We start from the raw sequence: 144,179 nt of genomic DNA, 5'->3' as shown, positions 1-144,179 counted from the left end.
TACAGCCAATGAAAACACAAAAGTCATTATCTCAGTAAATTAGAATACTTTATAACAACAGCTTAAAAAATGTTTTTAAAATCCGAAATGCTGGCCTATTGAAATGTATGTTCAGTAAATGCACTCAATACTTGGTCGGGGCTCCTTTTGCATCAATTACTGCATCAGTGCGGCGTGGCATGGAGGCGATCAGCCTGTGGCACTGCTGAGGTGTTATGGAAGCCCAGGTTGCTTTGATAGAAGCCTTCAGCTCGTCTGCATTGTTGGGTCTGGTGTCTCCCATCTTCCTCTTGACAATACCCCATAGATTCTCTATGTCTCTATGGGGTTAAGGTCAGGCGAGTTTTCTGGCCCATCAAGCACAGTGATACTGTTGTTTTTAAACCAGGTATTGGTACTTTTGGCAGTGTGGACAGGTGTCAAGTACTGCTGGAGAATGAAATTTCCATCTCCCAAAAGCTTGTCGGCAGAGGAAAGCATGAAGTACTCTAAAATTTCCTGGTAGATGGCTGTGCTGACTTTGGTCTTGATAAAACACAGTGGACCTACACCAGCAGATGACATGGCTCCCCAAACCATCACTGATTGTGAAAACTTCACACTAGACCTCAAGCAGCTTGGATTGTGGCCTCTCCACTCTTCCTCCAGACTCTGGGATCTTGATTTCCAAATGAAAATTGGAACTCTGGGACCTTGTGGAGTGTGTCAATGACTGCCTTCTGGACATCTGTCAAGTCAGCAGTCTTCCCCATGATTGTGGAGCCTACTGACACAGACTAAGGGACCTTTTTAAACACGCAGGAAGCCTTTGCAGGTGTTTTTTGTTTTTATTTTAATTTACTGAGATAATGACTTTTGTGTTCTCATAGGCTGTAAGCCATAATCATCAACATTAATAGAAATAAACCCTTGAAATAGATCAGTTTGTAATGACTCTATATAATATACGAGTTTCACTTTTTGGATTGAAGAACTGAAATAAATTAACTTTTTGATGATATTCTAATTTAGTGAGATGCACCTGTAGATACCAGTCCTGCAAACCATATAAATGATTAAAGTACAGTTACCTACAGTATAGCGACTTACAGGTGATGTTCTTTCTAATTTTCCCTTCTTTTTCATCTGGTCCAGACCGACATGACAACTTCTTCCAGCCATGACATGTCTGCAGGGTTACTAGAAAGACATTTAACTTTTCATATTTCCCGCACCATCCTCATCTATTCCCAACTTGCACAAACTGCCCACCCTGTCTGCAACTGCGGCATGGAACAGTGAACCCAAAACTTCAAAAGTTGTGTCATTACTATAATTACCCTCCTCCCACCAAATAAATTCTGCATAGTGTGCCAGATAGACAGTGCCTCTAAAATGAGTGTCCCATATAAAGTAGTAATGCCCTCACTGGGCTACCTAGAAAGTAATAAGGCTTTCTTTTTGCCCCCAGATAGCAATAATGCTCCTTATGCCCCTCTGAAGGTTATAAAACCCCAAATGCCCCCTTCAAGGAATAATGGCCATTGAGTGTCCCTTTAAAGCAATAATGCCCTCAGATAAACTAATAATGCTGTAAGTGCCACTTTAAAAAGTAATAATGTTAGAGTACCCCCTTAAAAACTAATAATAGAGGCGGAGTACCCTAATGCCCCTATTTTTTTTTTTTTTAAAGTCCCCTAAGTGACCCCTTCACAATTAATAGCAAGTTCCCCATAGTAAAAGCCCTAATTGGGCTCATCCCTATCTCCCCAAAAAAATAAATATTCAGTGGAGTAGGTGGAATCATGGTGCATAGTCACAGTCGCAGAGGGGCACACTTCCCAAGACTTAAAGACAGGAAGAGGAAGATGTACTGATGTGACATGCAGAAGTAGTGCTGTTGCTTTAAAAGCATTCAGCAACTATTAGCAGTAACACAAGCACATGAGACAGGAAGTGTTGTGCTCCAGAAGCATCCAGCAACTAGAGGAGTTAACACAGTCACAGGAGAAGGGGAGTGTTTTAGCAGAGCCCCAGGGGGATTGTGGGGAAGTTGTTTACTGTCTGGCTGGAGCCAAAGAGAAAGGTGGTGTGTGTGTTCTGCATCTGACAGAAGCGCCCCTGCAAGTGAAAAGGATTCAAGTCAGGAGTGAAGCTAAGCACAGGTCAGGTAGAGTTCCTGAACTAGCAGTGCAGAGTATTGTCAAGCAGAAAGATAAGGACTGGAAGAAATGGTATCACAGGGATCATCTCCCTCAGCAAACCCTCCCCCCTCTTCCATCTCACTGTGCTGTAAAGAATGCTGTGTTCATTAATGTGCCTTTGTATTAGAACTGTGCTGTCCTGTACTACTGGGAAGACTGTGAACTGCTGTACTGCTAAGGAAACTGTACTGTTTGTCACTGGAGCCTGTTGCTCATTAGACTTAACTTGCACTGGCTGTGTGGCTTCTTATTGAATGCTACTGTTCTACCGTTTATGAGGACTCTTGTCAAGTGTGTCTGGTCAGCAAGTGAAACAACCTACGTGTCTGTGCCTGAGGGTCAATACCCCTGTGTGCCTGAGAGAAGCTGCAGCACATGGTCTATGGTCGCCCTGAGTAACGGTTCCCCCAGGATTCTAAAGAATTCATGTACCCTACCTCGCCCCTATCTGAACCTATCAGCGTGCGTGTAACATTGAGGCACTTGCATAGTAATTTTGCCACTATTGAAGCACTTTAGTGTTCTCAGACATTAAAATGCCACTTTCATGATGGCCCACATAGAGTATGATGCCCCCAAAAATGTCCCCCATAAATAGTATGGAACCCCCACAGTACCTCTCACATGCACAGTATAATGTCCCCACAGTGCACCAAACACATTATAATACTCACACAGGCCCCTCACACAGTTACATAGTTACATAGTTAGTAAAGCCGAATAAAGACTTGCGTCCATCAAGTTCGACCTGTTAGTTCTGTAATTGCTAAAGTTGATCCAGAGGAGGGCAAAAACCCCAAATGATTTAGCCAATCTTCACCTGAGGAAAAATTCCCTCCCGACTCTGAAACCAGCAGTCAGAATAAATCCCTGTATCAACCTACTATTTTATTTTATTTTTAAGTATATGCTGAAATCTGCCTGGCATCTAGAAATGCATCCAGTCCCCGCTTGAACTGGTTTAGTGAATCTGACATTACCGTCTCCTCACTCAGTGAATTCCATATTCTCACTGCTCTTACCGTAAAGAACCCCTTCCTATGCTGGTGCTGAAACCTTTTCTCTTCCAGTCTTAGTGAATGCCCTCTTGTTACCGTAATATTCCTCCTTTTGAACAAATCCCTGGCAAGGTCTCTATACTGTCCCCTAACATATTTGTACACATTTATTATGTCCCCCCTCAACCTTCTCTTTTCCAGGCTGAATAGTCCTAGTTTTGCCAACCTCTCTGGGTATTGCAGTCCCTCCATTCCCCTTATTAATTTTGTTGCCCTCCTTTGTACCTTTTCAAGCTCGTTTATATCCTTTCTATATATTGGGGCCCATAACTGAGCACAGTATTCCAAGTGTGGTCTGACCAGAGCTTTGTACAGTGGAAGAACAATGTTCTCATCCTTTGCAGCTATACCTCTTCTGATACATCCCATTACCCTGTTTGCCCTTACAGCAGTGGCCTGACTTTGGGCACTCCAATTTAGTTTGCTATCAATCAAGATGCCCAAGTCCTTCTCCATCTCTGAATTCCCCAATGATTTCCCATTCAGTGAGTACTGGTGACTTCCATTTTTCCTTCCCATATGTATGACCTTACATTTCTCCTCGTTAAACCTCATTTGCCATTTAATGCTCCACCTACCCAGCTTATCCAAGTCCCTCTGTAGGTCTGCACTATCCTATTTTGTATTAATTGTTTTACATAACTTTGTGTCATCTGCAAATATTGATATTTTACTATTTATCCCGTTGACTATGTCGTTAATAAAGATATTAAATAACATTGGGCCTAGTACAGACCCCTGTGGTACCCCACTAGTGACGCTTACCCAATCTGAGTATATTCCATTTATAACCACCCTCTGCCTTCTATCCTTTAGCCAGTTAGCTACCCACTTGCAAACATTTTCCCCCAGCTCCATCATTCTCATTTTGTATACCAACCTATTATGTGGCACGCTATCGAACGCTTTTGAGAAGTCGAGATACACGACATCCACTGGTTCCCCCTGATCTACTCGAGAGCTAACCTCCTCGTAGAAGTCAATCAGGTTAGTTTGGCAGGAGCGATTCCTCATGAATCCATGTTGGTTCGGGGTTAATAGATTATTAGCATCAAGATGCTCCATAATTGCCTCATTAATAAAGCCTTCAAAAATTTTGCCCACAACGGACGTCAGACTCACCGGTCGATAGTTTCCGGCGTTACTTTTTGCTCCCTTTTTGAATATTGGCACTACATTCGCCTGTCGCCAATCAAGTGGTACAGACCCAGTCTCAACAGAGTCCTTAAATATAAGATATAACGGTCTGTCTATCACATTACTTAGTTCCCTTAGTACCCGTGGGTGTATGCCATCAGGTCCTGGTGATTTGTTTAATTTAATGTTACTGAGGCGTTTCTGTACCTCAACTTGGGTTAGATTTGTCATACTTAGTGGAGGATTAAGCTTGTCACTTCTCATTTCGCCTGTTAGTTCTTTTTCCTTTGTGAAAGTTGACGAAAAAAAATTATTTAATAGATTAGCTTTATCCTCATCTTTCTCTATGATTTTGCCTTCCTCACTTTTTATCGGTCCAATATTATCCGATTTAATCCTTTTACTATTTATATACGTAAAGAACAGTTTGGGATTTGATCTACTTTCCCTAGCAATACGTCTCTCTGTTTCCTCCTTTGCTATTTTTATTTGTTTTTTGCAGGTTCTCGTTTTTTCCTTGTAACACATTAGTGCCTCCTTGCTGTTTTCCTGTTTTAATCTCTTGAATGCCTCTTTTTTGCTATTTAACGCCCCTTTTACGTTCTTATTCAACCATATTGGTTTCCTCTTATTTCTGGCCCTTTTATTCCCATACGGTATATACCTCTCGCACTGAGTATTCAGAATTATTTTGAAGGTTTCCCATTTACTATTCGTATTTCCTTGATTAAGAACTTTGTCCCAGTCTATAAGTTGAAGGTTTTCTATCAGCTGATCAAACTTCGCCCTCCTAAAGTTTAATGTTTTAGTTGTTCCCTTATTGATAACCCTACTGAAGGGCATTTTGAAATTGATAATATTATGATCGCTATTACCTAGGTGCCCCCCTATCTGTACCTCAGTTATTCTATCAGGCCTATTAGTCAATATTAAGTCCAACACTGCCTTCCCTCTCGTTGGTTCCTGCACTAGTTGGGAGAGATAATTATCCTTGATATTTGTCAAGAACCTTTTTCCTTTCTGAGATCTACAGGTTTCTGTTTCCCAGTCAATATCTGGGTAGTTGAAATCCCCCATTACAATCACCTCATTATGTTTTGCTACTTTGTCTATTTGTCCTAATAGCAGTTTCTCATTCTCCTCTGTTATATTGGGTGGCTTATAGCAGACCCCCAGTAATATTTTATTATTATTTTTTGCCCCCTCTATCTCTACCCACATGGACTCGACCCCCTCTTCTCCCTCTCCTATATCTTCCCTTAGTCTGGGCTTTAGACGTGACTTTACATATAAGCAGACTCCTCCGCCCTTCCCCTGTTTCCGGTCCCTTCTAAATAAACTATAATCTATTAAATTTACCGCCCAGTCGTAGCTATCGTCTAGCCAAGTCTCTGTTATACCTACGATGTCATACCTCTCCTCCGATACAAGCGCCCGCAGCTCATCCGCCTTATTGGTCAGGCTTCTTGCGTTGGTCAGCATGCAAGATAAAACTTTGGGGTTATTTAGCATCCTATTCTTCTCTAACGATCTAACTGTACTATCCCCACCCCCCTCTCCACCCTCATTATATTCACTTCTCCCCTTCCCCCTTGCTTGCCTCACATCCCACCTATTTCCTTGGTTTCCCCCCCCCGTCTCTAGTTTAAAAACTCCTCCAACCTATTAGCCATCTTCTTCCCCAGCACCGCTGCACCCTCCCCATTGAGGTGCAGCCCGTCCCTACGGTAGAGCCTGTAGCCGACAGCGAAGTCGGCCCAGTTCTCCATGAACCCAAACCCTTCTGCCTTGCACCAACTCTTTAGCCACTTATTCACCTCCCTAACCTCCCGTTGGCGCTCCTGTGTGGCTCGCGGGATTGGTAGTATTTCTGAGAAAACTACCTTGGAGGTCCTTGCCCTAAGCTTCCTACCTAGATCCCTGAAATCATTTTTAAGGACCCTCCATCTACCACTCACTTTGTCATTGGTGCCAATGTGGACCATGACCGCTGGGTCTTCGCCAGCCCCACCCAGTAACCTGTCAACCCGATCCGCGATGTGCCGGACTCGAGCGCCAGGGAGGCAGCACACCGTTCGGCGATCCCGGTCTTTGTGACAGATTGCCCTGTCTGTCCCCCTAATAATAGAGTCACCCACTACCAGGACCTGTCTAGCCTGCCCTACACTTCCCCCCTCCCCCTCATTACTGGAGCATACACTCCCCCGGCGGTCAGAGGATCTGTTGTGCTCCAATAATGCCGGTTCTGAACCAGCCTTCCTATACTTCTTCCCTCTATCCCTTCTAACTGTTACCCAGCTCCCTGCCTGTTCAGCCTGCGCTTCCCCACTAAGCTCCACCCCCAGTGTTGACCCATTGAGTGTCTGCTCGGTGAGCAGCAAACTCCGTTCCATGTTGTCGATGCTCCTCAGTACCGCTATCTGAGCACTTAGATCCAGGATTTGGGCTTCCAAGTGCACGATATGCTCACATCTCTCGCAGCAGTATGGATCCTTGAGCGGTAGCTCAGGGAATGCATACATTGCGCAAGATGTACACTGCACGGCTCCGGCCAACATGGACGTCATTCTAAATATGGGGATACAGTCAGTATATATGTACAAGTACAAAACACAATTATTTATATATAGGTGTATGGACGGGGATCAATTAGGGATGTGCAAGTGTATCGATTAGATATCGGCGCGGGATCAGTTAAGTATGGACAGGGGATCAATTAAGTATCAATTAAGTATGGACGGGGGATCAACTGAGTGGGTCAGGTGGATTAATTAAGTATGGACGGTGTGTCAATTAACTATGGACTGGGATCAATAAGTATGGACTGGGGAAATAATTAATTGTGGACTAGGGAATCAATCAATTAATTATGGACAGGGGGTTTAATTAAATAGGATGGGGGGTAAAGCAAATAAATAGGTATGGACGGTGGGTCAATTAACTAAGGACTGGGAATCAATAAGTATCAATAATATCAATAAATATGGACTGGGGAAATAATTAATTGTGGTCTGGGGAATCAATCAATTAATTATGGACAGGGGTTAATTAAATATGGTGGGGGATAAGGCAAATAGATAGGGACTGGGGATGAGTAAAAGTGGACAAGGGGAATCTATTAAATAGGACAAGGGGGATCAATCAATTATGGGCTGGGGGGGGTCAATCATTTAAATGTGGTCAGGGGGATCACTTTAATATGGACGGGGGATGGTCGGGGATCAATTAAATGAGGACGGGGGGTCAATTTAATGTGGTCAGAGGGATCAGTTAGATATGGACGGGGGTGTTCAGGGGAATCAATTTAAATATGGACGGGGGGTGATCAATTAAATATGGACGGGGGGGTAATCAATTAAATATGGACTAGGGAATACAATACAATTACAATACAGATACAAATACAATACAATACAGTACAGTACACACTTGGGTTCAGTAGGGCCGCTTATCGCGGCTTCCTGCCCCTCACTCACCTCCTCTAGGGACACTGCTCGCTATCACAGTGCGCTCGTCCCTCCGGTCGCCTCTTACCGGTCCTCCTGATCACCTCCTGGTCACCACCACCTGGCACCCTCCACCGGCCGGCACTGCACGCTGCCACAGCGCTCTCTTGCGCTCGTCCCTCCGGTCGCCTCCTACTGGTCCTCCCGGTCCGCTCGGTCACCTCCGCCTGGCTCTCCTCCCTTCCCAGGAGCTCTCTCCACACACAGCACAACTCTTGCAGCACACGGCAGGCTCCGTGCCACATATAGTAAAAGGAAAGCCAGCTCACCCAGTACTTATAATCCAGCTTGCACGGAACCAGGTGGATCCACACCAGAATATGCTCAAAAAAAAGGGATTGTTGTTCCAGCGTCTGGTAAAATAATTCTTTCTTTATTTTTCGTCCATTAAAAACTTGCAAAAATTACAATGGTTGCATAGCCAGGGTAGGGGAGCAAGACGCGTTTCGAACGCTCACTTGCGTTCTTTATCACAGTGACCTCCCTTAACAGAATGATGCCCAACACAGTTTTATCCACTACAGTATGATGCCCCATAGCTCTCCCACACACAGCATTATGGCCACCACAGGCCCACCACACAGTATGATTCCACCACAGCTCTCCCCCAAACACAGTATGATCAACCCATAGCCTGGCACATAATATCATGGCCACTACAGCATCCCCACACAGTATGATGACTTCCCACAACACCACACACAGTATGATGGCCCCATAGCTCTCCCACACACAGCATTATGGCCACCACAGGCCCACCACACAGTAGGATGCCACTACAGCCCCACCATGACCAGGAGGTATAGGAAGAGGCATTGTTGTTGTTCCCATTTGAGAAAAATAGTTTGTAAATGTTGTATATGCATTCTGATGCTATTTTTTGGCTTGAAAAAGGCTGTTTGTGGGCAAAACATACATGCTGTGACGTGTTTGTAACATTTTAATGATGATGCAACACAACAAGACTTGAAAATACATGGTACACTGGAAATCCTTTTCTGATTGTATAAATAGTGGGCAGCGCAGGCTGGGCAATTCAGGGATGTCATTGTGCCACCTGTGCTGGGACACTGACGTCTTTAAGGTGCTCACCTTCAGCAGCCTGCGCCTAAAAATATAGACAAAGATAGGGCAGAAAGGTTGTAGCTCCCTGCTTTAATTTGGGATTGAACTTTATCAGAGTTATGTTGACACTGACACAGTTCAACCTGGCATTTGTCGGATATCCGGGCCACCGGGCAATAAATTCTGGGCTGGATCTCTGGATCTTTAATGCAATCGACACCACTTAGAGTTAGACTTAAGGCTAGGGTTAGACATAAGGTTAGTGTTAGGGCTAGGGTTAGACTTTGGACTAAGGATTGGGTTAGGGTTAAGGTTAGATTTAGGGTTAGGATTAAGTTTAGACTTAGTGCGAGCTAGGGTAATAAAATTACTAATGCTAAATTTATTTTGAAAAAAGTTACTTAAAAAAAAAAGTAACAACGTGGGGGATAAAGTGCTCAATACTTGACTGGTGAAATGAACTTCAGGAGAGCTAATGGTTCACAGGTTAGGGGTCACAAAATACTTACCTTAGATGCTGGCAACCCATGCTACCCCACTGTCATATATCAGACATTGAAATAATGGCAACTTTTATAAAACTGGTGTGATTTTCAAATTGCTCTAACCACAATCCTTTTTTCAAACAGTTTGATAAAAATGTAAGATATTTTATATTGTGCATTTTTACTATTGTAAACCCTTTCACGAATTTGGCACCAATATAATTGTGGACAGTACTTCCAAACAAATGCAGTTACACGACATACAATAGCATATGTTTATTATTAAAGGGGTTGTCCACTACTGGCCAAAATTTATTAATGTGCCCAGGGAGGTGGAAAAAAACACTCCCAGACCAGTGGTGGCCTGCCATAATCAATATTGCACTCACCCGGTTTCCTTGCAACAAGATCCGACGGGTAAGTCAAGTTGACATTTCATCTGAGCTGAGCCAGAAGAAACAATGCCACTAAAATGGCGGGGGGTGTAGGGCTGAGTACAGAGATATGATGCCTGTTTGGGAGGTAAGCATTGTTCTGTGTTTTTTTCATTCACAAATCCCTGGTCTATTAGTAAGGGGTGTTCAATAGTGGACAAGAACTTTCACCTCTTAGTGACCACCAATACGACTCAAAACTGACCTGAGATATAAGTGAACAGCATCCCCCGACAGATCAAAATACAACAGCTGTATACTACAGCTGACACCCTGTGCTGGCACCGACCATGGACATTTAACACCTTAGATGCTGCTGTCAAGATTGCCTATGGCATCTAGATGGTTAAAAGAGAGAGAGGGCTCCATTTTTAACCCCATCTGCATCCTGAGATCATGATTGTGTGGTCCTGATGGTTGCCATGGTAATTTACAGCCAAATAATGGCCTTGGAGTCTGCGGGCTATAGTGACCTGTTCAGAAGTTAGCAACATTTAGTTGGTAAATACATTTTTTTTTCTTTCCTGTCATGACACTTTGCATTTATTCCCAAAAAACTACCTGACAGCAGTTTTGAATATGTTGAGGGGTGCTGTTTTTAAAATGGTATCATTTTCCAATATATTGGTCCCCCAAAATCACATCAAAGCTGAATAGGTTCTGTAGGGATTCCCACTCTCAGGTAGGCATTAGGTAACGTTCACACAGGCACTGAATTCTTGGGTCAAAACAATGTGATGTTTATTTCCGCAGGTTGTACAGCACCCAAAAACAAAACCATAAACACAAAATCCCTAGCCTTGTCCAGGCGCTAACTAAACAAAATAGACCCTGGCTACTCATATATGGCTGAGCTAGTCCCAGTGTGGTCAAACACAACAGTTATTGTCCATAGTAACTGCTGATGCACAAGCCGTGTGCACCAAAGCCCCACTAGGGTATGGCATCCGACGAGACATGCTAATGACATTCGGCTCCTGCTCTGCTGCGAGTGGGAGCCGAATAACACTGCTCCGTGCTCCCATCATCTCGCACAGAAAGGATCGCAGCACAGCTGCGGAAGGGAAGGAGAAATCAATTTCTCCATCTCCTCTGTTGCTGGCATTTGCGGGAATTGCACTGCACTTGGGTGATATCCGAGTGCAGTGCAATGTTTCACACGCACCCATAGGCTTATATGGGTGCGTGCGATCCGAATCCAGCATGCAATTGCAGCATGCTGCGATTTTTTTCACCCCGATCACAATCCGATCCGAGCTGGAAAAAAAAACACCACTGAGCACACCATCATAGGATTAAATTGGTACGAATGCAATTCGATTTTTTATCAGATTGAATTCGTCCAATTTAATCGCAAGTGAGAGCGAGCCCAGAGAGAGATTCTGGCTTGTCTCCCTTAACTGCTTCAATACAATCCACTCTGGTCAGCCTTCCCCAGCTGACTGACTAAGGTGAACATCTAGCCTGGTCATATGCAGAGCCAGCCAATTGCAAATAATCAAAGCCTGTAGAGCTAGGATTTAACCCTAGCCTACCTGGCTTTGCTACAGTCTCTAAAAAAAAGTTTTGTAAATTTCCTTGAAAAAATGAAAACTTACTGCTACAATTTTAAAGCTTCTAACATCCTAACAATATAAAAGAACATTTTAGGGTATGTGCATACAGTCAGGAGCCGCCTGTGGCCCTGACACTGCTGAATAGCCGCGCGGCTTCCGCCCTCATTATGCAAATGAGCGATGCGATTTTTTTCTGTTCACATGCGGACTTTCCTCATTGATGTTAGTCTATGGGGAAAGTCCACATGCAGACCCGCAAGAGAAATTGACATGCTGCAGGTCTTAAATACGCGTCACAAGTCAGTTTTTGCGGGTGATCCACAGGTGCACAGAGACACATAGTGGACATGGGATTCCTAGAAATCCATCCACTATGCTGTAACATCTGGACGCTGCGGGTGTGACGCTGCATAGACACGCAGCTTTAAACCCCCAGCGGCTCCTGACCGTGGGCACATACCCTTACAGATGGTGCTGATGTAAAACAGACATGAGCTAAATGTTATTTAGTAACTATTTTGTGTGGTATGACTATCTGGATAAAAGGGATAATCATTCAAAGTTTGAAAATTGCTAATTTGTAGAAACTGTTGTCAAATTTCTGATATTTTTATAAATAAATGCAAAGCATATCGACCTAAATTTACCATTATCATAAAAATCTAATTTGTCATGAAAAAAACTATTTCAGAATCACTGGGATATGATGAAATATTTCAGAGTTATTGCCACATAAAGTGACACATGTTAGATATGAAAAATTTGCCATAGTCACTGAGGGGTTAACTCACAATGCAAAGAAAAATAAACCTATACTGCTCAATCACAGTTTTTTTGTTGCAGTCTCCGATTGTATTGGAAGTCGAAAACACTTGTCAATATGGTTGTAAAAAGAAGTTTTCCATCCAGATGGAAAAGGACAATGTGATGTTTCCATGGGGCAGATTTCAGACAATTCAGGGCTGGGCTGCACATGAATGTTAATGTTGTTCCCACAACTTCATTCACATGTAGTGGAAAATTTCCACAGAAATTTTTGGTTCCAGTAAAAAAAAAATTGCTGATGAAACATGCTACTTATTTTTTACTTATTTCACACAGAAAATCCAAGGACCAACCCATATAAATCCACAGAAGAAATCTGCAGGTCAACCAGAAATGTTAGAATTTTATTTCATTGTTTGAAAATAACCTTAATAATAAAATGTAATAAAGGCTTTGCATACTTTTACCAATGATCGCTCCAGAATCTGCATTCTATAATTGACACCGTCCTAAACAGACAATGCACAAACATTTTGATGATTTTTTTTATAGAATCTCTACATTTTTAGACTAATTTAAAATGTAGGACAATCCAGATACAAAATATAAAGAACAAAAAAACTGAAATTATAACTTTGCAGGTCAGCCGATGGCAAGAACGTTAATCCTGCTCAGGGTAAAGAACTGCACATTTTGTCTGAAGTCGGCTCAAGTAGTTCTTTCAACAGTACGCTTTCATAATTAGTGGGGGGTGCTTCCAAAAAACAATCCTTCAGAAACCATATTGGTACAGCTCAAAGCAAAAACCTCAGCGTTGGCATCAGCTCCTGTGGATGTACTGCTTTCACCTACAGTGCTGGCCAAAAGTATTGGCACCCCTGCAATTCTGTCAGATAATACTCAGTTTCTTCCTGAAAATGATTGCAATCACAAATTCTTTGGTATTATCTTCATTTAATTTGTCTTCAATGAAAAAAAACACAAAAAGAATTGTTCTAAAGCCAAATTGGATATAATTCCACACCAAACCTAAAAAAGGGGGTGGACAAAAGTATTGGCACCGATTGAAAAATCATGTGATGCTTCTCTAATTCGTGTAATTAACAGCACCTGTAACTTACCTGTGGCACCTAACAGGTGTTGGCAATAACTAAATCACACTTGCAGCCAGTTAACATGGATTAAAGTTGACTCAACCTCTGTCCTGTGTCCTTGTGTGTATCACATTGAGCATGCAGAAAAGAAAGAAGACCAAAGAACTGTCTGAGGACTTGAGAAACCAAATTGTGAGGAAGCATGAGCAATCTCAAGGCTACAAGTCCATCTCCAAAGACCTGAATGTTCCTGTGTCTTCCGTGCGCAGTCTCATCAAGAAGTTTAAAGCCCATGGCACTGTGGCTAACCTCCCTAGATGTGGACGGAAAAGAAAAATTGACGAGAGATTTCAACGCAAGATGGTGCGGATGGTGGATAAAGAACCTCGACTAACATCCAAACAAGTTCAAGCTGCCCTGCAGTCCGAGGGTACAACAGTGTCAACCCGTACTATCCGTTGGCATCTGAATGAAAAGTGACTGTATGGTAGGATACCCAGGAAGACCCCACTTCTTACCCCGAGACCTAAAAAAGCCAGGCTGGAGTTTGCCAAAACTTACCTGAGAAAGCCTAAAACGTTTTGGAAGAATGTTCTCTGGTCAGATGAGACAAAAGTAGAGCATTTTGGGAAAAAGCATCAACATAGAGTGTACAGGAAAAAAAAAGAGGCATTCAAAAAAAAGAACATGGTCCCTACAGTCAAACATGGCGGAGGTTCCCTGATGTTTTGGGGTTGCTTTGCTGCCTCTGGCACTGGACTGCTTGACCGCGTGCATGGCATTATGAAGTCTGAAGACTACCAACAAATTTTGCAGCATAATGTAGGGCCCAGTGTGAGAAAGCTGAGTCTCACTCAGAGGTCATGGGTCTCCCAGCAGGACAATGACCCAAAACACACTTCCAAAAGCACTATAAAATGGTTTGAGAGAAAGCACTGGAGACTTCTAAGGTGGCCAGCAATGAGTCCAGACCTGAATCCCATAGAACACCTGTGGAGAGATCTCAAAATGGCAGTTTGGAGAAGGCACCCTTCAAATATCAGGGACCTGGAGCAGTTTGCCAAAGAAGAATGGTCTACAATTCCAGCAGAGCATTGTAAGAAACTCATTGATGGTTACCGGAAGTGGTTGTTGGCAGTTATTTTGGCTAAAGGTTGTGCAACCAAGTATTAGGCTGAGGGTGCCAATACTTTTGTCCGGCCCTTTTTTGGAGTTTTGTGTGAAATGATCAATGATTTGATTTTTGCTTCATTCTCTTTTGTGTTTTTTCCTTGCAAGCAAATTAAATGAAGAGAATAATACCAAAGAATTTGTGATTGCAATAATTTTCAGGAAGAAACTGAGTATTATCTGACAGAATTGCAGGGGTGCCAATACTTTTGGCCAGCACTGTACTTGATGATAGTAACATTTACTAAAGGAATACTCAGATTTTATATTACAATTCTTAAAAGGAATCAGTGTCAATAATTTTATTGTTGCCTATTAGAGATAAGCAGATCGATCCTCTGAGATTCCACTTTGAATTGAGTCAAATTTCCTGATATTTGCAGGTCCCTTCAAATTTGAACAATTCAAGATGATTGTCAAAAAGAAAAAGTCAGCTGCCATTTCCCAATCTGCTGAAATGTCACAAAAGTGGGCTAATGACATCTGGTACAGACATGCAGGCTTCCCCATAATGCCCTGCAGCTATCACATCATGTGGTATAGCACAGCCTATCAGCAGGCACTTTCGCAGCCATTATAATAGATGAGGCTGGCAAACAAGTGCCACTGCCGCCTAGAGATAGGAGGTCAGAGTGCACAACTCATTCCACATAAAAGCAGAAAAAGGCGTAAATTGGATTGTGTTGAACTACTGCACTAATGCTGAAGAGCCATTGAAAATGGAAGCGTTGATCCAAAGATTCAAGTAATATAGTGAGGTACTGTTTGTGCAGTTATGTGACTGTAAATTCATTGCAGTAACAACACCTTAATAACAGCATTTTTTTAAATCTGCACACACTGCAGTTGCAGACCAGGAGGGCAGTTTAACACCTTGTATTCTAATTTTGCTAGTAAATAAGAATCCTGAAACCTAGGCTCGTGTATCACATGAAGGGAAGCTACCATTTATTTATTTAAATACAAATCACAAATCTCCAGAATCCAGAAATTTAAAACCAACTGTATACTTCACATAGTGTGTATGTTGTTAAACATTTTCTTGGTTGTAGTAGTCCAACATTATACCCATACATGCCAAACGAATACATCAGCCTGTTGCTGGTGCTTACTATTAGGACACAAAAAAAAAACAATCTTTACTTGTCCCATTCTTTTTTTGTAAAATACTGGGAGTACAATTTTTATAAAACAATTTTTTTTTAAATATATAATGGAAAATGCCCAAGACATACTAGCTGCCTTTCAGTCGGTCAAAGTAACTCACGCTCCCTGCATGACCCATGTTCTGAATGTAATAGTGCAACATTTCTTTCAGAAATATACTTGCTTGAGGAGGAGGCTTGGGCAAGAAAGTGTCAGTTCATTTCAACTATTCTTACATGGCAAATCACTCCCTCCTTGTGTGAGGGTGATGAGGATGGCGTTCCACTCCTCTGACATGCCTGCGGTTTAAATGTATGTATACATGTATTTTACAGGCATTCTACTGTAGTGTATTGTATGTTACTGCAATGTATCTAAGGGTTATCCTTCTGTGGGCTGCAGTACTAACTAATGACCACAAGATTTCACTGTCGTCCTTTTTACTCTTGTGTAGAACTGGGTGAAAGGTTATGTCTGCCCAGTGACAGACAGTGGAACAGAGACTGTTATGTCAGGGTTAACTGTAGGACTGGCCCATACTGGGGATTGTGGGTTAGTGACAGGAAGAGGAAGTCGAGTCAGTTAAGAGGAGAGTGTGCAGAGTTATGGAGAGCAAGAGATCTAGTGAGAAGTGAGCTGAGAGGCACAAGGCAGTAAGAATTGTGAAGGAACTTTAGAGGCAACTTAGATCCAATTCAGCAGGCAAGTGGGTGAAACCCATTAGTGGGAGAAGTAAAGGAAGAAGTGAATCCAGTGTTGGCCAGTAGTGGAGGCCCTGTAAAGAAGGGTCTTGCTCAGATGAGGACATGTTACAGGGACCCGGCTCCAAGGGAGGCCCTCGTTAATGGATCACATTCTGCTGTTTGGGTGCAGGGCTCACAGAGTAACATATTGACCCGTGTGTATCACATTTGCTCTGCTGGTTTACCATCCACATGTAAAGTGCCGTCGCCTAAAACCGATAAGAACGTACCTATGAGACAGAAAAGGTTGTAAAGTGTACTGCCTGCTGCCTTGTGTACCTAAGTGTGTTGCCATGTTAAGAGTGCCTTGTTTTTATGAACATGCCTGCTGTCATTGTCTTGAAGTCTAATGGACCTAGTGAGGAGTAGAACGGGACTGGCCTGAAGGTGAAGGTACCAATAGCAACACTGCCAGAATACACACATACATCCAGAACTTTCATTTTTTTCTGCAATGAGCCGGGGTGTCAGACTCATGACACTCGCCTACAGCTACCACCCGGACATTGTTACACTTGTTTTGCAAAAACATAACATTCTATCAAAGTGGCGGCTGATTTGCAATGTTGCAACCCCTGTAATTTGGCTCTGCATTTGTTGGAGCATCTGTATGAGCAGCATGAAGTGGCGATGAACTATATCATGCAGCAGCCAAATTGAAGTGTTGGTTACTTTAAGATCCACATAGGCAGCTGATGAGTAACAGGTGTCACCTATTGAAGCCCTTCGAAGAGGTGGCCAAATTTGTCAGTAGGGACAAGTGTGGACTCATCAATGTGCAACTTGCACATGTTAATCGCCATCCTGTGTCTGTCATAAAGCCTCAAGGTCCATGTTATATGCAGCAGGATTTGGAGAAGGAAGAGGAGGAGGATGAGCAGCATATGGAGGGGGAGTTAGAGTTGGCACAAGCAAGGGATCATGCTGACAGTCTGGGTGAAAACGAAGACGATGATGACAACGCTGGTCATGAAACCAAACCGTCTAATTGGAATGAAAAAAATGAACCAAAGGGGCCGTTGGTCATGCTGGCCAGCATGTTGGAATGCTTGTAAGATGACAGGCAAATTGTTACCATCAAACAAGGGACCAATCAAGGGATGACTATTGGATAGCCATGCTTTTAGACCCTTATTGCCAGTACAGTATATTCTGTGCTGTGCTGTGCCTGCTCTGCAAGGCTTTCGCTGAGCAGACAACTGCTGGCCACACGACTGACCAGCAGACCATTCTGTGGTCTCCAGTGACACATGGCTCACCCGCCTGTGCCAGCGTTAGGCCTGCAACATGTAGCCAAGGCAGTAGTAACTGCTGCAGTATCTTTGACAAGATGATCCAGATGTATTATCTGATATTGCAATAACCCGACACACTTCAGAAAAGAAAGATACACTGGCTGAACAGGCAGGTTCAATCATGCAGAGACTGTGTCCTTTCTGAGGCAGATATGTGGCGCCCCTGCGGGTTCAGTCGCCACAGAGGTACTGCATCTCACCCAGAGGTGTGGTATCTCACTCTCAGGTAAGTAAGGAGTACTGCCCGGGACCCTAACACCTGCATCCAACACTACACTACTCCAGACCAGCAGGAGGGGCAAGATGCGTGGCTTTCCTGCTGAGCCCTGTCCCTGGCTGGAGTGGGGGGAACCAAAGTAGGGGGAACCATGTAGTGGGTGTGGGTGGAGGAAGTAAATCAGGGGAGCACTTGTTGGGAATAGTATAAAGTGGGAAGCCATCTTGGGAGTTCCAGTTTAGTTCCAGTCAGAGGAGGACAGTGAGAGGAGCAGGAGCTCTGTAGGAGCTCTGCTCAGGAGGAGGGCCTGGCCAGAGAGGCCCAAGACTGAAGAGAGAGAGGAGCAGGAGAAAGGCTCCAGGAACGTGGAAGGGACCCCAGGGGTACGGGCATTGCTGGAGGCCACCCGTACGCCCAAGTCTACCAGGCGGTGGAGGGGTCAGGTCGCACAGAGGGGACCGATCCCTAAACTAGCGGAGTTCTTTAAGCCTCAACTGGGAAACCAGAGGCTGCAGTATTTCAGGTACTGCAGCCACAAGCCACATCTGTCTCACCAAGAAGGTGGCCTTAGAGGACCCAGGGGACAGAGAAGACGTCGCCCGGCAAGGTCCGCGGTCACTGGATTGGGACACTAGGTGTGAGGTGCAGGGAGACGGCCAGAAGGAACACACAGAAGGGGGTCCTGTTATGTACTCCGGAGGTACAGTACAGACCAAAAGTTTGGACACACCTTCTCATTTAAAGATTTTTCTGTATTTTCATGACTATGAAAATTGTACATTCACACTGAAGGCATCAAAACTATGAATTAACACATGTGGAATTATATACTTAACAAAAAAGTGTGAAACAACTGAAAATATGTCTTATATGCTAGGTTCTTCAAAGAAGCCACCTTTTGCTTTGATGACTGCTGTGCACACTCTTTCCATTCTCTTGATGAGCTTCAAGAGGTAGTCACCGGAAATGGTTTTCACTTCACAGGTGTGCCCTGTCAGGTTTAATAAGTGGGATTTCTTGCCTTATAAATGGGGTTGGGACCATCAGTTGTGTTGTGCAGAAGTCTGGTGGAGACACAGCTGATAGTCCTACTGAATAGACTGTTAGAATTTGTATTATAGCAAGAAAAAAGCAGCTAAGTAAAGAAAAACGAGTGGCCATCATTACTTTAAGAAATGAAGGTCTGTCAGTCTGAAAAATTGGGAAAACTTTGCAAGTGTCTCCAAGTGCAGTTGCAAAAACCATCAAGCGCTACAAAGAAACTGGCTCACATGAGGACCGCCCCAGGAAAGGAAGACCAAGAGTCACCTCTGCTTCTGAGGATAAGTTTATCCGAGTCACCAGCCTCAGAAATTGCAGGTTAACAGCAGCTCAGATTAGAGACCAGGTCAATGCCACACAGAGTTCTAGCAGCAGACACATCTCTTCAACAACTGTTAAGAGGAGACTTTGTGCAGCAGGCCTTCATGGTAAAATAGCTGCTAGGAAACCACTGCTAAGGACAGGCAACAAGCAGAAGAGACTTGTTTGGGCTAAAGAACACAAGGAATGGACATTAGACCAGTGGAAATCTGTGTTTTGGTCTGATGAGTCCAAATTTGAGATCTTTGGTTCCAACCACCGTGTCTTTGTGCGACGCAGAAAAGGTGAACAGATGGACTCTACATGCCTGGTTCCCACCGTGAAGCATGGAGGAGGAGGTGTGATGGTGTGGGGGTGCTTTGCTGGTGACACTTTTGGGGATTTATTCAAAATTGAAGGCATACTGAACCAGCATGGCTACCACAGCATCTTGCAGCGGCATGCTATTCCATCCGGTTTGCGTTTAGTTGGACCATCATTCATTTTTCAACAGGACAATGACCCCAAACACACCTCCAGGCTATTTGACCAAGAAGGAGAGTGATGGGGTGCTACACCAGATGACCTGAACCCAATCGAGATGGATTAGGGTGAGCTGGACCGCAGAGTGAAGGCAAAAGGGCCAACAAGTGCTAAGCATCTCTGGGAACTCCTTCAAGATTGTTGGAAGACGATTTCCGGTGACTACCTCTTGAAGCTCATCAAGAGAATGCCAAGAGTGTGCAAAGCAGTCATCAAAGCAAAAGGTGGCTGCTTTGAAGAGCCTAGAATATAAGACATATTTTCACTTGTTTCACACTTTTTTGTTAAGTATATAATTCCACATGTGTTAATTCATAGTTTTGATGCCTTCAATGTGAATGTACAATTTCCATAGTCAAGAAAATACAGAAAAATCTTTAAATGAGAAGGTGTGTCCAAACTTTTGGTCTGTACTGTACCTGAGGGTTGGCTTAGCCCTTGCCCGGTGAATGCAGCACGACGTGGGAAGTTATGATCTGCAGTTGTAACCAGAAGCAAAATAAGAACTATGAGTAAATCCGGAAGACTGCATCCCACTGTCTCTGTCAATTATTACTGCTGCGCCATCACCCCCTGCACTACACTGCACCACGAGCACTACTTTCATAACAGCAACATCTACACTGCCCTGGAGCTAAGCTGTACCTGTGGAGAGCTAAACCAACTCTGCTGCATTAACAACAGCTCCAAAGGACCTTCTCCGCAGCGGCAGCTCTCCTTAGCCGCATAGCACAGGTGGCGTCACAAACTTTATATAAGAACTTTAATTCCCCTGTAAATATCCCCTTTTATTGACCGCCCTGGGTCACGGACCGGGTCACCGCCACTGTGACATCTCCCCTAGCAACGACCGGCCCGGCACCGAGTACCCCACGGCCCAGGGGGCGCGTCAGATACCCTGAGCCCTGTTCCCATGGTCAGCAGGTGGCTTTGTGACACCCAAGTGGACCAGGTTATCCACCACAAGCACCTTACATTTGCCAAAATGAATCAGGCATGGATAAGTGCCAACTTTCATTCTAAAGCTATTGATTAAATTGATTGTACCATCTGCCCGCCTAACTGTCCGTTGTCTGTCTTCCACACCCTTATGCTGCCACCAGTGCCGATGGCCCACATTGTGAAAGGCTCAGAGATTTCAGTGTGACTGGTGAGGATCAGAAGAGGTGGCAAAGACCAGACGGGTGATAGTGAGGTGCTGGCGGCCCAAGATGTAAGCAGTTAGGTGAGTATTAAGATTTTCCTTTTTTTGTTGTTGTTGTAACCTCTTTGATGGTCCTTTACAGTTCAGCAAAATGGCTGCCACCGGCTGCCATTTTGCTGAATCCGTGCAGAAGTAAATTACAAAAAATATTCAATTTGTCAAATGCGGATTATTGGAAAATTCAAGTCGAATTGAATGGCACTCAAATTTATTTGATCATCTTTAGTTGTGGCACAACATGGAAAACTATTCTAGCACAATCTTTGCTTCAAAAGCCAAATAGCATTCCTTTCATCTGTGCCCTGCTGTATGCCAAGAAACCAGTTTTCCATGACATATAGGGTAACACCACGTGCAAGAGAAATTGTGCAACAAATTGTTGGATGCATTTTCACCTGTTACAATTGTGAATCTGAAAAACCTAATATAAAATTTTAGGAGTAAAAATTTAATTTTTATTTCATGGCCCAGTGTTATAAAATTCTGGGAGGCACCTGTGGATTCAAGATGTTCACTAGACCCTTAGATTAACCCCAAAAACTAAAAAAAAGGATGCACAACCCCTATCACAAATTTAGGGTGCGTCATGATGTACCCAAACATTTTAACCAAAAAGAAGAGAAACAGGAAGGTACATATGTAGAAATGCGCACACCTCAATACATATTAAGTAAAAAAAATACAAGCTTTATTATACAATTTTAAAAACACTAAAACACAACACACATGATTATCAACACCCAAATACCACAATGCATGATTGGCCGTATGCAGGATATAGATATAGTGAATAATTTAAATTCATATAATAATCATATACAATTGATTGCGAGGAAAATATATAAAAATTCACAATAATAATAAATATCCTCTATCCTCAATGCCAATATTCAGTTCAGAGCTTCACATTTCATATCACAGTACTCCAGTAATACTCAATATAAACTGTGAAAAAAAAAAAATAATAATAATTTTTGCAAGCCCTCATTACATATCACCCCAAACCGTGGACCAACCTTGCATATAGCAATTGTGTGAATCTGTGTCCCTTAAGCATAGTCCAAATAAACAATACCACAATCAAATCAAATGCATATAAATAATTATATTACTGCCCAATAACCAGATGAGGGTCGATTGGTAAAACCAATCATTGTATATACATAGCCATATCACTACTTATGGATCATGTGTGGATCGATTAATAAGCCCCACGCGTATCGCTGTGTAACACAGCTTCATCAGGGAGGTTAGATTAACCCCTTCATGACCTTGGACATATCCATACGTCCTGGCTGGGAAGGGGTACCTGACCTTGGACGCATGGATACGTACTGGCGGAAATGCAGCACTGTGACTGAAGGCATGGAGATTGCATTAAGATGCCTGCTGATTCTGACAGCAGGGCACCTGTGCTCACTGCCATGGGGGGTCTCGCCACTGTCACGGGTGTGTCAGATGTGACAGACAGTCGCTCTGCAGATGGCTGCAGAAGATCTCTTCGTTTGGCATTACAGACACCTTCTTAAATCTATCTTACTTTAGGACCCAGCGGCTACCTCCCTCCTGCTCTGATTGACACCTTGGCCTGGGTGTTTAAATACTTTTAGTTTGCTACAGTTTAGTTTAGTTTGCTACAGGGAGGTGCCAGTGATATTCACATGTTCCCCTGTGAAGGCTTGGAGCTATCACAGTCTGCTTACTTCCTCTCCTGATGCTTGGAGGGCGTTTGGTGTAATCTCTCTGATGTCAGGCTCAAGATAAGTTGCTTCCCCCTGTGTTTGCCTCCCTTGTTGTCTTTGGTTTGTTAGTGGGGACTGACCAGTGCTCATCCCCCCTTCCCTATCCAGGGCCTAGCTCTAGGGAGATACATGGCTTAGATTTCCTGTTCGGCGATTGGTGAGTAACCAGTATAGGGACGGCAGGGGAGACAGGGTGATATTAGATCAGCCTAGGAGATCTCCACTCCCCCTTTCCATAGTTTCTGGGCTCCCTTCCCCTCATCCCTTTGTGTTGCACTTTGTCTTTCCGACACTGTCTGTGACATTATCACCGGCCGTGCATATTTAGGGAAAAAAACCTGACATGTGTTTTTTTTTCCGGGCGTGTTTTTTTTTTTTATTTCTCCTTTGGTTATGGGTTCGGTTGCAGAGCTTGCAGAGCTGCTGCGCTGTCTGTCTCTGGAGGTGACTTCACCTCCACAGTGAGGTTCAGCAGCAGCATTGGTGGCTGCAAATCGCAAATGTTGTGGTCTCTGCAGGTAGGCCGGTCCAGCTTGAACCCAAGGTTGCCCTCCCGGACAGGTTTTCAGGAGGTAGGGACAGGTCTTTTGTGTTTAAGGAGGCATGCAAACTGTACTTTTAACTTCGTCCTTACTCCTCCAGTAGTGAGGAGCAACGAGTGGGAATTGTGATCTCACTGCTGCAGGGAGATCCTCAATCTTGGGCTTTTTCTTTGCCACAGGGTTCGGTTTGTCTCCAGTCTGTGGATGTTTTTTTTGAGGCACTGGTCCTCATCAATGATGACCCTGACCGAGTAGCCTTGGCTACGTCGCTTTCAGCAGGGGAATTGGTCAGTGGAGACGTACAGCTCTGAATTCCGTAGATGGCAACGGATACAAAATGGAATGACTCAGCTCTTAAAAGCCAATTTTGTGAGGGCCTTACTGAAAGGTTGAAAGATGCTTTGGTCGTGTGTGAAACCCCTGAGTCTTTGGAGGCTGCCATGTCGTTAGCTATATGTGTTGATAGCGCCTTCGGGATAGGTTGGTGAGACCACCTTCTCCAGGGCCTCGTTATGGGGGTTATGCCCCTTTGCCGGGGGAGCGGTCGGGCAGTGAATCAGTACTGGGGGAGGTGGAGGAACCCATGCAGTGAGGGGGTGCCTCTGTGACGCGCCCCCTGGGCCGTGGGGTACTCGGTGCCGGTACTTGTGCAGTGGATGTCACAGTGGCAGTGATCCAGTCCGTGACCCAGGGCGGTCAATAAAAGGGGATTATAGTTTTTTTTATAGTTTAATGTTCATGACGCCATCTGTGGTATGCGGCTATATGGAGCCGCCGCTGCGGTGCAGATCCTCTGGAGTTGATGGTGACGCAGCAGAGTTGGTTCAGATCTCCACAGGTAGAGCTAAGTGTTATGATCTGCAACATAGGCTAAGGAAAGAAGGGGAGAGCTGTCCCTTTCCTGAGAGCGGAGTGACATCGCCTCAACCTCCATCGGTTCTCCGCCGTCCGAGCAGACCCTTTGGGGACTAGGAGCTGCCATTGCAGGAATTTTTTCATCATTAACCCTGGCACACAGTCTCCTGTCCACACGTATAGCTAATTGCATGGCTTCCTGCAAGGTCTCAGGTGCTGGAAATGCAATCAGCAGATCCTTAACCCTTTCACTTAGACCAGCAAGAAAAAAACATTTTAACGCCGAATCATTCCATTTCACTTCTGAGGACCACCTTCTGAAGTGTGTACAATAATTTTCAACATCACCTGACCCCTGATTCAAACGCCTCAGTTCTGTCTCAGCAGATGAGACTCGATCAGGATCGTCATACAATAGCCCCATAGCAGAAAAAAAATCCTTCACTGACCTAAAACACGAATCATTTGGTTGGAGATAAAAGGCCCACCCCTGTGGTTCCTTGCGCAAAAGTGACATGATAAACCCAATGCGCTGTGATTCATTCCCAGAGGACCTTGGTCTCAAATGAAAATATAATAAACAAGCATTTTTAAAGGAAAAATAATCTTGTTGTTTACCATAAAAAATATCAGTCAGTCCTACCTTGGGTTCCACAAAATGCGCTCCAGAACACCTACTCACGTGTTGCCGGAGCTCGGAGACCTCCAGAGACAATCCCTGCAGGCGTTGAGCCAAATCTTGAACAGAAACCATACTGATCCCCGGATTTCTTTCCTTAAAGTTTTTGTTTGGGCTGGACTTACTGTTATGATCTGCAACATAGGCTAAGGAAAGAAGGGGAGAGCTGTCCCTACAGTAAGACTAAGCTGAGCCCCTACATTGTAGCGGGCTACCTGTTCCTTGTTTCGTCTTCGTCCTCGGCTAGTCTGAACGGAGACCTATAGAGAAAGGGAGGGGTCCCTAAAGGAACTAAGGACTGGGACAAAAATGGGACACTTCCTAACAGAAGTTATTGCAGAGCAAAAGATAAACTGACAAAAAGTACTAGAGGTCCCAGAGGACCAAGCAAACTAGAAAGAGATAGGCACAAAAGCACCTGGCTAGAGAGACAGTCAAAACAACACTGATGTCCAGCAAAGCCAAAAGGGCGGAGCTGGAATATATAGGCAGATGGTCACGTGACCGCAAAACACAAGATAGAAACAAAAACAAACAGGAGGGTTCTAACACTAAGCTCCAGGGCAGTGCAGTGAAGATTAATGAGGTACATGTTGCTGTGCAGTGTAGTGCAGGGGATGGCGCAGATAATAATTCTAGGGCACAGTGGGGTGCAGTCTTCAAGGTTTACTCACAGTTTTCAGACTCCCGACTACCAGGACCAGGGTAACCTCCCACGCCGTCCTGTGTTTACCAAGGTAGGGGATCAGCAAACTCCCAGGTGTTTCAGGAGTACATAACGGGACCCCATTCTGTGTGCCTTCCTCGGTCGTCTTCCTGCGCTGGCTCTCACCCTCCTGCCCTGCGCCTCGCAACCAGTGTCCCAAGCCGGCAACCTTGGATCTTGGCGGGCAACCTGCAGTCCCCTGAATCCTATGTGGCTACCTTTTTAGCGATGTAGTTGCTGTTGTTAGTAGCTGCACCCTGAAAGTACAGAAGCCTCCGGTTTCTAGCTGAGCCTTGTAGTTCTCCACTAGTTAGGGGCCAGTCCCCTTTGCAGCCTGATCCGTCCACGTTCCTGCAGATTCGGGCGCACGGGTGGCTTCCGCACTCGCCGTGCCCCTGGGATCCCCTCTGTTCCTCTTGGAGCCTTCCTTCTGCTCCCGTCCTCTCTCAGTCTGTCCTCCTGGGCCTCTCACTCTAGGCCCGCTCCTTCCTCCTCTCCTCCTGAGCAGAGCTCCTACAGAGCTCCTGCTCCCAACTCTCTCTCTCTCTCAGACTGACCCGACTGTCTCCTACAAGATGGTTCCCTTTTTATACTCCTACTCAAGTGCTCCCGTCCTGCTTCCTCCACCCACACCCACTACATGGTTCCCCCTCTCTTGGTTCCCCCCACTTCCAACCAGGGACAGGGCTCAGCATAAGCCAGTGCATTTTGCCCCGCCTGCTGGTCTGGAATGGTGTAGTGTTGGATGCAGGTGGGTGGGTCCCGGGCAGTACTCCATCCTTACCTGAGAGTGGGATACCACACCTCTGGGTGAGATGCAGTACCTCTGTGGCGACTAAACCCGCAGGGGCGCCACATACCCCCCTGGTAAAACACAGCACGTCCGCGGGCTGGAACAGTGAAAACAAGGTATTTTAGACATACAAAAATTTTAGATGCATTCACATAGAAGAACAGTCACAACTTTTTCTTCCCTTTATGGGAGGCACATTTTCTTAAACGTTACTGGTTTCTATTAACATATAAAACATTATAAAAGCATTTTCAATAACATTCTTCTTCACATATAAAACATTTTTCATATAAAACAATTTTCAGCTCGATACAGTGAGATCCATAACCGAGTGTCCATCTCACTGGATAAGGTGCAACATGAGCAACATGAGGGACCCGTCCGAAAACCCTCAACGTAGGCCCTGGGCGTGGCTGCAGGGCATAGGTGATCCAGCTGTTGGACCACATCTTCGGCCACGCCAAACAAGTTTTTGTTCTGCGGTCTGTATAAAACCAATAAGAAGCACTTTAAGAAGTGCAAACTATTTACAGTTAAAAGTTTTTGGCTGCTCACTGTCCTCAGCCTAACAGTTTTTATACCCTTACCGGGTAATTATATAAGTGCACAACCTTTCAACCTCACTCAAACAATGATGTACTGTGGCGCCCTGCTGTGCATTAGTGCCACAGGTCCTAGAGGGGTGCATGGACGGATTCCTCCACAAGAGGCCCTCACAGCAAACACACACCTCCACCTTCCACCGCAGACCACCAGAGGGAGCCCGTTAGGGATATAAAAAGGGAAGGTGGAGCTAGGCAGTCAGTTCCTCTGGACAGTTCAGCAAGTACAGGTCTGAATACAGAGTCAAGCACAGTCTTGAGAACAGAGTTCTAAGTGCAAGTTCCTCTAGTGAGAAAGCCTAGAGAAGAGCTCAGGTTAGTGAGCCCAAGGTGTGCCGACGCCATAAGAGCGGTGAAGAGTAGCGAGGCCTACTGCCAGTGGGAAGCCTAGTGAGGGCCCGAGCGTGGCCGAAGGCAAGTGGAGTAAGCGAGCTACATAGGGGGCAGAGGAGCTTAACCAGCTCACCCCATAACCATATACCGGACACCGGGTCCGTGTCTGCAAGGATTTCTAGGACCAGCAGAAACAACCGGAACCCCTGGCGAACTACATGTCCCAGGTTCACCAGAAGCTGATACGTACCAGAGCCAGGAGTCACGGAGGCCCCGCAAGCAGGGAGAGTGACCTACAACAGAAGGCCCTACCACAAGGTCAGCCGGTGCAAGACAGAGACTAGTTAGGCCTGGCTCCAGGCGGGTCATAAACTTATCAGGAAAAGTTAAGAAACAGGAGGCCCTACACCCGCTCACTGGGGAGAGTCCTGATATGCACCCCTCACCCTACAGTGCTCCGGATTGTGCCTTGAATACCACCAGTAAAAGGTACAGAATTGACTATCGTGACTGTCCCTGTTCTTGCTCTGACCCGGCTGGGTCTCCTCTGTCCTGCATCCCTGCATTCCCTCTACCTACGCTACCCTGAGGCCCAGCTCCACCTGTGGGGAGCTGCGCCATCTTAGCTGCCGGAACACCGGCCTCAGAGGACTGCTGCAGCGCTGGTGGTCCTCACCAGAAACCGCAGGTGGCGTCACGAACATTCCCCTTTCCCAAATAAACTTTCCCCCCTTTTCTTTCAAGAGTGACCCCAGGGTACGGGCCCGGGAACCGGCCACCGCGGTATCCCCCAGCACCGTTAGCTAGGCCCGGGCGCCGAGTCGCCCCCATCCCCTGGGCGCGTCATCTCCCTTCCGGGTAACTATATACAGATCAGTTTTTACAATGGGAGTTCAATAGTGGTGCTTCCTCCTGGGAGACACCTGTCTTGCATAGGCTGGGCCAGTCGAGTCATCAGCCTTGGACTGCAGAGGCATGTTCTCCTCCTCCTCCACTACCCTGTGCACATGGAGGGCATACCACCCGCGCTCTCCCTTATGCCGGGTATAGGTGACACGGTCACCAGGGTACAGGTCTCTGCCAGGATGTCCTTTCTGGAGGTGGGACTCCACGTCCCTCCTGTTGACAAAGAGATCCTTTGCTACTTGTGGTTCTCTGATGAAGCCCCACCCGGCTTCCAGGTCAAACTTCACGACAGTCCCTTCTGCACAGGGACTGGGTGTGGCCGCCTTGGTCTTGCGGGCTCGGGTTTTAGCTGCCATGTTGCGGGCCTCCATCCGTTCCCATCTTTCTTGCCACTACCGGCGCTCTGCGTTTAGCTTCCGGAGCTCCCGCTCACATTGTTCCTCCCTCCTGAGGGCCTCGGTCTCCGTCTCCCTCGGGAACCCCATGAGGTTACCCTCTGGGTTGTCCCACCGGTACGCTTCTCCTCCCTGGCAGGCAACCGGGGGCGCGGGCGTGGGTACTAGAGGGCCTCTGCTGGTCCTCGTGCTTGGCTGACCAGTCCCACGCAGAGCGCCCGTACACCCATGCGGGTGCAGGGAAAGAAGGTTCCTGCAGGGGGCCCAGAAGCAAGTTGTCGCTGCAGGCGCCCGGGGAAGGAGGTTCCGGAAAAGGGCCCAGGAGCCAGTTGGCGTGGTAAGTGCCCGGGGGAAGGGGCTCCGGTAACGGGCCCAAGAGCAGGTCAGTGACACGCCCCCTGGGCCGTGGGGTACTCGGTAGCCGGGCCGGTCGGTGCTGGGGGATGTCACGGTGCTTGTGACGCAGTCCGTGACCCAGGGCGGTCAATAAAAGGGGAAAAGTAAAAGGGGAATAAAGTTTATGTAGATAATGTTCGTGACGCAACCTGTGGTATGCGGCTATATAGAGAAGCTGCTGTGGTGCAGATCCTCTGGAACTGATGGTGATGCAGCAGAGTTGGTTCAGCTCTCCACAGGCAGAGCTTAGCTCCAGGGCAGGAAATAGTGATGTTATGAGGTAGATGTTGTTGGTGCTGTGTAGTGCAGGGCTGGTGATGGCGCAGCAATAATTCTAGGACACAGTGCGGTGCAGTCTTCAAGGTTTACTCACAGTTGTTCAGACTCCAGGTTACCAGCGCCAGTGTAACCTCCCGCGTCGTCCTGCGTTCACCAAGGAAGGAGTTCAGCAATCTATCAAGTATCTCAGGAGTATTTAAACGGGACCCCGTTCTATGTGCCTTCCTTGGCCGTCTTCCTGTGCTGGCTCTCACCCTTCTGCCCTGCGCCTCACAATCAGTGTCCCAAGCCAGCAGCCTCGGATCTTGTCGGGCGATGTGCAGTCACCTGAATCCTATGCGGACCTCTTTTCGCCTATATAATTGTGGTATTGGGCAGCTGCACCTTGAAAGTACAGTCGCCTCCGGTTTTCTAGCTGAGCCTTGTTGTTCTCCACTAGTTAGGGGCCGGTCCCCTCTGCGGCTTGAACCCTCCACTCCGTGTAGATTCGGGCGCACGGGTGGCTTCCTGCACTTCTCGTGCCCCTAAGATCCCCTCTGTTTCTCTTGGAGCCTTCCTTCTGCTCCTGTCCTCTCTCAGTCTGTCCTCCTGGCCTCTCAGACTAGGCCTGATCCTTCCTCCTCTCCTCCTGAGCAGAGCTCCTACAGAGTTCCTACGTCCAGACTGACCTGTCTCCTGTCTCCTTCAAGATGATTCCCTTCTTATACTCCTACTGAAGGTGCTTCCCTTTATTCTACTTCCTCCACCTACACCCACTACATGGTTCCCCCCACTTCCAACCAGGCACAGGGCTCAGCATTAAGCCAGTGCATCTTGCCCCGCCTGCTGGTCTGGAATGGTGTAGTGTTGGATGCAGGTGGGTGGGTCCCGGGCAGTACTCCCTCCTTACCTGAGAGTGGGATACCACACCTCTGGGTGAGATGCAGTACCTATGTGGCGACTGAACCCGCAGGGGCGCCACATCAGCGCTGCCAGCACCCGGGGTAGGGGCACCGCCATTACCTTCTGCTGCCGCTGCTCCAGCACTGCTTGGTACCTCCTGGTCCAGGAGGCTCTGCCGGGGCTGGGGTGCTGCTGGTGGCATGCAGCGCTGACTTCTGCTGGATCAGCAACTTCTCCAAGAGTTCGGCTCTCCAGATGGTAACGGCAGCCTGCTGGGCCTCCTTCACCCGCCAGCCCAGCTCCTGTACCTCATCGCGGATGAAGCTCGTATCCTCCAGGGACAATTGAGATAATACCCCTTCCAGGTTGAGGGGTGCAGTTGCAGGCTGCAGGCCACGAGCCGGAGTCACAGGTTGGTCTCCCTCCATTGTGCCTGCAGGGTGCGGTCTGTCTGCACTGCTGGAGACTCCACCCTGTCTCCAAGGTTTCTCTTCTCCTCTCGCCTTTCTGGGGCGGTTCCATGGCTGCTTGCTGTCAGCCACACCTGAAGGCGGTTTCCTCAGACTGATGGACACGTCTAGGTATATGGCCACAAGTGCATGGGGCGGGCTGCGCTTTTGGCGGCATTCTGGGACCCGGCCCACGATGGGAGGTTCCTTGTTGTCCTTGATAACGCACATAATGGCGCCCGTTCTTCTGGGGCAAGCGCCACATTCAGTTTACAACACAGTCTCTAAGCGCACAATACCGGTTATAACAGGTTGGTTCATATCCTGTTCGTGACGCCAAGTATGACGCGCCCCCTGGGCCGTGGGCTACTCGGTGCTGGGCCGGTCGGTGCAGGGGATGTCACAGTGGCAGTGACCCTGTCCGTGACCCAGGGCGGTCAATAAAAGGGGATTATAGTTTATTTATAGTTTAATGTTCGTGACGCCACCTGTGGTATGCGGCTATATGGAGCTGCCGCTGCGGTGCAGATCCTCTGGAACTGATGGTGACGCAGCAGAGTTGGTTCAGATCTCCAAAATTAGAGCTAAGCTCCAGAGTGGTGCAGTGAAGATTAATGAGGTAGATGTTGCTGTGCAGTGTAGTGCAGGGGATGGCGCAGATAATAATTCTAGGACACAGTGGGGTGCAGTCTTCAAGGTTTACTCACAGTTGTCAGACTCCAGGCTACCAGGACCAGGGTAACTTCCCACGCCGTCCTGTGTTTACCCAGGCAGGGGTTCAGCAAACTCCCAGGTGTTTCAGGAGTACATAATGGGACCCCATTCTGTGTGCCTTCCTCGGTCGCCTTCCTGCGCTGGCTCTCACCCTCCTGCCCTGCGCCTTGCAACCAGTGTCCCAAGCCGGCAACCTCGGATCTTGGGGTGCAACCTGCAGTCCCCTGAATCCTATGTGGCTACCTTTTTAGCGATGTAGTTGCAGTTGTGAGCAGCTGCACCCTGAAAGTACTGAAGCTTCCGGTTTCTAGCTGAACCTTGTAGTTCTCCACTAGTTAGGGGCCGGTCCCCTTTGCGGCCTGATCCCTCCACGTTCCTGCAGATTCGGCGCACGGGTGGCTTCCGCACTCGCCGTGCCCCTGGAATCCCCTCTGTTCCTCTTGGAGCCTTCCTTCTGCTCCCGTCCTCTCTCAGTCTGTCCTCCTGGGCCTCTCACTCTAGGCCCGCTCCTTCCTCCTCTCCTCCTGAGCAGAGCTCCTGCTCCCAACACTCTCTCTCTCTCTCTCTCTCTCTCTCTCTCTCAGACTGACCCGACTGTCTCCTACAAGATGGTTCCCTTTTTATACTCCTACTCAAGTGCTCCCCTGTCCTGCTTCCTCCACCCACACCCAATACATGGTTCCCCCTCTCTTGGTTCCTCCCACTTCCAACCAGGGACAGGGCTCAGCATAAGCCAGCGCATTTTGCCCCGCCTGCTGGTCTGGAATGGTGTAGTGTTGGATGCAGGTGGGTGGGTCCCAGGCAGTACTCCATCCTTACCTGAGAGTGGGATACCACACCTCTGGGTGAGATGCAGTACCTCTGTGGCGACTGAACCCGCAGGGGCGCCACATCTGCATCGTACATTTCCCCGGAGATTCGCAAAAAAAGGCGTATGTTTTTTTTGTGTAAAAAAGGGACATTTTATTGGGGCCTCTCCTTCGATTCCTAAGCAAAGGGAAACTCGATTAACCCTTGGTAGTCTGAAGTTGGATAAGCAAGGTGTGCATTTATCGTCAACCTGCAGTTCCCGGTTTGTCCTGACAGCAGAGGTGTTGCTAGAGAGCAAAACCAAGAAAATTTCTGTTTGCTGACAGTGGAGCTGGAGTCAACATGGTTGATGCTGAGTTTGTGGGAACTCATGGTCTTGCTTGCTGTACTTTAGCTAAGCCTATTCCCATCTTCGCCATGAACTCAGCGCCACTTGCACAGTAAGCTCTAACTCTGATTGTACATAATGTAAAACTGAGGGTGGGGTCGGTTCATTGTGAGATAATCACTTGCTATGTCCTGGACGGTCTTCCCACACCAATTGTTTTGGGCCTACCCTGGTTGGTGAAACATAATCCGTTGTTGGATTAGCAAACCAGAGAGGTTGAATGGGGAGATTACTGCCATGAGAACTATTTAGATGTTTAGATGTTTCCCTTTCTACAGTCTCTACGGCAATCTTACCTGCCTTTCTGTCTGGTTTTCAGGATGTTTTTTCTGAGAGGGGGTGTCAGAATTTGCCTCCTCATTGTGCATATAACTGTCCTATTAACCTGACCCCCGGAGCTAAACTAACAAAATCCAGACTATATAATCTTTCTGGCTCTGAGAGACAAGCCATGAAGGATTTCATTGCGGAAAGTCTGGAGAAGGGACATACCCTCTTCCTCTGATTCCAGATTTGTTCAGCCAGGTTGGGGGAGCTAAGATATTCTCCAAGTTGCAGGAGGTGGCAGCTTTGGGGGTACCTGCGTTGTCATCTTCAGGTTTTCAGATGGATCCGGAGAAGATCCGTGTGGGCCTTGATTGGGACCGTCCCGAGAACCTGGAGGCTCTACAACGTTTTATGGGCTTTACTAATTTCTACCAGAAATTCATCCAAAATTATTCAGTAACTGTGAAACCCCTTACTGACATGACTAGGAAGGGGTCTGATTTTTCCAAATGGTCGGAGGCCTCCCTACAGGCTTTTTCCTCCGTAAAGAACTATTTTGCCACGGTATACTCAATCAACCCGATGTTTCCCAACCCTTTATTGTGGAAGCTCATGCGTCGGAGGTGGGGGTTGGGGCTGTGTTGTCTCAGGGTCCGTCCACTGGTAAATGCCGTCTATGCGCTTTCTTTTCTAAGAAATTGTCTTCAGCTGAGAGAAATTATAACGTAGGTAATAGGGAACTAGGGCGTTCGAAGAATGGCGACATTGGTTGGAGGGGGCTGTCCATCCTATTACTGTTATTACTGAACATAAGAACCTGTCATATCTTCAATCAGCTAAACATCTCAACCCTAGGCAAGCTAGATGGTCTCTGTTTTGTACTAGGTTCAATTTTGTTGTCACTTTTTGTCCAGGGGTCAAAAATGTCAAGGCTGATGCTTTATTCCGGAGCTTCCCTGGTAGTGGTGACCATGAGAACCCTGCCCTAATATTACAGAAGGGGGTGGTCATTTTGGCATTGTACCCTGAACTGGAGGGTGAGGTGTTGGAGGCTCAGGGGGACGCCCCTGCCTCCTGCCCTTCAGGAAGGTTATTTGTACCATCTAATCTGCGCAGCAAAGTAATTAAGGAACATCACAACTCTGTGCTTGCTGGTCATCCAGGTGGTAAGGCAACCGCGGACCTCCTCTCTCGTCGTTTTTGGTGGCAGGAGTTGCATCGGGATGTAGTTGAACACGTATCTGCTTGTAGTATTTGCTTGCATTCTAAAGTATCGCATACCTGTCCGCATCAATCAGAATTTGGAGACCTACAGTACAGACCAAAAGTTTGGACACACCTTCTCATTTAAAGATTTTTCTGTATTTTCATGACTTGAAAATTGTACATTCACACTGAAGGCATCAAAACTATGAATTAACACATGTGGAATTATATACTTAATAAAAAAGTGTGAAACAACTGAAAATATGTCTTATATTCTAGGTTCTTCAAAGTAGCCACCTTTTGCTTTGATGACTGCTTTGCACACTCTTGGCATTCTCTTGATGAGCTTCAAGAGGTAGTCACCGGAAATGGTCTTCCAACAATCTTAAAGGAGTTCCTAGAGATGCTTAGCACTTGTTGGCCCTTTTGCCTTCACTCTGCGGTCCAGCTCACCCCAAACCATCTCGATTGAGTTTAGGTCTGGTGACTATGGAGGCCAGGTCATCTGGCGTAGCACCCCATCACTCTCCTTCTTGGTCAAATAGCCCTTACAGAGCCTGGAGGTGTGTTTGGGGTCATTGTCCTGTTGAAAAATAAATGATGGTCCAACTAAATGCAAAACTGATGGAATAGCATGCCGCTGCAAGATGCTGTGGTATCCATGCTGGTTCAGTATACTTTCAATTTTGAATAAATCCCCAACAGTGTCACCAGCAAAGCACCCCCACACCATCACACCTTCTCCTCCATGCTTCACGGTGGGAACCAGGCATGTAGAGTCCATCCGTTCACCTTTTCTGCATCGCACAAAGACACGGTGGTTGGAACCAAAGATCTCAAATTTGGACTCATCAGACCAAAGCACAGATATCCACTGGTCTAATGTCCATTCCTTGTGTTCTTTAGCCCAAACAAGTCTCTTCTGCTTGTTGCCTGTCCTTAGCAGTGGTTTCCTAGCAGCTATTTTACCATGAAAGCCTGCTACACAAAGTCTCCTCTTAACAGTTGTTGTAGAGATGTGTCTGCTGCTAGAACTCTGTGTGGCATTGACCTGGTCTCTAATCTGAGCTGCTGTTAACCTGCGATTTCTGAGGCTGGTGACTCGGATAAACTTATCCTCAGAAGCAGAGGTGACTCTTGGTCTTCCTTTCCTGGGGCGGTCCTCATGTGAGCCAGTTTCTTTGTAGCGCTTGATGGTTTTTGCAACTGCACTTGGGGACACATTCAAAGTTTGCCCAATTTTTCGGACTGACTGACCTTCATTTGTTAAAGTAATGATGGCCACTCATTTTTCTTTACTTAGCTTCTTTTTTCTTGCCATAATACAAATTCTAACAGTCTATTCAGTAATACTATCAGCTGTGTATCCACCAGACTTCTGCACAACACAACTGATGGTCCCAACCCCATTTATAAGGCAAGAAATTCCACTTATTAAACCTGACAGGGTACACCTGTGAAGTGAAAACCATTTCCAGTGACTACCTCTTGAAGCTCATCAAGAGAATACCAAGAGTGTGCAAGGCAGTCATCAAAGCAAAAGGTGGCTACTTTGAAGAACCTAGAATATAAGACATATTTTCAGTTGTTTCACACATTTTTGTTAAGTGTATAATTCCACATGTGTTAATTCATAGTTTTGATGCCTTCAGTGTGAATGTACAATTTTCAAAGTCATGAAAATACAGAAAAATCTTTAAATGAAAAGGTGTGTCCAAACTTTTGGTCTGTACTGTACCTCAGGTGTTTTGTCTCCGAAAATCAGGAGGATTGGGCATCCTACTTACTTCTGGCAGAATTTGCCATTAATAATCATCGTCAAGAATCCACTGGCAGGTCTTCGTTCTTTGGTTACCACCCACAGTTTGGTACTTTTAATGGGGGAGGAGTTTTGTGAGTTCCTGAGGAGGAACGTTTTGCTTCTTCGCTCTCCCCGGTATGGCGGGAGGTTCTGAGTAATTTGAAGATCCCTTATTCACTGAGTGAATAAGGGCTTTTTGCCAGAAACGCGTTGGATCTCACTGAATAAGGGCTTTTTGCCAGAAACGCGTTGAGATGTATTCCGAACCTGTATGATCTTTTAAATTATTTTGTAATAAATTGAGGATTTTAATTATTTTTGGGACTGACCAAAATTATTTTCTTATGTGAAGCCGTAAGTCACGGCTACTGGTTGGAGACCCAGAACATTGTAAGACGGACTGAGTCATATAAATAGGACACGGTGAGGCTGCTTTTTTGTTTATTTTATTTGAAGATCATGGGAGACAGGTACAAATGTATGGCTGACAGAAAACGCTTGCCAGGTTCGGACCTGAATGTGAATGACTTTGTGTACTGTAGTTGTCTACCAGGAATATCAAGTTGAAAGTTCCTTCTTGGAATCTGGGACTTAGGTTTATTGGTCCCTATAAAATAACCGCCGTCATAAACCCAGCAGCGTTTCGTCTTGAGCTACCTCAGTCCCTTAAGATCCACAATGTATTTCACAGGTCTCTACTGAAGAAATATGTGGAACCTCTTGAGTCCCCACCCCTACCGCCGCCCCCAAAAATGGTTGATGGTAATCTGGAGTTTCAGATTTCGAGGATTGTAGATTCTTGTCTCCAACCTCGTTCCCTACAATACTTGGTGCACTGGAAGGGTTATGGTCCACACCTCTTATCCTGAGAAACCTGAACCTGAGTGTCCGGAGGTCACTCGTAGAAGGGGGGTACTATCACGAGTGTGCCAGATGTGACGGACAGTCACTCTGCAGTTGGCTGCAGAAGATCTCTTCGTTTGGCATTGCAGACACCTTCTTAAGTCTGTCTTACTTAAGGACCCAGCGGCTACCTCCCTCCTGCTCTGATTGACACCCAGGCCTGGGTATTTAAATGCTTTCAGTTTGCTACAGGGAGGTGCCAGTGATATTCACATGTTCCCTTGTGAAGGCTTGGAGCTATTGCAATCTGATACTTCCTCTCCTGGTGCTTGGAGGATTTTGGTGTAATCTCTCTGAAATCGGCCCAATCTAAGTTGCTTCCCCTTGTGTTTGTCTCCCTTGTTGTCTTTGGTTTGTTAGTGGGGACTGACCAGTGCTCATCCCCTCCTTCCCTATCCAGGGCCTAGCTCTAGGGAGATACAGGGCTTAGGTTCCCTGTTCGGCGATTGGTGAGGAACCAATATAGGGACGGTAGGGAAGACAGGGTGCTATTAGATAAGCCTAGGAGGTCTCCACTCCCCCTTTCCCTAGTGTCTGGGCTCCCTTCCCCTCATTCCTTTGCGTTGCACTTTGTCTTTCCTACACTGTGCGTGACAGCCGCTCACCCGCAATTACGATCTCTGTGAATAGCTGTTCAATTCTGAAAAGCCAATCACAGTGATTTCAGTGTTTCAGGCAATAACAGTGCTATAACAGCAAAGGCAGTGTCTTCAGCCCCAACGCTGATTGGAGCAATTGGACGATGACGTCCGATCGCACCAATCTGTGAGCAGAGATGTGGTCTGACCTCACAGTGACCGACCGACCTGCATCGCCTCAATCCAGTTTGGAAATGTTGCAGAGCGGTCACTGTGTCGTTCTGCTGCAGACCTGCTGGGCCTTGTGATGCCACAGACTTTTTGAAGCCTGTGCCATCATTACTGCTGCTGATGTTGCTGAAAGAAGAAGGAAGACGTTCCTGATCCATTCCTGACTTGTTCCTGTCCACTGCTTTTTCCTAATCCACCCAATCACCATCTCCCCCTTTTCCACCCTCCCCCCCCTTCTCCCCTCTCCCTAACCCTTTCCCCACCCCCTTCTGCCGCCGAGCGCTGATCGCTTGTTTTTTGACAGTTTTTTTGTGCGTACTACAGCCGCCGAGCACTGATCAGTGATGCACATCAGTGATCAGCGTCCGTGCTCTCTGCTGTCCATTTTTCCTCACCCCTATTTGCACCACCTCTGTGCATGCTTCCCACAGCCACTGATCAGCATCTGTGCTCGCTTTTGGCCAGAACTTTTTTTTTTCCTATCCCACCCCCTTTTGCACCACATCCATGCGTGCATCCTACAGCCACTGAGCACAGATCAGTAACGGTGATCACTGATCAGCATCTGTGCTCGCTTTTGGCCAGGACTAATTTAGATTAGTTGATAGGGCTAGATTAGGGACAGTAAAAATATACCATAGTAATCAGCATCTACTACAGTATTTTTTACTGAATATAGTCGGGGATAGTGTCAGATAGAAAAGTATAAAAGAGGAATCAAAAAAAATTTAGATTAGGTACAGTAAAAATATACTGTACTAATCTGTGTTTACTACAGTATGTTTTACTGAATATAGTTAGCATTAGTGTCAGATAGTTGCAGGAGCTCTGTAATTTTTTTTTTTTACTGACGTCCGTTTAGTAAGTTTGTTTTTTATTGTACAAAATTGTTATATTCTTTTTATTTTATTTTTATCTTTTTCTTTCTCACACACAAACCCCTGAATAAAATTTGGTTATTTTACACACACACCACATGCATGAAAAAATGTCCTGCTCGTCCCAATTCATTGTATTCAGCAGGGTGTTGGCCTTGTTCTTCAAATGGAGATAGTGAAGAAGCCAGAACTTCAGCAATATTGGAGTATTGATGTTTTATATAACACTCCAGTGTTCCGCATGGTTATGACCCATAAGGCTGCGTGCCCACGTTGCGGATTACAAGCGTTTTTCATGCAGATTTTCCGCAGCGTAAACGCTTGTAAAACGCTTGTTAATCCGCACCCCATGGTCCCCAATGAGAATCCGCAAGTTCTATGCCCATGCTGCGGATTTTTCCGCAGCGTTTATGCTGCGTTCAAAAATCCGCAGCATGTTCATTAATTTTGCGTTTCCGCATGCGGAATTGCCTTATTCAATGCATGAAAAAACGCAAGGCAATTCCGCATGTCGAAAACGCGTGAAAAACGCGCGATAAACGCGTGCGGAATTCTGCATGCGTTTTTCCGGGAGAGGACTTGCAGAAATGAAGCAGAAATTTTCTGCTTCATTTCCGCAACGTGAGCACATAGCCTAAAAGCTTTGAGGCCATCCACAAATTTTTGCATTACAACGATAATGCACAGTGTCCTCCCGAAAATTACCCCAACTTTGACCAACTTTCAAAGTTCGGCTGGCCATTGATCACTTCAGCAACAAGTTTGCTGAAGTGTACATTCCCCAAAGGGAGATCTGCGTGGATGAGTCCCTAATACATTTCAAGGGGAGGCTCAATTACAACAATACCTGCCCAGTAAGAGGGGCAGGTACGGAATTAAACTCTACAAGCTGTGAGAGAGTACCTCAGGGTACACACACAGATTTAGGGTTTAGAAAGGGAAGGGCACCCGGATTTAACCCCTTGAATGCCCCCCCTGTCCTGGGAGTGAGTGAGAAAATTGTGTGGGATTTGGTGCATCCACTGCTGGATCAAGGTTAATACCTCTACGTACATAGCTTTTATACCAGCATTCCACTCTTCAAGTCCCTCTCTGTCAAAATCAATATCGATGGCCCTTTCCCACCTATTAATATCAGCCCCCAGCTGTCTGCTTTGCTTCAGCTGGTTATTAAAAATAGGGGTGACCCCACGTCATTTTTTTAAGGGTCCTCCCATTTTTAATAACCAGCAAAGGCAAAGCAGACAGCTGCAGGCTGATATTAATCGGTTGGGAAGGTCCATGGATTTTGGACCCTTCCGAGAATAATACCAGCTCACAGCTGTCTGCTTTCCCTTGGCTGGTTATTAAAAACAGAGGGGACCCCACGTGTTTTTTTAAATTAATTTATTTTTTAGTATTTTTTCATTTATTTATTAGAAATAAATAAATTAAAAATCCAGCGTGGGGTCCCCCCTATTTTTAATAACCAGCTAGGGAAAAACAGACAGCTGCGGGCTGATAATTATAGGCTGGAAATGCCCATGGTTATTGGGCCATTTCCAACCTACAAATATTAGAAAGCAGCCACTCCAGAAGTCCCGCTTCATATTTGATGAGCCAATTGTGGCACTTAACCTCAGTTCTTCCCGAATGGCCCTGGTGTCATGGCAATCGGGGTAATTGTTTTTGGGGTTAGTAATGGAGAGGTGTCAGTCAGACACCCCCATTACTAATCCAGTAGTAAAAATAAACACACACACAGAAAAAAAAATTTGATTAAAGACTCCCCTACAGTAGCCTTCCTACACACATTTATTAATAAAATGATCCCACAAAGTAATCCACGCCCATCTTCTTTGTCTTTAGTGCTGTGGATAGCACTAAAGCTACCACTATGCACAGGCGCCGGCTGATGAATACTCTCATCAGCGTCGCCTGCTCTCGCTGATATCAGCAAGAGCAGGAGACGCTGATGACAGTAGTAGTCATCAACTGACGCCTGGCCGGCGGTAACCTTGTCACCGACGGTCACAGCCGCTGGCACACACGCTGTCCTCTGTGGGACAGTGTGGGAACCGCGATACCCAGCAGCTGTGACCAGCGGTGACTTCAGTAAGGTTACTACCGGTCAGAGCCAGTTCCCATGCTGTTACACGGATGACAGCATAGGAACCGCTGGATGTTCGGGTTCCCATAGACTAAAATGGGGTCCGGGATCAAGTTTGGGTTCTGTTCTGGTATCCGAACCAAAATGTTTTTTAAAGTTTGGCCAAACCTGACAAACCCGAACATCCACGGGTACGCTTATTGCTACCTATCAGATGTATTTAGGTTCTGTATGAAATGTTTTATGTACAATAATCACAAATATAGCCATATCCTATTACTGTACACCTAATCACATGCAGTTTCTGAGATACACACACTATACTTTTATCCCCACCTTATTGAAGTGCTTGTAATGTTCATCTTTCACATATTTCATTCCTATGTGCACTTAAAGGGAATCTGTCAGGTGGATTTTACCACCCAACCTATTTATATGTGCATGTAGCTCTTTGAAAGAAAACTCCAGCAAGACCTTTACATAGTCAATCCGTTCCTCCATTACTGAGAAATCAGCTTTTGAATTGATATGCAAGATCTGAAGCCCGGTCACTCCAGCTCTATTCCCGGTCCAGCGCTGCCTTCTCTTGCTTGACTGACGGCTCCTTTGCCTGAAGTCACACAGCCTAGAGGCTGTCAGTCAAGCAGGAGGCAGCGTTGTGCGGGGAATAGAACTGGTATTTCTAGAGCTGTTTAGAGCAGAGAGTAGTATGATAGTACTACCCCCCAACAGCAGCAGAAAAATGATCACCCTCTCCACATATTCTCCTCACTAAACAGCGAGATCACGCTGCTTAGTGCAAAGAGACCAACTAATTGATATGGAGTGAATGACAATCTGTGCGCTGCTGTTGGGAAGTTTTACTCAATTAGTAGATTTTTCACTGTCATTCTGCTGCACTTCAATGTCCATGACTGTCACACTGCTCTGTGCTCTAAACAGCGTGACAACACATCGACTACAGCAAAAAGCAGTGTGACAGTCATGCAGGGTGAAGCACCGCGGAGTGACAGTGAAAACTCTACTAGTAAAGTAGAACTTTATCCCCAACAGTAGCGCACAAATTATGTTTCATACCACAGCGTTGAACATGATCTATCTGCTCTAAATCGCGAGCTCACGCTGCTCAGGGCAGAGAGATCACTTCTGTGCTGTGAAGTGACATAGCGCTGCTAGGCATGCCGGTAACTTCTGCTACTATTGCCGAGCAGCAACTTTCAATACAAAGTCGGCAATTTACATACCATGCGCACGCCGCGCCCTTCGCTTGGTATGCAAATAGCTTTACCAACCTATTTTTTAATTAATTATATTTAGAAATGTGTCTATTTTATAAGGTGTAATATATTAAAATATAAGAGAGGGGTGATGTTTTATGATAGTTATTCTTTAAAAAAAATGAAAGTTTTGTTAAACTTTAAAATATATATTTGATTTTACATTTTCTAAATGTAAGATCCCTTAAAAAAGTGTGACACCCCAGGGGTCTGGTTGCCACAGTGATAGAGATATTACGTCTGAGAGCAGGTGGGAGGTCTCTTGGTCAGGGATCCTATGCATGCCACACCTCCTGCCCAGTCCTGGGAGGGGAAGAACTTCCCCTATATAAACCTAGGGCTGAGGCAGGGTTAGTGAGTAGAGAAGAAGTAGAGACAGAGAAGAGCAGCAGATATAGGAGAAGAACATCAGGAGCTCTGTGGGAGCAGTGCTACAAGGAGTCAGGGGCTGGCAGCTGCAGAGCTCGCCCTGACTGAGAAGTTATCACCGGACCCGGAGTCCGAGGCTGTGGGGACTAACTCCTATCCAGCAGCAGAAACCGACCGGCAGGGGATTGCAGGTCCTCTGGCCCAGAAACCCGAAGGCACGGTCACACGCGTGGGACCAGCACCGCCGTCGTGGAGCGGAAGCTACTAGAAGGCCCCGAGTCACCGGCCATACGGGTGAGCACCACACGGTACACTCAGGGACGTGGGCTACTTATACCCGCCTCTAGCAAGGTAGCCGGAAGAGTATCGTTAGTTTGGGAGGCCTACAACTCCGCCTGGCCAGGGGAGATCCCATCTGCTCAAGGACTGACCAGGCCCCAATCGCTAGCCAGTACTCCGGGAGGGTCTATCTTTGTCACCAGTAAAGACCCTGAACTACACCGTACCGTCTCCGAGTGGTTCCTGCTACCCCCATCATCCACGTCGGTTGCCCTGAGGCCATACCCCTCCCGTTGGGGGTTATACTATCACGCTGCACAATCCTACCACCGGCCTCAGCGGTCTGCCCTGCAGCAGCAGCTCCTTAGCTGTACTCAACGGGTGGCGTAGTCGTCCAACATCTACCGCTAATACAGCACCACTTAGTCTGACTCCCTGGGCACGGACCGGATCACCGCCACGAGACTACAACCCTCAAGAGATCCGGCTCCGGGTAAGCTCCCGCGTGCGCAACGCAGCGCGACACCGGCCCAGGGGCGCGTCAAAAGCAAAATCTGAAAAAAAGAGAAACAAAACTGAATTCTATAAGAAATTTACATGTGTGTCAAGAGATCCCTTCTTTTCAGTATTCTCTGTGATATTTTAACAAGACTATTTCAGGATAATTAAGAAAACTTGTAGAATGACAAAATTGAGGTTAAGTCTATCTCCTGTTTCATACACGTTTAGATTTTCAGTTCCTTTAGTTAGCAATTAGGTCTAAGCCAAACATAAAGCCACTTAAGGGTCATCTCTTTGTATTTATTCCTCACCAGTTAGCTCTTCTTACTAAATATGAATATCATTGTTAAAAAAAAAATCCTATTCCCGTGTTGACAAGGTCTTGGTGTTCTTAACATACTGTTATGGTCTGCAACATGTACTAAGGAAAGATAAGGGAAAACTGTCCCTACAGTAAAACTAAGCTGAATCCCTATGATGTAGCGGGCTGCCTGTTCCTAGCGAACAGACCCGCCTTAGTCCTCGGCTAGTCTGAACGAAGACCTATAGCATAAGGGGAGGGGTCCCTAAAAGAACTAAGGACTGGGACAAAAATGGGACACCTCCTAAACAGAGAAGTTGTTGCAGAACACAAAAAGACAAACAGACAAAAAAAGTACTAGAGGTCCCAGAAGGACCAAACGAACTGACAGAGAAAGGCACAGAAGCACCTGGCTAGAGAAACAGTCAAACACTGAAGTCCAGCAGAGCCAAAAGGGCGGAGCTGGAATATAAAGGCAGATGGTCACGTGACCGCAAAACACAAGATGGAAAAAAAACAAACAGGAGGGTTCTAACACATACTTGATCAGAGGATGACTCTATTGTAGTAGTGGGGAAGAAAGTAGCTTCCCTCTGGCACTAAAAGGGTTAAAGAGAATATTCCCGACAGTTAGATCTCTCTGGGCTGCAGTTAGGTCCAATTAAGGGGTTAACTGTGATAATCCAGCCCAGTAGAGGAAAGGGGAACCCAGTACTATGGTTAGGCATAGAATGGGAATGAGGCTTTGTTTCTAATATGTTTCCTTGTGGGCTGTAGTATTGGTAACCAGCCACAAGATGCCACTGTCCCGGATGCAAATAACAGGTTAAGTCTGCCAGTAGTGTTGCAGACAGTTAGGACAGTGAGGGGGTTAATTGTGTGTGTGAAGACAACTCATAGAGGGTGGGCACTGTAGGAGCAAGAATTGATGAGTCAGTGAGAGATAGTACTTGGAACAGTATGGGCAGCCTCGGTATAATGGCTGCTAGGGCAGACGTGAGCCCCAGACAGTAGGATCATCAGAGTGAAGATTCCCTCCACAAGAGTCCCTTTAGCCAGCCGGAGAAACTCAAGAGAGCTATTGAGGACCCAGGGGCACATTCTGTCTGCAGGCTGCAGAAGAAGCTAGGACTCAAGTCTAGGATGTGGGGAGAACTAGGATTCAGATATACTGTCACTGGTGAGGAAGATTCTCTAGGGCTAGAGAATAGAGCCACAGAGATGCTTCACTTAAAGAGGGAACCAGGGCTGAAGTTATTTCCAGTACCTGTGAGAGAGATGACAACCCGTTGGGTTTTATCCATTATATCTGCCTCTAAATATTGTACATATTCCTCTTCCCCAAGTAAAGTTCCAGTTATGGTTATGAATCTCGTGTCGTCTGAATTTATTGCTACCCTGGTTCCAGAAGAGAAATGCCTGGAAACAGACGCGACCGGCTGGTCTGAAGTAAGTTGAAAGCACCACATACACTGCAGCACATCAGAGGGAGGACACACCTTTGTCTGTAGGGTTCCAGAGGGAGCAGGGGCCACAGCTCGCCCACGACTACCTCGCTGGGGCACCTTACATTTTGACTGTGCCTTAAAAGGCCTACCGTGAATGTATGTTTGTGATGGAAGTCTGCAACGTTTATCACAGTACTGGCACACAGTGTGATACTGCATGTCGCCAATAAGCTACCTTTGTGAAATAACAGAGCACATAATCAACTATTTTTTCTTCCATGCCTCTGCATAAGACATCATAGTAGACACTCTTTAAGCAAGGGATCACACCTTACCTGTCACTTACCTGTAATAGTATAGTTTATTCTTTTCCAGATGAAGTAAACCATGTGAAATCAGTGGTACCCAGTAGTAGATATTATGTCAAGTGGTATGTAGTGGTTGTATTAGGACAATCCCTCAGCTGTACCAACTCTCTAGTGGAGTGCTATAGATCGTGCCTTATAATTTATAGAAGATCCAGTTCTTTACAGCCAGTAATGCTTCCAAGGCAAATTTTCTGTGCCTCGACCAGAGGTAGACCTATACCGTATACGCAATAATATAAAGGTCTTCTTCGGGTCTTTGGAATGATCCTATGTCGTTTATGCACTGATGACCTCTAGTAGCGTTATCTTTACCCAGCTGTGACCCATAAAGGTGAAGACTCAACTAGAATTCTGAAAGTGTTTTGTGGTATGTGTTAGCAAAACCTTCAAGTTGTGAGGTAGGACCTCTATGGATTGGACTTGTTTTTTGGACAACCTTGCAGATCCTCAATCATATTAGGAATAGGGACATCAAAACCCTGAACTCTTTGTCATGTTCCTCAAACCATTGCTAAACAATTTGTGCAGTGTGGCCGGACTGAGCACCTTAAAGGGGTTTTCCAGGTTTACTATATAGGTTATTATTATCAGATCAAGAGCAGTCAACTGTAACCCCACAGACGAGTTTTCAGCTGTGGTGGTGTCGGTAGGTTTTTGCTATTGAATCTGAGAGCAGCATAATGTAGGGGCAGAGACTCTGATTCCAGAGAAGTGTCAATTATTAGGCTGTGTGCTGTAGTTTCTATACAATCAGTGGTTTATCAGGAGGGATAATCACTATAGGACTATGTGTCATGTGCAGGCCAGTCAAGCTAATCTGTGTAACCCTGTCCCCACCAATGAATGGCAGCATGCTGATAATGTACAATGTACACAGTAAGCTGCCAATCAGGGGTGTTGGCAAAGTTATACAGAGCTCAGCATTCTGACCACTGCCACATTTACAACAGAGAAAACAGGAATTCTATCAAAACTACAGCAAGCATTCCAGTAAGTGATACATCACCAGAATAAGGTTCTCTGCCCCTACATTGTGCTGCTCTCGGATTACATAGCATAAACGTAGTGACAGACAGCCAAACAGTCAAACAAAACGGCTCTATTCACCGTTTAGTGGCTCATCCCAGGTACTGCAACTCAACTCCTACTCACTTCCATAGCTGAGCAGCATTATACAAGAACAGCTATTACAACGTGAATTGAGCTATCGCAATCTGACAGATTTGGAGTGCTACTGTAAGGAACAGTGGGCAAAGGTTGCCAATTCTAGATGTGCCATGCTGGTAGATTCCTACAGAAACAGACTGAATGCTGTCAGAAATTCAAATTGTACTTCAACAAAGTAGTAGGTTAAGAATGTGTATATTTCTGCAGCCATTTTAGTTCTTTATTTTTCTTTTTTTTTTCAATTGACTTGTGTAGATTATGGATTATACTAAAGATGAAAATTATTCTTCTTGATATGATTTTTTTTTACATGACAGAAACCTGGCATTTGAACGGAGATGTGAAGGCATTGTATATCCGCTGTTTGTATATAAAGATGACTTTGTTTGCTTAAAGAGTAACTAAACTTTTTTTTTCATTATGGCTGCCCAGTCTTAAGAAAGATTGTAAATCACTTAATTAGGCAATGTGGCTTCTTTCCTGTTCAAAAATATGATCAAAGAGGCCTCAAACCCCTAGCTTTCTCAGAATTTTGATCCTCCAACTTTGAACATATTTTTGAATAGAAAAGAAGCCAAATTGTCTAATGAAGTCAATTACAAACATTCATAACTTGAATAACTGAAAATTTAGTTACTCATTAAAGTAAAAAAAATGCTATAGCTTCTATACAATAAATAAATTACCTTTTCTGGTAATCTGGTAATGGTATCCTCTTTTAAACAATTTATGTATGATATACTTATTTCTCTAAACCAAATATATGTTTTGTTCCATATGGCATTTACTGTATATGGCTTCACATTGTGTAGTTACGTAGCATAATTCCGATCCTTGTATGTATCGAGTATAATGAATGCAACCATATTCTGAATTACACACAACTACTGTTCGTTCAAAATATATTTTACATTGCAACTTTGATATCATTTAAAGTTTTATTATTTTAGCTTTATTTTAAATTATATATATATATTTTTTGCATCTTTCAGGTTCAGTCAAAGGCAAAATACTGCTACAAAAATAGGAGTGGAGTGCATGCTCTGAAACGGGGCATAAAGCATGAGGCAACAGGGACACAAGGCAATTAAAGGAGATAAATAGGCTATAGATTAAAGCAAGGGTTCAGGCAATATGGCAGGACATACAGAAGTCAATCAGAGGCATGGTGAAATGAGGAAGCACTGGAAAAGGATGTGAAAAAAGGAGTACTGCAGGCAAGGGGAGAGCATATCCATGGTGGGTTGATTTTGAGGCTGGTGAAGGGATGAGTTTAGGTGCAAAATTTTACTGCAATGGAAAAGAAATACTGCAAATATACTGAACGGGATCATCACATTCCTTGAAAGCATACTTAATAGGGAGAGAAAGGAAGAAATGAAGAAAACAGTACAGACGAAAAGAACACAATTGGTAGAAGTGTTTCAACAGTCATAGTCCATTTTTTATAGGGATTGATGGAACTACTAATATTAAAGCTGGCTACACAATCAAAGGTTTTCTCATTGGTCATTTTACTTACTATATGCCAAGTATGTAGTTTTTGTGCCATGTGTGACCTCAACTTGTGTGATCAAAATCTGATCACTCTGAGATAGATTAAAAAAAAATAGCCAAGTTGATGAGCACGCTGACATATGTGAGTTGGTTATCAAGGTGACAATTTTGTAATCCTCCAATCCATAACTGGATCTCTGCAACTGTGCGACATTTTTGACAGAGACAGTTGAGAGGAGTAAAAAGTCAGATTGAAATGCGTTGCCAGCAAAAGAGAGAGATGAAGATATTGTAACAATGGGAGACATAGAGATATAGTGAAAGATAGAAGATAGGAAGAGAGAGAAGCCCTTTTCATGTAAACATTAGGGGTAGAGAGGTAGAGAAGGAGAGACAGATAGGAGAGACTTTGTGAGAGAGTGCCAGAAAAGAACACTTTTTCATCTCATGTCATAAAATACGAGATGAGGAATGCGAGCGAAACATCAAGAAACAGCACGACAGCCACCACAAGAGGGTCAGCATCCTGCAGAAGAGGAAGATTAATATCAGAGAGAGAAACATGAAAAGTATACATGGAGAAAACGCAGAAAGAGAACACAAGAACAAATCTCAGATCCCTTATTAAATCTCACCATTTGCATACGAGGTTTGGGGGGGGGCTCTTGTGTCCCCCCTGTATCCGCTGGTTCTTCCATGCATTCTATGCTGGGTGAAGGGTTATTCAGTTCTTTTTCAGGCATGGATTCAATGGTTTCCTGTTCCATTGGGTGATCAACAGCATGTGCAGGGGTTCCCACCTGAGAAGGAGTATCTTCCTCCTGGATGGGTGGGCATGGAGTCCCGTCTCTGAGATGGCTGCACAACAGACCTGGGGGAGTATCGGGGTGGCTGGGAGGCAAGCTTGGTTCTGGGGTTTGGTCAGACAAAGGTGTTCCATCATTACACATCTCAGTTGAACACTGTCTAAGCCAGGGCATATCACCTTCAACACTGTGCTCCTCCTCATCCTGCACACATTGTAAGCCTGAAAAGATATAGACACGTTTCAGAGAATAAAGACAAATCAAATACTGGCCTTACCAATACATACAAATACATTTGATATATTTGAAACAGTTGGCACCAGGGGCATTTGACCAGGGTGTTTGACTGATGCTCTGGGACGATACTCTTGGCATCAGTCATCACCAGATTTAATAGTATCTACATCCCTCCCTCCTCTTTTTTTCCCAGGAAACTTCCTGATATAAAAAATATCCACCTTTCATAATGCATCAACTAGATGCTGTGCCATTGATGCTAAAGGCAATCTGTCAGCAGGTTTTGTTATGTAATCTGACAGCAGCACGGTGTAGGGACAGAGGCCCTGATTCCAGTGATGTATCACTTAGTTTACTGGGTGCAGCAGTTGTGATAAGAATCACCGTTTTTTCTGCTGCAGATCTAGCAGTGCTCAGAATGCTGAGCTGTGTGTAACTCCGCCCACACCACTGATCGGCAGCTTTCTGTGTACATTGTATATTGACAGAAAGCTGTTAATCAGAGCTGGGGACGTGGTTGGACTAGGAGGCATGTGGGCAGCTTGTCCTGTAGTGATAATCTCCTGTTGATAAAGCACTGATTGTATTGAAACAGCAAAACACAGCCTAGTAAGTGACATATCGCTGGAATCAAGATCTCTTAACTACTTCATGATGCTTTCAGATTACATAGCAAAAACCTGGTGACAGAATCCCTTTAAAACATTTCTGATAATATAAATTAAGACCGGAAAATAAAGTTATAAATCTGATTAGTTGGATATCTTTAGTGACCCTTATAGTTATTTATATTAAATTTCATACACCGGATGTTGCTTAATGTTAGCTTGGATGAACTTACCAGACTGGAACCCTTAATACTCTCTGATTTATAAAACTGGCAAAGGGAAACTCGTCCATTAGAAACTTTCGTAGCTATTGTATCTAAATATCTTCTGTATGCATGCAAATGTATTTTTACTTGATTATGTGCTCACTTGGTGTCTCCAGCAGTTCCTCGAGGTCATGAGAGAGGATTCGAGCGGTACGAGATGATTCCAGCGCCTGTTGTGCAGCTACAGAAGCAGAGTCAGCTTGAAGACGAGAATCAGCAGCACTGACAAGCAAAAAGAGACACCTCAGGAGGTAAGAAGAAAAGAGGCTTGAAGGCTGCTCTACTCTGACAGTACTCAGCGTGAGTTTCTATATACATAGAAAATATAATATGGTAATTGGGATAGAAAGGCATTCCTTGTAGTATGGACCACTTCAATAATACAATTTTGTTCCAATGTATGTGAAATATAAAAGTAACTTTGCAGTATTGTATTGATTAGCCCTTTAAGGACCTGGACATTTTTCATTTTTACAGTTTTGCTCTTTCCTCTCCTTCTTCCAAGAGCCATATTTTTTTTCCATCGACCTAGCACAGTATGGGGAATTGCTTTTTTGCAGGATGAGTTGTAGTTTTGAACGTCATCTTTTAATATACCATATAATCTACTGAAAAGTGTAAAAAAATCCAAATGGGGTAAAACAATGAAGTAAAAAAAGCAATTCCGACATGTTTTTTGGGTTTTGCTTTAACAACTTTCATTATTTGGTAAAAATTACATGGCAATATGATTTACCTGGTCATTACGATTACAGCTACAGGTTTTTTTTATATTTTAGCTGTATAAAAAATTGATTCTGTCATTTCCTGAGACCCAAAACTTTTTTACTTTTTTGTCCATGGAGCTGTATGAGGCCTTTTTTGTGTGCAGAGCTGTACTTTTTACTGATACTATTTTGGGGTACATTTTAAACGTTTTTAATTCTTTTTTAGGGAACCAACTGAAAAGATATATTTGATAGACTGGACTTTTTTGGGTCCGACAATACTAAATATGGTTATTTTTATCTTAATTTTTTATTTTGGAATAAGGAAACGGGAGTGATTTAAACTTCTGAATATGTTTTTATATATATATATTTTTTGTATTTTTTAGCCCCCCCATAAAGACTTGAATCTGCAATTATTTGATCGCTATATACTGCAATACCAGAATATACAGTGGGTATGGAAAGTATTCAGACCACTTTAAATTTTTCACTCTTTGTTTCATTGCAGCCATTTGGTAAATTCTAAAAAGTTTATTTTTTTTCTCATTAAAGTACACTCTGCACCTCATCTTGACTGAAAAAAAACAGAAATGTAGAAATGTTTATTAAAATTTTATTAAAAAAGAAAAACTTAAATATCATGTGGCGCCCCTGAGGGTTCGAATGCCACAGGAATGCTACACTTCTCTAATGGAGTGTGGTGTTCCTCCTCTGAGGTAAGGCCAGTGTGATAGTCGTGACCCAGCCTTTGCATCCAACACCACATTTCTCCACCAGAGGGAGCTAGTATGCACTAGGTGCTGCAGGGAGACTGGGGAACGCAAAGTAGTAGGAACCAGTTAGTGGGTGAGGGTGGAGGACTTACAAGTTAGTTACACTTCAGATTTCATATTTAATTCAAAGCCATCTTTGATCTTGGTCCTAGTTAGTCAAGTTCTTGTGGTCGTACTGTGCTGTCAGACTACTGTGTGTAATGTGACCTCCCTCCGGGAGTGCAGATCCTGTGTGGGCCTGCGCCGGCAAGGGACACAGCCCTCGTACCCTGGCCTTGGGACGAGAGGTAGGTTGCAGACAAGGAATGTCTCAACCCGGCCAAGGACCAGGATCAAGAAGGCCCGAAGCGTAGAGTGTGGCTCCATAGCAAATGGATCCCAGGCAGGATGCAGACGGAGCGGTGTACGCCACCTGTCCTCGCCATGCTGATATATTCAGAGTATATGATATATTCGGCTGCAAGAGGGGTACCGGCCCCCGACACCCGACCTTGCTACTCTACATCCTGGACGGGAAAGCCCGGTTAGGCCCAGAGGATCCCAGCGGGTACCGGACGGAGCGGAGCTGCCACCAGTACCCTTGTTCTGAGAGGAGCTCAGAGAGAGACCCGGCCTATTTGCACACACATGGACAGGAAAGGAATTGGTTTGTAGTGCAGGAACACTCTGGTGTAGGGTCCCGAAAGCTGGACTTACTAGGAGGTTGTCGGACCCCAGTCCCTGGTGACCGCAGGACTCCGCGGGGAGCAGGGAGTCGCCTTCCTTTGCCATCTATGTGAGTAAAGCCTTGGAAGTTCACCCCTATGGCCTCCGGACTATTATTCCTGCGCCGCACCGCACGACGCGGCCTCCGTTCTCCTCAACTACTACCCCCTCCATCCTGTCCCTCTGCCCCGAGGCCTTGCTCCGCCTGTGGGAAGCAGTGAGAACTTAGGCCGCCATGACACCAGGCCTCGGCGGACTGCAGCGGCGCTGGTGACCCTTCACCAGGCACCACAGGTGGCATAGTCGTTAATCAGCCACTCAACCGGGACAAGCCCATACCATCTCTTTCTAATGTGACGGCACTCAGCACGGGTCGGGCCCGGGCCACGGCTGCATCCCACCTCTCCATCACGGGGCCCGACACTGAGTCCCCCAACACCCAGGGTAAAACACGGGCTTTTCGAGTAGAGGCGTCACAATCACATGGTCATAAGTATTCAGACCCTTTGCTCAGTATTGAGTAGAAGCACCCTTTTGAGCTAGTACAGCCATGAGTCTTCTTGGGAATGATGCAACACGTTTTTCACACCTGGATTTGGGGATCCTCTGCCATTCTTCCTTGCAGATCCTCTCCAGTTCCGTCAGGTTGGATGGTGAACGTTGGTGGATGGCCATTTTCAGGTCTCTCCAGAGATGCTCAATTGGGTTTAGGTCAGTGCTCTGGCTGGGCCAGTCAAGAATGGTCACAGAGTTGTTCTGAAGCCACTCCTTTGTTATTTTAGCTGTGTGCTTAGGGTCATTGTCTTGTTGGAAGGTGAACCTTCAGCCAAGTCTGAGGTCCAGAGCACTCTGGAAGAGGTTTTCATCCAGGATATCTTTGTACTTGGCCGCATTCATGTTTCCTTCAATTGCAACTAGTCGTCCTGTCCCTGCAACTGAAAAACACCCCCATAGCATGATGCTGCCACCACCATGTTTCACTGTTGGGATTGTATTGGGCAGGTGATGAGCAGTGCCTGGTTTTCTCCACACATACCGCTTAGAATTATCACCAAAAAGTTCTATCTTCATCTCATCAGACAAGAGAATCTTATTTCTCATAGTCTGGGAGTCCTTCATGTGTTTTTGAGCAAACTCTATGCGGGCTTTCGTATGCCTTGCACTGAGGAGATGCTTCCGTTGGGCCACTCTGCCATAAAGGCCCAACTGGTGGAGGGCTGCAATGATAGTTGACTTTGTGGAACTTTCTCCCATCTCCCTACTGCATCTCTGAAGCTCAGCCACAGTGATCTTGGGGTTCTTCTTTACCTCTCTCACCAAGGCTCTTCTCCCACGATTGCTCAGTTTGGCTGGATGGCCAGGTCTAGGAAGACTTCTGGTGGTCCCAAACTTCTTCCATTTAAGGATTATGGAGGCCACTGTGCTCTTAGAAACCTTGAGTAATGCAGAAATTCTTTTATAACCTTGGCCAGATATGTGCCTTGCCACAATTCTGTCTCTGAGCTCCTTGGGCAGTTCCTTTGAGATCATGATTCTCATTTGGTCAGACTTGCACTATGAGCTGTGAGATCTTATATAGACAGGTGTGTGCCTTTCCAAATCAAGTCCTATCAGTTTAATTAAACACAGCTGGACTCCAGTGAAGGAGTAGAACCATCTCAAGGAGGATCACAAGGAAATGGACAGCATGTGACTTAAATATGAGCGTCTGAGCAAAGGGCCTGAATACTTATGACCATGTGATATTTCAGTTTTTCTTTTTTAATAAATTTGCAAAAATTTCTACATTTCTTTTTTTTTACAGTCAAGATGGGGTGCAGAGTGTACTTTAATGAGAAAAAAAATGAACTTTTTAGAATTTACCAAATGGCTGCAATGAAACAAAGAGTGAAAAATGTAAAGGGGTCTGAATACTTTCCGTACCCATTGTATTGCAGTATATTGTGTAATTGCTGTTCTCCTATGACCTTCAGAGGTGGACTAAGATGGCAGCCAAGGGGGCCTTCAGCAGGTCTCTAGCTGCCATGATAACCTATCGGCTCATAGTGATTGCGTAGTGGAGACAGGAGCCACTGAAAGAGTTTACCAGAAATTGCATCATTTAAATGCCGCTGTCAGTGATTGACAGCAGCGTCTAAATGGTTAAAAGCAGCTATTAGGGTCGGCTATGTAACACAGATTGCATCGGCTGCCTATGAAGCGGGATCAGCTCCTGAACCACTACATATACCCCACGGCTAAGTGGTTTAAAATATCCTACAATCTTGTGTATACAGCTCCTGTTTCCATGGTTACAGACTACAAACACAGTTGTGTAGTACTGTATGAACCTGTGATCATTTGTTACTACGCTCCCTTTGACCCCTGTGGACTTACAGATTGCAAAAAAGGAGGCAAAGTGAAGAATATGATATAAGACTGTTGTGACTTTATACAGTGATTGTTTAGCTTTCAGTCATGTAGACACACAGGCGTGCATAGTAGCTGAAAGGGTACCTGTCACCTCAGAAAATTCTATTTACCGGCAGATGTAGGATTAACCTACAGGTTAATAGTATTACAATGTCGCCCGGTCGCCTTACTGAATGTGCGGGACCCGGTGTAAAGTACGTGCTAAACACGTGAACACTGATGACACACGGAAGACCTGGGAATCAGCAGTACAGTTCACGCTGTTCCCAGGTGCCGGCTACTGAGGGCAGCTCTCATCAGTGTCGGCTGCTCGCGCTGAGATCAGCTGATGTTAGTAGCCTCGGAGGGGGGCAAGGATCCATGGCCCCTTCCCTGACTATTAATATCAGCCCGCAGCTGTTTGTTTAGCCTTTGCTGGGTAGATTTTATAGGGGGACCGTACATCAATTTTTTTCTGGGGTCCCACTGTAATCTAGCCAGTAAATGCTAATCAAACAGCTGTGGGCTGTTATTAATAACCAGGAAACATTTTTCGCTATTGTCCCCTTCCCTGGCTAGTAATATCAGCCCCCAGTGGTCGCCTTTCCCTCTGCTGGTTATGAAAATGATGTGGGAGCCCACGCTATTTTTTTTATTTAATTCTTCATTTTACACTGGATGTACCCTATTTAGATCAACCACTACACAGGATGTACCCTATTTAGGCTAAAATGTAGGGAACCGATCCTTACTAATTTCTGTTAATTAATTCCCATTTATCTTTATATATTCATTAATTCCTTCAGTCATTTTTTCTTTTTTCATTTACCAAGTGCAAGACTATTCAGTTAGTGATTTCTTTGATTACTGCAACTGAAGTTATACTGTCGATAAAATGCAAATACAAGAAAAGAGCAGACAGGACGATAAGGCTTATAAATGTAATTTATGCTTCCCTGCAATTTGCTCCTGGCTAAATGTAAAATAAAAGGGAGTACAATATCTTCTCAAACACTTGGAGACTTGCCAGCAGCTCTTGGACAAGCAAGTTATCCTTGTAAAATACATAAATCATTGAAGAGATGGTGATGAGGTGTGATAATATATGTTTAATATCATATCATACTGTAGAAAGCGCAAGAAGCAGAAATAACACGGCCTTGGAGATATTCCCAATGGAATTTAGCGATAGAACATATTCACCAGACTTTTCTATGGACAAACCTACTTGCTAACACTAGTCCTCTAAACCTCAAATCTGTTGCCCCCCCCTGCTATGCTATTAAGCCAGTGTCTGTATAAATAATTAAGTAGTGTATAGATGCCAGAGTCACTCCTTCATGGCCATTTTAAATGATCAATCCATTAGAGGCATATATTATGACTGAAATTGCTGCACTGATGTCATGCCAAATACACGTTGACATCTACATTTATTATAGCTATTGAACCCGTTTCTACGCCCGAGTGGCGAGCATTTTTATTGGTACATTTTTAATTTTATTAATGACGCCGGAGTCAGCACATGTGCATACAGCGCTATCCTGCACCATATTTTAAAGACACTGTCTATGAATTTGCACATACAGTGTCTTCAATAAAATGGCGCTATAGTGCGGTTTGCACAAGGCTGACCCGGCTCCTCACTGCGAAGGAGCCACCCATCCCGGCTTCAGACAGAAGGACGCGTCCAGCATATATAAGACGTACTGTGAATACAGGGGGTGTACTCACTTACACTGAGTGCTGTATGTATAACGTACTGAGAATACAGGGGGGTGTGGTCACTTACGCTGAGCGCTGTATATATAATGTACTGAGAATACAGGGCGGTGTACTCACGCTGAGCGCTGTATCAATAACGTACTGAGAATACAGGGGGGGGGTGTGATCACTTACGCTAAGTGCTTCCCATATAACGTTCTGAGAATACAGGGGGGGTGTACTCACTTATGCTGAATGCTGTATATATAATGTACTGAGAATACAGGGGGTGTACTCACTTATGCTGAATGCTGTATATATAATGTACTGAGAATACAGGGGGTGTACTCACTTATGCTGAATGCTGTATATATAATGTACTGAGAATACAGGGGGGGTGTACTCACTTATGCTGAATGCTGTATATATAATGTACTGAGAATACAGGGGGTGTACTCACTTATGCTGAATGCTGTATATATAATGTACTGAGAATACAGGGGGTGTACTCACTTATGCTGAATGCTGTATATATAATGTACTGAGAATACAGGGGTGTGTACTCACTTATGCTGAATGCTGTATATATAATGTACTGAGAATACAGGGGGTGTACTCACTTATGCTGAATGCTGTATATATAATGTACTGAGAATACAGGGGTGTGTACTCACTTATGCTGAATGCTGTATATATAATGTACTGAGAATACAGGGGGGTGTACTCACTTATGCTGAATGCTGTATATATAATGTACTGAGAATACAGGGGTGTGTACTCACTTATGCTGAATGCTGTATATATAATGTACTGAGAATACAGGGGGGTGTACTCACTTATGCTGAATGCTGTATATATAATGTACTGAGAATACAGGGGTGTGTACTCACTTATGCTGAATGCTGTATATATAATGTACTGAGAATACAGGGGGTGTACTCACTTATGCTGAGCTCTGTATATATAATGTACTGAGAATACAGGGGTGTGTACTCACTTATGCTGAATGCTGTATATATAATGTACTGAGAATACAGGGGTGTGTACTCACTTATGCTGAATGCTGTATATATAATGTACTGAGAATACAGGGGGTGTACTCACTTATGCTGAATGCTGTATATATAATGTACTGAGAATACAGGGGGGGTGTACTCACTTATGCTGAGCACTGTATATATAATGTACTGATAATACAGGAGTGTACTCACTTATGCTGAATGCTGTATATATAATGTACTGATAATACAGGGGGGTGTACTCACTTATGCTGAATGCTGTATATATAATGTACTGAGAATACAGGGGGTGTACTCACTTATGCTGAGCTCTGTATATATAATGTACTGAGAATACAGGGGTGTGTACTCACTTATGCTGAATGCTGTATATATAATGTACTGAGAATACAGGGGTGTGTACTCACTTATGCTGAGCACTGTATATATAATGTACTGATAATACAGGGGTGTACTCACTTATGCTGAATGCTGTATATATAATGTACTGATAATACAGGGGGGTGTACTCACTTATGCTGAATGCTGTATATATAATGTACTGAGAATACAGGGGGTGTACTCACTTATGCTGAATGCTGTATATATAATGTACTGAGAATACAGGGGGGTGTACTCACTTATGCTGAATGCTGTATATATAATGTACTGAGAATACAGGGGGTGTACTCACTTATGCTGAATGCTGTATATATATAATGTACTGATAATACAGGGGTGTGTACTCACTTACGCTGAATGCTGTATATATAATGTACTGAGAATACAGGGGGGTGTACTCACTTATGCTGAGCGCTGTATTTATAGTGTACTAATAATATGGGGGTGTACTCAGAAATTTGTCTTTTTCTTTCTTTCTCTCTCTTGTCCTGGACATATTGCCGTCATGGCGCCACACTGAGCATGCTCAGTCTTTAGAGGCTTCGGACGGAAGGACACATCCCTGGTTATATTATAGATTTTACTTAATAGGGGACTTTTTATAATTCATACATTTAATATATGAGTGCCCAGAAAAGTACTTTAATAAGCATTCAAAGTATTGTATAATTAAAACAGATCTTTCACTAGTTTGAGTATGTTAAACTGGCCACATCATGGAATAATGGCTGCAGAGATGAGTAAAACAAGGTTGTTGTTTTTTAATTTTTCCTCTGTTGCAGAAAAATTAGCTTGTAAAGTTTAGTTTATGATTTATGTTATATTTCAACTAGGCAATACCAGACATTTATCTTTGGGGGAGTGTACTTCTTCCTTAGCATGAGGTTGACCAATCATAAGCAGACAGTGTTATGCAGAGAGGAAAGTACACACTCTCCTCTCCTCACTGATCTATGCAGCTACTGTTTGGAAATACAGCAGAGATGTTTCATTACTAACCCTTCAAGATCTCATCTCACGGCAGTCAATGTGGGGGATGGGTGACAGCAGACAGCACTATAAGAGGAGATCTGGAAGTGTCTGTAATGATACATAACTTAGTTCAGCTGTATCTCTACAGTAGTTGCAGAGTCATGTATTATTACAAACACTTCCAGATCTCATCTTAAAATGTTTTTAGCTCTCGCCCTGCCCTCACACTGACTCCCGTGAGATGAGATCTGGGAGTGTTTGTAATGATACATAAGTCAGCTCAACTGTATCTACAGTATACACAGTACCTGCAGAAATATGTATCATTAGAAACACTTCCAGATCTCAAACTGGTGAATGGACCTATTTTGCGTCTTATAATGGGGGTGGCGGAGGTGAACTGGGGTCACAGGAGGCAAAAGCAGGGTCACATTTACGTCATTTCACAGCAGGAGTGGGGCGATGTTGTGGGCCCTGGCCTAGGAGGAGGGGGTGTCATAGCGGTGCGAGAGAGAAGCGGAGTCCCCGTTGCACACATTGACTTCGCGGTGGTCTTCAGGAAAATGACGCCGGTTGTCAGCACATGTGCAGATTTACATCTCGGCTCAATCTTCTCAAGTGCCGCCTCCACCACATTTTTACTGAATACCGCCGGGAGATCAATGTGTGCAGCTTCTACCTCGCACTGCCGGGACACCCTCTCCCCCTAGCCCAGGACCCGCAGCATCGCCCCACTCCTGCTGTCAAATGATGTAAATGTGACCCCGCTCCTGCCTCCTGTGACCCCTTCCCACCGCCACCGTCACCCCCTTGGTAAGCTACATTCAGACTGTATGAGGCACCAGCGACCCCTGAAATGCCTGATCCTGATGACAGGTAAAAAATCTTTTTACAACAGCAGTAGTTTTTATTGCTTTAAGGCTCAAAATAAATAGCAATGATTAGTGGAGGTAGTTAATGTGATTATGGTAGCATACTGTGCCAGAGAAGAATACTGATGTTTTCTAACCCTGATGGTTTAGGGCAGTGAAGAGGTTATTATAAATCTAGGCCAGATATGCCATTAAAGACAAAGGGACCGATTCATTATTGCATTTGCGCCTATTTTTTGTTGATTTTTTTACTTTTTTCATTTTTTTTTCATTTGAGCCATATTCATCTTTTCATTTGTGGCTTTTTAAAGTTTATTTTATACAACCCCTGGCAAAAATTATGGAATCACCGGGCTCGGAGGATGTTCATTCAGTTGTTTAATGTTGTTGAAAAAAAGATCACAGACATGGCACAAAACTAAAGTCATTTCAAATGGCAACTTTAGGGCTTTAAGAAACTGTAAAAGAAATCAAGATTAAAAATGTGGTACTCAGCAAGGGTAATTTTTTTCAGATCAAGCAGAGGGAAAAAATTATGGAAATCACTCAATTCTGAGGAAAAAATTATGGAATCATGAAAAACAAACACACAAAAGAACACTCCAATACATCACTGGTATTTTGTTGCACCACCTCTGGCTTTAATAACAGCTTGCAGTCTCTGAGGTATGGACTCAATGAGTGACAAACAGTACTCTTCATCAATCTGGCTCCAACTTTCTCTGATTGCTGTTGCCAGATCAGCTTTGCAGGTTGGAGCCTTGTCATGGACCATTTTTTTCAACTTCCACCAAAGATTTTCAATTGGATTGAGATCCGGACTATTTGCAGGCCATGACATTGACCTTATGTGTCTTCTTTCAAGGAAAATTTTCACAGTTTTTGCTCTATGGCAGGATGCATTATCATCTTGAAAAATTATGTCATCATCCCCAAACATCCTTTCAATTGATGGGATAAGAAACACTGTCCAAAATATCAATGTAAACTTGGGCATTTATTGAAGATGTAATGACAGCCATCTCCCCAGTGCCTTTACCTGACATGCAGCCCCATATCATCAATGACTGTGTAAATTTGCATGTTCTCTTCATGCGGTCATCTTTATAAATCTCATTGGAACGGCAAAAGTTCCAGCATCATCACCTTGCCCAATGCAGATTCGCGATTCATCACTGAATATGACTTTCATCCAGTTATCCACAATCCACGATTGCTTTTCCTTAGCCCGTTGTAACCTTGTTTTTTTCTGTTTAGGTGTTAATGATGGCTTATGTTTAGCTTTTCTGTATGTAAATCCCATTTCCTTTAGGCGGTTTCTTACAGTTCAGTCAGACATTGACTCCAGTTTCCTCCCATTCGGTCCTCATTTGTTTTATTGTGCATTTCCTGTTTTGGAGACATATTGCTTTAAGTTTCCGGTCTTGACGCGTTGATGTCTTTCTTGGTCTACCAGTATGTTTGCCTTTAACAACCTTCCCATGTTGTTTGTATTTGGTCCAGATTTTAGACACAGCTGACTGTGAACAACCAACATCTTTTGCAACATTGCATGATCATTTACCTTCTTTTAAGAGTTTGATAATACTCTCCTTTGTTTCAATTGACATATCTCGTGTTGGAGCCATGATTCATGTCAGTCCACTTGGTGCAACAGCTCTCCAAGGTGTGATCACTCCTTTTTAGATGCAGACTAACGAGCAGATCTAATTTGATGCAGGTGTTAGTTTTGGAAATGAAAATTTACAGGTTGATTCCATAATTTTTTCCTCAGAATTGAGTGATTCCATATTTTTTTCCCTCTGATTGGTCTGAAAAAAATTACCCTTACTGAGTACCACATTTTTAATCTTGATTTCTTTTAGTGTTTCTTAAAGCCCTAAAGTTGCCATTTGAAATGACTTTAGTTTTGTGCCGTGTCTGTGATCTGCTTTTTTTCAACAACATTAAACAACTGAATGAACATCCTCCGAGCCCGGTGATTCCATAATTTTTGCCAGGGGTTGTATATCTTCCCTGTTTTTTTTATACTTGCCCTTGTCTGTGGAGTTTATGGTTTCCAGATTTTTTGCCTGAATCATCATTTGAGACTTTTTGAAAAGTTGCAAAATATGTTGTAAATGTATTCCAGTCCCCCCTCCCCCCCACGGAGTCATTTTATATATGCTAGGTATATTGGTACATTTTTTACACCATTTTGCAAAACGTGCAACTTTTTGCATTAAAGTGTCACAAAAAAATATTAAAGACAAAAATAAAGACCGCTTTTTACTTTGTGCAAAATTCATCAACTGTGTGCACCATTTTAAAGAATTCGGCACAAAAAAAGTGAAGGAATACTACAAGACAGAAAAGAAAAGTGACTTTGAAAACCTCTGCAAAAGATGAATGGGAGGTCTAAGCCAGTCAAAGAGTTAAGGTCAGCATACCTACAAGTGAAAGGCAAAGTAAGGGTTAAATTCAGCATCCCTGGTGGTCTAGGGCATAACTGTCGCAATCCTGTGATCTAGACCAGTGAAGAGGTTAAAGTGTTTTTATTCATGATTGGACAAACATGGTTGCTTTCTTCCACAAACAGAGCTATACCTGTCACAGAGTCAGTAAATCTACCACACACAACCTCTGTACTGATGCAGCACTTTTTTTTTTTTGGAACAAAGCACTAATGTCAAGGCCCTTGGTAGTCTACTGCTAATGAAGAGTCTGATGACAAGCTTTTTGATTTTCCAATGGAAACCAACAGAAATGTGCCATTTTGAATACAATACAGCCAGTAACGGTGCATTAAAACTGGCCGGTTATCAGAAAACGAGTGTTCATAGGAATTCTCATTTCCTAATAACTGACCCGTGTAATCAGGCTTTCTTAAAATTCATTGTTGTCAACAGCTCATTGTCCTGTGTAAACAGGAAGGGCTTAATTCATCATTGCATTTGCGTCTTTTTTTGTCTAATCTTTGATGTTTTTCGCCTGTTTTTCATTTGCGCCTAATTTTTCAACATCTATTTTATGTGTTTACCTGGATTTTTTTTTATGTTCGTCGTTGTAGGTTTCACATGCAAATTTTTTGCAAATGTAGTTCAGTTACCGCCTGCAGTGATTTTATGTATGTTAGAAAAGTTTTTTCTGCCTTTTATGTAGCTGATCGACAGTTATTTAATGGCTGCAGGTCGGCCAGTGTAAAGTCACCCTAACTTAGGGTCAATATTAGGTAAGCCATGCTATATATTTACAGGGACAAGTTTGTTTTTTTTTATGCAAAATATACACCAATCAGATGTAATATTAACCCTTTAATGACCGCCAATACACATTAAATTGGCCGTTAAAGGTCCTATTCCTGATCGCCTATTTCAAACGATGGTCAGTAATAAGTGAATAATGCCTCACAGCTGGCACAATTCCCACTGGTGACAGCTGTACATGACAGCTGACACCCTGCAGTATCAGCCCTGGCTGGTTTTGTTACTGTTGGGGCCAATTAAACCCTCATTGGTTAAAAGGGGGTTAAAAGACCCCTGATGGCAGGATCGACCCCCGTGATTGTAATCGGTGGTGCCGATTATTGCCTTGTTACCCTGAGGTCATCTGATGACCCCAAGGTACGGTGGCCCGTAAGGTCCAGCTATAAACAGGGTCTCACAGGCTGTGTACATGAGTACTGCAGTGCCTGATACCAGTGATCAAAGTAAAAAATATACAAGTCCCGCAGTGGGACGAAGAAAAAATGTGAAAGAAAAATACATAAAATGTGTAAAAAGTAAAAATAATGCAAAAAAGCGCACACAAATCACAAAAATCTGCTTTGCCACTAAAAACGCAGCATTTGCGTTAAAACAAAAATAAACAAAAAAGTACACATAATTGGTATCGCCACATCCAGAACAACCTGATCTATAAACCTGACCTGTTATTTATTCCGTACGGCGAACAAAGTAAAAAAAATGAAATATGGCGCTTTTTCATCATACTGACACACAAAACATTGAATAAAGAGTGATCAAAATTACATATGTAAAAAAAATAGTGTAAGTGAAAATGCCAAACTGTCTCGCAAAACACAAGCCCTAATATAGCTCATACGGCAAAAAAATAAAAAAGTTACAGCTCTCAGAATGTGATAATACAAAAACAAATAAATATTTTTGTAAAATATTGTTTTTAGTCTGTAAAAGTAGCAAAGCATAAAAAGACAAAACTATATTAATCTGGTATCGCTGTAATCGTACTGACCAGACGTAACAATCGGTCTTATCACTTTTATCAAACGGTGAACTGCGCAAAAGAAATAAAAACAATAATTGAATTGCTGGTGTTTGTTCATTATGCGTCTAAAAAAATCAGAATATAAAGTGATCCAAAAACATAACAAAAAAATCTCCAACTGGTTGCACAAAAAATAAGCCTTCATAAACCTCTGTTCGCCAAAAAATAAAAAAGTTACAGCTCTCAGAATACAGCGACAAAAAAAATATTTTTGATAAAAAAAGCATTATTACTGTATGATAGCAGCAAAACAAAAAAAATATATATAAATCTGGTATCGCTGTAATCGCACTGACCCAAGAATAAAGCCGTCTTGTCACTTATACCGGACAGTGAACTGCGCAAAAATAAAAATAAGAAATATACTTGTACTGCTGTCTGTATGATCATTCTACCTCCCAAAAATCGGATTAAGGTTCACATTTATTCTGTGCTCTCCGCTGAGCGCTTACGTTGGAGTTTCTGTGTAAATCCCCAAAAATGTGATTCATAGAGTCACTTTGGGCTCCGTCTGGTCTATGTTCCGGTGGTATCCCATCATTTTAGGTGTCTTTTTAGCGCACAAGTATGGTTGACCTAAAAACACCTAAAAAGATGGATACCACCGGAACAGACACCATATGGACTCTAAAGTGTCTCCGTCTGCCTCATTATAGTGAGTGGTTCCGTCAGGCGTTTAATCTGAATATTTTTTTTTGTGTGGGATTTAAGCGGAAACCCCCAAGGTAAGTGCTCAGCGTAGAACACAAGAATGTGATCCTAGCCTTATACTGGAAATGATCAAAAAATGTTATGTAATCCAAAATGTTACCAATAAACACCCTAGCTTATCCCGTACAAAACCAGCCCCCACTCAGATCAATCACCTGTCAATGGAAAAATAGGGGGTACCCACGTCACTGGTAGAACAAGGACTCTGGATAAGGGAACACGCCCCCCCCCTCAAATATAATCTAGTAAATTCTGCGCTCCCAAATCCACATGCCCTCTCCTTCTGAGCCCCACTGTGCTTAAACCACAGTAACCTGCCCCGTTTGGCATTTTTTTAGCGGGGAAAGCCAAATTAACAATTTACGTGGTGCATGTTGCCAGAAGCACGAACTATGCACAATGTATGAGGGCACTACACTGTATGGGGGCACAATGTATGGGCACTAAGCTGACATACATTATGGGGTCCAGTTTCACCTATTAACGCTTGTGTAAGTGACTAATTTGCAAAAAATAATTAATTTTTTTTTTACCACTATGTACAATAAAAAATTATATTGTGGTACCGTGTTAGCCAGAAAAATCGATGTAAATACTTTTATGCCCAAAGATGACAAAAGTATTCTCGGAGCGATACCTTTATTGGCTAACCAGAACAAAATATATATTTGCAAGCTTTCAGAGCACAGAGGCTCCTTCTTCAGGCGGGTTCACAAATGTATGGTATGGAGGAATGTGCTGAGGTCAAATGAGACCAAAATTGAACTTTTTGGCCACTAAGGTAAATGCTATGTCTGGCGCCAAACTAACACAGCTCATCACCCCAAGAACAATATCCGCACAGTGAAATATGGTGGTGGTAGCATCATGCTGTGGGGATGTTTTTCGCCAGCAGGAACAGGGAAAATGGTCTGAGTCATGGGAAAGATGGATGGTGCGAAATACAGGGATATTCTTGAGCAAAACATGATTCAGTCTGTCAGTGATTTGAGACTGGGATGAAGGTTCACCTTCCAACAAGACAATGACCAAAAGCATACTGCTAAAGCAACACTCGAGTGGTTTAATGGGAAACGTGGAAATGTTTTGGAGTGGCCTAGTCAAAGCCCAGACCTTAATCCAATTGAGAATCTGTGCTCAGACTTGGAGATTGCTGTTCACCAGAAGAAACCACCTAACTTGAAGGAGCTAAAGTAGTTTTGCTGTGAGGAATGGGCAAAAATCCTAGTGACAAGATGTGGAAAGCTCATAGAGGCTTATCCAAAGCGACTTACAGCTCTAACTGCCGCAAAAGGAGGTTCTACAAAGTGCCGACTTTAGGGGGGTGAATAGTTATGCACACTGAAGTTTTCAGTTATTTTGTCCTATTTGTTGTTTGCTTCACAATAAAAAGAAAACCAAATGTTCACAGTTGTAGGCATGTTCTTTACATGAACTGATGCAAACCCTCCAAAAAAACTGTGAAATTCCAGGTTGTGAGGCAAACCACTGTACATGATGGGTATTGCCACGCTCAGAAGAAAAAGGGTAACAAACTTTGCAGTCCACTTTTTCATGTTACCTCTTGCAAATGTGAAAAATTTGGGGCTAAAGCAACATTTTTGTGAAAAAAATTAAAATTTTCAGTATGATGACCTAATGTTATCAAATTCTGTGTAGTACCTGTAAGTTCAAAATGCTCACTATACCCCTGGATAAAATCGTTGAGGGGTGCAGCTTCCAAAATGATGTGACTTGTGTTTTTTTGCTGTTTCGGTCCTGTAGGGGCCATGCAAATGCGACATGGCGCCCGCAATTTATTTCAGCCAAATTTGTGTTCCAAAATTCAATGTGCTCCTTCCCTTCTGTCCCCTCCCAAGTATGCAAACAGAGGTTTCTGACCACATATGGGGTATCAGCGCATTTAGAAGAAAGTGGGTAACAAATAGTGGGGTCAATTTTATTGTACTATTCCTTGTAAAAGTGAAAAAATTGGGGCTAAAGCAACATTTTAGAGTAAAAATTACAATTTATTTTTTTTCATTTGACTTTGCATTCATTTCTGTGTAGCACCTGAAGGGTTAAAACATTTCTTGATAGCAGTTTTGAAGTATTTGAGGGGTGCGGTTTTTAAAATGGTATCACTTTTGGGAAGTTTCCAATATATAGGCCCCTCAAAGTCTATTTAAATCTGAATAAGTCCCTAAAGAAACAGGTTTTGCGAATGTCTTGAAAAAATTAGAAATTGCTGCTAAACTTTTAACCTTTCTAACATCCTAACAAAATAAAATGATGTTTGAAAAATGATGCAGATGTAAAGTAGACATATGGGAAATGTTATTTATTAATTATTTTGTACAGCATGACTAACTGGTTTTAGGATATAAAGACTGAAAGTTTGAAAATTGCTAATTTTTCAACATTTTTGCCCAAATACTGACATTTTCACAAATAAACACAAAAAATATCAACCTAAATTTATCACTATCATAAAGTACAATGTGTCATAAAAAATAATCTCAGAATCACTAGGATACTTTGAAGAGTTCCGCAGTTATTACCACATAAAGTGAAACTGGTCAGATTTTAAAAATTGGTCATTAGGGTTTGCTCACACGAGTGTACAGAATCCGATGCAAATGACCCTCGGCTCAAACTCTGCTGCGAGCGTGATCTGAGTGTCATTTTATTGTGATCCGATTCTCTTCATGCAGAGAAGATGGAAAACTTAATTTCACCATCTTCTCCATTGTGTGAGTCGGCGTACATTAGACTGCACTTGGATGACATCCAAGTGCAGTCCGATGTTTTGCTCTTGTATGGGTGCGTGCCATCGAATATATGCTGACAATTGCAGCATGCAATGCTGTCAGCACTGCTCCATACTATAACATTGGAGCGAGTGCTATCTAATGAAACATTGGATAGCACCCATCCAATTTATACAGTGTGAGCGAACCCTGAAGGTTAAAATTGGCTCGGTCACAAAGGGGTTAACGGGATCCTATCACCATGTTCCCTGGATCTAAACTGTATAATTAAGATCTTAATGATCTGTTCCTTACAGTTCTGTAGCTCAGCATACCTTAAGAAATGAAAGTTATACATCACTCTCCCTGTAAGGGCCAATATTATTCTATGGGGAAATGCAGATCTATTCTTTTTTTTGCTATTTTTTTTTCTCATGCCGACTAAGCTTGAAAAAAAAAATCACAGCATGCTGCGAGTGGCTCTGGAATTTGGTTCACACGCACCAATACGAGTCTGTGGGGGTGTGTTAAACATCGTCCTGCACTCAGATGTCATCTGAGTGCAGTTTGATTTAAGTGGACACAGACAATGGAGAAGACGGAGAAATTAAGTTCTCCGTCTTCTCCGCATCTGTGATATGATTCTCACATGCGAGAGAATCGGATCACACGAAGATGACACTTGGCTCAAATTCTGACAGCGTTTGAGCCGAGTGTCATTGGCATAATCGGCCCAATTCTCTCACATGACAGAATCATCGCTCGTGTGACCCCGGCCTTAATCTTTACCTGGTAATTAGCGCTGAGTGGTTTGATGGGCAGGTATGGACTTTCCTTGTTGCTTGCAGTGAACCTGTTAACCCAGCCCATCAATCAAGGGCATATCAGCTGGGTTAGCAGGCTCACAGCAGGTCCGAGGATGGTCTGGACCTGCCCGTCAGACCGCTGGGCTCTGATTAGCAGGGAGATATTTAGGGAGAGTGATGTATAAAGTTCATTTCTTCAGGTATGCTGGGCAGCAGAGCTATGAGAATCGTTAAAATCATAATTAAGCTAACCTGAAGGAGGTGGCAGCAATTTAGACAAGTTCCCTTTTAAAACAATCAGATGTAAAATGAATAGTACAGTGACAGTGGCACCAGGCTTTTATTAATCTTTCTTCCTTGACTGCGGAGACCCCTAACAAAACACCAAGGTGCGTTTAAACCGACCACCCTTTCTAAAAGCAAATAAAACACAAGGTACAACTTGATGGGTGAAGGTCGGTCACAGCTTTATTAAATTAATTATTTTTTTATTTAACGTAAGAAAGGCACTTAACTTATAAATGCGCTCGTCGCCAAATACCCTGATGTATAATCACAGGCAAGTCAGCCAACGAGCAGTAACTTATCAATGTTTCCTTTCTGTTTTTCTATTTCAAGGCCATTGTGACTTGCAAAGTCTAGAAGAAATAACAACTTTTTTAACAATTATATCAAAGGGGAGAGAGGGTGGGATGAGTTCTTCCAGGACCCGAACAGGGGAAGAGGAAGAGACTGGATCAGAGCTGTCCTATATAATTACAGGAAGGGGCTGTGCTAGCCGTTCCTGGTATTTTATTGGTCCCAAAGGGGACATACTATTACCCACAGAACAGGGATGGTGAGGGAGACACCGGAAGTCACAAAGCTGACGAGGAGGGGCACCGCAGTCAGAGGCACCCTCCTTAGTTAGTACAGTGCCTGCCATTCTATTTACCTTTATCTAGTCCTTTATCTGAATTTTTAAAGGGGTTGTCAGGTGAAAACAAGTTAGAACTAGTGTTGAGCGAGTATGTTCTATTAACCCTTTCGGCGAGTATGCTCGGGCCGAGCTCCGAGTATTTACAGCTGCTCGGTGTTATGTTTGAATCACTCCCGTGTGCATGATTTGCAACTGTTTGACAGCTTTATTACATGTGAGGAACGTCTATTTCTTACACATTCCTCACATGTAATAAAACTGTCAAACAGTTGCAAATCATGCACACGGGAGCGACTTAACCTAATCACCGAGCAGCTGTAAATACTCGGGGCTCGCCCGAGCATACTCAGATAGAACATACTGGCTCAACACTAGTTATAACCTATCCAAAGAATAGGAGGGTTCAACTGCTGGGACTTGCACCAATGGGCAGAATGAGGCACTTTCATCCATGTTAGAATGGAGTGCCCATGCACATGCCCAAATGTGGCTCCATTAATTCCCCATGGAGCTGCTGACTGCTGCGCTCTGATTTTTCCACCAGCCCCATAAAGAATGGTTGGACTCCCACTGATTAGTTTGTAATCACTGGACCACCCCTTTTTTTTATAAATACAAGGCAGGTGGGGGGCACTTGGATTACTTCTTTTCTCTATGATTGTCACGTATGACCATTGTATTGCAGGAAACCAAACTGTTCTCTTAAATAGTGTTACCAATCTCTTTCATGTTTTAGGTAGTGGGTACTGCAAATTATCACCTGCCTGTGTGTCGGGACATGTGCAATCTAAAGAAATCACCATCATTTATCTCCAGGGGATTCATGGTTTGGAATGATACCTCCACCTCACCGTATTGTTCTGTTCTCTCCAACATTATCATTAATCTTAATTTTTTTTCTTGGCAGCAAAGCACTTAGAGCATCAACAATAAATGATTTCTGCAATTTTGTCTGCGCAGCAATTACAATTGTTATAGTTCACGAAGCCTGAAAGGGAAAAAGATAAAAAAGGAAAAAATACATTTACGGAATTAGCCATTCTATCAATTTGTGAAATCCATCAACATGTGACTCATTACCCTATCATCATCCACCTCACTAAGAGAGTCTGTTTGTTTTTAACGTTTCATGTTACCCTTTGTTAAACATTAAAGGGAATTCATCAGCTTATAAAATTGGGCTTTATTTTGTCATATTTTGGTTGATATATGTATTTTGAGTTTTTAAGTGAATATTGACATAAAAAATCTGGAACTTACAGCTCTCAGGCTGGCCTCTAGAGCGGTGACAGTGAGCTCATATTTCCTGTTCTGTGTAACTCACTTTTCAGCTTTGCTGTAAATACTGGAACAGGATGACGAAACCAGCCTGCTATGAGAACTCCGCTGTCTGCCTAGGCCCATGTGAAGAATATGTGCAATCTCCATCTAAGTACTACAGGTATCATCTGCGCATGCTCGGTCACTGCAGGAGAAGCATGTGGTTAGAAGCAAAGTAACAGACCAGCGATCAGGCTAAATGGGCAAAACTCCCAACCGTCCCGGATTCAGCAGGACCATCCCACTTTGAGGGCTCAGTCCCGCCATGTCAGTTCTTTGTCCCAGCTTCTAAATACTCCACTCTCTCCGATGTCTTCATCGCCTTGTAGTTCCTCCTCCTCCTTGGTGGGCGAGGATGTTTCTCTCTGCTCAGTGCATAAATTAAACTATAATATTCCCTGCTTCTTTTTCTGTGATCGGACCTCCCCAGGACTCAAACTCACATCTCAATGTTTGAAGGCAGCAGCTTTATCTATGAGCCACACCTCAAAATGATAAATATAGGAGAATTTGGTAATCTTGACCTGCATTGCAGGCAGTGACCCGAGAGCAGATTATATATGTACATAGAGATACATTGTATAATTCAATGTATTTTTATGTTACCTGTATACTGCTAAAAATAATAAAAAGCAATTACAAAAATGTAAATTTTTTTTGTGAGTCTCCTCTGTAATTGATCCTACAACCCTCTACCTTACAGGTAAGAGCTAAAGTTACTGAGCCACAGGATATGATGATATAGTGTGGAGAATTTGGTGTACTTGATCTGTATTGCAGGCTCTGACTCCACAGGCAGATTGTACTGATACATTGTACACAGCGGTGAATTTCTATGTATTTGTATTCTAGAGGGAGAATAAAGGAGATTTTTTTATCCTATAAAATTACTAAGAAAGTAATGAAAAACACAAAAAAAAATTGTCATTTTCAATGCGCTTTTTAAAAAATAATGAACATCACAAATAGCAAATAACAGACCTATTTGGTGTCCCTGTAAACATAACGACCCGCACAACACAGTGATCAGATCTGATTATTTACGGGGATCGATAAATAGCGTACAAAAAATGGCATGATATTTTTCTCTATTAAGCCCATAAAAAATTTAATAAAAATGTAACGCTGAGGTCGTGTTCACACGTGGCGTAAATGCTGCATTTTTTCTACTGCTTTTTTTTTCAGCAGATGTCCTCACCACACAAAGCATTAACTATCTTCTTTGATTATTGCTTGTTTGCTGCGTTTCTTTTATGTGTTTCCCTATGTTAATCCGTGATTTTAATGCTTTTTTAATTCTACAATAAAGCTTTGATTCTGCACTTAAAAATGCAATGGCGTTTTTTTTTATTCAAGCGTTTTTTTTTTCAGAAGAAGCCTATAAAGAAAAAATGCACAAAAACCACAGAGTTCAGCAGCGTCTTTAGACCACAGAAGGCGGAGATTTCATTACATCACATCCACTTTGCGTAGACATTTAGATCATGTTCACATGTAGCGTGAATGTTGCATTTTTTTGCTGCTTTTTTGCATAGAAGTGGATATGATTTCATGAAAATTTCACCTGTTTAGCGTTTAAAGACGTGGCTGAACTGTGCGGTTTTGGTGTTTTTTTTTTACCTCTGGAGGCTTTTATGTGGAGCCTTAAAAAAAACGCTTTTAAAAAACTGCATATGCTCTTTTAAGAGCAGAAACATAGCTTTTCTGTACTATAAAAAGCACATTAACCCCTTCGCAACCTTGGATTTTGTCGTTTTTGCTTTTTCGTTTTTTGCTCCCCTTGTTCCCAGAGTCATAGCGTTTTTATTTTTTGGACAATATGGCCGTGTGAGGGCTTATTTTTTGCGGGACAAGTTGTACTTTTCAACGCCATTACTAGTTTTACCATATCGTGTACGGGAAAACGGGAAAAAAATTCCAAGTGCTGTAAAATTGCAAAAAAAGTGCAATACCACAGTTGTTTTTTATTTATTTTTTTTACCATGTTCACTGAATGCTAAAACTGACCTGCCATTCTTATTCTCCAGGTCATTACGAGTTCGTAGATACCAAACATGTATAGGTTCTTTTATATTTAAGTGGTGAAAAAAAATTCCAAAATTTGGTAAAAAATTTTTTTAAAAAAATAGCGCCATTTTCCGAGACCTGTAGTGTCTCCATTTTTCGTGATCTGGGGCTGGGTGAAGGCTTATTTTTTGCGCGCCGGGCTGACGTTTTTATTGATAACATTTTGGGGTAGATCCGATGTTTTGATCGCCCGTTATTGCATTTTATTGCAATTTTGCGGCGACCAAAAAACGTAATTCTGGCATTTCGAATTTTTTTTTCGTTACACCGTTTACCGATCGGATTAATTCTTTTATTATATTGATAGATCGGGCGATTCTGAACGCGGTGATACCAAATATGTGTATGTGGGTTTTTTATTTTTTTATATTTTATTTTGAATGGGGCGAAAGGGGGGTGATTTAAACTTTTATTTATTTTTTTTATTTTTTTATATTTTTAAAAACATTTTTTTTTCACTTACTGCATGCTTCAATAGTTTCCATAGGAGACTATAGAAGCAGCAGTTGTCTGATCGTCTCTGCTACATACAGGGGATCAATAAAGATAAGGGGGGATTGTTCCTCTGTGAAGCAGAGAAACAAAAAGATGGCCACACAAGTTCAAAATTGTAAAGAAGTAAGAAAATTCCTTTATTAACACATGTAGTAAACACAAATTACAAAGATAAATGCGGACGACAGAGTAGACACAGAGTGCTGGATCCACATGAATAAAACAATGTTAAAAACTGTGACACAGCGCCCGAAAGGTCAGCCTATATAGCAAGTGGAAATATAAGGGGGGGGAGCGACAGGGTCACATGTATTAATAAATATATACCACCCATCATGAATACCTTTTACAAATAGTACCCCCAAAGCAATAATATCCCATCACAGTCAAAATACCCAGAAACAAAAGGGTTAAAACCCTTATACAGATGGAAGTAATACAACCAATTGGTCATAAATAAGCTAAAATAGCTATGTACCTGGGTAAGGCCACCAGACAGGCTCTGCTACCGTCACCCCGACGCACGTTTCGGTAGGAAAACCTTTTTCACCCCTTGAAAAAGGTTTTCCTACCGAAACGTGCGTCGGGGTGACGGTAGCAGAGCCTGTCTGGTGGCCTTACCCAGGTACATAGCTATTTTAGCTTATTTATGACCAATTGGTTGTATTACTTCCATCTGTATAAGGGTTTTAACCCTTTTGTTTCTGGGTATTTTGACTGTGATGGGATATTATTGCTTTGGGGGTACTATTTGTAAAAGGTATTCATGATGGGTGGTATATATTTATTAATACATGTGACCCTGTCGCTTCCCGCCCCTTTTATTTCCACTTGCTATATAGGCTGACCTTTCGGGCGCTGTGTCACAGTTTTTAACATTGTTTTATTCATGTGGATCCAGCACTCTGTGTCTACTCTGTCGTCCGCATTTATCTTTGTAATTTGTGTTTACTACATGTGTTAATAAAGGAATTTTCTTACTTCTTTACAATTTTGAACTTGTGTGGCCATCTTTTTGTTTCTCTGCTTCACAGAGGAACAATCCCCCCTTATCTTTATTGTTACAAGATGATGGCCCGTTCTCTTTATTAGTCCTATATGCAACAACATGGGTCCATTGGGATTAGATTTATCTTCACTGTGTTGTTTGCATCTGAGTTTCTGTCTCTCACTATATACAGGGGATCAGCAGATCCCCTGCATATAGCAGAAATGGTCCTATGCTATGAGCGCTGACCACTAGGTGGCGCTCATAGCGATGAGATCATGACAACCACAGGCGTCTGCTGCAGACCCTGGGTTGTCATGCACGCCCATCGGTGACCCGCGATCACGTGACGGGGTCGCCGGTGGGCGGGGCTTATGACGCGCAACCCGGAAGTGCGCGTTAAATGCTGCTGTTGGAGATTGACAGCGGCATTTAACATGTTAACAGCCGCAGGTGGATCGCGATTCCACCCGCGGCTGTTGCGGGCACATGTCAGCTGTAATAATCAGCTGACATGTGCTCGGTTCAGTGAGGGCTCAGCGCAGCAGCCCTCACTGAACCGGGGGTACGCAAATGTGCGTACTAATTCGGCATGGGTTGGAAAGGGGTTAAAAACGTGGCTTCACATCTGCACCTGAAACGCATCAAATAAGGGGAAAAAGGCATAAAAAATGCAGCACAAATGCAATAATCAGAGAAGATTGTTATTGTGCACTTTGGTGTGGATCCTGCAGAAAACAAAAACACAGTATTTATGCTACGTGTGAACAGGGCCTTACAGACACAAAAAGCCAGATGTCGTATAGTGAAGCTAAGTAAAGATAAGAAAGTTCTGGCGGCTCTGACTGTGAATGTGGAACAAAAAATAATCCACAGGTCCCAACTAGAGATGAGCAGGACGCACAGATGACGTCATGCCAGTCCTGGCTAATCAAAAGCCATGCCGGAACTTAAGAGATTCACGGCCTCCTGTCTAGCCACCAGGTACCACTGATCTAGACGCTGGACCAAAGACCTGTGAGTCGATCCGCTCATCTCTAGTCATTGATTCAGTGGACAGTCCCGGATTCGGGTCTACGCCCTGCAGTGTCAGGCATCTGCTGAATGTCCCTCATTACCAGCGCCCCTCTGACATCTTCTCCTGCCAGGGGAGAAAGAAAGGGTAAATGGGCGTGCGTTGGGGTGTCGCCAGGGGCATGGCCAAAAGTTGCAGCGGCGCATACCATCATTTATCCCTGTTTCTGATCTTCAAAAGTTGGGAGGTATGCACATGGGTATGCCTGATACTGAAAAAGGATGCATTTTTGGAATTGAATTCTATTTGAAAAGTGTATAATTTTTCCAAAATCTTTTAGATAGGATGCATTTCTTATTTTGGTAAAATACCCTTTAACTAGAACACATTTTGCTACACGCTGCAAAAAGTTGTATACATAGGACCATAAAACAACTGTAGGCTTGTATACAAGGTCATACTGACAAATCTCAACAAATGTGGGCTAAATGGACTATTATTTTCATACGTCTCTTTTCACTAATTGTTCCTTTATAATTAAAGGGATGTGGTCAGCAGACTGGCAACATGAAATACGGTACCAATAGGCTATTTCATAGTAAAACATAGTTCACTGAAATGAGGGCGCTTGTCAGTATTTCATGTTGGCTGTGGTTAGGGCAACATAGAGATGTTGACAAGTTCTTTTTAATTACAATTTCTTAGTGAAAATATTTTTTTCCACAAAAAAAATTTCTCTGTATCTGTTGCCCTTAGCATCCAATCATAGTGCAGCTTATATTTTTCGGATCAGTTTAATTAATGAAAGCTAAGCTATGATTGGTTGCTGTGGGAGACAGACAGATTTTCTCTTGGACATTTTTAATAATTGTTGCCTATTGTTCCGCAGGAATGTTACGATGATAACATGAAGTATTGTTAGGTAGCTAAATTCCATGCAGTTTAAGAGGCTATTCTGGATTTAGCACAAAAACGTTATTCTATCTATAGCGAGGTAAGCAATTTTAGAGTTACTTTGTGTGTCAATTCTCAGTTTTCATCATATCTGTTTTCTGGTATTAAATTGGAAATCTTCATTACTTAACCTCAATATTAAAAATCTATCTGGGTGATTTGAGGGATGCACAGGAGCATTGTTCGTTAAAGGGGTATTCCCATCTCCGAGATCCTATCCCAATATGTAGTAGGTGTAATAATAATATTAGCAAATACCTCCAATTAGAAATGTATTATAGTTCGTCTGATTCGCCATGTTGCTTACCCCATGTGCAGGGAATTGCAGTAGCTTAGGTATCCATGGTTACGACCACTCATATAGTGACAGTTAGTTACTGTTAGTGGTTGTAACTATGGATACCTAAGCTACTGCAATGCCCTGCACATGGGGTAAGCAACATAGTGAATCAGAAGAACTATACTATATTTATAATTGGAGGAATTTGCTGCTATTATGATTATTATTACACCTACTACATATTTGGTAGGATCTTGGAGATGGGAATACCCCTATAAAGAAAACTAAACTTTTTTTTTTAGTTAACTATTGTTCGGTCATTTCCATATTTTCTTTCTTTCTCTCCCAAACTCCAAGCTGAAAGGGCTGTTTCAACTACTTTATTCATGCACTTAGAGCAGCTGATTTAAACTACAGCTGTATCAAAAAATACATTCTCCATATTGAGCTGCTCTGCTCCTCTTCCCCATGCTCAGATGGGGTTTATAAATAGAGGAACTCACAATGGAGTACAGATTTTAGGTATGGCTGCAGTACAATCAGCTACTTTAAAGCACTGGCCAATTATCGGGAAATTAATTTTCCTATGTAAGCTCATTGCTGATAATCATGATAAACGTACAGTAGAAATGTAAAGAGAGCCAGTTTCACACATCAGTTTTTTTCTACTTCTGCAGGTAGATCACAGACCCATTATAATGAATGTGACCCAAAAAATGGAGACATGTCCAACTTTAATCCATGTTGAAAATAAAACTTGCCAATGCGAGTCAATGGCCCCATGCAAAACAAATAGCATTTATTGTTTAACTGCTAGAAAAAGCGGTTATTTTTCAGATGTAAAAAATGGAAAAATTGACACTTGGACCAAAAATGGGTCCAACATACTGAGAAAACACAGAACGTCTTTCACATTTAAGAAAAAAACTGATATGAGAAAGCGGCCTTAAGAGGCCGTCATTTTAATTTTTATTTCATAGATCAATAGAACACATGAAAATAAGAAACTTTGTAACATATCTTAGCAGAGAAATTTAGTACTTTCTAGTCCTAGAATTCTCAATTCATGGGTAAAATATATAAAATCTATATTCAGTGAAGACATACTTTACCATTACTGAAATAGGAGCCAACAGTTGGTTCTTATAAAATTCTATGGACTTGTATGGGTGCGAGTAAATCGAGTTTCGCTGCAAATCGCAGCGTGCTGCCATTGTTATCTCATGCTGAATCGGCATGAGAAAATAATCTCTGAACTAAGCAGCCCCATAGAATAACACATTTTTTATCGCATAGCACTTGGCCGTGTTGTACGGTAGTGTGACCCCGGCCTTAGAGGCAGACACAGACATCCTGCTGAAAGTTCTCCTGAAACGACAGTTACAGTTCTCTATAGAACTTAACAGATTTTACCCATGAAGTGAGAATTTTGAGAATAAACAATCAGTCCAGGAGGAGAAAGAAGCAGATTTCTCTGGTAAGATGAATTACAAAGTTTCTCATTTTCACGTGCATTATTGATTTATGGAAAAAGTTAAACCAACAGTTACTCTTTAAAGGGATTGTTCTGGCTTTTCACAAAAGTTGGCATTCACTCTTTGTGACTGCAGACTTGTGAGTCCACACACGGCGCACACTGTGAAGATTTTCCAGTGCCGACGGCGAGATTGAGCGGTCATGTGACTGCAAGTGAGCAATATGCATACTTCTGCCTATATTTCTCCTAGACATGTGTGTCACTCCTATTGAGCGAGACCTCACATATCTAGTTGAAAAGTGACTGAAAGTATGCATATTGCATGATTGTGCTCACATCAAAGCTCAGTCTCAAAGCCGGCACCTGAGAAGCTTCACAGTGCACTTTGCAAGCGATGTAAGGATTCACAAGTCTGCAGTCACATAGATTGACTGCAGATTTTTGTGAAAAGCCTGGACAACCCCCTTTAAGTGCATGAGTATAGAGTCTCCAGCATAGAGTTTGGGAGAAAAGAAAGCAAATAAGGTTATGCAGTATCTTGCAAAGATTCGTAACTTTGCAAATGTGTCACCCTGGCCTGGATGCCACAAATATAATAAAGCTGTGTCTGAGAGTAAGGGGGAGGTCCTTTAGTCAAGGACCATTAGCATGCAGCACCTCCTGTCCCAGACCAGTAGGGGGAGCAGGCTGCCCCTATAAAAGCTGGAGCTGGGGGCAGGGTTAGGGAGAACTGGACAACCTGTCTCTGGTTTGAGAGGTGTCCCAGAGCAGGGACAGACAGTTGTGTTGCAGCCTAAGAGGACGTGTGGCAGTAGGAGAGCCACGAGCCAGGGACAAGAGGCGAAGTGAGCCTGTCCTGGCAGACAAAGAAACTAATCTACCAGACTTTGGTGTCTGAGGCTGGGAGGATTCCACGTCCTACAGCAGATAACCAGTCCGCAGGGGACTGTATGTTCCTTGGCCTAAGAAGCCCGGAGGCTCCGCCACAGCAGAAGGGACCAGCAAAGCCGTACCAGGCCGGGAGTAGAAAGGGACCCAAGTTGCAAGCCATACGGGCGAGAAGACACGGTGAGCTCGGGAACGTGGGCTGTTACACTACAAGGAGGGAAATAGCCAGAAGGAGCACAGGGAGCACGGTAGGCCTACACCCTCACCCTAACCAGGGTCAGCTTCCCACTTGTTCTCAGACATCCAGGCCCCCTCCTAGCTGGGCCTGTTTCTGGGTCATTTTACCTGTTCTAATAAAGACCCTGAACTGTTTAAGAGGCCTCCGTTTACTGGCTATCGCGGTCGGAATCATCCCCTCCATCATCCATTATATACTGCCCTGGGGCCATACTCCTCCCGTGGGGAGTTGTACTATTCAGTGCTGCACATTTACATCTGCCCCAGCGGTCTGCACTGCAGCGGCTGTTATCCCTGACCGCAGTCCACGGGTGGCGTAGTCAGACATTGCAAAACATATAGAAGACTGCCACTGGTCTGACCACCCTGAGCCACGGACCGGGTTGCCACTACTACCCCCATTATTGCCCTGTTGCCCGGATCCGAGTGCCCCACGGCCCAGGGGGCGAGTCACAAAGACCGATCAATAATTAATTAAAAGCAAAGTTTTGTTACTCTTTAAGACAGGGGTGGGGAGCTTTTTTTCTGCCAAGGGCCATTTGGATATTTATACTATCCTTCGGGGGCTGTACAAAATTATCAACTTGAAAATCATCCAGCTATATTTGGTCAAACATTTAATTAACTCACCCCTAATGTGATGGCTGTAGCTACTTCTCTTTGGTGCGGCTGTGATGTTAGGTGGTATGGATGATGTTGCTACTCCTAAATGGTTTTCCAGATTCATGTAGATCTGGAGCACAGGCAACTATTTGCGATGATACGTTTTGTAAAGAACTCGCAGCAGTAAGTTGTACCGAACACTCAAGCAGTGGGAGGTCTTCAGTATATATAACATAGGAGACACTGAGAGTGCTTTATATACATCACATAGGAAACACAAAGATTGCCATATACATCACATAGGAGACGCCAAGAATGCTGTAATACATCACATAGGAGACATCGAGACTGCTGTATTTACAACAGAGGAGACATGGGGCTGCAGTATATACATCAAAGGAGACATAAGGCTGACATATAGTCATCACAGGAGACATGGGGCAGCGGTATAGACATCACAGGATTCATGGGGCTGCGGTAAAGTCATCACAGGAGACATGGGGCTGCAGTATATAAATCACAGGAGACATGGGACTGCAGGATAGTGATCACTGCAGACATGGGGCTGCGGCATAGACATCACAGGAGACTCTAGGGCTGCAGTATATACATCACAAGTGACATGGAACTGTGGCATAGTCATCACAGGAGACATGGGGCTGGGGCATAGACATCACAGGAGACATGGGGCTGAGGCATAGACATCACAGGAGACATGGGACTGCAGGATAGTGATCACTGCAGACATGGGGCTGCGGCATAGACATCACAGGAGACTCTAGGGCTGCAGTATATACATCACAAGAGACATGGAACTGTGGCATAGTCATCACAGGAGACATGGGGCTGGGGCATAGACATCACAGGAGACATGAGGCTGAGGCATAGACATCACAGGAGACATGGGACTGCAGGATAGTGATCACTGCAGACATGGGGCTGCGGCATAGACATCACAGGAGACTCTAGGGCTGCAGTATATACATCACAAGAGACATGGAACTGTGGCATAGTCATCACAGGAGACATGGGGCTGGGGCATAGTCATCACAGGAGACATGGGGCTGAGGCATAGACATCACAGGAGACATTGGGCTGCGGTATATACATCACAGGAGACACTGGGGCAGTGGCATATACATCACAAGAGACACGGAGCTGTGGTATAAACATCACAGGAGATACAGGGTTGCAGTATATACATCACAGGAGACATGGGGCTGTGATATAGACATCACAGGAGGAGATATGGGGCAGCGGTATATACATCACAAGAGGCATGGGGCTGCAGTATATAGACATCACAGGAGACACTGGAGCTGCGACATAAACATCACAGGAGATACAGGGTTGCGGTACCGTATATACAGTACAGACCAAAAGTTTAGACACACCTTCTCATTTAAAGATTTTTCTGTATTTTCATGACTATGAAAATTGTACATTCACACTGAAGGCATCAAAACTATGAATTAACACATGTGGAATTATATACTTAACAAAAAAGTGTGAAACAACTGAAAATATGTCTTATATTCTAGGTTCTTCAAAGTAGCCACCTTTTGCTTTGATGACTGCTTTGCACACTCTTGACATTCTCTTGATGAGCTTCAAGTGGTAGTCACCGGAAATGGTCTTCCAACAATCTTGAAGGAGTTCCCAAAGATGCTTAGCACTTGTTGACTCTTTTGCCTTCATTTTGCAGTCCAGCTCACCCCAAACCATCTCGATTGGGTTCAGGTCTCGTGACTGTGGAGGCCAGGTCATCACTCTCCGTCTTGGTCAAGCAGCCCTTACACAGCCTGGAAGTGTGTTTGGGGTCATTGTCCTGTTGAAAAATAAATGATGGTCCAACTAAACGCAAACCAGATGGAATAGCATGTCACTGCAAGATGCTGTGGTAGCCATGCTGGTTCAGTATGCCTTCAATTTTGAATAAATCCCCAACAGTGTCACCAGCAAAGCACCCCCACACCATCACACCACCTCCTCCATGCTTCACGGTGGGAACCAGGCATGTAGAGTCGATCCGTTCACCTTTTCTGCGTCGCACAAAGACACGGTGGTTGGAACCAAAGATCTCAAATTTGGACTCATCAGACCAAAGCACAGATTTCCACTGGTCTAATGTCCATTCCTTGTGTTCTTTAGCACAAACAAGTCTCTTCTGCTTTTTGCCTGTCCTTAGCAGTGGTTTCCTAGCAGTTATTTTACCATGAAGGCCTGCTGCACAAAGTCTCCTCTTAACAGTTATTGAAGAGATGTGTCTGCTGCTAGAACTCTGTGTGGCATTGACCTGGTCTCTAATCTGAGCTGCTGTTAACCTGCGATTTCTGAGGCTGGTGACTCGGATAAACTTATCCTCAGAAGCAGAGGTGACTCTTGGTGTTCCTTTCCTGGGGCGGTCCTCATGTGAGCCAGTTTCTTTGTAGCGCTTGATGGTTTTTGCAACTGAACTTGGGGACACTTTCAAAGTTTTCCCAATTTTTCGGACTGACTGACCTTCATTTCTTAAAGTAATGATGGCCACTCGTTTTTCTTTACTTAGCTGCTTTTTTTCTTGCCATAATACAAATTCTAACAGTCTATTCAGTAGGACTATCAACTGTGTATCCACATGACTTCTACACAACACAACTGATGGTCCCAACCCCATTTATAAGGCAAAAAATCCCACTTATTAAACCTGACAGGGCACACCTGTGAAGTGAAAACCATTTCCGGTGACTACCACTTGAAGCTCATCAAGAGAATGCCAAGAGTGTGCAAAGCAGTCATCAAAGCAAAAGGTGGCTACTTTGAAGAACCTAGAATATAAGACATATTTTCAGTTGTTTCACACTTTTTTGTTAAGTATATAATTCCACATGTGTTAATTCATAGTTTTGATGCCTTCAGTGTGAATGTACAATTTTCATAGTCATGAAAATACAGAAAAATGTTTAAATGAGAAGGTGTGTCCAAACTTTAGGTCTGTACTGTACATCACAGGAGATATGGGACTGCGGTATAGACATCACAGGAAGAGATATGGGGCTGCAGTACATATAGCACAAGAGACATGGGGCTGCAATATATAGATATCACAGGAGACATGGGGCTGCGGTATATACATCACAGGAGACGCTGTGCTACTGTGGGATGGGAGCGCTTTGCGCACTAACTCCGCCCACAAAGTACATGCTGACGCTGGCACTGGTGTCAGGACGTAATCTTTCATTGCATGTGCCGCAGCATTCAGTAGTGAACATTGCATGCACGTGTTCGCAGAGTAAGAAGAAATTAAAGGGCCAGCAGGCAGCAAAATGAAGCGTGGGCCCGAGAACTGCGGTCCCTGGGAATATGCCCAGGGGCCGTAAAAGGTCATTGTGAGCTGTAAACGGCCCCCAGGAAATCCTGCTTTAAGACACACCTCTGATAACTGTACTGTAATTGTAATCGGTCCTTTACCTTCGTGTTCATCACATGACCAGGACAGATTTTCTATTAAATGCCTGCAAATATAGACATTGCTGTATTTTAACTATTTAGGCTAACTTTCCACAATCTGTATTTAGGCTGTGTTCACACGATGCGTATTTCATGCGTTTCCGCGGCGTTTTTGCAGTTGCGTAAACGCCGCGGAAACGCATGAAAAACGCATGGTAGAAGGGAAGCAATGTTCCCCAATGGAAATCCGCATGTGCTGTGCCCATGATGCGGATTTTTCCGCAGCGTTAACGCTGCGGTCAAAAATCCGCAGCATGTCAATTAATTTTGCGGAAACGCGGCGATTTCGCCGCCATTGACTTGCATTAGAACGCGCCAATTCCGCAAGACAGCATTTGTACTTGCGTAATTGGTGCGTTCTAATATGCGGATGGTACCCGGGTGTAGAGGAGAGGAGAGTCTCATCCACACCCAGGTACCATTAAAAAAGCTGTAAAAGAAGAATAAAATAAAAAATAAATGTATTCTTACCATCTGTCGGCCCGCACAGCGCTCCCGCTTGGTTCCCGGCACTTTGCAGTGAGTTGTAGGACCTGCGGTGACGTCAGAGTCATGTGACGGGTCACGTGACGCTGACGTCGGCAGGTCTTTCAATTCAAAGTTGCCGGCAGCCGGGAGAACGGAGTGTAAAGCAGGACAGCGCGGGCCATCGGAGGTAAGTATATACACTCTCTCGGTTCACACTGTATAAATCCATGCTGTTTGCATGGATTTATATAGTGTGACCTAGTTATCAAGCACTTTCCAGGTGATGCTAACATCGCCTGGAAAGCGCTTGTCAATCTGCATGCGGAAACGCATGTGAATCTGCATGTGGATCCGCATGTATTCTGCAGGAAAAACGCATGCACAATCTGCATGCGTTTTTTCTGCCAGGGAGATGCAGAAATGATGCAGAAATTTTCTGCTTCATTTCTGCATCGTGTGCACATACCCTTAGTGTGTTTTTGATTTTGCAGATTTTCTGCACCAACTAGATTAATTAGGTTATTTGCATTTTCTATTGCTTTTTTCAGTGCATTTTTTTATCCATTTTTATCGCATTTTTTCAGCTGCATTTTTTTGTCTTTTTTAGGTATATCTTGTTTTCAGATAAATCTGCTTAGTTTTGGATACTTCCTGTTACTTAGCTTTTTTAAAACTTTATTGATAACTTAATGTGTGGATTACATGAATTTTTGTTGCGTTTCCACTGTGGAAATACAATAAAAATACATATGTCTTTTGTTTATCTGCCGATTTTCCTCATTTAATTTAAGCCTATGGGAAAAATCTGTAAATTTAATGCATATTTGCAGTAAGAGTAATTGACATGTTGCAGATTTTAAAATCACACAGCAAATCAAAAAAGCACAGTGGGCAGAAATTTATATAAATCTCATACACTTTGCTGGAACTGTAAGACGCTGCATTTTTTAAGCACAGATACATGCAGAGAAAAAAACGCAGCAAATATTAATTGAGAGGACTTAGCCTTAACTGATGGATTATCATAGCAGCCGGGCTCTACTGAAGGCCCCCGATCACCACCATCTTTGTATTCCCATGCAGTCCAGCCTGTGCCTGGTCTTCATAGGAGAATGTCACATTTGCTTTATATTGCCATACAGCAGTGTTTCTCAACTCCAGTCCTCAGGACCCCACACCAGATCATGTTTTCAGGATTTCCTTAGTATTGCACAGGTATTGCACATGCAGATTGTACATGCGTTTTCCTGCCAGGGACATGTGGAAATGGAGCGTTATTCACTGACATTTCCGCATGCGGATTGACAAGCGCTTTCCAAGCGATTAGCATCACTTGGAAAGTGCTTGACAACTAGGTCACACTATATAAATCCATGCAAACAGCATGGATTTATATAATGTGACCCGAGAGAATGGTTAAAAATAAAAAAATAAATGTTTACTTACCCTCCGATGGCCCCCTGTGTCCTGCTCACTCCGTTCTCCCTTGCTGGCAGCGGTGGATTGAAAGACCTGTCGACGTCAGCGTCGCGTGACCCGTCACATGACTCTGACGTCAGCACAGGTCCTTCAATCCACCGCGAAGTGCCGGGAAGCAAGGAGGAGCGCAGCGCGGGCCGCCGGAAGGTAAATATACATTTATTTTTTATTTTATTCTTTGTTTATAGATTTTTTAATGGTACCTGGGTCCGGAGGAGAGTCTCCTCTCCTCTACACCCGGGTACCATCCGCACATTAGAACGCAACAATTACGCAAGTACAGATCCAGTGATGCGGAATTGGCGGGTTCTAATGCAAGTCAATGGCGGCGAAAATGCTGCGTTTCCGCAAAATTAATGGACATGCTGCGGATTTTTGAGCACAGCATAAACGCTGCGGAAAAATCCGCAGCATGGGCACAGGCCATGCGGATTATCATTGGGGAACATTGCTGCCCTTCTACCATGTGTTTTTAATGTGTTTCCGCAGCTGCAAAAACGCTGCAGAAACGCATTAAAAACGCATCGTGGGCACACAGCCTTACAGTATAAGCAATAAAATGATCCCCGTAGGAGGAGAGAAGTAAACAAGTTAATTAAAAATATGTAAAAAATAAAATAAAATCGAAAAGTTAGATTTTTTCTCAATTTAAAAAAATATTTTTTAGCACCATTAATGATGATCAAGCACTAAAATGCTTGAGTGCTCAGTACTCGAATCGAGCAGGTCAGATGCTTGGACGGACTCAACTCGAGTACCGAGTATAATGGAAATCAATGGGAAACTCAAGCATTTTTCCGGAAGACCCTAACAGGAGGGCTGGGGAGGAAGGAAAATCACATAAATGGATGGAAACAGCGCTAAATGGAATGGGAACAGCAAGGGGAAGACGCCTGGACGCATCTATTCCCAAGTAACTGCTGGGAACAATGTTGTCAGAGTATTACACCACTTTTACGGACTCAGAATAAAATATACAAAACCGAAGATAAAATGGATTTTACAGGAAAAAATGTTAGGAAACATTGTTTCCCGTATAATGACTTGTATATAAGGCAAAATTAAAAAGAGAAAAAAAAAAACCCTTCCTCCACCCCTTAATAGCCGGGCCACCTCTCATCATATTTCCTTGTCGCCTATGGCTACAGTAGATGACATAGTAAAAGGGGGAAATAAAACTACACCCACTGGTAGTCACCGGTAAATGCAATTTTAACATTTTATTACCCTATCTGGGCATGTGGTGTGTGTGACATGGTCAGACACAACCTGTTTAATTTATGAAGGAGGGACTCTGAAACTCACAAAGCCTATGCGGAAAATGCAAGAACTGCCAAAAATTAGAAGGAAGAGGGACTTCACTAAACCCTGTATTAGATATAAAGGAGGGCCTCATGATACATTCTGTTAAAATTGTTAGGTAGTGAGACTCCTAAATTTACAAAGCCTATGCACTAAATGCAAGGGCTGCCAAAAATTAGGAGGGGCAGTAATACACCCAGGAAGACACGTAGAGGAGAGCCATTTCCTAGAAGTAGTAGGATTCCTAGACTGGTGAAGCCTATGCACTAAGTGCAAGGGATGCTAAAAATTAAAAGGAGGGACTGCAATATACCCTAGAAGACACGTAGAGGAGGGCCACAGAAAACATTTTTTTGCCATTTTTAAAAAGTGGGACTCCATGACTGGTAAAGCCTATGAACTAAGTGCTAGGGCTGAAAATCATTTACCCCTGGAGGGTATACATGTGTATATATATATATGTAAGAGAATTGTAGAGGTAGGCCTCATACACATCCTGTAAAACTTATGAAGGAGGGCATCATTCACACCCTGGAAAAATTAAGAGCAAGGGTCGCATGATGACCCTCTAAAAATTATGAGATAGGGCCGCCTATTAACCCTCTAAAAATTATGAGCGAAGGCCGCCTGATGACCCTCTAAAAATTATGAGTGAAGGTCACTTGTTTACCCTCTAAAAATTATTAGAGAAGGCCGCATGATGACCCTCTAAAAATTATGAGCTATAGCCGCCTATTAGCCCTCTCAAAATTATGAGCGAGGGCCACCTGCTTACCCTCTAAAAATTATGAGCGAAGACCGCATGATGACCCTCTAAAAATTATGAGCGAGGGCCGCCTGTTTATCCTCTAAAAATTATGAGCAAAGGACACATGATGACCCTCTAAAAATTATGTTTGAGGGCTGGCTGATGACCCTCTAAAAATTATGAGTGGGGGCAGCCTGATGAACCTCTAAAAATTATGAGTGAGGGTCACCTGATGACCCTCGTGGTGGAGGAGAAGAAGGAGGAGGACAAGAAAAAGAAGAAACCATGAACCATATACCCTTTTTTTGGGTGTGAAGGAGTGCATAGGAATACACCAGAAAAAAAAGAACAATTTGAATTGGATTTATGTTCTGCTGCTGTCATCCAGTGGGGATGAGAAGTCTGGACCCATGGCCTTGGCCTCTGCATGCACCATCAGCAGCATGTCCACTTCCCCGTCCCTTACCACATGCCATGTGCATTTTAAATTAGGTATATAATATATGCCTGCAAACTTTTTGGTATTAATAGGAAAAAGAAATATGTAGCTCAGAAAATCTGAAAAAGATTTTATTTTTAGGTTGTAGCAGCCTATATGCCTCTAATCCAAAACTATCCCTTCTCCACCAGCTATCTCTACACTAAATGCAGGCAATAGCAGTTTTACTAGAGAAAGGACAGTATGTAGCCCTGAAAAGGACTTTTGTCTTAATGGTGCAGCAGTGGTATTCAAGTACTGCAAAAGCAATTAAACACTGCCTATATCCCTGCTCTAATTTAAGCTCTCGCTCATAGATCAACTCTCCCTGAACTGCTTCCAGAGGACAGTGTGCCGAGCATCGTGTCACCGGGTCTTGTATAAGACCCGATGCGGCCGGCCAACCACAGTAATGCCTGTAGCCAACATGGCTATAGCAATACCGTGTATGGCAGACAATCCCTGCATATTTATTGGCTGTCTAACAGCTGCAAAACATGTGGGTGGGGACTCGAGCATGACGCTCAAGCACCCGCGATACTTGATCGAGTAACGAGCGTACCCGAGCACCCCAATGCTCAATCGAGTATCGAGCAGTGGTGAGAACGTTTGCTCATCACTAATCACCGTGTCCGCAAAAGTCGGATCTATGAAAATCTAAAATTAATTAACCTGAACAGTAAACATGGGAAAGAAAAAAAATGAGAAAAGCCTCAATTAGCATATTTTGGTTATAATGCATCCCCAAAAAAATGGAGTGAAAAACTACCAAAATGTTGAATGTACCCCAAGATTGTACCATTAAAAACTACATCTTGTCACACCAAAAACAAACCCTCATACAGCTCCATTAAGTTAGAGATGAAAAACATAAATTATGGATATTAGGAAATGGACACACAAACCAATTTTTTTTTCTTACAAAGTTCAGATTTTTTTTTAACCACTAAAATGTAAAAAAGCTATTGAAGTTTAGTATCATCGTGATCAAACTAACATGGAAAATTATATTTATCCAATGAACACTATAAAAATAAAATCTCAAAAGAAGAATGTTGGAGTTACATTTTCTCACAATTTCACCTCTCATTGATTTTTTTTCCATCTCTAAAAAAAAGCACTGATATAACTACATTGACTGAAAAATAAAAAAAGTCATGACTCTTGGATAAAGTGGAGGAGAAAAAAAACCAAAGGCACAGAAATAAAAATGGGCTCAGATAGGAAGGGGTTAGACTCCTAAAGACAGACTGTGCGATCTTCAGGCATCACATAGTCTAATATTTTGATCTGCAGTAACATTTTATGAGGTGAGGTTGATGCAGAGCCATGGCTGCACAATTGGGTACTTGTCAGGTGTCTGACTGTGAGAGACATCTGGTCACACATTGTAGAAGAGTGAAGCCACCTCTTAAGCTGGAAATACATATACTCTAGTTATTGGTTAAACCATCGTCTGGCCAACATTATCTCCTCCGCTTTATCTCATGGCACAAGCCAGAAATGAGTATCTCGAATAAAATACGTTTCATCCTCCTTTCCCAGATGGCATCTGCTTTAGTTGAGGGGCTCCCATAGGTATATTTTTGGCAGGATACTCCTACATTAATCGTGTATGGGCAGTCTGCGTCTGACTTCTCTATCATGTCACGCACAGCACTCAATGAGCCCTGTGTACACAGCGGAGGATGTTATGCATCTTCCTCTCTAGGTCCCGATGACTTACCATGTGATCTGTGAAGTGACAGCCCTGAATCGGACTGCCAATAACAAGGCTTTCTTCCCTTGTAACTAGGGCTGGTAGGATAGCTCCAGATACAAAGGAAAAATGTGAACGACAAGCTGATCCTATCACACAGAGGAAAATAATTTTGATAGACCACCTATTAAGTTAAAGGTAATATAACAGCACATACATACTATTGATGCCTGTCCAAAACAGTTTGAAATGATTTTATTCAGTTATTTAAAATTGATAACCAACCCTAAGGAAAGATTGGTGGTGGTCTTACAGCAACCCCACCGTTTACAGTGAAGCTGTGCGTGGTTTATAATGAAGGTGACCTGTGCTCACAGTGTTCCAAAGCATAGGCCATCTATTTTAGAGAGTTGGAAAGTGAGATAAATTATTTGCAATCTAGCCTATTATTATCAAACAGTTTATTAGGAAATTACTATTTATCCAATGCCCAAATCCATTTTTTAAGTAAAGTCAAAACTGCCTTTGCTTTAAGAAATGTAACAAAGTTTTATGAGCCTTGTTCAGTTCTGCTTGGGCAAAATTCCATTTATAGGTCTGAAAAAAATAATATCATACAAATAAAGTCTATTGTTTGGAAGAACTGTTGTGTAAGTAGCATCTTCTAATTACTGTACACTTACCTGGCTAGTGCCATCTCTTGCTTCTGTCTTGCTGTAACCTCTGCTCTTCTTGCAGCCTCTACAGCTCTTTCCACCTTTTCTCTCCCTTTTCCTCTTCGTAGTGGAAACAGGCTCTTGACTTTTCCACTGGCCAACATGTTCATTTTGTATTTTCCCTCTTCACGTGACCCATCAGGATAGGTGGTTCTACCATAGCCATGCCGTCGATTTCGCAACCATTCTCCTTCGTAGCAAAGGCCGTTGGACCTTCGACTTACTCCATACCCACTGCGCCGGTCACCCTTCCATTCACCAGCATAAGTCTCTGTTTCCCATGCAGCAATTGGCAACTCAGATTCTGTTTCTGCTACACTAGCACTTGAACCATCCTGACTGGCACTTGAGCCCAAAGATCCTCCAGCTCCCCTTGTTTCGCTTCTTATAGAACTGCGTTGGCTGTCTCGACCACTTGAAGGTGCTTTGGTGTCTGATCCACGATGTAATCGGAAACCACTGAGTATGAGAGAACGTGTGAAAAAAAAGCCTCTCTTTTTGGGCTTACCACTGCCTCCAGGTCCGGGGCCATCTGATCCAACCCCTCGAACTTTCAGTACAAAACCTCCACGTGATCCAGAGGCTGGACTTCCTGGCAGCAGTCCTGGATTGGTGTGAGAATGGGGACCAGGAGAATGTGGCAAGGAATTCAGGGTTGGTGTTCTAGGAGAACGTAGGAGTGCAGCTTGGTGATATGGGACACTCTGTCGTACCCCATATCCATGACGTTTACCAGTCTGCCACTGTCCTTGATATGTACCTGCAGAGAAGAAAAGGAATGAAAGGAATGAAAAGTCATGTTAGCATACAATTTAATAGGTTATTATACAGATCTTTGCTGTTCTTAAAACAACAACCTAAGTGGTTATTCCAAACATGGTATGTTATTACATAATCACAGTATTGGCAATAACTTGCTGATTGTTGGGGTTCTCCCTGCTGTGACCCACTTCGAACCCGAGAACAATGCCCTGAAAAGCTCTGTTGGGATTGATTTGTGGTTGCACATGCACGCCACCACTATGGCAGTCCCATACACATTGAGTGAAGTGGTGGCGCATATTCATAGCATAGCCATCACTCCATTGAAATTATGCATTGCAAAGTTGGAACTGGTATTAAGTTATCACTTATTCTAAAGACAGGTGATAACTTGACATATTAGGAATAACATTTTAATATTAAAATTATTGAAATATATTGTGAGAGGTTAATTTTACCAAAGCAGAGAATGTTTTTCACTTTGTAAGGTTTATGCACTTTTTCATATGTGTTAGACAGTAAGTAAAATCCATTACAATATAGATGATTGATGTCTTACCTCCATCTGAATATGTCTCTACACCATATCCATCCTGCTGTCCATCTGTCCATAGGCCTTCATATCGTGCTCCGGAGAGGCTCTCTCTCACTCCAAGCCTTCCTTTTAATCCATGTGTCCACTCGCCTCGATACAGCCATCGCCCTTTGTGCTCTTCACCCAGCCCATTTCTTTTGCCTTGGTCCCAGTATCCACGATATGTGTTACCACTGGGCCATGTATAAACTCCCAGAGATTCAAATCCATTACTCCAAAGGCCACTGTATTCTCCCTGCCTCGTAGGGCCCTTGCATACACCATATCCATGTGCTCGACCCTCATGCCAGTCTCCCACATAACATCCACCATCTGAAAACCCAAATGTTCCCCCGCTGAACATGCAAAAGCCGGTCTCACATCGATCTCGTCCGACCCCCAGTTTGCCTCTTAATTTGCCTGCTCCACAATCAATGCATATTTAGTTTCTCTGTCTCCTATGGAGTTCACACATTGATGTATAAATAGTTGGATTCATGTATACACTCAGTCTGTTTAATTTATCTCTTCTTCACTTTTTTCCTCCAAGGCGTTTCTATCAATGCAAGATTTTGCAGTTTTTAATTTCTTTTATTACCTGTCCCTACACTTGTGTGTCCATTATCCAGGTAGAAGCTCTTATCCGGTCACTAATGGTCTCTCGTAGTCTATCTCAGATCGGGCACGTGACTACTAAAAATACCTGAAAAAAAAAAGAGAGAACATGACAGTTACACTAAATACTATACATGGTTCAGTGAGATTACACTCTGTTGTCAATGCAGTGAGAATGGAAATCCACATCATTTTTCAAGCTCTAATAAGGGATATGGTGGGGGGGGGTCAAACTTCATCTATTTCTATTTTACTATTGGTTCATAAGATTATTCATTTCACCAGACAATATGTAAATTATTAATGAGGCATAGTAAAAAAGAACAATTACTGGCAGTATGACTATGAGCAGACTTTGGGTAGCCGAACAATTTAGACAACATAGGTTTCCAATTGTAGAAAAGTCAAGGTTTACGGTATAATGGGCATATATGTTGTGTTATGCTAATACATACAATAGCATGGCTCAACCAAGGGATACACATATTATCTAAAATGTGTCTGTGCACATGCTAACCTGAAATAAATGCAAAACACTACTATTTCTAGGTCACTGACATGCATGCATGTACAGAACAGATGTAAATATTACAGAAAACAGGCTAAATAGTCATTATTAGGAGGAGCAACATATTCGCAGTTACTGACTACAGCTGTGCAAGTGCACACACAAGCGGGGGATTATCAGATGGGCACCTAGTCCTCCCGGGGTAGGAGATACCCAGGATAAGGGGGCAATGAGAGCAGCTATAGAGTGCAGCACGGAGTGTAACCACAATCATACACCTAGGTACATAGCACACATTTCCATTCCAATCCGCTCACTCACACATAGCTCTTCACTCACCTCTCTGTGCTTATAGATGCAGGTTTGAGACGGCTGGAGGGGGTGGAGGATGGAAAGGAGGAGGAGGAGAGCTAAATATGGAGGGGCTTCTGTCAGGGTGGAGATGTGCAAAGAGGGTTCGTGGTGGCCAGGAGGGGGAGGTGTGCTGGAAGTTTGGAGCATTTATGATATTCAGTCACTGGTAAAGATGTGCTGTGGGCGAAGGAGAGATGATGGGTGTGGGTGGAAGAAGGATGGATACGGGGAGGGAAGTCGGGGTCATTTGAGGTGATTGACTGTAAAGCGATGCCCAGGTTGCAGGGGCACCCTGTTTTCTTAGCACAATGTCATGAATTGAATATTAGATATGTGAAACCTATGAGCATGCTAGGACTAAATAAGTGCATGTATCATTAGCAATAAATGCAGGTTTAGGTGGATTCTCTTCTTGGGCTGTATCATCTGCAATTATTTACCTATGTATACACATGCACTGTAGTGTATACAGCTCTGCTCATTAGCACACAGCCTTCTTTTTCTCCCTAGCAACATCTTGCAGCTGGCCCATGACTACCGTCTCCATGGTAGCAGAAGGAAGAGAGAGGCGGTCCCATGGAAACAGTTGCCATGGAAAAGAGGGCTGCAGCATCCCCTGCTATCTTGTTACATACACACTGACAGACATAAACATGGATACAGCTAAGTAGGCTCATAAATTCTAATCAGGCCTGCCATGTTCTCCCGGGATGGATTCTTATTTGCCTACCAGTAGTTATTCACCTGTGAATGATGCAGGACGCTGATGGCTACCGCGATGTCTTCATTTACACAAGGAGTGATTTATAAATTTTACAGGTCTGGATTGTGTACAATGTCTTTTATAAGGACGAATTAAAGAAGAATGAACGTATGTAATATAAATATGCTGGAATTACTCGTATATTCCTAAAATATTTATTGGTTAAAGGGGCGGGCCAGGGAATACTTTTCAATGCCTTAGACTTCTTTATGATAATAAAAGACATGATACTCAGGGTCTTCAATCCCCTGCAGCTCTCATTTTGGCAATCACCTGGTCCCCGCTTACTGGTCCTGTCCCCAACACACCAGAAATGCCTGCCAAGCCAATCACCGGTTGAGCAGAGGCACCACTGCGGACAGTGATTTCCAGTGTGTCAAGGAAGGGACCAGCTGAGCACTGGAATGAGAGCTGCAGGATCAGTAAGGTTGGGTACCATTTTGTTTACTATATTAGAATAGTGTGAGAGATTTAAAGCACCACTCCAGTGTTTGTTTTTATTTCAGGGCTGGAGTGGTGGCACTAATGCAAGTTCCCTTCCCCTAGTATTCTATTACACCTACCAGCTGCTGTCTTCAGCTGTTCCCAGTGTCGCTTCGGCCCAGTCCGCCAACTTGTGAGGTAACGGTCACAAATTCTCATTGAAAGTCTATGAGGACTCGTTCTGACCTCGTTCTGGCGCTCATAGACTTACATTGAGAAATGATCTCTGGCTCACCCAGCAAACACTGAAGCGATCCAGCAGGTCACAACTAATGATGAGCGAACCCATGGATGTTCTGGTTCAACGGGTTCGGCCTGCGACCCGAACTTGACCCCGGACACCGTACCCCATATAAGTCAATGGGGACCCAAATTTCATTGCTGTAAAATGGTCGGAGTAAGGGTTATGGGGCTGCAAAAGGAAGAAAAGTGGGGGAAGAGCAGGACAATGGCCCTGCAAACAAATGTGGATAGGGAATAGGGAAATTAATTAAAGGGGTTATTTCACCATAGCCATCATGGTAAAATAGGAAGTAAATAAATAACATAAAAATGATAACAGTGCCCACACAGAGATTGAGGCTTGCTACCGCTAGTCCAGTTAAAAATTTCACCCAAGCAAATGCAACATAATGCATATTTTTTGGACCTGTCCAAAACTAAAAATATTATGGAAAGAGATTTATGCCTTTCTCTACATCTTGGGGAAGGAAAAACTACATATGACTCCACAATTATCTCTTTTATCTTTAGAGCTAGATTCTCTCCCCAAAAAAATCAAACATCTTTCAATACATATTTTTTCAGTAGCTAAACTTCTTATCACTGCTAAATGGAAAGCTGTTGACATACCTACCATAAACGATATTTTGGAAAAGGTCACTCATCATAATACCTTTGAACTTGCTTTTGCCCTAAAAAAACAAGTCTACATTAAAATATCAATCTAAATGGTCACTATGAAATTCTCACTTTTCTTCCCATGCGGAATTAGCTACTCAAACATTACATTGAAATTCTTCCAGTATGATCAAATGATTACATAATCTGATCTTCTATCCTTGTTATCAATAGTAAGTTTTATACTATGATTCTTTATGTGTGAAATATAATCTCAGAAGACTGACTTCTTCTGTTTCCCCCTTTAATTTCCTTGCCCTTCTTACCGCTATCTTCCCTATCCTATTTACCCTACCCTGTATCCCTCTCCCCCTCCCTTTACTCCAAGTTTTATTTTCTCCCTTCCCATATCCTTCCTATCTTCTCCGTGTCCTTTGTTGTCCTCATCCTAATATTATCTTCCTTTTTTCCCTTTCATAATTATAGCGTGGCTTAACTTTGAAGTAAGTTATTATGTTTTTGTTTCAAATAATAAGTCTCATTGTTTGCAAACTTATTATATTTTTAAATTCCATATATTGTTGTTTATTTGAGGATTTGGATGGTAGTTTCTCCTCTCCCCAGAATGTTAAAAACCCCTTAATAAAAATTATTGAAATAAAAAAAAAATTTCACCCACAGAGCATGGGGAAGAGTATCCCCACAGAAGCAACTTACAAACTTCACCCAAAGACCATGAGGCACAGTACCCCCACAGAAGCTGATTCAAATTTCACCCACAGCGCATAGTGAACAGTATCCTCACAGAAGAAGTTTAAAAATGTAAGTCTCACAGCATGGGGAACAATACCCCCACATAAGATTACGCTAAATTTCAGCCACAGAGCATGGGGCATGATACTCCAAATGTTAAAAAATTTATGCTACAGTACTCTGTGTACTGCAAATGCATCTGAGGAAAACATAGTAGGTCCCGAATCCAGAAGAGTTTACCTTGAAAAAATTACTGTTCAAAGCAGGAAACCACGCCTTAATATTTCAGGTAGGGATAATGGAATTGTACTCCATTTTTATATTCTTGTTTGTTCAAACTGGGGCCATGATTAAGAGGGGGACCTGGTGGATCACAAAGTGAAGGAACTGGAGGCACTCTCAGCCATCCGATCTCAAATCACCCACAGGCAGGGTTGCAGAGTACACATTTGTAACGGAGAATCAGGTTTCTATTCCAGAGAGGCAGCCTGATAAACATGTACCACATCCAAGGAAGGCAGCAGTCAAGCAAATTAACTACTCCTCAACTGTGTAAGCAGTTGATATTGTGAGACAAAATAGCCATCCATGGCAAATTAAAGGCTTTGTAATTGGAATGAGTAGATAAATCCTTTAACCCCTTCACCCTGGACCATTTTCTGTTTTTGCACATTCGTTTTTTGCTCCTTCGTTTTTTGCTCCCCAGAGCCATAACTTTTTTATTTTTCGGTCAATATGGCCATATGAAGGCTTATTTTTTGTATGGATGCATGGATTACAGCAGGGGACACCTAGGAGAGGGGAGTACATGGATTTTATTATTTTATTCTTATTTTTACAGGTGTGGACACTGCGGGAGCAGACTACCACTACCCTCATCACTGTCTCTGCTGGTGCTGATAGCAGCGCCGGCAGGAACCATGATGAGGGTACTGTTCAGCACCCGGTGCTTGGGAACAGTGCTAACTGTAGCGCTGATTCCCAAGCGCCATCCATGTGATCCTGATGCGGCACACGGTTGCCACACGTATGACACACTCGGACACACGGACACATGGGACACGGATATCTCCGGTATCGGTTTTTCCGGTACCAGAGATATGCGGACATGTGAAACTGGCCTTAGTGGTACAGTTTCTCTTTGTGGAGAGTGCCAAGTCAGCAGGCTAGAATGCTAGTGCCACCTATTATAAGTAGCAACCCTAAAAGTCAATAACGATCCTTTAACCCCTTTACCCCCGAAGGCTGTTTGCACGTTAATGACCAGGTCAATTTTTACAATTCTGACCACTGTCACTTTATGAGGTAATTACTCTTGAACGCTTCAACGTATCTCACTAATTCTGTGAATGTTTTTTCATGACATATTGTACTTCATGATAGTGGTAAAATTTATTTGATATGACTTGCGTTACTTTGTGAAAAAATTGGAAATTTGGCGAAAATGTAGAAAATGTCACAATTTTCAAACTTTGAATTTCCATTCCCTTAAATCAGAGAGGTATGTCACACAAAAAAGTTAATAAATAACATTTCCCACATGTCTACTTTACATCAGTACAATTTTGGAACCAAAACTTTTTTTGTTAGGAAGTGATAAGGGTTAAAAGTTGACCAGCGATTTCTAATTTTTCCAACAAAATTTACAAAACCATTTTTTTAGGGACCACATCACATTTGAAGTAACTTTGAATGGCCTTTATGACAGAAAATACCCAAAAGTGACACCATTCTAAAAACTGCACTCCTCAAGGTGCTCAAAATCACAATCAAGAAATGTATTAACTCTTCAGGTGCTTCACAGGAATTTTTGGAATGTGGAAGAACACAATGAACATTTAACTTTTTTTTCACAAAAATGTTACATTAGACCCATTTTTTTTATTTTCGCAAGGGTGAAAGGAAAAAATGGACCCCAAAATTTGTTTTGCAATTTCTACTGAGTACGCCGATACCCCATATGTGGGAGAAAACCACTGTTTGGGCACACAGCATGGTTCGGAAGGGAAGGAGCTTCATTTTACTTTTTGAATGTAAAATTTGCTTAAATAAATTTGCGGACGCCATGTCGCGTTTGGAGAGCCCCTGATGTGCCTAAACAGTGGAAACCCCCCACAAGTGACATCATTTTGGAAACTAGACCCCTCAAGGAGCTTATCTAGATGTGTGGTGAGCACCTTGAACCCCCAGGTGCTTCACAGAAGTTTATAACATTGAGCCATAAAAATAAAATTTTCACATTTTTCCCACAAAAATGTTTTTCAGACCCAAATTTTGCTTTTTCATAAGGGTAACAGGAGAACCATTTGTTGTGAAATTTCTCCTGAGTAAGCTGATACCCCATATGTGGGGGCAAACCACTGTTTGGGCACACGGCAGGGCTCGGAAGGGAAGGAGCGCAATTTGACTTTTTGAATGTAAAATTTGCTTGAATAATTAGCGGACGCCATGTCACGTTTGGGGAGCCCCTGATGTGCCTAAACAGTGGAAACCCCCCCCCACAAGTGACACCATTTTGGAAACTAGATCCCTCAAGGAATTTATTTAGATGTGTGGTGAGCACTTTGAACCCACAGGTGCTTCACAGAATTTTATAACGTGGATCTGTAAAAATGAAAAAATATATATTTTTCCCACGAAAATGTTGTTTTAGCGCCCAATAATTTCATTTTCACAAGGATAGGAGAAAATGGACCCCAAACTTTGTTGTGCAATTTCTCCTGAGTACGCCAATATCCCATATGTGGTCGAAAACTACTTTTGAGTAACAGTGCAAAGCTTAGAAGGGAAGAGGCGCCATATTGGAATTCATATTTTGCTGGGCTGGTTTGATGGTGCTATGTGACATTGGCAGAGCCCCTAAGGTGCCAGGACAGCAGAACACCCCCATAAGAGACCCCATTTTACAAACTACACCTCTCAATGAATTCATCTAGGGGTGCAGTGAGCATGTTGATACCACATGTGCCTCACAGAATTTTACACCACTGGGCGGTGAAGAATAATTACATTTTTACCACCAAAGTTTAGTTTTAGCTCCAAATTTTACATTTTCACACTGGGAAATGGGTAAAAATTGCACCAAAATGTGTCACACAATTTTTGCTGAATGTAGAAATACCCCATATGTGGCTGTACAGTACTGCTTAGCCACACGGCGAGACTCGGGAGGGATCGAGCCGTTGTGCTATTAGTAATGTGGAAGCCCCCTATATTTCCGTTAACAGATGACAGACCTGAGTGGGGACTTGCTTTTTTTGTGGATTGAGTCGAAGCTTTTATTGTGATCCAAAATGTTATGTAAAATGTTCCCATTTATCCTGTGCTGTACGCTGAACACTGATATCGGGGTTTCCATTTAAATCTCCGAGTGACATAATTCCGATGTTTCCTGCACCACGCTGATGACTAGAAATGAGCAGCTGCAGGGAGGATATAACATCATTTTCTCCCTATAGTCGCTATTCCAGTAAGCCTTGCAGACATGATTTCAATGCTAATTACATGTAGACAGGGTCATTCTAGCTTTCTTTCTACCTGGGGTGAATATTGAAATTGGGCCTCTCACCCACAGTACTGTTAGAACCCTCCTGTTTGTTTTTTCCATCTTGTGTTTTGCGGTCATGTGACCATCTGCCTTTATATTCCAGCTCTGCCCTTGTGGCTGTGCTGGACTTCAGTGTTTGACTGTTTCTCTCCAGGTGCTTTGGTGCCTTTCTCTGTCAAGTTTGCTTGGTCCTCTGGGACCTCTAGTACATTTTTGTCAGTTTGTCTTTTTTGTGTTCTGCAACAACTTCTGTTTAATAGGTGTCCCATTTTTGTCCCAGTCTTTAGTTCTTTTAGGGACCCCTCCCTTAATTCTATAGGTCTTCGTTCAGACTAGCCGAGGACTAAGGCGGGTCTGTTCACTAGGAACAGGCAGCCCGCTACATCGTAGGGATTCAGCTTATTCTTACTGTAGGGACAGGTTTCCCTTATCTTTCCTTAGTACATGTTGCAGATCATAACAGTAAGTCCAGCCGAAAAAAAAAACTAAAGGAAAGAAATTCGGGGATCAGTATGGTTTCCGTCCAGGATTTGGCTCAACGCCTGCAGGGATTGTCTCTGGAGGTGGCCGAGCTTCAGCAACACGTGAGTAGCTGTTCTGGAGCGCATTTTGTCGAACCCAAGGTAGGACTGCCTGATGTTTTTGATGGTAAACAGCAAGATTTTTTTTCCTTTAACAATGCTTGTTTGTTATATTTTCGTTTGAGATCAAGGTCCTCTGGGAATGAATCACAGCGCATTGGTTTTATTATGACACTTTTGCGCAATGAACCACAGGAGTGGGCCTTTTCTCTCCAGCCTAATGATCCGTGTTTAAGGTCTGTTGAAGAATTTTTTTCTGCTATGGGGCTATTATATGACGATCCTGATCGAATCTCATCTGCTGAATCAGAACTCAGACGTTTGAATCAGGGGTCAGATGATGTTGAAAATTATTGCACACACTTCAGAAGATGGGCTTCAGAAGTTAAGTGGAATGATCCTGCGCTGAGATGTTTATTTCTTGCTGGTCTGAGTGAAAGGGTTAAGGATCTCCTAATTGCATTCCCTGCACCTGAGACTCTGCAGGATGCTATGCAGTTAGCTGTTCGTATAGACAGGAGACTGAGGTGCAGGCTCAATGAGGTAAAGACTCCTGTAATGCCAGGTCCTAGTCCCCAGAAAATCTGCTCTGACGGCGGAGAACCGATGGAGGTTGGGGCGATGTCACTCCGCTCTCAGGAAAGAGACCGGAGGTTTACCGAGGGATTATGTCTTTATTGTGGCAAAGCTGACCATTTGATTAAGTATTGTGATCGTCGTTTAAGTAAAGAAAAAAAAAAGGTCCGTTACGCTCGTATAGCTTATTTACGCTCTGCAGGAGTATTTCTTTCTGGGAGTACTACTCTGCAGAGAGATTTGATTGAATTTCAGGTATTTGTGGATTGTGGTTCAACACTTAATGTGATTGATAAAGGATTTTTGGAAAACCTTAAATTGAAATCCAAACCTTTGTCATCACCTATTTCTGTGATTGCAATTGATAACACTCCTTTGAAATGTATTACTCACTAGACTGCTGCATTTCCCCTCACTATCAATGGAGTTCACCAAGAAATTTTGGACTTGGTTGTTTTAGATAATTTACCCTCTCCAGTTGTTCTAGGATTGCCTTGGTTAAAACTGCACAATCCTTTATTGGACTGGTCTAATAATGTGATTAAGTCTTGGAGTCCGAAGTGCTATGATAAATGTTGTAATGGTCACATTGCGGCGGTGGAAAAAGGGGAATTACCTGTACCTATTCAAGATTTTTGGAGTTTTTTTTCGGAGGAGGAGTCGCAAGTTTTACCTCCTCATAGGGATTATGATTGCGCCATTGAGTTTGTTCCGGGAGCTACTCTTCCCAAGAGTCACTTGTTTAATCTGACTATCCCTGAAAGAAAGGCCTTGGAGGAGTACATACAGACTAGCCTGGCTGCTGGTCACATTAGACCTTCTAAGTCGCCTGTGGCAGTTGGATTTTTCTTTGTTAAAAAAAAGGACGGCGGTTTACGTCCATGTCTGGATTTTTTGCCGTTAATTCCTGACTTGTTTAAGCAGTTAGTGGGGGCCAAGTGGTTCTCCAAAATTGATCTCCGGGGGGCATACAATTTGTTTCGAGTGAAGGAGGGTGATGAATGGAAAACTGCTTTTAACACTCCGGTAGGTCATTTTGAGAATGTGGTGATGCCTTTTGGTCTTACCAATGCACCTGCATTTTTTCAGAACCTTATTAATGACATCTTGAGACCTTTGATTGGTAAGAATGTGGTTGTGTATTTGGATGACATTTTGATTTACTCACCAGATCTAGAGTCCAATTGGCAGAGTATACGTGAAGTTTTGCAGTTATTGAGTGATAATTCACTCTTTGCTAAGCTGGAGAAATGTGAGTTCGCTGTGCAGAAAATTAGTTTTTTGGTTTACATTGTCTCCAGCGAGGGCTTTGAGATGGACCCTGTGAAGGTTCAGGCTGTGCAGGAATGGCCTAGGCCTATTGGTTTGAAATCTATACAGAGATTTTTGGGTTTTGCCAATTATTACAGGAAATTCATTAAGAATTTTTCTATAATTGTTAAACCTCTAACCGATCTCACCAGGAAAGGTGCGAATACGGCCCAATGGACTACTGAGGCATTGAAGCGTTTGAGTATCTCAAAGAGAGGTTCAGTTCTGCCCCTACCCTTATGCGGCCTGATGAGACCAAGACTTTTTTGGTCGAGGTCGATGCTTCATCGGTGGGGGTCGGAGCAGTTTTGTCTCAGGAGAACAAGGGTGGAGTACATCCTTGTGCCTTCTTTTCGAAAAAAATTTCGAAAACCAAACTGAAATATGATGTTGGAAATCGGGAATTGCTGGCTATTAAACTTGCGTTTGAACATTGGCGTCATTTTTTGGAAGGCGCTAGATTTCCTATTCAGGTTTTCACAGATCATAAGAATTTGATCTATCTGGATGCTGCCAAGCGCTTGAATGCCCGTCAAGCTAGGTGGGCACTTTTTTTTTCTCGGTTTCATTTTTCTGTTACCTATATCCCTGGTACTAAGAATGTTAAAGCCGATGCTTTATCTCGCAGCTTCTCTCCTACGGTCGGTGCCGAGGAGGAGGAGAGCATTTTACAGAAAGGAGTTGTGGTGGCGGCATTGGACTCTGTTTTGGAGAATGGGATTCTGAAAGCTCAAGATGATGCTCCATCTAACACTCCCCATGGGAGGTTGTTCGTGCCTAGAGCCTTTAGGAGAGATTTGTTTGTGGAGTGTCATGAGTCTCGGTTGGCAGGTCATCCAGGAATTTCGGAGACTAAGAGACTGATCAGTAGCAGTTTTTGGTGGCCTGGATGGCAGAAGGAAGTCATTAAGTGGGTGCTTCAGTGTACTGTGTGTGCTAGGTCAAAGGCTTCACATACTCCTGCTGCTGGGTTGCTTTGCCCTCTGGAGGTTCCTGGTGCGCCTTGGACGTATCTCACAATGGATTTTATTACTGATCTTCCTGTGTCCGAGGGTTTTACTGTCATCTAGGTGGTCGTGGACCGTTTTAGTAAGATGTGTCATTTGATTCCATTCATTAAGTTGCCCTGCGCCAAGACACTCGCTAAGGCGTTTGTTAAGGAGATTGTCAAGCTCCATGGCGTTCCCACGGATATTGTTTCTGATAGAGGACCTCAGTTTGTGGCGCGCTTTTGGCGTGCTTTTTGTGACAGGTTGGGAGTTCATTTGTCATTTCCGTCTGGTTATCATCCTGAGTCTAATGGACAGACTGAAAGAAAGAACCAGGATGTTGAACAGTTTTTGCGTTGTTTTGTGGCGGACAATCAAGCGGTGTGGTCTGAGTTTCAGCCTCTCGCAGAATTTGCTCTTAACAATCATACATCCTCCTCTGCTGGGTGTTCTCCTTTTTTTTGTTGTACTGGGAGACATCCGTCTTTTGGTTCGTTCTCCAAATTGAGGTCGGCGGTGCCGGAGGAGGAGAATTTTTCCGATGATTTGGAGAGAGTTTGGACTAATGTACGTTGCAACCGTCAAGAAGCTAACAAGAAGTCCAAGAAATATTTTGACAGGAAACGTAAGGAGGTTTTGTTTACTGTGGGTGAAATGGTTGTCCTTGAAGAACCTGTGGTTGAGGATTCCCTCTGAAAAACTGGGTCCTAAGTTTGTGGGTCCATTTAAAGTGCTTCAGGTTGTTAACCCGTCTGCTGTTAGGTTGGATGTCCCTACCTCCTGGAAGATTAATCCTGTGTTTCATGTTTCCTTGTTGAAAAAGGCTGATGTATCTGATAGGGACGCCACTGTCACAGTTCCTGCTGTTGTGGAAGACGGCGAATATGAAATTTCTCGTATCTTGAATTCTAGATGGCATAGAGGGAGATTACAGTATCTTGTCTCCTGGAAGGGTTTCGGTCCCGAAGACAACTCCTGGGTAAGGACGGATGATGTCTCTGCTCCTAGGATTGTTAAAGATTTCCACAGGAGGTTTCCAGATAGGCCTGGGCCTGGAGGATCCCGAGGAAAGAGGGGGTACTGTTAGAACCCTCCTGTTTGTTTTTTCCATCTTGTGTTTTGCGGTCATGTGACCATCTGCCTTTATATTCCAGCTCCGCCCTTGTGGCTGTGCTGGACTTCCCTGTTTGACTGTTTCTCTAGCCTGGTGCTTCGGTGCCTTTCTCTGTCAAGTTTGCTTGGTCCTCTGGGACCTCTAGTACATTTATGTCAGTTTGTATTTTTGCGTACTGCAACAACTTCTGTTTAGGAGGTGTCCCATTTTTGTCTCAGTCCTTAGTTCTTTTAGGGACCCCTCCCTTAATTCTATAGGTCTTCGTTCAGACTAGCCGAGGACTAAGGCGGGTCTGTTCACTAGGAACAGGCAGCCCGCTACATCGTAGGGATGCAGCTTAGTCTTACTGTAGGGACAGCTTTCCCCTATCTTTTCTTAGTACATGTTGCAGATCATAACAAGTACATTATAATCCTCCAGTGAATAAATGCAATTTTTGGAGGGTTTGCTTTTATGGTATTCAATGTATGATAGAAATGACCTGTGAACAAGCTCCCAACATACAGTACCTGTATGTGTTATTGCATCACAGTAAAGGAATTTTTTATCTCATATGGTGAGTGCCACTATAATATATTTACTTCATTATTTTTACAATTTAATTTATATTTTCAGTCTTTTAAAGGGACTGGACTCCATAACTAGGCTGCAAGTGTAGGGCGCTTGAGACACCGTTTATATGGCTGTTTCTATGTACCATTAGTTACACGAAGAAATTTCATTAGCTAGCTTGACTCGACTGCAGAAGGCACGTTTGAAGATTCCAGAATAAGGTTTATTTTCAAGCTGAATTCTTGTAATATTCACAATTACAATAGCAGTAGCTGCAACAGCTGCAGTAGGTAAAAAAAGACTATTCTGAACCAGAACTGCAAGACATTAGGTTCCTAAGATGGCTGGCATACTCACAATGAGGAAAAAGAAGAGAGGGGTTACTGACATTAGCGCTATGGAGGCAGACAGGGAGAGAGGGAGGACAATCTGCTAAAAAGCTACATCAACAATACAAAACTGTATGATTCCCAAGTCGTGGGACATGACAGAACCTGAGATTATCTGTTCGCTAATACTATATACTGCAATAGTAAAGTACTGCAGTATATAGGACAAATCACGGTCTCTAATAAGGCTCAGCCTTTGGCTGAGCTTCACAGAAGAACCAAGGTGGCAGCCATGGGAACCTTCAAATACAAAAGTTTAATAATTCTAACATAAATGCAGATATTGTAATCCTAAACTTCTCAGACGGTACAATACTTTGTTAACATAGACATATTGCATGTTATCTGACAAGTTATGGATTGCTACTTGTGTACAGGATCAAAACCAATAATAAAAGAATATAGCACCATAAGCATCGTCTGCACATAAATACATGACCAGAATCAGCACATAAATATAGCACTTGAAGCACGATCAACAAATTAATACAGTTCAGAACCACCATCAGTACATGAATACAGCACCAGAATCACCTTCAGTACAGGTATACAACACCAAAACCACAATCTCTGCATGAAAAAAAGCATCAGAACAATCATCAGTACATGAATACATCACCAGAGCCACTACAAGTAGATGAATACCACACCAAACTCACCATCCATGTACACAACACCAAGCTTAATAAAGTGATCAATTGCAATGTCAGGACAACCTATGCCATATGCACATGTATAGCATGAATCTACAACTCCAAGTATGTCCTTAACAATGGTAAGAAGATGCTGGGAGTTGTTGTTACTAGCCATCATTAGACTGCGAACCATACAGAAACCAGAGTACTGATTAGATGCAGTATCACAATTACACATTTATATCTCAATACCTTACAGTAGCATCTTATCTGATTGGAGTCATTCTCATCCCTTTCATCTCCATCTGGTCCAAAAGATCTGATGACTTTTTCACACACACAGTTCATCTCTGCAGACTTCACTCTTCTCTGCCCTTCTACAGCACTTCCTGACATGGTGCCCTTAAAAGTAGGAGTGTCGTTATGTCCACTGTATAAAAATATCTGCCCATTCTGTGACCCTGAATAATGAATAGTTTCTCATAAAATATGACCCCTACACTGCCCCTCTGTCCACACTGTCCTCTCTCATATGATATTACCTCCACACTGTCTGCCTTTATGAACTAAAGCCACCATACCATCCGTCCTATTAATATAAACTGCCACTTCATATGAACAGCTGCAACATTGTCGTCTACCCTTATGAACTACAACAGCCACATAGTCACCTCTTAAAAAATAATAATGCCACACTGAAAAAATAACTGCTACACCATCCTCCATTATGAATTATAATCACCACACTGTCCTTTCTTATGAACAATAACCACTACACTGTCCTCCCTTATGTACTATAACTGCCACATTGTTCTCTCTTCTGAATTATTTCCACTACTCCATCTTTTCTTATGCCACATAAACCTACCTTATAAACTTAAATTACCTAGCAATTTTCGCCTAAAATTCCACATCATTTCATAGACTCTACAGGTGGACATCAGTAGAGAAGAGCGCTTTTTAGTACCTTGTGATTAGTGTTGATCCAGTATGTATCATTAACCCTTTCCGGCGAGCACCCGAGTGTGCTCGTCGGAAAGGGTTAATGATAATTACTGGATCAACACTAAGTAATTTGGTGTGCTCGGCATTTCATTCTCTGTTGGCGTGCGTGCAAGTGTCACGGCAGGTAGACATCTGTGATACATGCAGAGATTGCCTGTCAGACAGGCTATCTCGGCATGTGTCACAGATGTCTAACAGCCGTGACACTTGCAGGTGCGGCGACAGAGAATGAAACGCCGAGCATGTCTAAACTACTCGGCGAGTACCCAAGCGTGCTCGTTTAAAGGGTTAAACGACCACGCTCACTTATCACTACTTGTGATGCAAATGGCTTAGTAAAACCTAATAATCGAATGTGGATTTTTGGTTCCACATCTTGATTTACTGCAAGGCTATGCTCTGGACATAGTCATGCAGGAAATAATGATCATGGCCAGTGTCCATACCAGTGTGATCCCCAATGATAGTATCTATGTGAAATGAGGATAGGACTTGCTAAAACATACATTCCCCCAAAAATGCATTTCCATATACGAGTTACTGATACATTTAAAAAAAAAAAATTCACTACATTTGTAATCTGTATAGTTAACATATCTGATCACAATTGATGCAAAAATGCATCAGTTGTCATCAGACTTTTTATCCAGTAGCCAGACTGAAAAACATCAAACATTGTGCTCAGGACTCCAGACCAACAGCTGGACTTTTCAGGAACAACAACTGACGTGCTGGACAGGTGGGAATGATCCCATTAAAATAAGGTGATTAAATTTTCCATCTGTTTTCACCTGGTTTTTTAGTAAAACGTAGGCTAAATGTGCATGGGGACTTGGAAGAGAAAGTCTATGTTTTAACGTTTAAGTTTTTTATAAAGTTTTTGAAGCCAAAGCCAAAAATGGATAATAAACGGAAGAAACTCGTGAAGAAAATCTACTCTTTACCTTTAATTTAAAAACCATATAACTGCATCTAAGAGCCTCAATGTGTGAACACATCCAAGGGATCTGTCGGTAAAGGGGTTGTCCAGGATCCATCCTTAGGATAGGTCATGAACATCAGATTAATGGGGGCCAGTTGGTAGCAGGTCCCATAGCTACCTAAAGTACACAGTGTGAGGAGTCAAAAAACCCACAGGTCCATACACTATGTAGGAGATCCAAGTTTTACCTCACCACCTGCACTTTACGGTCCTCTCATATGACTTCCAAACTGCCCTGAGATTTCTCTCTCCACTACAGTTGTTTTCATTCTTACATGTAATGTAATAGTCTTCCCCCCAAAAAAACAAAAACTTCTCTGAATCAAACAGCTCCAAATACCATCCTATACAACTCCTCACCTATTTACAATTGCTCATTTTGCTTTTCTACCCAGCTAATTCTTCTCTTTTCCATTAGGGCTATGACATCACATGATTAAAAACTGACTAGCTGAATCCTTCTAAGCTCTATGTAGAAACAGGAGGTCAATTTTCCCCGTATGAGTCATGAGTCACTGCAAAAGTCCCAGGCAAGGTGTAGGAGGGAGCAGTTGGGTCAGGAGTTGAAAAGGGGAATGATAAATGCAAGGATAAGAGACTTCCTGTTTCTACGTAGAGCAGAGGGAAGAGAAGAATTTTCCATATTTATTACTAGGAGTTCACCTCTTTTTTTGCCTTTCTGCTTTGTGTGTCAGTCACACTACAAGTGAGTAGTTTATCCGTACCTCCCAACTTTTGCCAAACAAAAAGAGGGATAAATAATGTGGCGCCTGTAGCACGCCGTGGCAAATTTCGGTTATGCCACAGGCCACACCCCAATCCATGCCTATTTGCCATTTCTTTCTACCCTGGCAGGAGATGTCAGACGGGTGTTGGCAATAATTCAGCAGATGCCAGAGACTTCCGGGGCATAGACCCAAATCTGTGACTGTCCGTTGTATTCGGGACAATTGGGACTAGAGATGAGCTGACTGATTCACGGGACTCTGGTCCAGCATCTAGATCAGTGGTACCTGGCGGCTGCTTTTGATTAGCCAGAGCCATTTTTAAGCGCAGAATCAAAGCCTTTCTGTACTATTAAAAAAGCGTTAAAAACGCGGATTCACATCTGTACCAAAAACGCATCAAATATGGGAGAACACGGATAAAAGAAATGCAGCAAACACGCAATAATCAGAGAAGATTGTTATTGGCTCATATGGTGCGGACACCTGCAGAAAAAAGCAGTAGAAAAAACGCAGCATGTGTGAACACTGCCTCAGCGTTATTTTTTCTTTATTAAACCCATAAAAAAATGTATCAATCACGCCATTTACCGATCCCTGTAAATAATCTGATCGCTGTGTTGTGCGAGTCTTTACGATTACAGAAACACCAAATATGTCCTTGTTATTTGCTGATTTGTAATGTTTATTATTTAAAAAAAACGCATTAAAAATGACATTATTTTAAGTGTTTTTCTTTTTCTTTTTAGTAATTTTATAGGATGAAAAAAATCTTTTATTCTCCCTCTAGATTGCAGAGACATAAAAATCCCCTGCTGTGTACAATGTATCTCGATGTAATCTGCCTGTGGAGTCAGAGCCCGGAATACAGATCAAGTACACAAAATTCTCCCCATTACAGCATCCAGAGCTTGTGGCTCAGTTGATTTAGCTCTTGCCTGTAATGTTGAAGGTTGTGGATTCTATTACAGGGGAGACTCTCACAAAAAAAAATGTGTAATTGCTTTTTATTATTTTTAGTAGTTTTATAGGAACAAAAAAAATCTGACTTTTTCTTCACCTCAGTGTACAAGTACAAAGAAATACACTGCTGTATCCAATGTACATGTATAATCTTCTTCTGGGGTCACTGCCTGCAATACATGTCAAGATGATCAAATTCTCCTATATGTATCATTATGAGCTGTGGCTCATCCATAATGCTGCCTGTGAACTTGGGGATGCGAGTTTGTGTCCAAGGAGACCCAAACAGAGGTGAAGTACAAATATAATTTATGCAGAGAGCAGCCCTGAGGAGGAGCTACTGAGCGATAAATACGTCAGAGAGAGGAGAGTATAGAAGCCGGGACAAACGCTCTGACGTGCCTGGACAGTCCCGCTGAATCCGGGACGTTTGGGAGCTATGATTTATCTCTTCCCATTCATTTTGCCTCAACTCCACGGTAACCCATTGCAGCACATTAGTATATCTCTATATACTCTGGGCCTCAAACATTGTCCTTTCACCTGTGAGTTGACTACTTTTTTAATTATATGGTTCTCATAGCTACCATAGCTTGATAATTTGGTGGGGTCCATTTACTTATTTATTATAGCATTGGTGATTACTTTGTCCAATTATATTGTCTTCACATGAGTGATTTATTTGACCTACCCATACAGTGTTAGGTGTCAGTCTGGGGCTGGATTCAAAATGGGTCCAGGCCCTTATGTGGTCTCCCATTTCAGTCCAGCCATGGCTGATGCTGCATCAGCCTCAACGCCTAGCTGGTCCGCAAGCACTGTTTATTTCCCAGGTAGTTGTGCCTAGCAATGTTAAGCCTGGGTTGCAGAGGGAGACAGGGCTTGTGGAATCTAAGTCCAGGATTTGCCGCACTGAGCATGTCCGTGACCTGGTGGATCATGATTGGTGGGTTGGCACCCACCTGACCCGGTGACCTGGCACCGCCTGATTGGTCCACGGATAACGTCACCAATGGCGCGTCGGTGGGCAGGGCTTAGTCTTTAAAAGGCCCGCCCACAAGCATGGCGACGCGCTCAGATCATTTGAGCAAGTGATGCCGTTGTGTGGACAACGCTGTTTCACGTGCTCCCTAGCTGTTCACTCCGTGACCTGCTGATGCCAGAGTTCGCTCGGCTAATTAGCACAGGTCGCTTAGGCAGGTTAGATCCATAGAGGCAGGTAGCTGCGTCTAGCAGCCTGGCTCAGCCAAAGGGGTCGCCTATCACCCCGAGCAGCTTGCAGACGTCCTGTGCATGGCTAATGCCTGTCCGTCACGTGGAGTTGAACCCTGCAGTCCGGTAGCACGCCGGCTGGGGGCACGTGTACCCGTTGGCGTAGTCACACACGCATCCTAGCGCCGCCACTGTAGTCCCTGTGCTGTAACAGGACTACAGATAGTTTTTCTCTGCCTATCTCTCGTGCAGCTAACGGAGATAGTGCGAGTTGCTATACCCGTTCTAGTGTGCAGAAACACGGAAGGGTTTTACATTTAAGTTGGTTGCTTCCCTTTCCACCCGGGAAGTGTTCGGCAGCAGTCCACCAGGCTGCATCGCGGACCCCGGGGTCGGTTGCGTTCCATTATATTAAAGTTGTCTGCAACCGCCCTCCTAACATACAGGTATAGCGCCATTGAGTTGACTATATATATTTTTTTTTTTATAGCACCAGTGAGTTGACTACTTCTCCATTTACATTGCCTTCACGTATGCTGTGCAGCATCTCTTTCATTATTCCAATATTTCATAACCATCTGTGAAGACCCGGGGTCTTCCGTGGGCAGGACACTACTCAGACGACACAGGGTGAGGGTAAAACAGCGGGGCAATACTTTATTGAACCACAAAACGAACAATAAACAGATAAAACAGTCCCAGCAAATACCCAAGATGGTACAACATTACACAATCTCACCCTTCTGCTGGCCCACCTGGGATACAACAGCTGCGACTCTGGGACTTCCAGGGCCAACTACCTCAACCAGTGGCACCCAGCTTTTGTCGGGCCCCCACAGAGAGAAGGTAGTGGCAAGCTTAAGAAGCTAGTAGTCCATCGAGGTACAAGGCCAGGAGACTTGAGGGTCCCACCCTGGCCTCTCTGAGAGTTTCCATGGGGCCAGATGACCGGATGGTCCCAATCTGGCTTCTCCGAATGTCTCCATGGGTTCCAGGCGACCGGAGGGTCTCACCTGGCAACTCCAAACAACATATCCATGGGGCCAGGTGACTTCATTGTCCCAACCTGGTCTCCCCAAATGTATCCATGAGCTCTCTGATGGTCAATGGAGCAGATCCGTATCTTTCCAGTTAGGGCGATATACCCGTAGGCCGGAATCATGTAGAATCCAAATCTGTGTCTCTCTGACTCAAGCCATGCTACAAGCTACTCTCCTGAATAGTGTGTCTGATATTTGATTCTCCTTGCAGCAGGATAAAAAAAAAACTTTTTATATTCACATATGTGGCTAAAGTCATCAGTCACAGGTCGGGGAGGGGGGAGGTGCATCGCTCAGGTCTCATTGTTTGAACATTTAGTGAATTTGCATAGTTTGTCCTCCTGTTTTGTGAGTCAACAAGCCACAGGGTCTACACAAAGGTTTATCAACATATTTAGCAAACATTAATTGTTCCACAGACCAATAGAAGACAACAATCAGGGTTATACAAATAGCATGACCTTCTTGACCAGCCACAGAAATACACATACATTTACAAATTAACATAAACACAATAGTGTATTTCTCTTGGCTTAACAAATCTAATCGTCTGGCTGATTAAGATTATAAGCTGTATCGTCACACCAATTTTTATACGAGTTGACTACTTTTCCAATTACATTATCCTCACCCTTGTTAATACTTGTGGCATTATAATTACCCTTTTTGAGGAACATATTTTCATCCTAGGTTCTGCCAGCTTGAGTAATATCAGTAGTTTTTGGCAGTAACTATTCACTTGGGCTGTGTGTAAATGTGTGTATGCAAAATATACATATATTTTGCATACACACACACACAGTGGGGAAAAAAATTAGTCAGCCACCAATTGTGCAAGTTCTTCCACTTAAAAAGATGAGAGAGGCCTGCAATTGACATCGTAGGTAGACCTCAACTATGAGAGACAAAATGAGAAAACAAATCCTGAAAATCACATTGTCTGATTTGGAAAGAATTTTTTTTCAAATTTTGGCGGAAAATAAGTATTTGGTCCATTACAAAAGTTCATCTCAATACTTTGTTATATATCCTTTGTTGGCAATGACAGAGTTAAAATGTTTTCTGTAAGTCTTCACAAGATTGGCACACACTGTTGCTGGTATGTTGGCCCATTCCTCCATGCAGATCTCCTCTAGAGCAGTGATGTTTTGGGGCTGTCGCTGGGCAACACGGACTTTCAGCTCCCTCCAAAGGTTTTCTATAGGGTTTAGATCTGGAGACTGGCTGGGCCACTCCAGACCTTGTAATGTTTCTTACGAAGCCACTCCTTCGTTGCCCTGGCGGTGTGCTTGGGATCATTGTGATGCTGAAAGACCCAGCCACGTTTCATCTTGAATGCCCTTGCTGATGGAAGGAGGTTTGCACTCAAAATCTCACGATACATGGCCCCAGGGGTGGATTAAGAGTAGCAAGGGCCCCGGGCAGTTTAGAAGGCGCAGGCCCCCCCCACACACACACACACCTGATTTATCACGTGACATGTTCACATGATCCCCTGTGATAGATCATGTGATAGTTCACGTTAAATTAATTTGGCACAATATTAATTATAATATTTTTTTTAGGCTGTGTGCCCACTATGCGTTTTTTAAGCGTTTCCACAGCGGCAATTCCACTGCAGAAACGCTTAAAAAACGCTTGGTAGAAGGTCTACCATGTTCCCCAATGATAATCCGCATGTGCTGTGCACATGCTGCGGAAATTTCCGCTGCGGATTATCATTTCAGAAAAATCCGCAGCATTACCAATTATTTTGCGGAAGCGCGGCGTTTTCGCCGCCATTGACTTGCATAAGAACGCATGGAATCCGCATCACTACATCTGTACATGCAGAATCCATGCCTTTCAATGTGCGGATGGTACCCGGGTGTGGAGGACAGGAGACTCTCCTCCGGACCCGGGTACCATAGAACCTGTAAAAAAAGAATAAAATAAAAAATAAATATTATACTTACCTTCTGATGGCCCCCGGTGTCTTTATCCAATGCGTCCTGGCTTGCCGGCAGCTCGCGATGGTCTGAAAAGGACCTGCCGTGACGTCATTTAGTCATGTGACGGGTCACGCGACCGCTGACGTCGGCAGTATATATTTATTATTTTTTACCATTCTTTTACAGTCACACTATATAAATCCATGCTGGTTGCATGGATTTATATAGTGTAACCAAGTTGTCAAGCACTTTCCAAGTGATGCTAAAATCGCTTGGAAAGCGCTTGTCAACCCACATGCGGAAATGCAAGTGAAGAACGCTTCACATCCGCATGTCCCTGGCAGGAAAACGCATGTACAATCCGCATGCGTTTTTTCTGCCAAGGAGATGCAGAAACGCTCAAAAAAATTCCGGAACATTTCTGTATCGTGGGCACATAGCCTTACATTAATTGTATGACTCAATATTGAGCACACGTAGCCATCTATACACAGCGGGAGGCCGCACGTAGCCATCTATACACAGCGGGAGGCCACAAGTAGCCATCTATACACAGCGGGAGGCCGCACGTAGCCATCTATACACAACAGGAGGCCGCACGGCGCCATCTATACACAGCGGGAGGCCGTACGGTGCCATCTATACACAGCGGGAGGCCGCACGGCGCCCCCCCCAGAGACAGCAGGAGGCCGCACGGCGCCATCTATACTCAGCAGGAGGCCGCACGTAGCCATCTATACACAGCAGGAGGTCGCACGGCGCCATCTATACACAGCAGGAGGCCGCACGGCGCCATCTATACACAGCAGGAGGCCGCACGGCGCCATCTATACACAGCAGGGGGCCGCACGGCGCCATCTATACACAGCAGGGGGCCGCACAGCGCCATCTATACACAGCAGGGGGCCACACAGCGCCATCTATACACAGCAGGGGGCCGCACGGCGCCATCTATACACAGCAGGGGGCCGCATGGCGCCATCAATACACAGCAGGGGGCCGCATGGCGCCATCTATACATAGCAGGAGGCCGCACGGCGCCATCTATGCATAGTGGGAGGCCGCACGGCGCCCCCCCCAGAGACAGCAGGAGGCCGCACGGCGCCAATTATACTCAGCAGGAGGCCGCATGCAGTCATGCACACACAAACATATACAGACATATACATACACGCATAAACACATTTGAAACACAAAAATACATATAAACAGACATCACACAATGATATCTGCCTGCACACTCACACACATATACACACACACATATACACATACACATACACACACACACACACACACAGACTCACCATCCCCCGGCTCCATTCCTCCTGCCTGCTCTGACTTCTCCGTTGCAGCAGTGCAGGCCGGGCGCGCACTGCGTGACGTCACAGCTAGGAGGCACGGCCGCGCACAGGGCAGTGTCTCCTAGCAGTGACGCGGCCGGGCCAGCACAGGGAAGTTAACTGCTGCAGTGCTGGCCCGGCCGATGAAGAAGTATCGGTGGCCGCTGCTGGGGGAGCGGTCCAGGGCCCCCCCTCCCGCCACTGCTACCGGTATGTGCCGCGGCGGCCCGCACATATAATGAGGGCAGTCCGGCATTAGACACCCCGGCCGGAGTCGCGGGCCCCCTGCAGGCTCGGGGCCCCGGGCGGTAGCCCGGATTGCCCTCATTATAATCCGCCTATGCATGGCCCCATTCATTCTTTCATGTACACGGATAAGTTGTCCTGGTCCCTTGGCAGAGAAACAGCCCCAAAGCATTATGTTGCCACCCCCATGCTTTACAGTAGGTATGGTGTTCTTTGGATGAAACTCAGCATTCCTTCTCCTCCAAACACGACGAGTTGTGTTTCTACCAAACAGTTCTACTTTGGTTTCATCTGACCGTATGACATTCTCCCAGTACTCTTCTGGATCATCCAAATGCTCTCTAGCAAACTTCAGACGGGCCCGGACATGTAATGGTTTAAGCAGGGGGACACGTCTGGCACTGCGGGATCTGAGTCCCTGGCGGTGTAGTGTGTTACTGATGGTAGCCTGTGTAACGTTGGTCCCAGCTCTCTGCAGGTCATTCACTAGGTCCCCCCGTGTGGTTCTCAGATTTTTGCTCACCGTTCTTGAGATCTTGTGTGGAGCCCCTGATCGAGCGAAATTATCCGTGGTCTTGTAGGTCTTCCATTTTCTAATTATTGCTCCCACAGTTGATTTCTTCTCACCAAGCTGCTTGCCTATTGCAGATTCACTCTTCCCAGCCTGGTGCAGGGCTACAATTTTGTTTCTGGTGTACCTCGACAGCTCTTTGGTCTTCACCATAGTGGAGTTTGGAGTGTGACTGTTTGAGGTTGCGGACAGGTGTCTTTTATACTGATAACAAGTTCAAACAGGTGCCAGTACTACAGGTAATGAGTGGAGGACAGAGGAGTCTCTTAAAGAAGTTACACGTCTGTGAGAGCCAGAAATCTTGCTTGTTTGTAACTGATCAAGTACTTATTTTCCACCAAAATTTGAAAAAAAAAATTCTTTCCAAATCAGACAATGTGATTTTCAGGATTTGTTTTCTCATTTTGTCTCTCATAGTTGAGGTCTACCTACGTTGTCAATTACAGGCCTCTCTCATCTTTTTAAGTGGGAGAACTTGCACAATTGGTGGCTGACTAAATACTTTTTCCCCCCACTGTACATACAGTTGAAACAAGAAGTTTACATACACTATATAAAAAGACACATATACATGTTTTTCTCAATATCTGACATGAAATCAGAATAAACCTTTCCCATTTTAGGTCAATTAGGATTCCCATAATTTTTAATATTTGCCAAATGCCAGAATAATGAGAGAGAGAGAACGTTTTAAGGCATTATTACTTACTGCAAAGTCAAAAGTTTACATACATTTCATTAGTATTTGGTACCATTGCCCTTAAAATGAATGACTTGGGTCAAACGTTTGGGATATCCTTCCACAAGCTTCTTACAATAGTTGGTCGGAATTTGGGCCCATTTCTCCTGACAAAACTGGTGTAACTGATCCAGGTTTGTAGGTCGCCTTGCTCGCACCTGCCTTTTCAGCTTTGCCCATAAATTTTCAATAGGATTGAGATCAGGGCTTTGTGATGGCCACTCCAAAACATTGACTTTGTTATTCTTAAGCCACTTTGTTACCATTTTGGCAGTATGCTTCAGGTTATTGTCCATTTGGAAGAACCATTTCCGCCCAAGCTTTAACTTCCTGGCTGATGTCTTGAGATGTTGCTTCAGTATTGCCACATAATCTTCTTTTCTCATGATGCTATTTTTTGAAGTGTACCAGTCCCTCCTGCAGCAAAACAACCACACAACATGATGCTGCCACCCCCGTGTTTCACAGTTGGAAGGATGTGCTTAGGCTTCCAAGCTTCTCCCTTTTTCCTCCAAACGTAACGATGGTCATTATGCCCAAAAAGTTCAATTTTAGTTTCATCAGACCGCAGGACGTGTCTCCAAAAATTAAGGTCTTTGTTCCCGTGTGCATTTGCAAACATTAATCTGGCTTTTTTATGTTTATTTTGGAGTAATGGCTTCTTCCTGACAGAGTGGCCTTTCAGCCGATGTTGATACAGTATTCGTTTCACTGTGAATATTGACACAATCTTACCTGCTTCCGCCATCATCTTCACAAGGTCTTTTGCTTTTGTCCTTGGGTTGATATGCACATGTCGGACCAAAGCATGTTCATCTCTGGGACACAGAACCCATCTCCTTCCTGAGAAGTATGGTGGCTGGACATTCCATCTTGCTTGTACTTGCATATAATTGTTAGTACAGATGAATGAGGCACCTTCAGGTATCTTGAAATTGTACTCAAGGATGAACCAGACTTGTGCAAGTCCACAATTCTCTTCCTAATATCTTGGCTGATTTCGTGTGCATTAAAATACATCCAAATGTGTGTCCCTAATTAACTCAGATGTTGCCAAAAAAACTATCGGAAGCTTCCAATCACATGACATCATCATATGTGCAGTCCAGAATTGTTTAAAGGCATAGTAATCTTAGTGTATGTAAACTTTTGACTTTGCAGTAAGTAATAAAAATGCCTTAAAACATTCTCTCTCTCTCATTATTCTGGCATTTGGCAAATATAAAAAAAGTATGGTAATCCTAATTGACCTAAAACGGGAAAGGTTTATTCTGATTTATGTCAGATATTGAGAAAAACATGCATGTGTCTTTTTATATAGTGTATGTAAAATTCTGGTTTCAACTGTATATACACACACACAATCTGTTCAGCAATTCTTTTCATCTTTTGACAGCCGCATGTGTATGCCTTGTATCTCCTTGAAGGCATTATATATGCCCAGCTATACCCACAATTATCTGGTACCTTGCAGGTTTTTGTATATCTTTTTATGATTCATTTTATGTCATTTTAATTTTGTGTGTGCCCCTGTCTCTTTCAGCCACCACATACCCACTTGTATATTTAAATAACGCTTTTTTGATATTTTCACTATACTCTGATTCACAGACCTGTGTTTTCAGAGTCCTTTTCGTTGGTTGTTACATTATTCCGAATGGGTCTGCATTTTGCATCCTTGCAACACATGTGAATTTATTGCTTAATGTCGTATTGATGGACACACGTACTCTATTGACCACTAATGTACATATAGTAATTGAGGTTTCCTTGCTCTTTTGTCAAATCACATCCTTGCAGTCGCGTGATCGCCCGCTCTCATCGGCAATATCGGTGAACGCACGCAGTCAGGATTCAGGAGTCTGTAGTCACATAGAATGACTGGAGACTTTCATCAGAAGGCTGGACAACAGCTTTGAAGCTATTTAGTATTTTCAGAAGTAAAAGAAATAACATGGATACATTTTATTACTTTTATTATTATTCAAATTATACAAACCCGGGACAATAAAGACAAGAGAGTGAGTTGGTAAGCATATATATATATCTATGTTAGGACCTCAGTTCACGGCTTCCCGGCACAGCATGGTTTCACCCGCCTTTTAGGGACTGCAGTATGGTACAGTTTTGAATTCATAATACATTCAAAAATTTGTTTAAAAAAAAACAATCCTGTAAATATATTTACTGTAAAGCTAAATATTACCACAAAGATATAATAGATTTACATGTGATATTCATAGACGAGATTGCGCCCCTCCTGACACTACTACAGTTTCGCCGGTGACATATGCAGCGTCAGGAGAGCAAAGAAAAGACACAATTCCAGCACAATCTTCAGGTTCTCCAATTCTGAAGGAAAAAAAAAATCATGAGCATCTCCAGAAAGCAAAGTGCACATAGATGATGTAGAAAAATGTATGCAGACGTCCCAACTTTTACAGACTAGAAAGAAGGACAAGAAATGCAGTGTATACAATGGCACATTTTGGCCACGCCCCTAGCAATGAAAACCACACCCATTTACCATTTCTTTCTACCCTGGCAAGAGATGTCATCAGAGGGGGCGGTGGCAGTAAAGGACATTCAGCAGACCACCCAGAACAGCAGGGCGTAGACCCAGATCCGGGACTGTCCCGCTTTATCTGGAAAGGTTGGGACCAATGAATTTACTTTTTGTTCATCCATTAATTCATAGTTGTAACAGCTATAACCTTTTTATTTATATGCAAGCTTCACTATATGAGATCTTGCATTTTTGGGTCTGTAAGGCCGCGTTCACACATAGCGTAAATGCTGCATTTGTTTTCTGCTGCTCTTTATCTTCATGTTTTCTGCAGGTGTCCACACCAAACTACGCAATAACAATATTCTCTGGTTATTGCATTTTCTCTGCATTTTTATGCTCCCCCCAAACCTTCTTTAATGCATTTTGGGTGCAGACTTGAAGAGACATTTTAATGTGTTTTTTTGTAGTACAGAAAAGCTTAATACCCAAACCACACAGATCAACAGAGTCTCTAGATGCAATTTGGGCAGGAGCTTTCATGAAATCACATCCACTTTGCTTGGACAGTTAAATGCAGCAGAATTTCTGCACACAAAAAATACAGCAGAAAAAAATGCAGCATTTACACTTTGTGAGAACAAAGTGAATGTGATCATGAAAACTCCGCTCACTGTGCATCTAAATACGCTGTGTAGTTTTGGATCCTGATAAAAATGAATGTAGAAAAAAAAATGCAGTTAAGTTTACATTTAAGCATAGAATCAAAGCCTTTCTGTACTATATAATAATAAAATAAAAAACATTAAAAACATTGTAGCAAAAACATCAAATAAGGAGGAAAAGACAGAGACCTGCAGAAAACATACAGCTAAAAAGCAACCGAAAAAATGCAGTATTTATGCTACATGTGAACATTGTTTTTTTTTCTCAATTAAACCCATAAAAATATTTGATAAAAATGTAGTTACACCACCATTTCTTTAAACCTTTTTCCAGGAAGTAATCTGTTCACTGGATTGTACAGATTTCCACGATTACAGGGATAGCAACCAAATATGTCTGTAATTTGCTGAAATCCAGTGCAGAGCTTGCTCAGGAATGACAGCTGGAACACGTCACTGGATCTGCACACATAGTGAGGTGAACGTGTTTGGGATGCATGCCTGGTGTCAAAAATGGCAGTAAAGGAATCAATTCTCTCCCAGAAAAACATCAGACTAACATTGTGCTGGAAGTACAGGGATTAGACTGCAGAATACTGGAGTAAAGTTATTGTCTCTTGTGAAGCCCCCTTCAGACATCTCAAGGTGAGCGCTACCTTGAGTCCTATGTCATCCCAGCAGTAAAACATCCGAAGACCATTCATGTGTGGGGCTGCTTTTCATCCAAGGGTAGTGGGATCAATCACAATTTTTTCTATCGACACTGCCATGTATCAGGAATGAGATCTAATGTTCCTCCAAGAGCAACTTCTCACAATGATACAGGAACAATTTAGTTAAGAACAGTGCTTTTTCCAGCATGGTGGAGCATCATGTCCCAAGGCTAAAGTGATAACTAAGTAGCTCAGTGAACAAAACATTGAACTTTTGGCTCCATGGCGAGAAGATTCTAGATCTCAATCCCATTAAGAACCTGTGGTCAATCCTCCAAATGCAAGTAAACAAAAAGAAAACCCAGAAATTGTGATAAACTTCAAGTACTTATTAGACAACAATGGGTTATGATCAGTCAGGATATGGCCCAGAGCCTGCCAAGCATGCCAAGAAGGCGAATTGCAAAAGTTTTGAAAATATAGGGCCCAATTCATCAAAGACATTACGAAAATCTTTTAAAAGTCGCATCATTTTGGCAAACCTATAGGCTGTGCTAAAATTATGTGACTTATGCTAAGCTGGCTGTCAGTCAGTCAGTGCTGGGGGCATGATTACAGCTTCTCTATACACTGATCGGTGACTGGCCCACCTTTATGACTGAAAGTCCGAGGCTGCTGGGAAGAATAATGTGCATTTCCTCCTGGCAATGGGGTTCTCAGTGCGGGCGTCGGGCAGCTTTAGAATGCTTTTGACCTGCAGATTGACCCTATATCTGCAGGTTAATAGTGTTTTTTTATGTGACAGGTTCCCTTTAAAGATTTTAACTACTGTGACATATGGCTAATAGGATAAGTCAAGCTGGCATTTCATACAACCTTCCAGAAAAATGTGTGCCAAATTTATTAAGAGACGCATCTTATATCATCCATTCTTCAGAAAGTGACATCTATGCAGCCATGAGCTTGTGTAGATATAAGCTACAATGTACATTATAGTAACTTTGTTAAGCTGTTGTTGGCCAGGCCCCTTTTGCTAAGCCCATCCTACTTTTTAGGAAAGTGAAGAAAAAATTGATTGATTGACATCAATCTGATTTAAGGGGTTAACACTATGTGTGTTTTATTTTATTCTATTGCATATTTAAACTGTTTTAAAGGTATATAAAAATGGTCAAATTAAAACATGTGATTGGCTTTTCCTGAGCCTGCTGAATGGAACCTGGCACATGATTCATGCTGCGCATCAATCAGAGCCTGGCTGCATAATTGCAGGCAAATATATTTTTCTTTGAAAACGCCGGTGCCACTCAAGGTGATTGACAGGTTTCTCACTATGTGATCTTCTAATGCCGGAATGTTTTTGAGAAAAGAATACCTGGCTGAAATGATTCATGCTGCCCCTGGTTTGGGCAGCACGAGTCACGTGACAGGTTCCCTTTAAAAGGAGGCTCCAAAAGCAGACATTCACCCAAGTCTGGATGGGTGCCAGGGCATCTGTCCACTTTAGTACATGCAATTGCAAATTAAAAAAAAATGTGTAACATAAAATACACACAATTTCCGGGTGAACTTTTTTTTTTTTTTTTTTTTTTTTTTTATAGGAAAGCACTGTTGGCACTGGTAATTAAATGTTATTCAGTCGGTGCAGTTAAACAATATGCAGACACATATCATGAATACAGAAGCCAAAAGAATGCACCATCTGGAATATGATGGCTTATGGGAACGTTAAAGTATACTTATGTTAAAGAAAATCTCCCACAGGCTACGCGCACAGACACAGTGTGTATTCAGCCTAATGGTCCATGCAAACATGCCGCTGATCAGCCAACTAACAAGCAAAGCGGTCATTCATTGGCGGAATAGATTGTTCATCAGGGTATAAAGTATAGGTCATCTTGTATCAATTGGTGCTCGTGTGGGGGCTGAAATCGCCCCATGTAAATTGGCCCTAAGCACTATATGTAAAAAAAACAGCCTTTTAATTTATACATCCATGAAATCGGTCTTACTATTGACAATACTGAAGAGGATTGAAACAGCAGCAATTATCGTCAATGACTGTCATGTAAAAAGGCATACGACCTGAGAGCTGACAGCTCCACTAAGCTTGGCTTGTGTGTTATACATGGAATGTGACATATTAAACAGTAAAGACATAATCAGTTATAACTAGTGTTGAGCGAGTATGTTCTATTAACCCTTTCGCCGAGTATGCTCGGGCCGAGCTCCGAGTATTTATAGCTGCTCGGTGATAAGGTTAAATCGCTCCCGTGTGCATGATTTGCAACTGTTAGACATTTCCTCACATGTAATAAAGCTGTCAAACAGTTGCAAATCATGCACACGGGAGCGATTTAACCATATCACCGAGCAGCTATAAATACTCGGAGCTCGGCCCGAGCATACTCGGACAGAACATAGTCGCTCAACCCTAGTTATAATGGCTATCAAATGCATGTAGCTTAGTTAAAGGGGTTATCAGGACCTTTTTTTTCTCCTTAAACATCATTCCATACTAACTCAATGGGAGGAGTTGCAAATAGTTGGGCGCATAGCGTAAGTGATACTGTATATTAAAGCATTCACCCTTATTACTCAAGCCCTTACCTCTTAATGCCTAGTCTCCTCTTCATTTCATCCAACATTGATTCATCCTTCCATAACTGCAGAAAGAGGAAAAAAAAACAAGACAACTTTAGTTGTATACTCATCTTCATCATGCCCTAGCAGTAAAACATAAAATATCTGTTATGTATGGCCAGCATAGGAGCCATCTCCCTCAATTCCTCCATTTGTATATATTCTGTTGACCAAATAGGCATATATTCTAGATATACAGTGGCATGTAAAAGTTTGGGCACCCCTGTTCAAAGTTAGTGTTATTGTGAACAGTTAAGCAAGTTGAAGATGAAATGATCTCTAAAAAGGCCTGAAGTTAAAGATAACAGATTTCCTTTGTATTTTAGGCAAAAAATATATATTTTTTCATCTTTTACATTTTAAAAATGACGAAAAAGGAAAATGGACCAATGCAAAAGTTTGGGCATCCTGCATGGTTAGTACCTAGTAGCACCCCCTTTTGAAAGTATCACAGCTTGTAAAAGCTTTTTGTAGCAAGGCAAGAGTCTTTCAATTCTTGTTTGAGGGATTTTCATCCATTCTTCCTTGGAAAATCCTTCCAGTTCTGTGAGATTCCTTGGTCATCTTGCATGCACTGCTATTTTGAGGTCTAGCCACAGATTTTCATTGATGTTCAGAAGAGGGGACTGTGAGGGCCATTGTAAAACCTTCAGCTTGCACCTTTTGAGGTAGCCTATTGTGGATTTTGATGTTTGTTTAGGATCATTAACCATTTGTAGAAGCCATCCTCTTTTCAACTTCAGCTTTTTTACAGATAGTGTTATGTTTGCATCAAGAATTTGTTGAAATTTCATTGAATCCATTGTTCCCTCTACCCGTGAAATGTCCCCTGTACCATCAGCTGCAACACAACCCCAAAGTATGACTGATCCACCCCCATGCTTAATAGTTGGCGAGATGTTATTTTCCTGAAATTTGGTGGCCTTTTTTCTCCACACATACCTTTGATCATTGTGGCCAAAGACTTCTATTTTAACCTTTTCAGTCGACAGAACTGGTTTTCAAAATGCATCAGGCTTGTTTAGATGTTCTTTTGCATACTTCTGATGCTGAATTTTATGGTGAGGCTGCAGGAGAGGTTTTCTTCTGATGACTCTTCCATGAAGGTCATATTTGTGCAGGTGTCTCTGAACAGTAGAACAATGAACCACAAAGCTAGAGTCTGCTAAATCTTTCTGTAGGTCTTTTGAGGTCAAGCGGGGGTTCTGATTTGCCTCTCTAGCAATCGTAGGAACAGCTATCACTGAAATTTTGCTTTGTCTTCCGGACCTTATCTTGACCTTCACTGTTCCTGTTAACTGCCATTTCTTAATTACATTTCAAACTGAGGAAAGGGCAACTTGAAAACACTTTGCTATCTTCTTATAGCCTTCTCCTGCTTTGTGGGCCTCCATCATTTTCATTTTCAGAGTGCTAGGCAGCTGCTTAGAAGAACCCATGGATGCTGTTTTTTTGGCATAAAGTTAGAGGAGGCTTGGTTTTTACAAAGCTGGGAAATTTTCATCACCTGGCATTTCCTAACGATGGTAGTGAACAAGCCATAACCCTAACAGGCTAATTAAGGTCTGAAACCTTGGTCAAAATTATCAAAGCACACAAATCTCCAAGGGTGCCCAAACTTTTGCATAGGCCCATTTCCCTTATTGTAATTTTTTAAAATGAAAAAAAATGACAATATATATATATTTATTTGCCTAAAATACAACTGAAATATGTCATCTTTAACAATATGCCTTTTAGAGATCATTTCATCTTCAACTTGCTTAACTGTTCACAATAACAGTGATTTTGACCAGGGGTGCCCAAACTTTTACATGCCACTGTATAATCATCTACTGACTCCATGTGTGTGATCTTTAGGTTTTGTTAGGAAAAAAACATTAGCTCTTCAACACTTTAAAAAAAAAAAAAAAAACCCAAAAAAAACAAAAATGAAAAGGGAAAAAAATCATTTTCAAAAGAGCCATAGCAAGGAAAGTGAGTAAATATAGCCTAAGGTTTGGGCTACATAGAGAAATATAGCAAAAGCTTGAGTTGACTTTGTAGCCACCACAAAGTGTGAGCCGATTATCCCAATTAAAATTATCAATCTCATTCACAATTGTATGCAACCCTCTATAACATGATTACACTTACAGCTGAACTGAATTTGGTGCGGATGAGGCCTGGAGCAAGGCAGTTCACTCTGATGTTCAGATGTGTTAATTCTGGGGCAAGGGCCTTGGTTAGGCCAAGTAATGCTGTTTTACTGACACTGTAGGGACCCAGAGCCTGAGAAAAAAAAAAAAAAAAAAATCACACTTCATACACAAGAGCAGATGAGGAGGAACATCACATGTCCTAAAGATAACCCTTCAGAGATACAGTCAGAAGAGGTCCCCTGCAAAAGAACAATATATGTGCCCTTTGCAGACCCATATCTCATTATAATGCACCTGCTTTGGAAGTGGAAGTTGGCCCCCTTACCACTTACCCCCTTACCAATGGTATGTCTGCCCACACACACACCACACAAAGTGGATATAGAAAGTCTATACAACCGGGTTAAAATGCCAACTTTTGTCATGTCAAAAAATTATACCAAGAGGCATCATTTCAGAACTTTTTCCATGTTTAAAGATCACCCAAAATATGGACAAATCCATTGAGAAACAAACTGAAATAATTTTGATGTGGAAAATAAAGATAAAACTAAAATAATGTGGTTGCATAAGCGTGAACATCCTCTTATAATTGGAGAAGTGATTGTGTTCAGAATTAGCCAGTCACATTTAAACTGTTGGTAAATAGTAGTCAGTACACCGCTGCCATAATTTAATGTGATCCTGATTAACCCCATATAATGATTAGCTGTTCTAGTAGGATTTTCCTGACATTTTCTTAGTTGCCTTTTACAGCAAAAGCCATGGTCCTTAAACAGCTTACAACACAGCAAAAGGGATCATCACATTGTTGTAAGTTGTCAGTAAAGAGAAAGATAGAAAAAATGTTTCCAAAGCATTAGATTTATCATGAAACACTGAAGACAGTCATCAAGAGGTCGCTTAAATTTGGCACAACAGTAACATTACCTAGAACTAACGTCAAAAATTGATGAAAAGACAAGAAGAAAATTGGTCCAAGAGGTTGCCCAGAGGGGTAAAGCAACATTAAAGGAGCTGCAGGAAATTCTTGTAAGTACTAGTTGTGTCCTGCATGTGACAACAATCTCCAGTATTCTTCATATGTCTGGCCTGTGGGATGAAATGGCAAGACTGAAGACTTTTTTTGTAAAAAAAAAAATAATAATAATGTTTTGCCAAAACATAGATAATTTTCTTTGTAAAATATTATAACATATTAAAAAAGGCACATTACCCACATTTGCCAAAACTTCTATCAAGATTGCCAAAATCATGTGGGAAAACACAATATGGTCTAATGAGACCAAAATGCATGTTTAGCGCACAGCCAATACTGCGCATCACCAAAATACACCACGAAACATGGTGGAGGCAACATTATGCTTTGGGGCTGGATTTCGGCAGCTGGAACTGGGGCTTTAGTCAAGGTGGAGGGAATAGCAATTGCAAATATCAGTCAATTGTGAAACAAAATTTTCAGACTGCTGCTAAAAAGCTAAAGATGAAGATGAATTTCACCTTATGGCACGACAACGACCCTATACATACCTCTAAATCAATAGAAGAATTGCTTCACCAGAAGATCACAGTTTTGCAATAGCCTAGCCAGACCTCAATCCTACGGAAAATCTGTGTGTTGACCTGAAAAGGGCTGTACACAGGAGATGCCCTCACAATTTTGACAGATTTGGTGCACTAGCAGTGGCATAACTGCCCCAATGCAAAAGCTCCAAAGGGGCCCCTAACTATTGCAAGTCTTTAATATTATTGGTCTTTTCATATAGGCCAAACAGACTTTTGGGGCCCCCTAGGCTCCAGGGCCCAGGTACGACTGCAACCTCTGCACCTATTGTAGTTACGACCCTGTACACTAGTATAAAGAATAATGAGCAAAGATTTCCCATTCTAGATGTGCCATGATGATGGACTCCTACTTAAGAAGACTGAATGCTGTCAAATTCAAACAGTACTTCAACAAAAGTATTCGTTTAAGGGAGTGCATATTTATGCAACCACATGATTTTAGTGCTTTATTTTTCTTTTTACAAATGAAAACATTTCTGTTTTTCACTTGAATTAAAGGTGAAAAATGTTCTGAAATTATTTTTTTTCACATGACAAAAACATGCCATTTTAACAGGGGTGTTCAGATGTCACCAGCTTTGAGACCTTCACACTCCAGAAATGGTGGTTGTTTTTTTCCTTGTATGTACAGATACGTAGAGATAGATAGATAGATAGATAGATAGATAGATAGATAGATAGATAGATAGATAATAGATAGATCTCTACACAAGAGAAAAAAAAAGACCATACTGGAGTGTAAAGGTCTTAAAAAACATTTGCTTACTCTCCTGCCTCCCTCCCTATCCACTTCTCTGTTGTGTTGTTAAAACAATTAAAACAAATGGAACAAGGAAAAAACATTTATATAGTACTTTATTTAAAACAATTAAATGGAACCTGTCATGAGGATTTTATACCTCAAACTAATGGCATATATGTACAGGCAATTATGCCTGCGACACAGGTTGTCCAATCCAGGGTCACTCTGTGCTGCCGCTACATCGCAGCGTAATGCAGATGAATAGGATCGCATTGTGATTCCTAGGACACCACGACAGCGTCAAGTATCTTGCAAAAAGCCGGCACTAGTTGGATTTTTTTCAACTTTCTGGTCGCGATCACATTCTGTTATATAGCAGCAGCACAACGTGACCAATGGCCATTTGAATCTGGGAATTAATAACCCAATATACAGCAGGTGAAATAAGTATTGACACCTCACTGGTTTTACCCATCATGAGATGTTTCTTATGTGACACTTTGGTAATGAGACACCTTTTTATAGGCCATCACTTGAATCCGCTGATATTATTTTTCACTAAGTGACAGGATTGCTTTCTAATATCTGATAGTTTTCAGCTGGTGTCATGACTTTCCATTGCTTTTTGCACCTCTCTTTCTTCATGTGTTCAGTACTTTTTCCCGGTGTCATTTCTCATTATTACACATAATTTATGGACATCTATGGTTTGATTTCTTTGTCTGTGTGGATTGGATGGGTTGTTAGCGACATCTGGTGAGAAGTTCATGTCAATAGCACCTTTAGAAATAGATTTACTTATGAAATTGGTGACATGTTCCATACTTATTTAACCCGCTGTATGCTGCTAAGTTGGGGGAAACTGTGCACAGCAATGTAGCAGATCAAAGTAAATCACGCCAAACAAGTAGCCTCCTGTCCTGTGGCCCTCGTTCGTGGCTGCTTTGTTTTCAATGATTTAAAATAGTATATTATATTAATGTTTTTGAGACCTTGTCTTTTTTGGACACAATATATATTCCAGTTTTTGGTGTAGTCTTCAGAGTCCACCACGGTTTCCTTGCATGCACTATTTTTTTACTTAGCTTTTGACACAGTTTTTTGGAAACAGCTCTAGGGCTCATTCAGAAATCAGATTTTTGCGTATAAGTGCTATTCGGGATTTTCACAGATAGCACTTGTACCTATAATAGTCCATGGGGCCATTCATATGTCCATGATTTTTCGAAGACTGAGAAGTCAGCGCGTAAAATCATGGAGACATGTCCAATTTTGATCCAAAGGTGGGATCAAAATCTGCAATACAAGTCAATGGGTCCGTGAAAAAAATTGGACTGTACTCAGATGACATACGAGTGCAGTCTGATTTTCACGGACTGTCAGAATGGAGACGGTGGAGAATTTTTTTTTTTTTAATTTTTTCACGTATGAGAAAATCAGAAGACACTTGTACCACACTATGATCAAACTCGGATCAGAGTCTGATCAGAATCATCAGTCTGATTTTCTTGTACGCAAGAAAATCGGACGTAGACTGATTAAAAATAATAGAGGAAGTGCAAGGGAAGGACTATATGGGGCCAATTTATCAAGCCCTTCTCACCAGAAAACTCGCTTAGAACACTACTAAATTTTATGCATTGAGTAAGTTGCACAAATTTTTTTATTTTTGTGCAATTCCACCCTATATATTTTTTTTATCAGATCCACTTCTGACTTTGGCTCAGAACTGCATCATTAGTTCTAGCATATGTGATTTCAGATGCAGTAAGAACATTGAAAAGAATATTTACTTACAGGAAAAGGGATGAACCCTCCAATAGATGAGACAATCACAATACTACCACCTCTGTGGAAACAAAACACAGTAATGCTGTAGTGCCAGGTAAGCAGTAATCCATATTGTTACTGGTTGAATGGTAGCGGTCCCCACAGACAAACCCATCACCTTAAGGCTGAGTTCACACGATGAGTTTTTAATGCGTTTCCGCGGCGTTTTTGCAGTTGCGGAAACGCATGAAAAACGCATGGTAGAAGGGCCGCAATGTTCCCCAATTGAAATCCGCATGTGCTGTGCCCATGATGCGGATTTTTCCGCAGCGTAAACGCTGCGCTCAAAAATCCGCAGCATGTCAATTAATTTTGCGTAAATGCGGCGTTTTCGCCACCATTGACTTGCATTAGAATGCGGCAATTCCGCAAGACTGCATTTGTACTTGCGCTATTGGCGCGTTCTAATGTGCGGATGGTACCCGGGTGTGGAGGAGAGGAGAGTCTCATCCACACCCAGGTACCATTAAAAAAGCTGTAAAAAAAAGAATAAAATAAAAAATAAATGTATATTTACCTTTTGTCGGCCCACGCACCGCTCCTGCTTGGTTCCCGGCACTTAGCAGTGAGTTGAAGGACCTGCGCTGACGTCAGAGTCATGTGACGGGTCACGTGACGCTGACGTCGGCAGGTCTTTCATGGATTTATATAGTGTGACCTAGTTGTCAAGCACTTTCCAAGTGATGCTAAAATCGCCTGGAAAGCGCTTGTCAATCCACATGCGGAAACGCATGTGGAAACACATGTGAATCCGCATTTATTCTGCAGGAAAAACGCATGCACAATCTGCATGCGTTTTTTCTGCCAGGGAGATGCAGAAATGATGCAGAAATTTTCTGCTTAATTTCTGCATCGTGTGCACATACCCTAAAGTTTCATTGAAATCCAGAGGCATAAACTTATATCCCCTGGGCCCCAATGCAAAGACTGCAACACGGCTCCCACCTACCCAGTACCATTTATAATACTGGTTTTGTCTTCATGCAGTGACAGACCCAAAGTCTCTGCTGTGATCCTCGCTGATCTTTTAAATACCACAATGAAAATATACAGTGTTTTATCAACAGATTGAACATTATTTTAGAATAACTGATAGCTACTTTAGTATGTTAGTTATTCATCTTAGTTAAAACAAGTCATAAGCCCCGATTCATCAAGTGGCTTTGCCAAATTTCTGGCATTAAATACTTTTAAAAGTTGCAAAACTTTTGCATCTCAAAATTGAGCAAAAACGTTACAACTTCTTTCGTTTTCACTCCTATCTGGGCCCGAACAGCAAAAGTGGGCAGATCAAGGGCAGGACAGGACATGGAAAAGTCGTACAACAATTTTTTCAAAAGTTACGATACTTTAATGACGAAACCTAAAATAAAAACAAAATGAGCAAATACCCTGCAATAAATAAATAAATAGGAAAAGTGCATAAAAAAAAAGGCAAAAGCCAGCCGACAAAGTCATGGTGACCCTATTCGGGTAGTATTAAAACCTTACTATATGTCAAATGACGTAAGTGTGAATAAGGACCAAGTGGGATCCCGACTAATTGACACCCAGCCATGGGAAGCTATATAAACGTAATGTTCAGCTAAAAGAAAAAGGGAGGCCACAACCTTGTGTGCACAGAGTGCAAGCACGTTTCATGTATACCAACTTATATTCCAGTTCATCTCTTTAGGCTTTTGCACTCGGTGCATGCAAGGGCATGGCCTCCCTTTTCTTTGAGCTGGACATTACATTTAGCTCACCGTGGCTGGGTGTCCATTAGTCGGGGTCTCGGTCCTGCTCGGCCTTTATTCACATTTACTTCATTTGACATATAGTAAGGTTTTAATTCTAGAGGTTAGAACCATCCCGAATAGGGTCACCTTGACACTGTGGGATTGCTTTCACGTTTTCTTAATGAAAATTATGTTAACCAAGTACCCTATGTTATTTTCATGCACTATTGCTATCTATTTATTTACTGTTGGGTATTTGCTTACTATGTTTTTATCTTAGGTTTTGTCTGACTAGTGGCCAGTGTGAACATGCGCCTACAGGCTGCATGCATTCCAACTTATATTACAGTTCATCTCTTTAGGTTTTTGATACTTTAGTAGCGTAACTTATACCAGAAAATTACTTGAGTCTCTGACTGAAGTAACAATTCTGGTGAGGCCAATGACAAGATGGTGTGAGCCGCTTAATGAGTTAAGTGCACCTTACTCCCGCACATCCATCAATAAGACTGGCGTACGAAACGCCAGTCTTAATGAATTGGGCCCATTGTCCAGAAAATGTAGAATGTGCAAGATAACTCATCTAGTAAAAGAAAATCCCTGTTCATACCCTCTAATTCTCACCCTCTTTCCTGCATTTTGGGCACCACAAGCTTCACCAAAAGGAATGTTGCTTTAACATTAATGTCCAGAATCTGAAGAAAAAATAATGAGCAAAGTGACTTTGTGCGTAATATGGGTATCTAAAAACTTTACTATCTTAGGCATTTAAAGCTGATCCATTACCACATTTCACAATACAAACTGCAAACATTTTTGGAGGGGTCACTACTTAATAACCCCTTTTGAATTACCTTTAGATGGTGAGAAGATAAAAGATACTCTCCTACAGGACTGGCACCACTCCTCTACTCAGCACTGTGTTCCAGGGTTGTAGCCAATCATTGGCCACCGATTGGCTGCAGTGGTCACATAAAGCCCATTTGGATATTGATTATTGAAGAACATTAGGAGAGAGTGTTGAATATGAAGGAGCAGCATTTGTCCAAGAGATGAGTTTGTTTTTGTTTTTTTTTTAATTTTTCCACCACCCTGTGTCCATTCAAATGGGGATGTTAAGTAGTGGACAACCCTTTTAAATAGATCTCTTAGACCAGATGAGGCTAAAAATCCAATTTAAAATGGCTGTATGAATTTTAAAGTTTTTCTGCCTCATACTCAAATAAAGATTTTATGAGTAAAAATCTATCGCTTAACATACAGACACAAATTTACATGTTGGTATACCAAACTCATCAGGTCTGAGTGATCCGTATGATAATGTATACAGTTTTTGTTGTGAAATCTGGAGACCTCTCCCCTTCAAAGGGAAAGTTTCATATGAAAAAATGCTATTGACCTGCAGATATGGGGTTAAACTGCAGGTTAAAGCTGTGTGCCCACTATGCGTTTTTTAAGCGTTTCCGCAGTGGCAATTCTGCTGTAGAAACGCTTAAAAAACGCTTGGTAGAAGGTCTGCCATGTTCCCCAATGATAATCCGCATGTGCTGTGCACATGCTGCGGAAATTTCCGCTGCGGATTATCATTGCAGAAAAAAACGCAGCATTACCAATTATTTTGCGGAAGCGCTGCGTTTTCGCCGCCATTGACTTGCATTGGAACGCATGGAATCCGCATCACTGCATCTGCACATGTGGAATCCATGCGTGTCAATGTGCGGATGGTACCCGGGTTTGGAGAAGAAGAGACTCTCCTCCGGACCTGGGTACCATAGAACCTGTAAAAAAAAAAGAATAATAAAATAAAAAATATACATTACACTTACCTTCCGATGGCCCCCGGTGTCTTTATCCGATGCGTCCTGGCTTGCCGGCAGCTCGCAGTGGACTCAAGGACCTGCCATGACGTCATTTAGTCATGTGACGGGTCACGCGACCGCTGACGTCGGCAGGTCCTTTAGTGTACCGCGAGCTGCCGGCAAGCCAGGATGCATCGGATAAAGACTCCATCGGAAGGCAAGTATAATAAAAATATCTATTTTTTACCATTCTTTCGGTCACACTATATAAATCCATGCCGTTTGCATGGATTTATATAGTGTGACCAAGTTGACAAGCACTTTCCAAGTGATGCTAAAATCGCTTGGAAAGCGCTTGTCAACCCGCATGCGGAAATGCATGTGAAGAACACTTCACATCCGCTTGTCCCTGGCAGGAAAAACGCATGTACAATCCGCATGTATAATCCACATGTACAATCCGCATGTATAATCCACATGTACAATCCGCATGCGTTTTTTCTGCCAGGGAGATGCAGAAACGTTCAGGAAAAAATCTGGAGCATTTCTGCATCGTGGGAACATAGCCTAATAGTGTTCTGAATCTGCCTGGCACCCGCACTGAGAGCCCAGCTGCCAGGAGCAAATGAATTTTATTCCTCCCGGCAGCATTCAGTCATAGTGATGGTGCTGGTGTGGGTTCAGTAGCCGCTCAGTGTATATAGAGCAGCAGCTGTACCCGCACCCCCAGCACGGACTGCCAGCCCTAATGCTGAGAGAGCTGTTAGCTAATTCAGGGGGCACTGCCCCCATGACTGAAAACAGAACGCTGCCGAGAGGAATAAAGTTCATTTTCTCTTGGCAGTGGGGCTCTCAGTGTGGGAGCTGGGCAGGTTCTGAACGCTATTAACCTGCAGATTAATCCAATATCTTCAAGTTAATAGTGTTTTTTCGCATGACAGGTTCCCTTTAAGTAATGTTGTAATTTTACGACTTGTAGCAAGTACTGATCAGGTAAGTGCAGGAGCATGTGATTGTCAGAGTTTCTCTATTTAATTGGATTAAGGCCAGGATCGCACAGCCATCGATTCTCTCATGGGAGAGAATAGGGCCGATACTGTCATTTGCATAATCAGTTCACTGTACTCCAATTCTCTCACATGAAAGAATAACAGCACAGGTGCTGAAGAGACGGAGAAAGTAATTTCTCCATCTTCTCCATTGCCGATGTCCGCTGTAATCAGATTGCACTCGGATAAAATCCGACTGCAGTCCGATGTTTCACACGCACCCATAGACTTGTATGGGTGTGTGCAATCCGATTCTCGGAGACACTGGCAGCATGCTGTGATTGTTTTCTTATGCCGAATCGGTATGAGAAAATAATTGCAGATCTGCACTGTCCCATAGTATCACATTGGACCGAGTGCTATCCGATAAAACATCCGATAGCACTCAGCTGTGTCATGTGAGCGAGCCCTAAAAGAAACGGGTAAAAGTTCACACAACCAATTATTTGTATGTTTTTTACTGTTCCATTAAGACTTTTATTAATACTTCTGGCATCTGTCCAGTTATACCGTAATTTTAGACTATCGAATGACACATTACTTTGGTAGAAAGTTGGACTTTTACTGAATAAACATTGATCACATTCACTTTTTCTAATAATGAAAACTAAAACATTTCTGATTTTTATCAAACATTATCAAAGTTAATAAATTTGCAAAGCAAAATGTCCAAATCTCTTGGACATTCACCCAAAGTAGCATGTGGCCGGTGACAAGAAATACTCATAGTCTGCTGTGTGTCTGATACTGCAGCTCAGCCCTAAAATGTTGTTTCTAATCTAAGACCACCCCTTTAAGGTTTGGGCCATATGAGTATTTCATGGTAAAATCACAATAACTACAACCCAACTTCATTGTTTTGCTTATTCCCAACAAGGACACGGAGTTTACAGTTGTCCCATGATTTTACAGCAACCAAATGCCACCATGTAACTGGGACCTAAGCCCACCATACACGTTGGATGGCCATGGGCTGAATGATGGTTCGGACGGAGCCATCCCCGACAGCCCTGATAAACACGAGTGCTCTTTCAGCCGAGAGCTCCTGTGTTCTCTACGACAAACATCCGTAGCAGCGGCTTATCTCTGGGAGACAATACGATAGCAGTCCAAAATCAGACGTGACGGATCAATAATACCCCTGATCATTTATAGTCCGGGGGTCACATACACATTCAACTGTCGATATCAGTGGGTTCAATCAACGTTAGTTTAATGTGTATGTGGGACTTAAAGCAACATAATCTAATAAGTTATTTTTTTCATTCCCTCATTACCCAAGATGGGAAAAGTAGTATTTTTCAAGGACTGGGCACTCACCCCAAAATAATGGCTGTATATACCAGTAATTCACTAAAATGTAATTAAAGTATGGCACTACAGTGAAAAATAGTGTTATATACCTTTTCCCACACTTCATCTGTAGAGTCCAAAATGTTCCCAAAAAAGGGGTTAACAGCAGCATTAGAAACAAGGATATCAACGCCTCCAAATCTCTGAACAGCCTAGAACATAGTTGTCAGATGAAAAGTAGACATTAGAAGAAAGCAACTATTTTAATACTCAATTTTCTTCCAAAAGATAACATAAAAGTTTGTGAATAAACCTACGAATGACATCACTTCCTAATATACTACCAAGCAAGTAAGCAAAAAGGACAAGGGGGTATAAGTGAATGGGAAAATAAACTTTAAAGTGGTTGTCAATGTCTGGGAAAAATTTTTCTTTTTACATCAATTCATGTATTTGGGGCTAAAAATGATGAGAGGAGCTCAGTGAAAGAGATAAAAGTTAGAAACTTTCCCTTTGGGCCGTTAGAATGAGCTCACTGTCAGATTCACAGTTAACTCATTCTACAGTTAGCAATAGGTGCAAATTTTTTAAGGAAATTACAAAAATTATTTTTAGCCAAAAAATACATGCATTTAAAGGGAACCTGTCGCCAGAAGAATGCTATTTACCTGCAGATATGGGGTTAATCTGCAGGTTAATAACGTTATGAACCGGCCCGGCGCCTGCACTTAGCCGAATGCTGCGGAGAATAAATGAACTTTATTCCTCCCACAGCGTTCCAGTTTCAGTCACGGAGGCGGCACGGGCGGGTATTCAGTCACTGCTCTGAGTATAGAGAGCGGAGGCTGTAACCGCGCCCCCGGCCCTGACGGACAGCCAGCCCCAGAGCAGAAGGAGTGTCAGTTACCAACCAGCCGAGCAGGTTAGCAACGCTATCAACCTACGGAATAACCCCATATCTGCAGGATAATAATGTTTTTCTGGTGACAGGTTCCCTTTAAGTACTAAAAATTTTATCCCCAAAAGGCAACAACCCCTTAAACAATCAGGGCCAATGCAATGCCAAGGTAAAAAGGATTATGAGGAGTATTAATGAGCACATAAAAAACGTAGCGATAATAGAAATCAACTTCCACACCACACATCTTTATCTTTTTGGGAACTTATTATAAGAAAGGCATAGCTGAATTGCAGTGGGTACAGTGGGCGACAAAAATAATAACTGCACGGAGACTGTGAATTTGGAGAACACACTGCTTGGGGATTACGTCATTGTCTAAATATACCAAAGGCTAAAACAGAACTATTAAATGTTTCATTTTATTTTTTTCTTCATATGAAGGCCTGTAGCCATGACAAGGAACTATCCACCTTGTAGGCTTCTTATAGGGAAAATCTCTCAAAAATGACCTATTCCTGCAGAGTTGTGTCAGAATAACACTATCACATACTCACTGTATTCACTAGTTTTACTCTGTCCTCATTCTTCCCCACATGGCACACCGTTCCTTCTACATCCAATCCCTCCTTTCGGAGCTCTTCAACCGCGCGGTCCACATTTTCTTGTTTTCGACTGCTGACAAGAACTCGTGCACCATCTTGAGCAAGTCGTCGTGCAATAGCTAAGCCGATCCTGTAACAGCATTTGACAATATGTAACTCATTAATATACAGTGTAAAGTGCTATCACACCATGCTGGTAAAAGGAATGGCGTACCAAGCAAGGATGCTTATTTCAATGTTTCTTTCATCATGCCCAACTCTCATTTTTTTACAATATGGCCTATTCTCGAAGACTTTTAAGGGGTGGTCCGACATATAAATTAATTTTCATCTTAAATCCCTATCTATTTAATGCCATAATCTACATTATTTGTTAACATATTTTAATTAAAAATACCCTATCCTTCCCTAACTACACTATCTAACTGCTCCCCCCCCCCACACTTCCTTTTTGATGACTATTCCTTTGAGAATCCCATTGCATGTTGGGATACTCAAACAAAACATCATCCTCTGCTCCTTTCCTGAAACGAAGTGTCAGTGACACTCATGTCAGGGGCTGGGCTAGTCCCTGCGTGATGTGCACAATGACAGTGCACTCTGTTGTTGGCTTAGATCAGCAGTAACGAGCTGGCAGGAGAGCGCACTGTCAGAATACCCGGCACGCCAGATATTCCTACAGCTTGCACTGACAGTGTGCTCTCCTGCCAGCTCGTTACTTCTGTGCTTTGCTCTGGGGAGCGGATATGGCTACAATGAAGAACTTCACAACATACGCATGGTGCATCCCATTCATCCTCCCTCACATCAACTGCGCTCCAAAATATTGACCAAAAGCATGATCTACAAGTGGGCATGGCTTCCTCTAAAAAAAATATGCTGCAGAGCCAGATTGCAGATTCTCCCTGAATGCAGGTTCCAGAAGTTATCTCATGAGGAATTTTTATTTTTTTTTATTTTTAACACAGACACTTTCTGCACAGTCATGAACTTGTGGTTCAATACGTTATTTTCCCTATCAAGTTTATAGTATTTGAAGGGAATCTGTCACCAGGTTTTTGGTATGAAATCTGAGAGCAGCATGATGCAGGGGAAGAGACCTGATAACCAGTCTGTGCTTTGCGGTTTGAATACAGTGTTTTTCAGCAAGACATTATCACTACAGGACAAGATGCTCAGCATTTTGAACTTTACTAAACCTGCAACGGAGGAAACTGGGATTTTTTTTTTACTGACATATTGCTGGAATCAGGGTCTCAAATACCTACATCATGCTGCTGTCAGATCACGTAGTAAAAATCTGCAGACAGAATCCCTTTAAGGGTAACAATATGCAAATCTGCACTACTGTGCATTTACATGACATATTTTAGAGTCTGCTGGAGAAATGACAAGCCACGATGAAATATGGAATGTTGGTTTATTGTCAACGCGTTTCAGAGTCACTCCAACTCCTTCTTCAGGACACCCACAAATGGTTGTCCTTTCATTTGTGATTGTCCTGAAGGAGGAGCCAGAGTGACTCTGAAACCCGTTGACAATAAACCAACATTCCATATTTCATGGTGGATTGTAATTTCTCCAGCAGCGCAGGATACTACCATCGCCCGTGGCATAGTTCATATACAATTCTCTGCAGCTGGAATTTATGAATTTTTGTGTTTGTGTCTTACACAACCCAATAAGGTGAGCATAATTATCTATTGATCCATCTTCACTACTTGGATAAGACCCTATTGCACTTTTGCATTTTTATCTAGCTAAAGTGCTTTACTCAGGAGACAATAGTAATGAAAACACTGAGCACCCTAACAATCAGGTGATGACAGAATTTTCCTTCTGCTACACGCTCAGTCGCCATATTCTACAGGGCCCAACTTACCGCTTTCTAAGGCTATGTTCACACCGAGCATTTTTGCAGCGTTTTTTTAATGCAAATTTTCAACTGCGTTTTACAGTACCAACACAGTCTGAGATTTCAGAAATCTCATGCACACACCTTGGTTTTTTTTCCTAACTGCTTTGTCAAAGAGCTACGTTTTTGCAAAATGCAGCATGTCACTTTCAGCATTTTTGCAGCCTTTTTCACACATTGAGCAGTGCAAAAATGCCACAAAGACGCAGCAAAAAATGCAGGCATCAGGTTATTTTTTTATGCACTAAACTTTATCAGCATGCCCGAGAGACAAATGTACCCTGACAAAAACGCAGCAAAAACTAATCAAAACCTGCTTTTTTAGCCAAGAGAGCAGGTTTTGCCTGCAGAAAAAAAAAGCTGTAAAAACGCAACATGTGAATATAGCCTAAAGCTTCAGTCTGGAAGAATGTGCAGAAGGCGCTGTTAACACCCCTGAAGAAATTCCTTTAGGGGCATGGTGTGGATGCCCCTATCTAAAATGTAACTGACAAATGTACAACTGGGCAATCACACAACTAAATATGTGCAAAAAAGATGCATTACCCGTCTGATGATGCAGTCACCAAAGCCACTTTGCCGTCAAGTTTCCTGGGAGTGTGTATTCCCCTAACATGCTGCATTATGTAAGGTCCTCTACCACCGGGCGACAGGGCGAGCAAGCGCTGGAAGGACAAGCGAAACATGGAAGACAGGATTGGACTGTGCACCTGGAGGACAGAAGGGAGGATAGGATAAAAGCTCAAAGTGCACAACAGTATCTAGATGGACAAAGCAGATATATTTAACCCTTCAAGTGTGATCTAGTGCCATGGAGAAAAGGTTTAAGAAATTCTAGAGATATATTTTACTAACAATTATCTTGAAATATAGATCACTGTAAAATACATGTGACCACCATCCATTGATATTTCATTCCAATTAAACTGAATTAGCACAGGTTTCATTATTTTTTTCTCCATTTCCTAAAAACTGCAGGCTGAAGTTTTAACACTAGATGTGCACTGGGGGGGTGTCAATAAATGGACCAGCCCCCAGTGTACTTACACCCTGATTTGCATATGACAGCTACACTGGATTTTTCACAACTGTTAAATCAGATGTTTGCAAAAAAGGTTTTTTGTTTTTTTTTTAATTTGGGGACAGTGGACTACACGACCACATGTAACATTATGCCGACCGGTTCCCTTTAACAACATGTAGAGATATCTTTTACAGCAAACACATGGAACATTTGAAAGAATAGTCTAAAGATGGTCATAGACTTCCACAAAAGGATTTTCTAGGCATGGCCTGTGCAGTGGTCACTATGCAGGGGGGGAGAGGAGGTGAGTTATAGTTGTGTTATATGTAGATGTTACCTGTCATTGTAAACCCGCCTGAATCTATAATGAGATGACTGCTGAAAAGTAATCTAAGGCTATGTGCCCGCGCTGCGGAAATGAAGCAGAAATTTTCTGCTTCATTTCTGCATGTCCTCTCCCGGATAAACGCATGCGGAATTACGTTACTCGTGCTACCTGTGGGCAGCCTGCATGGCCTAAATGTGGTACCATGGTCTAAAGAGTCTCCGTCTTCCATCAAGCACATATGAGACATTATTGTTTGGCAGTTGAAAAGGGAGCTGCCAGCAGTGGATCTTGATGATTTATGTGCCCAAGTGCATTCAGCGTGGCAGAACATTCCTTAGGTAACCATTAATAGTAATTATTGATAGCATTCCAAAGCGTGTAAGCGCATGTATTTCTGCACATGACGTTCATCCTCAATACTGAAGGAATCGAGATGTTTGGAAAATGTTGTTTCCATTTTTTCATCATTTGCATATCATTAACATGTATCAATCTTGCAATTTCCATAATTTCAAGAGTTTTCCTTCTTGGCGTTGCAATTTCAATGTTGAGGAGTGAATATAGTGACATGAGAAATAAAATCATCAAAAATACATATATAGATATCTATCTATCTATCTATATATATATATATTAATTTAAACTGTAGGTTATTTTCGGACGACACATTCCCTTTAAAGCCATGTTTAGAAGTAATGGAATTAGCCCAATTTTCTTGTGCAAAGCCCACAGCTATGTGTACAGTACTGTATATATGTGGGTTCTCCAAAGCTATCCCCATGTAGCAAAAACACTCTGCACAGAAATACAAGCATGCTGTGGTTTTATTAATGTATTGAATAACAAATGCAGCGAATATGCAACACAATATGCTGTAAAATCCACATGTAAAAAAATTTCTGAAGCCTAAAAACTAAATTTTTTTAGCACAAATGATATCATTGTTGTAAATGTATTAGGGTGAATTCACAAGGCCAGGTAAACTGCAAAAAAAAAAAAAAGAAGAGGTGTATGCTTGGACCCCCATTATCCTACTATTGTGATCTGTATAAAATCAGAGCCATACAGAGAGGCACCACTAGAGTATAGATGTCGACACATGCTACATCATTAGTCTATACTGTAGAGACTTATATAAGGTCCGATTTGGTAGATGGATATGTGGCGCCCCTGAGGGTTCGGTCGCCACAGAGGTATTGCACTTCATCCAGAGGTGTGGTATCTCACTCTCAGTTAAGGAAGGAGTATGGCTCAGGACCCTAACACTACATCCACTACACCACATTTCCGGGGGACAGGGCGACAATGCTCCTAAGGGAGAGCACAACTGTCCCTGATCCCTGGCTGGAGTGGGGAGGAACCACTTAGAGAGGGGGAACTAGGTAGTGGATGGGTGGAGAACATAGATCATGGGAGCACTGAGTAGGAGGTATAAAAGCAAGGAACCATCTTGGTTCAGAGAGTGGAGAGTCAGTTAGTGAGTAGTGGTGAGGAGAGGTGTCAGGAGCAATGGCTCTGTACGGGCTCTGCTCCACAGGCAGGCCTGCCAAGAGGCCTGAGCCTGAAGGAGAGGAAAGAGGGAGCAAGAAGGCTCCAGGAAAGGAACAGAAGGGACCCCAGGGGTACGGGCCGTGCAGCTGCCACCCGTACGCCCGCCGCTGCCAGGAGGTAGGGGGGGGTCAGGCCAGAAGAAAGGGAACCGGATCCCTCAACCAGCAGAGACTACAGGGCTCAACTGGAAACCGGAGGCTGCAGCACGTTAAGTCAGCAGGCCGCCCACACCAGCCATCAGGAAGGTAGCCACATAGGGCCAGGGGACGGAACACACGTCGCCCGCCAAGGCCCGAGGACACTGGACAGAGGTGCCGCTAGGTGTGAGGTACAAGGAGAGAGGCCAGAGAAAGGTACACAGAACGGGGTCCTGAAAAGTACTCTGGAGATACCTGAGAGTGGACTGAGCCCCTCACTGAGTACGCACAGCACGACGTGGGAAGTTATGATCTGCAGTGTAACTTGGAAACTAATAACAGTGAGTAAAGACTCTGGGACTGCATCATCTTGTCTCCGTGTTTCTTACTGCGCCAGCACTCACTGCACTGGGACGCCCCGCACAACCACCATCATTCACCTGCGCTGCTCTGAAGCTACACTCTTCCTGTGGGGAGTTATACTACACTTGCTGCACATATCACCAGCTTCAGTGGACTGCTCCGCAGCGGCGGCTCTCCATGACCGCAATCCACAGGTGGCGTAGTCGGACTATATAACCTATACCCAGACTGACACTGGTTTGACCGCCCTGGGTCACAGACCGGGTCGCCGCTACGGTGACTACTACCCCCAGCATTTACAAGGCCCGGCTCCGGGTACCCCCACGGCCCAGGGGGCACGTCAGATACACCTGCACAACCTCCTTAGGCCACGGCCTCACTATCAGTATTCGATCAGTATTTTTTCCTCAGGAGTGGGTGGTAAATGGAGAATTGGTGACTTGTTTCTATTATACCTTTTCTCTGATTGTTCCTCACCTGGTTTTGACTCCTAAAAAAAAATACTGACCAAATACTGATAGTGGGGCAGTGGCCTAAAAACTGAAATCTGATTTATTCCAATGGGGAACGAGGAAACTAGCTAAGGTCTCATTCAGACGAGCGTATAATATGGACATGTTCCGTCTAAGTGAAGATTAGACAGCACACACATCAATGTTATTCTATAGTGCTGTTCAGATGACAGGTTTTTTCACATGGACCAAGTGTAAAAAAAACAAACAACCTGCAGCATGCACTATTCTCCGACGAGTGTCAGATGACATTCACCCATTTAAGTCTAAGAATGTGCAAAGAAATCAGATCCCACACAGAACATCCATTTGGCATCTAATGTTTACAGCTATATTGCCATTATTAATTATATTTGATCATGTACATTTTTTATGTAAATGTAGGAAAATGGACACAGGAATGGTAATATTGATGAAAAATATCAGTTTTCAGGATGACCCTGAGGATTTTTCATGCGCTCATCTGTCCCCGGCCTAGGCTATGTGCACACTGTGCATTTTTGATGCGTTTTCGCTGCGTTTTTTCCATGCGGAAATGCACCAACAACGCAAGGTAATCCGTCTGCCAGCTAATGCAATGACAATCCTGAAACAGGGTAATGACTGAGGGGTTTTGGGGGTGCAGCTTTGTAGACTAGAACTAAACGCAAACTCTTATCGTCATAAACAATATAACAATAAATCACCCCGCTGTGTGAACTCCGTTCCAGATATGTATTTGAGCCCTATATACAACAGATTTTAAGAAAAGCGTATCTGCTATTATGCCAGGCGACATGCAACAGCCCCAAGTCATTCTCCAGCCCCTCTGCAATTACTCCATTCACTGTAGATGAAGGTTATAGGCAACAAACAAACCTGCAGCTAAACCGTGCCCACCAGTACTGTGTCCTCACGGAACTCTGCTCTTCTCTTTCCTGTGCTGGGCAGCTCCTCCCTCTGCAGGCCTCTGTCTCCCTCTGCTGGCCAACAGCGCTCACTGTTTGTTCGGTAAACGCGCCTCCTGCTTATTGCTTATGGCCTGACGGGCAACCTGTCACATTAAAGGGAGTCTGCCAGTCCAAACACACAGTATAAACTAAGCACACAGTCTTGTAGGGGATAAAGCGCCTGGAAAAATTGCACTTCAGTGTTATAATAGTTGTCTCCGTTCTGCAGAAACTGAAGTTTAATCAAATACGCTAAGGCAATGTGCACATGTGGACTAGTTAATGAGGTTTTTTTACCTCAGTATTTGTAAGCCAGAACCGGGAGTGGGTGATAAATACAGAAGTGGTGACTTGTTTCTATTATACTTTCCCTCTGATTGTTCTACTCCTGATTTTGGCTTACAAATACTGAGGTAAAGTGCTGACTAAATACTGAGTGTGTGAACGCGGACTAATTAGGCTGCTCAGTGCACACTTGGCAAGACCACGAGACTCAGTGCACCGTCCCACCCAAGCCTGCACTGGCTATCTAGCAATTCTGGCAAATTCCAGCTGGGCTGGTCCGACCGACACCAGCAGCACTTGTCTCGCAGGGGGAAGACTACTTTTTCCCTATGCGACAGCTGCTGATGGGGTCCTAATATTTATTAAACATTGGTGGTGCAGGGTATTAAAGATGGCAGCGCCTGAGGAGAGTGTCAGTCCTCAGACGCTGCTCATCTAGTGCTGCTGCCGCCGCAGTGCCTGTGTCACCATGGACGCCCTGATGGAGGAGCTGCGCCGCAAGATTGGGGAGGAAGGTGCCCTGTCGTGGATCCATCGATGCCTGGACCAGGATGAGGGAGATGTGCCGCCCGCAGACTGAACAGAGAACAGGAAGCACTGGAGGAGGCATCACCGACGCTGAGCCGGAAGCCCTGATAACGTCATCCGGCGGCGCGGTCCTGTGCGCCGGAGCAAGAGGAGTAGAGTGGTATACTCTCCATCCCCAGTGAGGGCCCACGGGACACCAGGGAGGAGGCGAGGACGCAGGGGTGCCGCTGATGTCACCCCACACACAAGGACCAAGCTGGCCTCAGTTGACCACCGGCTGGAGGAAGCCGTTGCTGGTCCTGAGGTTGACGGTCCGGCAAGCTGGAGAGCCCGCAGATAACGAGGTCTTCAGGTGTGAGGACAGTCAGGACGGGTCGCCTGAGGGCGGTGAGTATAGCCATCATGATACACTCTACACTCTGGAACAGTTGTCACATGTATTGTCCTTATTGAGGGACTTATTACAGCCCCCTGCTGTGCCTTCTAGGCCAGCTAGTCTGTCCTCCAGGGCCCCCGGGCGTAGCTGAGGTATGGAAGCACCTAGACCAGGGCCTGGGGGGCGAGAGGGGGGGAGCAGGAATCCATGTTAACTCCTGTAGCTTCAGGGGTTAAAGGGGTAGGGGAGGATTGTTATAAGGAAGCGTTAGTATGCACTGTCTCCCCTCTGGGTTATCACTTACCCATAACAGTAAAAAAATAAAAAAATAAAAAAAATTAGCGTAATGAATATTTGGATATCTTGTCTTTGCTGCCAGCTTCTAAGGACTTTTTGACTTTTTGTCCCGGCTGGAGAAAGATGATGATAGACGCAGACCGATTCCACGGTCTTTTAATAATTGGCTGCAAGCCTTTTGTATTTACGCCAGTGTTATGGGTGAGAGGTTTCCCAGCAAGTGTTCAGGGCTTTTCCAACATGTGGAAATAGTATTGGAAGCATACAAACATTTTGGTAATCTGAGCTGCTATTTCTATGATGAGAATTTTAGACAGAAACTATCGGTATACCCATCCCTTAGATGGGGGGCTAAGGATGTGGGTTTGTGGCTGAACCTTATGTTGCCCTCCAAACCTGCTAATGTTCAGCGCCAAATACTGGCTCAAACTTCAATGAGGAAAGGTACTTGCTTCGCTTTCAATGAAACACAGTGTAAATGGCCCAACACCTGCAAATACCAACACGAGTGCTCCTTTTGTGGAGGGTCACATCCTATGCAGGGGCGGACACAGACTGTAGTGGGCCCCTGT

General features: G+C 43.2%; 2 protein-coding genes across 5 annotated transcripts; both read right to left on the bottom strand.

Moving 5' to 3' along the window:
* Window positions 1–46,995: 46,995 nt before the first annotated feature.
* Window positions 46,996–90,943, bottom strand: JPH4 (junctophilin 4). The gene is made up of 5 exons (XM_073671077.1): window positions 90,473–90,943; window positions 89,119–89,911; window positions 49,594–49,712; window positions 48,209–48,600; window positions 46,996–48,099 (listed from the first exon to the last, which is right to left on the bottom strand). Exons 1-5 carry the CDS (start codon window positions 90,849–90,851, stop codon window positions 48,019–48,021), a joined length of 1,764 nt encoding a protein of 587 aa, XP_073527178.1. The 5' UTR covers window positions 90,852–90,943; the 3' UTR covers window positions 46,996–48,018.
* Window positions 90,944–91,097: 154 nt separating this feature from the next.
* On the bottom strand, window positions 91,098–142,179 carry LOC141255258 (dehydrogenase/reductase SDR family member 4-like). 4 transcript variants are annotated; one of them, XM_073671079.1, is made up of 10 exons: window positions 142,051–142,179; window positions 137,824–137,987; window positions 135,315–135,492; window positions 133,970–134,071; window positions 130,343–130,413; window positions 127,968–128,019; window positions 123,858–123,992; window positions 121,689–121,744; window positions 94,067–94,124; window positions 91,098–91,190 (listed from the first exon to the last, which is right to left on the bottom strand). In XM_073671079.1, exons 2-9 carry the CDS (start codon window positions 137,961–137,963, stop codon window positions 94,097–94,099), a joined length of 762 nt encoding a protein of 253 aa, XP_073527180.1. In that variant the 5' UTR covers window positions 137,964–137,987; window positions 142,051–142,179; the 3' UTR covers window positions 91,098–91,190; window positions 94,067–94,096. The 4 variants fall into 4 exon arrangements, with proteins under 4 accessions (XP_073527180.1, XP_073527181.1, XP_073527179.1 ...); XM_073671080.1 differs by lacking the exon at window positions 94,067–94,124; XM_073671078.1 differs by lacking the exons at window positions 91,098–91,190; window positions 94,067–94,124 and adding an exon at window positions 117,214–117,606.
* Between the last annotated feature and the right edge of the window lie 2,000 nt (window positions 142,180–144,179).

This window comes from Phyllobates terribilis, unplaced genomic scaffold (assembly GCF_046119375.1).
Source record: "Phyllobates terribilis strain yellow unplaced genomic scaffold, ASM4611937v1 Scaffold_1__5_contigs__length_1240528914, whole genome shotgun sequence".
NCBI classification, from domain to species: Eukaryota; Metazoa; Chordata; class Amphibia; order Anura; family Dendrobatidae; genus Phyllobates; species Phyllobates terribilis.
This window is presented reverse-complemented; position numbering and strand designations above follow the sequence as displayed.

Coding starts and splice junctions, on each gene's coding strand:
- JPH4 (XM_073671077.1), bottom strand. CDS start 90,851: ATGTTCAGCGGGGGAACATTTGGGTTTTCAGATGGTGGATGTTATGTG. Junction 89,912..90,472: donor AGAGACATATTCAGATGGAG/GTAAGACATCAA, acceptor TCTTCTCTGCAG/GTACATATCAAGGACAGTGG. Junction 48,601..49,593: donor GGAACTGCTGGAGACACCAA/GTGAGCACATAA, acceptor ATATCTTTTCAG/GCTTACAATGTGTGCAGGAT.
- LOC141255258 (XM_073671078.1), bottom strand. CDS start 137,963: ATGTTTCGCTTGTCCTTCCAGCGCTTGCTCGCCCTGTCGCCCGGTGGT. Junction 134,072..135,314: donor GAGTAAAACTAGTGAATACA/GTGAGTATGTGA, acceptor ACTATGTTCTAG/GCTGTTCAGAGATTTGGAGG. Junction 121,745..123,857: donor GCACCAAATTCAGTTCAGCT/GTAAGTGTAATC, acceptor CTCTTTCTGCAG/TTATGGAAGGATGAATCAAT.